The sequence below is a fragment of the Lygodium microphyllum genome, chromosome 7 (genome assembly GCF_053477565.2).
Source record: "Lygodium microphyllum isolate KBCC chromosome 7, Lygodium_microphyllum_v1.1.10, whole genome shotgun sequence".
NCBI classification, from domain to species: Eukaryota; Viridiplantae; Streptophyta; class Polypodiopsida; order Schizaeales; family Lygodiaceae; genus Lygodium; species Lygodium microphyllum.
In genome coordinates, this window is record NC_141141.1 from 75,032,048 (window position 1) to 75,176,226 (window position 144,179).

Here is a 144,179-nt window from a genome sequence, read left to right on the forward strand (position 1 = left end):
GGAACCATACAACCATGCATTCACATTACACAACTTGTCCACATGCACTAGAACTAAGGCATAGAGGTTAGATCACATCATTGTACATGTAAAACTTGGTTGTGTAGTGAATTTTAAGGCATGGATATTAAAATCAAAATGAAACCCTAAGGAGTTGAGCAAGAAATACTAGTGCACAGAGGAGGAGAAAAATAATGCACAAACAAATCATGTGAGAAGCCAACGAAAGCCAAAATTTCAAGAGCCAACGCAAGCAATAGGTACCACAAGCGTAATCATTATTAAATTGTGATTAGCATTCCAAGTGCTACAAGTTCCACGAGTTTTGGAAAGAAAAGAAAGCTTTCTTACACACTAGGCACTTGCACAAAATTAAGGAAATGTGTGATTCTTTGTTCATGTTAGTCAACATATTATTGGAACCAATAGAAACACAAATGCTAGGGATGCATGAAAGAAAATCCAAGAGCGGTTAGATATTGAAAATGGACCTAGAACTTGTAACTTTCTTCTTCTATCCAAATCTTCACATTTATCACACATTAGAAACCCAGCTAGTGTGAGTTGGAAGTCTTAGACAAACAACAACCATAAATCCCTAGTGCACAATCTAGATCATAGTGCACTTAATCTAGATCATAGAACTTCCCTAGTGTGAACTTGAAAAGAGATCACATACTTAGAAATGCCAAACATCTTCTTCAGCTCCACAACATGAAAAAATCAATTGTAAGATAAAATACAAATGCTATGTGCTCAAATGAGACAAAACCCAACCGTTATGCAGTCATCTCATGACCCACCCTGCACTTCATCTACCATACATCCTCACAAGCCTAGAGCTTGTTTGAATTGCCATGAGTTATGCCATGTAACCTACTATTATCCAACATGAGGAACTGATGCTAAGGACCCTCAATGCATTGGATTTATCTCTGTACATTACAAAGGTCTAGGTGTGATGTCAATTATGAGGCACAACAAATCCACTTGACCCAACTTGGTGCCAAGATCATCATCATGATCTTTAGCAAAATAAAATCCTTTTGTTTCTCAAGTCAAGGGTAAGCAGTTAATTTCTACCCTAGATTGAAACTTAATGGAAGAGAGTCATGAAGTTCTTAGAGAACTACTAGAAGCACAAGACCAAAAGGAAATGCCCCTCAATGAGAAGTTCCATAGACCTAGCAAGAAACACCAAGCATATCGTAGCTCCCATCCCATTACTAATACTATCAAACATAAACCCCTCACAAAAAAAAATGAAAATCCTAGGCATACCACCATAAACGTTGACCAAGAGTCAACAAAACACCATGATAGGTTCCCAAAGCATTACTGCTCAAAGGTATTATATAAGAGATTGATGGATCTAGTTACCTAAGCTACCTATGTCACTACCTCTATCAGTCATAGCCAAAAAGAAATAAAGAAAAAAACTTAAATTTTGACCACACCAACCTTCACATATCGAAAAAACAAGAACTAGACTAACATTGAGGAACAAATGCTAACTACAATTGTCAAATCCAAAGAGGTGATGATAATGCCTCATAGGTCAACAAACCTAGAAGTGGAATCAAAGTGTCCACTCCATGGTAATATTCTTATTGCACAAGTTGAAGGAGATACACCATCAACAAAAGCAATGAGTAGCCACTAAAAGCACCAATTAGCCTACTTAGGAGTCCCAAATTGCCTAAGGATGATTTATTTAGGCAAAAATAGGAAGCCTAGCAACAAAAACATCATATTGTTGCTCGATCTAAGTCCCAATTCCCTAAGGATGCTTTGTTTAAGCAAAAAAAGAAAGCCTAGCAACAACAACCTTGTACTGTTGCTCAATCTATGCAAATAGACTCACAAAAATTAGTCAAGGACATTGTCACACCGAATTAGGGCAAGGATTTGACCATTAGTCTATTTAAACCAACAAAAGTAGCCAGCCCATTGACTTAGCTACTACTACTTTCCAATGGGAATCTAAACAGTCATCGCCTATGGCCATAAGAGAGGTCACATTCACGAAGGAACAAACCCTTATCATTCTACTCTCAAAAATGATGTTTCGAGAAACATCTTTGTCACCTCCAAAACTCCCTATGTCTGGCAAGAAAAGAGGACATGGGTTATGTGATAGCAAAACACACCAATGAGCTAGCAATGAAGTTTTTAGTCCATCTTGATCCCCCCTTCATGCAAAACTAACATCCCTCACATACATCTACATTTTCAATGACATGGGCAAACTGACAAATGAATACAAAAAGATCTTAGGAAAGCCATTTCCTTGGGAGGAACAAGGAAAGATTTGAAGCAATGGAATGGAAACAAAAAGAATAAGGTGCTTTTGAGCACAAATGGCATTCTAACTATAATCTAGTAGCTAAAATTGGTCATCAATTAATTATTATCAACAAGCAAAAGGAAAGCTCTTTGTACCCCTTTGCAAAGACCCCACATATGTCACATCTATTTCCCTACGAGTGTTATCAATCATCCATGATGTCAAACTTTTTGCCAATCTCCAAACTCACCCCTCATATGATAAACTTATTATAGAAGAAGATCTACACATGGTAAGCAGGCTAGGAGTAGGAAGCATGGTATTTGATGTCACTGCATATGTATTTTGTCTTACCCAAGACCCAACAATCATAGAGGGATATGCTTTGCTTCAATACAATCATGACTTCTTGAAGTGGTTTAATCCACGATTGTGTGGCACTAGTTCCTGATTTTTCCCTAGTGCCATCCATCCCTTCATGAAAGAATGAAAGGAAAAGTGATTCATCCATGACCTTGCCCCACATAGCTAGAATAGAATGGACAATCATCCCATAAATCTACTTAAGGATCCACACCTCCTCAAGAAACCCTTAAGAAAGGCTCCAAAGGGAATGGATCCTTGCCCTTAAAGACACATCCATAGAGAGCTCGAAACACAAAGATCCCATTAACCCCATAAATCCTCTCCAACAGAACTAGGATCCAAGACCACAGTTTCCCTCAACTACTACAAGTTCCAAACCCACTAACTTAGTCCTGACTACTTCCCCTCAAGATGTGGAACCACAACATTCACATCACCTATCTGCCTTTAGGAATTGTGTGATAAAATCACATTTCTTGCTTATACTTATGGCCACTTTGATGTTGGAATCCTCCTTAAGGAATTTGAGGATTACTTAACATGGCCACTATCATCTTGGGATGGCAAAAGAAGACCACCTAACAAAAGGAAGAGAAGATCTTGGGAGTAGTATCATAAGTATTGGCGAAGATTTCGCACAATGCCACAATGGTTTCCTAAAGTGATGCTACGTGGTCAAGGGTTCTATATAGAATATTGATGGATTTGGTTCTCTAAACCATTTGTCCTACCACATCTCTTGACCACAATTTATGCCTCACCTATTGGATTTTGTATCCACACAAGTTCACGAAGAGGAAAACATAGCTATGGACAGTGGTATCTTAGAGTGCTCATGATGTGTGTGTGTGTGTGTGTGTGTGTGTGTGTGTGTGTGTGTGTGTGTGTGTGTGGAGAAAACAAAGAAAGAAAGATAGACACAAGTTGGATGCAAAGTAGAAAGATCCTCATAATGATTTATAGTTCTAAGGTAGATAGTTATAATGTGGGATAAAGCCTCTTTTATAGGCATACATAAGTTGCTTTTTCTTATACCATATGTGATGTCATAGTCACATGGGGGTTCAACTAGCACCTCGCATGGGTGTAATAATACCTCTCACATGGATCCAAATATATCTCACCTTTTCCATCAAATAGAGGAGGATTCATATGAGAATCCTTTAAGGGCCATATTTCAACACCCTCCATGGCTCAAATAATAGGCTAAATAGAAATAGAGTTGGCTAGGTGGCACTACTCCCAGATAAAAAAATAGAATATAATATCTAAAATGGAAGGAGTATTTTAGTTCTCTCCTCCAATTAGCATTACAAAGAATCAGACATCTAGAATTTTGAAATTTAAATGTTCTCTTCAAAAGGAAAAACTACCATAGACATATTAACAAAAGATACTTTTCGAAACTTTTAAGTTTCATGTTTTCTTTCAAAGTCTAGAATACATATTGGTAGACTAGTTACCCATAAAGTAAACCTAATAACCATCATAAATATTTTTTAAATAAAAGATATTCCTCATATCTCTTTGTGTGAGTTAGGAGGGCTTTTGACATATTCTTTTAACTTGATGAGGCTTTGACATCTCATTGAAGAACTTTGTTGTTGGGCAAATATGTTTGAAGTTTAAATGATGGATAAGCATCTTGTACATTGATCTTCCTTAAGGTAAACAATAGTGTCCTCATATGAGACACATCAAGTTCATTATTGAGTACTTTTTGTGATGCCCCTCCCCTGCGTATAGCATGGAAACTTGCTCTTCTCTTAGCCAGGTCGAGTCCCACTTGTGATATTTCAAAATCTATTTTTGATTCTTGAATTCTTTGAACCAAATATATTTTTCTCATCATCACTCAAAAGGGTAAATTTAATGAAATTCAATAGTGGACGGTATGTATAAATGCCTAAATAAGCATGTGAGGTACTCTTAAGGCCTCTATAGTGAATAAGGCTTAATAATGTTAAGGGCATTACCCTGAATAAAGGCTATAAAGCCTTTTAAGCTTTATAGTTACTTAAAAGAAGGGCTAATGACAATGATGAACTATCATCGAATCTAACATGTAATATACATGAGCCTACTTTCATTGATTGTGCTAATGGCCACATTTTACATTGGTTGTAACGGCTGCCTTTGATGTTATGCATTGAACAATGGGATTGCCTTGAGTAGGACATGGTGCCATCATGACAACTAATCACTAATTCTAAATCTCTTGGGAAGTATATTACTAAGCATACCAAAATACAAGTCATATGATGTTGCTATAGTGTTGATGTTGTTGACCAAATTGTACATGATGATTCCAATGAATCTCTCTTGTTGTGTTGTTAGCACTTAGCTTTAGAGGAGGAGCATTGACTATGCCTGACTTGATGACTTGTCTACTTGAAGATAATTATTATAATGAACAATGATATCTAGCCTCTTTTCAAAATATAATAGAGTCAAAACAGGAGATTCTCTCTCACTTCCTAATTTAGGATGGGGTATGGAGTGGTTGAATAGCTCTCATGAAGGTAGGTGGTGAAGGAAAAATAATAGAATATACATATGTGGAGAAGATAAGATGATGACTAATGACTTCCACCCTTTTTAAGTCTTGGTAATAAAGATAAAGATGAGGAATCTTTCTCTCTCTCTCACTTACTGGCATGGGTAAGAAGAAAAATGAGAGAGTAGGTCAAGAGGTCAACTAAGCTAATAAAAAAATCTAGACTCCTCATCATCACCAAAAATTAATACTAACCTCATGAGTTGAGTGTGCATAACCTTGAACCTCGTAGAGTTCACATGTATAAATCCTTTATATCACATGTGTTGAAGACTATTTAAACATACCCTTATCTCGAAATTTTTCCTAAATAAAACACACCCCTCACTACAAGATATAGGCCTTATACCGACATTAAAAGTGACAAAAATGTAAATAACAAAATTTTTCCCTCTCGTCACAAAAAGCATCGTTATTGGCGACGCCATAGAATAGTCGATATCAGCGTTGTTATTTGCATCGGTGTCAGCGTCGCTGACACCAACACAAATAACGATGCTGATATCAATGCTTTGCGACACTAATAACGATGCCAATAATGATGCGTGCAAGTAAATTTGCGATGCTAATAGCAACGATAACAAGGAAAAAGAAAATTGTGGCAAGGCAGTACATATAGCAATGTGTGCTTTATTTGGGCCATACAAAATAGTTTCTGCACTATGTACAATGCGCATGTAAACAAAAATAAAGTGTACTGAAATCATAACACTGATACATGAAATAAATACATGATCGCATAATGAAAGCGACTGGTACAATCATGACAGGATATCACTTCTACATAGAAAATGTCTACACAGATCAGGCGACCAAAAAAGAAGGGTGTGTAAGCTCCAGGGATCCAAGGGCAAGCTACATATGCTCGCCATCCGAAAGCTTGTCTTGCCGCAAAGGAGTATCAAACGGATTCTGGAAAAAAAGAAACAACAATACATCAGCCCACCATACAATAATGCATTCTAATTAAATATGGTAGCTACTGACAAGAAAGATGAGTAACTTACAGGGCCATTGCGTCTATACAATCGGCTGATCAATGCAGTGAGACCGTGCCTCTCTGCATATCGAGTCTCAAGGCCACTCGGATCGCGATTTGTAATGGAGTGCTACAAAGAAAACAAAATACTAACTATTAGAAACAAGATTGTCAGTACAAAGGATATTGCAAAAAAAAAAGCAAGCAAAACAAAAGAAAAACTTACAAAGTCCTCTTGATATGTCCTGTGGCCGCCACTCCCAAGATGATGAACCACTACAGTCTCTAATCGTGCCCTCGCCACCTCCATTGTTGACTCCAATGTCCTGGAGAATCTATAGCCTCCTCCACCACTCGTCTACATCTAGCCACTCGGGCTTTGCAGCCCCACTCTTGAGTGCCTTGCATGCGTCCGATCGTCTGTGTGATATATATGCATGCATGCAGTCCATCATTGAGCCTGTAGAAAATCTATCTACTGTGGCTAGAACTGGAAACTCCTCATGCAAGGATGCTACTATGTAGTCCTTGCTCCCCTTCGGTATGTTTTTCCAATGATCTAAGATATTGTGTCGAAAACCTTGTTGGCACAACTCTCTCATGCGAGCCATCACCCTCCTCCCCTCATCATTCATGATGATGGCTCTTGACCTATCATCAACAAGATAGGCATATCCCCCTGAGGTATGCCTAAGATGGGTCCTCTCCCACCTGCGTCCACACTCTTGGGCATATCTAAGAGACCCCTGTACATCCATTGTACCGACTGGGGTAGTATCTATCGGAGTAGCACCCATAGGGATGCCACCTACAAACGCCTGAGCAAAAGCCGGAGTAACTGGAGTAGACGTCCCCACAGGTGCGACAAATCCTGGAGGTGATGCAACTCCAGCAGAATGATGAGATGGAGACACCGCGTCCGTGCCTCCACAGCATCCACCTGAACCACGCTCCCTGGAACCGCCACGAGAGCGAGGACTAACACCTATAACCCATGCCGACCACGGGCTCAATGTCTCCGTATCTCTACAGCATCCCCCTGACCCTGAAGCACTCCCTCTCTCTGGCCCATGTTTGGAGCGTCGACCTCGTCTGCTCAAAGTTGAAGCATCTGATCGTGCTAAAGTAGATCTAGTAGAGCAGCCTGATGATATCTGAGATAGCTTTTGGTTTGCCATGTCTCTGAATATCGCGATCTAATCTCAAGACATGTGCGTGAAGATATCCTGCAACTTCTCATCGCTCATCCCTCGACTCTTGAAAATGTCACCTACACAGACAAAAAATGATGTTAGCATAATCAATTTGAATAATACAAAGCATGGTAATATAAATCCTAAAAAAATGATCTCACTTAAAATGCATATCTTATGTACCTTTATAAGCGATTAGTCAACGAATTGAGTAAGTGGATGCTCCAAGTATGAAGTATCCTATGGTTCCATGTCAATCTCTTAACACAACTCCGCATATACTCGAAGGTCGATAGACATGTCACCACAAAAGGATGAGTCCACCTCGTTCTCAAAGAATTCTTGGACTCCTGTATTTCCATCATTGTTAGCCAATTCTATCTCCTCTACATGCTCCAAGCTTTCGGTGGCCTCCACCCCTGCGATATCAACCCCTTTATTTGCATATTGTCCTCCACCATTGAGGTTGTCGAGGGTTTGGATAGAAGATTACCTATTCACAAACACTATAACATAAACGAGGCATAGACGCGCAAAGTCGAGCGCGTCTATCAGAGAGTCTATAAGTGCGTGTAAACGTGCGTGTAAATAGACGCAAATTGTGCATCTATATATCTGCGCAAATAGACGCTAATATAGACGCGCCAGCAGATGCACAATTATTTAACCAGCTAAAATTAGCAATTCACATAATTAAAAAAATCAAAGTTAATAATTATTTAACCACCAATTATTTGATTCTTGAGCATGCACATGTGCGCATGATAAAAACCATAGAATTAAGAATACACATTGAATCATTGAATTAAACAAATAGAGTTAATAATTACTTTTTCATTGCTCTCTAATGAATGGCAGTTCCTCCAGTTGACAAGCCTAATATAAGTAATTAGCGGTAAGCGACAGAAACCTTACAATTAGTAGCAAGCATTGCAATATGTATCTCGTAATTTCTCTACTACTTGAAGATGATAAAAGATACTTCCTTTTTATTATGAAAAATTCAATTTAGCTTTAAAATTAACTATTGATTCTTGAGTATGCACGTGTGCGGATGATAAAAAGCATAGAATTAGAAATACACATTGAATCAATAAGCAAATTAAGTATGTTACAATGAATGATCTATCTCATCTTCAATGAGATCAGCCCTTGCTAAACTATCTACTTCTAGGTCTATGTTACCAAGAGGTAACCAAACAAATAAGTCTATCCCACTATCAGATGTGTTGGTATATTGCTCAATAACTTCATCAATATCATCGACAATCACATTATTGTCTTCTTCTGTGTTTCCTTGAACATCCTCGTGAGGTTCATCTTGTACTATATCACACATATCATCCATTATGGTGTCATCATGCACATCATCATTAATTGTTGGGTTGTCATCTGCTATCTCCATGTCGGTAATATTACCATATATTGGTTTTGAACGATTAGATATAGGGATGATATACCACCATCGGTTATTGTTTACCATTGGATGATACACAACCTGTATTTGAAAAACAAAAGCAAAAAACTTAAGTACTTATTATATTGTGTATATGTATCACATGTATACATATAAAAAAATTAGCCTTTGCATATATACCTGCTCGTATTGTTGAGGTAGTACTAATGTGTCATTCTTGTTTTGGTGAAACTTTGTAGAGCCAATGATTAAAAAACCACTTGGATGACGTCTGATTGTGCAATGCTCACCATTTGTTACCACTTCTTTAAACCACTTCACATCCAGTACATATATAAATAATCGTCTAAAGTCAAGCTTCAGAATATCTTGGATCAAGCCACAATAACCTTCCATGGTACCATTGGCAGCCTCGAAGTGAGAAAGGACACCACAATCTTGGGTATTTCTCTTTTCATCTATACGTTGAGTTCGAAGATATTTACCCTCACACCAAAGTGCATTAGTAGTAAAAGATAAAATATCAAACATGTCAATTATTTATATAAAATAAAACTTATAGAAACAAATTAATTGATAGTATGTCTCACATTTGATAAGCAATCTCGTGCTATTCCCACTCTTCTTGAGATATATTAATTTCCTCCTCTTTTTCCATTCTCTCCATTTCCTCATGTAACCAATCTATATCAATATGACATGGGAGCGCATTTAGATGATCTGGAAATGAGACATTACGTCCATATCTAGTGCGAAATTCTTATCTTTCACTTTTTCTTTTTGCCCTTGCTTCATTATATAGTGTCACCCATTTGCTCATTACATCACTATTGAGCACACAAAAACTATTTAACTTACGAAGTTCTTCTTTTGTTAGCACTTTACTCATTTCTTTTCCTTGAGGTACTATAGAGGTGATCCTCAAGTCTTCATCATCTTTCCAGAGTTGTGGTTGAGAGGGACCCACTTCAGCAAGATATTCAGAGATATAAACAAGGGATGATTACACTAACCAACCCTTAGCCATACTTCCCTCAGGCCGTGCTTTTTGCCTCACAAAATCTTTCAAGGTTTTCATGAAGCGCTCAGGAAAAAACATCCACCTTACATGAACTGCCCCACAAAGTGCGATCTCATCAATCAAATGTACGAGTAAATGTAATTGAGTAATCAAAATGGATTGAGGAAAAATTTCCTCAACCAAACAAACCACCTCAACAGATAATACTCAAGCATCTTGCAATGTGTTTGGATCAATTTCCTTCGAGCTCACGTATCTGTCAAGATGTATTTGAGAATTATTTATTTTGTATAGAAATTCAAGGATATATAATGAAAAAATACAATGTATACACACCTCTCAAGCTCTCCCATCTTGTAAATGATATCACGTACATCTTTGGAGGCACAATGGGATATGCTAGTAGGAAGTACGAACTGAATATAAACAATATTCATAGATCAAATGATTAGTTGAGGAAAAAGTCATCATACCCCAAAGTTTACACATAGTTACTCCACTAATTACTATATTCATGGTTAGAGATACCCTTACTTGAATCATTTTGTGCCAATCGTGGGACTTCAAACCAGATAGTTGCTCCACACCTCTTTTCTTTTTCTTTATGAAGGCTCCCTTGAGACATCTTATACATCCTGTGGGTGTTCGAAAGCTATATATTTGTTCCTTCACTATTTTTTCCTCATTCTTTGACAACATCCAAGGTGCATGGGGTAGCTCAATCTTTCCTCTGGGTCCAATGCGTGGCCAGGCTCATCTCATGTGACCAATGTTACGTAAATCCTCCCTTACATTAACTGAATCACGAGCCCCTATTAAGTGATCCCATAATGTAGATACAACATTTTTGAATATATGCATGGGGTTCAACAGGTGATTGATCTTCAGTTCAGTCCAGTACAGAATATGAAAAAATATAGAGAACCTAACAAACAAACAATATATTATGTAAACAATTCATCATGTTAGATACTTTAAAGTCAATCGAGAGAAATACACTTCTTATCGACTCATACCGAGTGTAGGGTGGCTGTCGGCATTAATCCATCTCTCCTTCCAATGTCGAATGGTTAGAGATTGTGGAGTCATTCCATTAGTAGGGAGAACATATTTAGGATGGTCAATAGGAAGAAATCGATGATGATTGTCGTAGATAACCTTCTTTAAACGTGGGCCTAGAGGAAACTAGAGAGGGACTGCAAATAGGACATGCATGATATCCTGACGTGGTTAAACTTGGAAAAACAAGTGAATTAATAAAATGCAATTGATTCAAGTCTTGAATTTCAAATATAGAGTTATATACTTGTACCTGAACACTCTTTTCTTGTATATGTATGATATCTCTTTGAGCCTACTGCTTGCGGCCACGCTTTAGGTCGCAAGCACTTAAACTTCTCTTGTAAATGCTTTGATATATAATGAATACATGGACTTTTATTTTCAATTCTCGTGCCTGTAAGATACATTGTCTTTTTCCCAAATACACAATCTGATGTATGGGAGGAGAAAAAAAAAACCAGAGAGCATATGGTTTCTTTGTAACCACATGCTCTCTGGTTTTTTTTTTCCAATTCTGTTTTGCGCTTCTATCAGCGCGTCTAAATTGCAAATAATTCACGTTTATTCGCGCGTCTATAATGCAGACTATACACGCTTATACACGCACTTCATAATTCAAATTAAAAAAAAAAATTAAATATCTTTTTTTTAAAATGACATTTTTTGTTTTCCTTTCATGTCTATCAGTGCTTGTAAAAGCGCATCTACCAGCGTATCTATATACGCGTGTATATGTGCGTCTATTGCGCGTCTATTTGTGCATGTAAATTTATTGATACATGCGATTATAGACGCGAAATGGTAGACACACAAATAGACGGGTGGATAGACGCGCCCATAAGTTTTTCTCTATATTCAAAAATCGTGTCTAAATGTGTGTCTATGAGGCCTTTTTGTTGTAGTGAAACACATACAAGAGATGAGTTCATGCACATGTTCACAATGGGCCGGCAACACAAAGGTATCGCGCAAATCCTTCCATTTTTTTTCAGAATCTATTTTGAGAAATCCAAATGGACCTCATTGAACTGTTGCTCCAACTCCTTTAAGTACCACTTTGAACCACTGCACATCGAATAGTATCATGGAGAAGCTACAGTAATCCACTGTAACAATACTTTGCAAGCTCCCAAAATACTCCATCTTATCCACCGTAACAATACTTTGTAAGTAATCATGGATCCGTTGCGCGTCGTCAGCTCTCCTGCTCAAACCTTGACATGATACCACAATCCATTGTGGAGTGCATTTTGTCAATACACTCCACGCGAAAATGCCATCCACGCAACCACGGTGCACTATATATTTTATATTGTACATTGAAATACTCAATTTAGTTGTCACATATAAAATATATATATACAACACATCCTAAACACATCATCACCTTTGGACTACATCCCCTCGAGAATTCCCACTCTTCCATTGAGAACTCCGCTCCTTCGCGCGAGATGCTGCGGTCAAATCTCCATGCAACCATCGCGTTGACATGAACCGCGGCATCTCCTCCCTGCCCTCGGGATATTGAATCGGTCAATAGTGTGTACTACGTCGAAATTCAGATCGTGCTTCCTCTCGATCTTGCCTAGCGATCTGGTACTTGGCGAGCTACATCTCCATAGAGGCATGGTGTAACATACAAAAGCGATTCACCTTCTCCTCCATTGCAACATCCATTATTTCTTCTACCCCATTTCCAACCACTACATCTCCGGTCAGTCTATCATTGTCCTTCAAAAACCATAGCATTTTGTTGTCTGGATCCACCATTGGTAGCCATTGTGAAATATGCACTAGCGCCTCAGACACTAACCGACCTTCAGCCATGCTACCTTTTGGCCAAGCTCGTTGTCGCACAAAGCCTTTCAAGGTTTTCATGAAGCGCTCCAAGAAGAACATCCATCGCGTATGGACAGGTCCAGCAATCTCCACTTCATCTACAAGATGCACAAGAAGGTGGATTTGTATCGTGAGCATGCTAGTAGGCAGGTATTTCTCAAAGAGACAGATCGTCTCCACTTCTCCCCGCAACACGGATTCAATAGAGGATGTCTTAATCTCCTTCTGTGAGATCCATTCCACCAAAGTCGACAACCTGTAAATGGCCCCACGTATTTCTAGAGTAAGGCATCCTGCGATCACGATCGGTAGCACAAACTGCCACAAATGAGAAAGCATTATAAACAATGCCTACACTCCAAATAGCAAAATGCATACGCCAATTACAATCCATTCATAATACAAATTTGACATATCTTATGCTAGTCATGGGATTTTGAGCCTTGATAATTAGTCATCTTTAGAAAATGCAGACCTGAGAGAATGCATTATACCCATCAGAGTGCGGATAGACTTGACTACTTGCTTTACAATGCGCTCTTCTTTAGTGGACAAAACCCAAGGAGCATGATGTAGCTGCACAACACCATCAGCACTCGACTGAGGCCAAAGCTCCTCCATCTTGCCTACCTCCTTCAAATCCATTCGTGCCCCTATAGTGTCTCTCTTTCCTGTGATGTGGTCCCATAGCAAGCTACCCACATTCTTGAAAATATGCATGGGATCCAACAAGTGGTTGACCTGTAAGTGGGCTCAAAATGGCAACTCGTAGAAAACTCAGAACCGCCGTTTTCCGTTTGGATGTGACTCCTCGAGGACCATTTTTAGCTTGTACCAGCTTGCGACATTTATACGTGTTGGAGGTCATCCAAGAAAACCTTCCCTGAGTTCATGACCCTCTAGAAAGAAAGCGGGTGTCCTTGATATAACATCTTCTTCATGGTTCGTGACCTTCAGGAGTCTAACTATGGCCTGCACAATGGACATGCATTATAACTTGAGGTAATCAGATCTGTTCCAACACCTCTATCTAGTGAATACAAACTTGAACAAGATAAAATATAGATATTACCAACGAGAACGAAAGCCTATTTACTTGAGCACTCTTCAAATCCCGAAAAGTCATGCATCGTCCACATGAGAATGGATCGAATATTGGCGAACCATTGATCATCACGCTTGCTCATATCTTGCACGGTGATCCCCTTCTCCCACAAAATCTTAAGCTCATCGACTAATAGACGAAGATACACATCCATATTTTTTACTTTGCTGGGAATGTAGAGTCAATGTGGCTCCATGCATGTGAATCCACTGATATTCGTTGAATTCCATCTATGGACCTATTCTGTGCATGCGACGTTGTCAAGCTTGCCATGCCAGACGTACGAAACATGTGGTTTATGCGGGGGATAAGCGAAAAGTTTCTGAGAACTTTTTGAGGGATGGTTTGCCCTTGCAAGTCCTGTCGATACCTGTGAGCACCACACTTTGGACATGTCTCCATAGTCCCGTATTCTCCTCGAAACAGTATGCAATCGTTGATACATGCATGGATGCTGTTGTAGTCCATGCCAAGCGTTCGTAAAACATGTCATGCATCATCACAAGACTCAGGTATGGTATTTACAGGTGGTAATATATGATATTTCAATAACTTGGAAAAAACATAAAATACCTTGAAAAAGCATAAATATTTTTAATAGTAGTGCCGAAAAGAAATCAACGAAGCATACGAAAAGAAATCAGTCATGGATACCATACTATGGGTAGGTCGCACTCACTAAGAATAGAATTGGTGATTCACCTCATCTTCTCTCCATCATCAATAGAATTCTCCTTTACCATTTACAACTCACCTGCCTTCTCTCTACACTATTGCACACTACAATCGCTATGAGGGCACGAGATTGGAATCTCCACAAATACCAAAGCATGATCTCTAGCTTGATGGTTGCATATATACTACAACTACTCATGGAATAAACCTTAAAATAGTTATTATGCTCAAATATATTCTTGTTAGAGTAGAAATTTGTTCCTAAGACTATTCTAAGAATGAATGAGGGTTAATGATAAAAGAGTATCCTTCCTTGCAAGTGATTTTGTATTATATTTTTTAATTAAAATTGATAGTTGAAGATGAGTTTCCTAAGAGATCTTGTGGTGATGCTATTTTAGTTTTTGTAAAGCATATGAATGATGTTGTTTTAGTTTTTTGTCCTTATCTTTTTAAGAAGAGATTGATTTTTATGGAATATCCAAAGTTATTTTTGGATTTATGTTATGAAAAATGAATGTTTTTCTAACTGATAGGCTGATTGCCTTCATTTTATACTTGCGCGGTAGAGGCTAGGACAAGCCCCATGTATGAGAGGTCTCTTTGTAGGAAGAACATTATGCTAGGAGGCGCAAGTGTGCTAGGGTTTGTTGAGGGATCGGCCTAACCCCTATGAGCCTAAGATGAGCTTATTGTAAGTTCTTATTTCCTTTTCTCTCTTTCTCTCCCTCTCTCATTTCCTCTCCCTCCCTCACCCTCACCCTCTCTTTCTCTCTTTCCCTATTAGGTTTAATGATTTTTCTCTCTTTTTTCTCTCCTCTCCCTCTCTCATTTTTTTCTCTCTCCTCTCCCTCTCTCATTTCCTTTTCTCTCTTCCTCTCCCTCTCTCATTTTCTCTCCCTCCCTCACCCTCACTCTCTCGGTCTCTTTCTCTCTTTCCCTATTATGTTTAACATCTTTTCTCTATTTTTCTCTCTCCTCTCATTCTCTCTTTTTTTTTCTCTCCTCTCCCTCTCATTTCCTTTGCTCTCTTCCTCTCCCTCTCTCATTTCTTCTCCCTCGCTCACCCTCTCCCTCTCTTTCTCTCTTCCCCTATTATATTTAATGTTTTTTCTCTCTTTTTCTCTCTCCTCTCCCTCTCTCATTTCTTTTTCTCTCCCCTCCCTCTCTCATTTCCTCTCCCTCCCTCAACCTCACCCTCGCCCTCTCTTTCTCTTTCTCTGTAATATTTCTGCACAAAATATTAATGATTTTTTATCCTACACACCTGTGCAAGAGCAATTTAAAATAATCTCCCGGCGACTAGAAGAACCCTGGGCTAAATGTTCCACCCTCGCACGTTAATAAACTCCAGTTGCGTTGTGCAAAAGAGGTCGAGGCTAAAAATCCGTAGGCCGCATCGGAACACCTATTCAAAGAAAAATATAAATGGATAATGGTTAAAATTGTGGCAAATTTTTTTGTTATTGACCCCCTCCCCTCAGCTGATGCATGGTGGGGAGAGGGAGTATAGAAAGAGCATGAGTTGTGCTAGAGAAGCATGAGGGAGGGGAGGCATGCAAGCCAGCCACGTGGGTGGCTATTCCCCCCCTCCACAACCTATATATGACCTCCCCCTTAAGCTTGGGGGGGGAAGAGAGAGAGGAGTTGCCGCCCTGCTCCGTGAAGCCACCACATGCCATCGCCCGCTCGCTGCCACCCAGGCTACCGCCTCGCCTCCACCTGCACCATCATCATCATAATCATTATCATCATCATCTTCCTGGTCATCGTCATCTTCCCACCTCTCCCAATCATCTTCTCTCTCCACGTAAGGTCTTGACAGAAGCTTAGAAGCTTCTTTGAAAGCTTCCAATTTTAAGATTTCTTAAACCCTGTTCTCTCGTGCCTTCTCAGGGTGCTTTAAATCCACAATTGCAAGGCCGTGTCCTGCGCAGAAGAAAAGATCCCGGGCAGAGAGGAGTCGATACGCGAAAGTAACCCAAGGGAGAGTTGCTGAATCAAAATATTTACGTCATTAATGGCTCCCAAGAAAATGGCGAGAGGCGCACATGCAGGAGCTTCCACTCCGAGTTTGCGTGTGGATAACACCCTGAACCTCAATGCCGAGGTTCTTAAAATTTGATTCCGCATCAAAAGAATGCACTAGGCATGTCCAATTCTCCTAAGCAAGTTTTATTACACTTGGAAATTTTAATTGATCGCCCGATTATCAAAGATTTAGTTGCATGATGTGCATTTTGAAATTGCTTGCATTTCCAAGTTGCAATCCTATTGCATAGGTTAAAAGGTGGATTTGTCTAAATGCATCCTTGATTTCCTCACGGAAAAGAACAGTGCGTAATGGATTTAGATAATAATCTCCTAGTTGTGATTCGTATGAGATAATCATTGACATCCATTAGATGTTGTCCAAGTAGTTGCATTGCATGAAAGGGATTTATGTATCTTGTAAATTGCATGTGGTGAAAATTACATCCTAGGTTGGACTAAGTGCTAAAGGACAAATTAAATCAATAATGGTCCCATGACATTCATGCATGGACTTCTTTTATCGAAGTTGGATTTGGAAATGGATGAAATTGTCATATTAAAGCTTGAATTCAATTGCATTAAACGAAAGGTTTATAAGCATAGTTCTTGATGTAAATCAATGTAGGGTTTATACGAGTTAGCCCTAAATTATCAATCTTTATAGTTTAGGCAAGGAAAAGAAATGGTCATTGTAAATCCCACAGTTGCATAGAAGAAAAAAGTCTATGAAACGCATATTTTCAAGGAATGTTGTATTTTGAAATTATTTACATATTTTTAGAAAAAATTATTTGCATCTCTAAGAACAGATCACCTCTTGCCGCAAGACCATTAGATCGATTAGGTAATTCGCTTGCAAAGGTATAACTCAAGCGATGATTACCTCAATGCGCTAGGTAGAGTTAAGCCGCATTAAAATTCTGCTTAGTATCGCATTCGGCAAACCGACTTAATATTTTCAATCCTAAAGGTCCTACCCACATTCACGGAATGTTAGGGTTAGCTGAACGCCTATGCAAGAACGATGTAGGGTTTTACCCTAAGGATTAATTGACCAAATAGTAGACTTCCGATTGAATTTAGAAACCCTAGGTCCAAACGTTGTCAGACTAGTAGGGTTAGGGTTGAGTTGGGTCAAGAGGACTCCCAAACCCTACATTTTGACCAAGGGTATTTTCGACCAAGGAATATGTTTGATGAAAGAATTAATCGCGCAAGTCAGATGTGACACCTATGCAACAAATTGCAACGTCGCATGGTTTTGTGTTAAATCACAAAATAGAATTGCCACTTCTTAGATCGAGATTGGCAAGTCCTAAGTACAAGTCAAACTATCTTGAGGATGAGTAGTCATCTTGCTATATCACCTTCCCTTGAAGCTGATTCATCAAGTTAGGGAAGTTGTGTATCCTCTAGTAAGAAATCGACCAATCAAAGATAGGACAACGAGGTTGTCCAAAAATTATTGACCTTAATGCAAGGAAACCTAAGGTATTTGTTAATTTGGGTTAACAGGGTATAAACCCTAACCCAAGGAAAGAGAGTAAACTAGCAACACAGCTTACGAAACCCTTGGGATCTTTACAAGTCGTAATTGATCTCGGATCAAATGATGGATGTAGTCAGAGAGAAGGATTCACACCTTAGCAGTTGGCTGAACAAATGACCACTGGATTGATTGTGTTTATACAGTTAGGAGCACTGTTTGTACTTCTTTGCTCAATGAACTAAAGATGGAAAAATAATTAATGCTTCAGGTTAAAGGCCTGGAGGGAGAGGCAGCATCAGTTACCCCCTACTGTCTACCTAACCCTATCCAAGGGGGTTATTAGCTGCGCTAGGTACGTGGACCAAATCCTCTACGAGAGGTCTCTCCATGGGTACTGCTTGGAGCAAGAGGACGCTTGGGTGCCATGGGGGCTCTGGCTGTAAATCCCTTGCCTCTGGGTCCTGCACAAGAGGCCGACGTGACTTGAGATTGGATCTCGAGGCCCGCATACTAGTCTATGGGCGGAAACTTGGAATAATGATCCTTGAGGATTGCTGAAATTGCCTTCGGGCAGATTATGGATTAGCCTTCAGGCGGATTATGGAATAGCCTTCAGGTTGGATTATATGATGTATTCCAAAGACTGATAAATAAGATCAATTGTTGAAAAAGGAACTTGCTTGACATTGTTTTTCTATGTCAGTGCTTAAGTTATGTGAAGGAATTGGCGATTTATTGGCTAATTATGGAAGTTGTTTTTGCTTGTCAAACTAAATGTGGTAGGTAATTAGATAACTAAAGCTACTTGAGGAAAGTGCAGTGGATGTGACCATGGGTCCGTCGTACGAAAGGGTAGTCCCCGTTGGCTGAGAACTTTTCTCAACAGAATTGACAGCATGGTAACGATGACCTAGAATCTAGAAAGCTAGAGTCCCGATTTATACTGTTTTAAGGGAACGGAATGGGACTATGCCTTATGGGCAGAGAGGTCAAGCTTTGCATCCCTCTCATTTCCCATTCTCCTTGAACCAAGAGCAGTATAAATCCACTTCGACCCTGACATTTCTGTGTAAAATAGTTCGTCTAGGGCTTGACGCTAGTTACCTCCGAGGAACTTGACCATTAGGGAAACCCTGATTCAGGTCGATCCTAAGTGGGAATGGCCAAAATGCTTCCGCTTCGTGGTAGACTCGGGAAGACCTAGATTGCAAACCCCGTGGCATTCTCTGGGGAGTTCCAGGTGGTGCTTTCTAGACTCTCTTCCCAATGGGCTATTAAGACATGTCCTTCTAGTGGACAGGTGGACACATTACAGTTGGTTTCAGAGTGAACCAACAAGGATCTAATATTTACAAGGAAACTTAATGAGAAAAAGTAGAAAAAATGTTGCTGTTAAGAACATTTCCTTACTTACGTATCAATGCTGGCCTGCAGAGTCTCGAAGCATGGAATAAATTATTGGTATTCCAGGTTATGTTTATGATTGCGATGCGTGCTTCAAAATATCGACGAAGGTTCGATATGATGAATATCCTAGACCGCATCTACAATCCCTCACCCCTGTACATGGAATGGAGATGGACGGGTGATTCAGGAATTTATTACATAGCTGCCCACCGACTTGCGTACCTTCGGACCAACTTGAAGAGAATCAAGTGGATGGAGGACTTAAAGATCGTGAAGCTATTCATCTTTGTTGAGGCTCACCCAAATGCAACCCTACATGTTGGCGGTCGAAAGGTCAAGCAAAACAAATATGTGTAAGAGGAAGTGACTTGAATAATCCCTACCAACAGAATCAAGGTGTTGGGGCGTTATGAGAAGAATGGGTATCAAAGGAAAGGATACCCTAATCTTCCTATGACCTATAGATTCCTGAAAATCCATGACCCCAATCCATATCATTACTTAGTTCCCATAGCTAAATGTAATACGATCTTATTCTTCCCAAATTAATGTATCAGCTTGTTCCATCTTCCCAAAAATAATTGTACTCAGAAGGGCTGTGCCCATATGAATAAAATAGACTTTTTTATCAATGTCTATCATGGTTGTGTTGGTACAGAGTTAAGTGATTAGGTCACTTCGCTAAAAGCTGAATTGGGCATGAAATGTAATGTGAGGAACACTTAGCAAGTTTTAACGCAAGGAATTTTAATGCCCAGGCACAACCTCAAGTGCAGATTCCTAGTCCAACCCCTACACCAAGTACGGCTGTAATTCAGGAGAAGAAGTTTCTTCTCAAGAAAATCAAGCCACCAGAATTTGATGGCAAGGGAAGGGCCGTCCAAACTGATACCAAGATCTGGATCTAATCCATGGAGGATTACTTCGAAGCAGCAGGTATTGCACCCGCTAACCAAGCGATGCTTGCCAAACTAAAGCTTACCAATGACGAAGTAAGGCTTTGGTGGAAACAATGGTGCAAGGACCAAGGGATCTCGGAAGGGTTAGTTACTTGGGAGAAGCTTAAAAGAGCTGTGCGAGGGAGATATCTACCACCTACCGCATGCAGAAGATGAACGAGTTTTATGAACTGAAGCAGCTTGGACTATCTCTTGATGCTTACTATTCAAAGTTCATCTCTCTTTTGAAGTACACCCACAAATGGATATGATACAACACATGTCAAAGTTTTGTGCCGGATTAAACGCACCTATAAACACTCGTCTCGAATCAATGCGCCCAACAGATCTTCAGGACACACTCATTCGAGCTGCATCCATAATACAAGAGGTGCAGACCAGGCCAAGAAATAATAAGAATTGGTCCTACAAGGATCAGAACAAGGGAGTGTATAGGTCTCAGGCCAAGAGAATGCAAGGCCAAAGTCAGGAACAAAGGAAGAAATCTAGGACCAAGAATGTCAATAATTTCGTTCCTACCCAAGGTAATGGCCGCAATCTCCGTTGCTTCCATTGTAACAAGCCCGGTCACTTTAAAAGGCAGTGTCCCAAGCTTAGCGGAGGACAACGTCAAGGACCATTCCAAGGAACCATCCGTGGCCAAGGAGCCACCGTCAAGGCTAGAGGGAGAACCTTCAGTGTTGCCAATAAGGAGCTGTGTGATGAAGGAGATTCATCCATGGAAGCAGACATTGAGAGGGCAATGGTTCATTCCACCCTTCACGACTGTTTGCTCGGAATGGATTGGCTTAGACCTAATGATGCCCACATTCACTGTGGAAAGGGCCAAGTTTCCTTTCGAAATTCTGAAGGGGAGTTGGTCACAAGTGAAGGAGAGACTGGAAGCCAAAAATTCAACTGGTCAAAGCATCTCAGATAATAAAAGGAGTTAGAAAGGGGCTACCTGTCTATTTGATTAAGCTAAATAAGCTAGATCAAAATCAGGAGTCTAAGGAATAACCTTCATGGCTAAAGGAATATGCAGACGTATTTCCTGAAGAGCTGACAAAACTTCCTCCTCAAAGGGAAGTGGATCACGAAATCAAGCTAGCACCAGGAGCTGCACCAATCGCAAAGAGACTATATAGAATGTCCATCCTGGAAGCGATTGAGCTAAAGGAGCAACTTAAGCAACTATTAGACCAAGGCTACATCCATCCTAGTAGTTCACCATGGGGAGCTCCACTGCTGTTCCAGAAGAAGAAAGATGGAACGCTTTGGCTATGCATTGACTATAGAAGAGGGTTGAATCAATCAACCATTAAGAACAAATACCCCATTCCAAGAATAGATAAACTTCTTGATCATCTTCAAGGTGCAAAGATCTTCTCCAAGATTGATCTCAAGTCTGGATATTATCAGATAAGGATCAAGGAAGAGGATATCCCAAAGACGGCATTCAGCACAAGGTATGGACACTTTCAGTTCCTGGTCATGTCATTCGGGCTAACAAATGCACCTGCTACCTTTAACAGGCTAATGTAGGATATCTTTAGGCCCTTTCTTGATGACTTTGTACTCGTCTTCTTTGATGATACCCTAGTCTACTCCAAACAGGAAGAAGATCATGAATCCCAGCTTCGCATTGTTCTTGAAACAATGAGGGCACACAAGCTTTATGCCAAAAAGAAGTATGCATTTTTCAAGCGACAGATTGAATATCTGGGATTCATTGTATCAGCGGAAGAAATTTTAGTAGATCGAGACGTTCTGGAGTGGCCAACACCAACAACTGTAAAGGAAATACGTAGTTTTCATGGATTGACAGTATGGTACAGGGTCTTTATCAAAAACTATGCTTTGATTGCAGCACCTCTGACCGATCTACTGAAGAAGCAAGTATCAATTGTATGGTCACCTGCTGAATAGTCTAGCTTTGATAAACTAAAGCAAAGCTTGGTATCAACACCTATCCTGAAACTTCTTGATCTTAGTAAGGAGTTTGAAGTGATAATTGATACTAGCACACTTGCCTTAGGATGTGTGCTTATGCAAGAAGGGCATCCTGTAGCATACTCTTTAAGGAAACTGAAGAGCCATGAAAGGAATTATGCTACCCACGATTTGGAGCTATTAGCTGTCATCCATACTCTCAAGCTTTGGAGACACCACTTGCTGGGTAACAACTTTACCCTAGTGATGGATCATAAAAGTCTTAAATGGATTTTTTTCCAAAATGAGCTCAATATGAGGCAATGTTCATGGATTGAAGTGCTGGAGGAATATGATTTTAAAATCAAATACCGGCCTGGAAAGGAGAATATAGCTGCCGATGCACTCAATCGCGCAAGGCATTTTTGAATTCTCTGATTTTGTAAGATCCATCAATAGCAAGATCTTTAGCCACAAAGGTATCCATGACAAACAACCCAATTCTTGAGCTAGCTAGCTAAAGAAGAGGCCTGCCATGACCCAACCTATCAAAATTTGCGAAGGGAGATCCCTATCAAGGATCAAGACCCGAAGCTACAAACAAAGTATCAAGAATTCTCTATCAATTGTGGACTTGTCTACTACAGAACGAGATTATGTATATCGACAAGCCAATCATTCAAGCAGAAGATACTTTGGGAAGCCCATGACTCCCCTTTTTCATGACATCCTGGCTATGCCAAGACCCTCAACACGGTCAGAAAGAGCTATTATTAGGAGAGGCTCAAAGGTGACATTCTCAAATATGTCACTGAATGTTTGTCTTGTCAACATATTAAGGCTGAACATGTCAAAATGCTGGGGAAATTGCAACCACTTGACATTCCCCAAATGAAATGAGAATTCATTAGTATGGACTTTGTTGTTGGCCTATCCCAAGTTCAGGGAGGATACAACTCCATTATAGTCGTGGTAGATATGCTTACCAAGGTTGCGCATCTTATTCCTGTTAAGACAAACTATAAAGCCTCAAACATTGCAAGGTTATTCATCAAGGAAATATTCAAATTGCATGGGTTACCCAAAAGAATCATCAGTGATTGTGACTCTCTCTTCACATCACATTTCTGGAGGGCTATCTTCGAGGCCATTGGGACTCAACTCTGTTTCAGTATAGCTTATCATCCCGAAACCAATGGTCAAATGGAGCGAGTCAACCAAGTCATTGAGGATATGCTTAGAGCACATTGTTGCCACGAACCCAAAAAGTGGATTCAATATTTGCCACTGGTTGAGTTTGCCTACAATGCTTCTTATCAACAAAGCATTTAGATGACCCCTTTTCAAGCATTGTATGGACACGATTGTCGTAGTTCTTTAAACTTTTCAGATCCAACCTTGAGGGTTGAAGCCTCAAAGCAGATACTGGAAGATATGGATGACCAAATCAAACCTATCAGACAGGATATCCAAGTCGCCAAGGGCAGACAAAAGGCTTATGCGGATTTGAAACGTCAAGATAGATCCTTCATTGAAGGAGATATGGTCTTCATTCGTGTGCGTTCAAAGAAGAGCTCCCTATCCTTAGGTGAATGCAAAAAGCTAAGTCCAAGGTATTGTGGACCCTACAAGATTCTCAAGAGCCTAGGGACCAATGCTTATAGACTTCAACTCCCCGAAAACCTAAAAGTTCATAATGTATCATATCAGTCTACTAAAAAAGTATGTTACCAACCCTAGTCACATGCTTGATGATCAACAAGTTGTAATGCCTAGCCAAGGAGTCCTTGAGCTATAGCTTCACAGAATCTTAGATATTAGGGAGAGGCATTTGAGATCCAAGTCCTTGAGAGAATACCTCGTCCAATGGAAATATTATGCCGAAGAGGATGCCCTTGGATGGATGAAAGTACTCTCAACCAATAATACCCCCAGTTCCTCTCGAGATGAGGACATCTCGATTCCTCTAAGGGGGAGAGAATGTAATATTTTCGCACAAAATATTAATGATTTTTAATCCTACACACTCGTGCAAGAGCAGTTTAAAATAATCTCCCTGCAACTAGAAGAACCCTGGGCTAAATGCTCCAGCCTCGCGCGTTAATAAACTCCAGCCATGTTGTGCAAAAGAGGCCGAGGCTAAAAACCCATCGGCTGCACGGGAACACCTCTTCAAAGGAAAATGTAAATGGATAATGATTAAAATTGTGGTAAATTTTATATTATTAACCCCCTCCCCTCAGCCGATGCATGGTGCGGAGAGGGAGTATGGAAAGAGCATGAGTTGTACTGAAGAAACATGAGGGAGGGGAGGCATGCAAGCCAGCCACGTGGGTGGCTATTCCTCTCCTCCACAACCTATATATGGCCTCCCCCTTAAGCTTGGGGAGGAGGGAAGAGAGAGAGGAGCTATCGCCCTGCGCCGTGAAGCCGCCACACGCCATCGCCAGCTCGCTGCCGCCCAGGCTGCCACCTCGCCTCCATCTGCACCATCATCAAAATCATTATCATCATCATCTTCGTGCTCATCGTCATCTTCCCCCCTCTCCCAATCATCTTCTCTCTCCAAGTAAGCTCCTGATAGAAGCTTAGAAGCTTATTTGGAAGCCTCCAATTTTTAGCTTCCTTAAACCCTGTTCTCTTGTGCCTTCCCGGGATGCTTTAAACCTGCAACTGCAAGACCGTGTCCTGCGTAGAAGAAAAGATCCCGGGCAGAGAGGAGTTGATACGTGAAAGTAACTCAAGGGAGAGTTACTAAATCAAAATATTTACGTCATCAATGGCTCCCAAGAAAATGGCGAGAGGCGCACATGTGGGAGCTTCCACTCCGAGTTCGCGTGTGGATAACACCCCAAACCTCAATGCTTAGGTTCTTAAAAATTGATTCCACATGAAAAGCATGCACTAGGCATGTCCCATTCTCGTAAGCAAGTTTAATTACACTTGGAAATTTTAATTGGTCGCCCGATTATCAAAGTTTTAGTTGCATGATGTGCATTTTGAAATTGCTTGCATTTCCAAGTTGCAATCCTATTGCATAGGTTAAAAGGTGGATTTGTCTAAGTGCATCCTTGATTTCCTCATGGAAAAGAACTATGCATAATGCGTTTAGATAATAATCTCCTAGTTGTGATTCGTATGAGATAATCATTGACGCCCATTAGATGTTGTCCAAGTAGTTGCATTGCATGAAAGGGATTTATGTACCTTGTAAATTGCATGCAATCAATAATCGTCCCATGGCATTCATACATGGACTTCTTTTATCGAAGTTGGATCTGGGAATGGATGAAATTGTCATATTAAAGTCTGAATTCAATTGCATTAAACGAAAGGTTTATAAGCATAGTTCTTGATGTAAATCAACGTAGGGTTTATACGAGTTAGCCCTAAATTGTCAATCTTTATAGTTTAGGCAAGGAAAAGAAATGGTCATTGCAAATATCATAGTTGCATAGAAGAAAAAAGTCTATGAACTGCATATTTGCATGGAATGTTGTATTTTGAAATTATTTACATCTTTTTAGGAAAAAATATTTGCATCTCTAAGAAGAGATCACCTCTTCTACCAAGACCATTAGATCGATTACGTAATTTGCTTGCAAAGGTGTAACTCTTGCTTGCAAAGGTGTAACTCAAGCGATGATCACCTCAATGCGCTAGGTAGAGTTAAGCGGCATTAAAATTCTACCTAGTATCACACTCGGCAAACCGACTTAATATTTTCAATCCTAAAGATCCTACCCACATTCACGGAATGTTAGGGTTAGCTGACGCCTATGCAAGAACGATCTAGGGTTTTACCCTAAGGATCAATTGACCAAATAGTAGACTTCCGATTGAATTTAGAAACCCTAGGGCCAAACGTTGTAGGCCTAGTAGGGTTAGGGTTGGGTTGGGCCAAACGTTGTTGGCCTAGTAGGGTTAGGGTTGGGTTGGGTCAAGAGGACTCCCAAACGTTGTTGGCCTAGTAGGGCCAAACGTTGTTGGCCTAGTAGGGTTAGGGTTGGGTTGGGTCAAGAGGACTCCCAAACCTTACATCTTGACCAACTTGACCAAGGAATATGTTTGATGAAAGAACTAATCCCGCAAGTCAGATGCCACACCTATGCAACAAATTGCAACGTCGCATGGTTTTGTGCTAGATCACAAAATAGAATTGCCACTCCTTAGATCAAGGTTGGCAAGTCCTAAGTACAAGTCAAACTATCTTGAGGATGAGTAGTCATCCTGCTACATCACCTCCCTTGAGGCTAATTTGCCAAGTTAGGGAAGTTGCGTATCGTCTAGCCCCATTTTGTCTACGTTACAACAAACAATTTTTTTTTATTATCATTATTTTCTCTCCTTAGATTGTTATTCTCTCCTTCCATCTCTCTTTTTTTCTATGACCTAGCATATAGTATCATAGAACACTAGTATTTAGTACCTAGTACTTAGTACCTAGCACATAATATTTAGTTTTCTCTCTCCCTTTCCCTCTCTCATTTCCTCTCCCTCCCTCGCCCTCACCCTCTCTTTCTCTCTTTCCCTATTAGGTTTAATGATATTTCTCTTTTTCTCTCTCCTCTCTCTCTCATTTCCTTTTCTCTCTCTACTCTCCCTCTCATACCTCTCCCTTCCTCTCTCTTTTTCTCTCTCCTCTCTCTCATTCCTCTCCCTCCCTTGCCCTCTCTCATTCCATTTTCTCTCTCCTCTCTCTCTCATTCCTTTCTCTTTCTCCTCTCCCTCTCTCATTTCCTTTTCTCTCTCCTCTCCCTCTCATTCCTCTCCCTCCCTCTCTCTTGTTCTCTCTCCTCTCTCTCTCATTCCTCTCCCTCCCTTGCCCTCTCTCATTCCTATTTCTCTCTCCTCTCCCTCTCTCATTTCCTTTTTCTCTCTCCTCTCCCTCTCTCATTCCTCTCCCTCCCTCGCCCTCACCCTCTCTTTCTCTTTCCCTATTAGGTATAATGATATTTCTCTTTTTCTCTCTCCTCTCTCTCTCATTTCCTTTTCTCTCTCTACCCTCCCTCTCATTCCTCTCCCTCCCTCTCTCTTTTTCTCTCTCCTCTCTCTCTCATTCCTCTCCCTCCATTGCCCTCTCTCATTCCATTTTCTCTCTCCTCTCTCTCTCATTCCTTTTTCTCTCTCCTCTCCCTCTCATTTCCTTTTCTCTCTCCTGTCTCTCTCATTCCTCTCCCTCCCTCTCTCTTTTTCTCTCTCCTCTCTCTCTCATTCCCACTCCTCCCTTGCGCTCTCTCATTTCCTTTTTCTCTCTCCTCTCTCTCATTGCTTTTTCTCTCTCCTCTCCCTCTCTCATTTCCTCTCCCTCCCTCGCCCACCCTCTCTTTCTCTCTTTCCCTATTAAGTTTAATGGTTTTTCTCTCTCCTCTCTCTCTCTCATTTTTTTCTCTCTCCTCTCCCTCTCTCATTTCGTTTTCTCTCTTCCTCTCCCTCTCTCATTTCCTCTCCCTCTCTCGCCCTCACCCTCTCTTTCTAACTCTCTTTCCCTATTAGGTTTAATGATTTTTCTCTCTTTTTCTCTCTCCTCTCTCTCTCTCTCATTTTTTCTTCTCTCTCCTCTCCCTCTCTCATTTACATTTCTCTCTTTCTCTCCCTCTCTCATTTGCTGTCCCTTCTTCACCCTAACCCTCTCTTTTTCTCTTTCTCTATTGTTTTTAATATTTTTTATGTTTTTCTCTCTCCTCTCCCGCTCTCATTTTTTTCTCTCTTCCTCTCCCTCCCTCGCCCTCACCCTCACCCATACCCTCTCTTGCTCTATTTGCCTATTATGTTTAACATCTTATCTCTTTTTCTCTCTCCTCTCATTCTCTCTTTTTTCTCTCTCCTCTCCCTCTCTCATTTCCTTTTGCTCTCTTCCTCTCCTCTCATTTCTTCTCCCTCCCTCTCCCTCTCTCATTTCCCTATTATGTTTTCGCCTCTCCCCCCTCCCCTCCCCCTCTCATTCCCTCTCCCTCTCCCTCTCCCTCTCTCATTTTCTCTCTCTTACTCCCCCTCTCTCTCTCATTTCCTCTCCCCCTCCCTCTCCCTCTCTTTAATTTCCCTCTCTTTCTCCCTCTCCCTCTCCCTCATTTCTTCTCCCTCTCTCATTACATACAAATTATACAAAATATAAATAAAAAAGAGAGAGAATAGACTCTTCCTCTCTCATTCCCTCTCTCCCTCTCTCATTCCCTCTCTCTTTCTCTCTCTCATTTCCTCCCCCTCCCTCTCCCATTTCCTCCCTCTCCCTCTCTTTAATTTCACTCTCTTTCTCTCTCTCCCTCTCCCTCATTTCTTCTCCCTCTCACATTATATACAAATTATACAAAAATTAAATAAATAAGAGAGAGAACACACTCTCCCTCTCTCTCGTTCTCTCATTTCATCCCCCTCCCTCTTCCATTTCCTCCCTCTCACTCTCCCTTCCTTCCCCTCTCCCTCCCTCCCCCATTTCCTCCCTCTCCCTCTCTTTCTCTCTCATTTCCTCTCCCTCTCTCAATATATATATACACAAATTATAAAAGCAAAAGGGAGAGGGAGAGGGAGAGGGAGAGAGAGAATGCACTCTCCCTCCCTCTCCCTCTCTCATTTCCTCCCTCTCCCTCTCCCTCTCCCTCTCCCTCTCCCTCTCTCGTTTCCTCCCCCCTCCCTCTCCCTCTCTTTCTCTTTCTCTTTCTCTCCCTCTCTCTTTCTCTTTCTCTTTCTCTTTCTCTCCCTCTCTCTTTCTCTCTCCCTCCCTCTCCCTCTCTCTCGTTCTCTCATTTCATCCCCCTCCCTCTTCCATTTCCTCCCTCTCCCTCCCTCTCCCTCTCCCTCTCCCTCCCTTCCCCACCCTCTCCCTCTCCCTCTCTTTCTCTCTCATTTCCTCTCCCTCTCTCAATATATATACACAAATTATAAAAGCAAAAGGGAGAGGGAGAGAGAGAATGCACTCTCTCTCCCTCTCCCTCTCTCATTTCCACCCTCTCCCTCTCCCCCTCTCTCTCTCTCTCTTTCTCTCCCTCTCTCATTTCCTCCCCCTCCCTCTCTTTCTCTTTCTCTTTCTCTTTCTCTCCCTCCCTCTCCCTCTCCCTCTCTTTCTCTCTCATTTCCTCTCCTAAACAAGCAAAAGAGAAAGAGAATTAAACCCTAAACAAGCAAAAGAAGGAGAGAATGGACTCACCGATGAGATATGGCAAGGGTTTGGCGGCTCCTCTTCGCGATGAAGGCTCCTCCTCTCCTTTGTGAACGACGGCAGCGGCGGCGGCGGCAAGCCTTCTTCCTCTCCGTCTCTCACGACGGTCGCTCTCTCTCTCTCGCTCTCCCTCTCAAAACGATCAACGAAAATATACGAAATGAACCCCCCGCACTCAATTTCGGCTTGTTTTTTTTCCCCTGTGGGGCATCGCTATTTGCGTTGCTATTGCGACGCGAATAGCAATGCAAATACATGTGTCGCTAACTGCCATCGCTATAGGTTTAAATCCTTGTAGTGGGGGGTTGCTTGGAAAGATAGGCTAAGAGATCCACCCTCAGTTGGTTTATGTTTTGTGCATTAGCTGAAGTTTTGATTTGGCATTGATTCAAAATGACAGAATCAATCATAGTATGCCACAAAATCTCAGGACAATCAACCACTTTTGAGGAATAACACATAAACATATCATCTATTAGCAACTCTAAATGTTTGATATACAAAGCAACTTGTACTACTGCATCCCCAACATACCAAACTAAATCTTCATTTTCTAAAATCAATAAATCACCTCTCAAACAGATATAAGACAGAAGCATAGTATTTGAAGTCAGAGAGTCTTCAAAAACCATTTGTACTACTTTAGTCAAGAAGTCAAAAGACCAGGCCCCACACCAACTATCCTCTAGAAGAGGTATATCCATCGTTGAAAGCTTAATGTAAAAGGCTAACTTCTACATTAACAGACGGTTAACTTCTGTTTTGTTGAATATAGTGCACGAAAAATGAATGATCTAGAGGAACATATTCCTAGAATTGCTCCACATCAAATCCATTCAAGACTTCAGTTTTCCATCGTAGCCTAAAACAAAGGGCATAATGTGGCTTGTCTTTGAAGAACTGCTAAGTCTGTGGTGTACAAAGAAGGAATGGGCTACAGAGGATGTGTAAAGAAGAGTGAGTGACTGAGCCAAATGATACTTAAGTTACTAAATCTGAGCATTGCTCTGGTCTAATACAACTGTAGTGGAGTTAAGCTTCTGTGTTTGGGTAGCTATCATAGCCTTCATCTCTTAAAACTCCTTCTGTAAGCTATCCCTCTCCTCTATTATAGTAACAACTTGGGATTAAGTTTCTTCCAATTGAGTTGTCAAAGTAGAAATTTCATCTTTTTGGGTATTTATAACCTTAGTTTGCTACTCCATTTGAATATAGAGGTCATAAAATTTCTCTTGAAAAAAATCTAACTTAGTATTAGCTTTATACAGATCCTCCTTGTACTGTTAAACTTATTCATAACAAGAAGAAGAAAGCTACCGCATACTAGCAGTAACTAAAAGTTCAATTGAACTTTGGATATCCTTGCACAAAAAAGAAATGGCATCTCCTGTTACCAAGTGTTGCATAGAAGGAATAGAAATGTCCATCATACCATCCCTATGGGCTCTGAAAAGACTTGGCATTTGAAGAAGGCAATTAATGTGTTGCAAGTTTGAGCAGGAATTGTAACCAAGAATGGAGGAGTAGGAATTGTCACTAATTCGACATCTCATTTCAGGCGTGTTCTCTGAATGACTAGAGGTGGGGGAGAATCATCATCCTCAATGATCACATTATCATCTTCATGAGAAGGAGGAGGAACCTCTAAAGGATCAAGTGGAGATAAAGGAACTTTTTTTGCAAGGGCAGCATGCATCGGGAATACATAAAGGTACAATCCAAATGTAACATCAGTCACATTTCCTCTAAAATGCTAATCCATCTTTGCCAGGAGATAGGTACTCCAATCAATTGTAATACCTTTCATGATCATATGAGAAGTTGTGAACAACTCCTTGGAGAGGTAATGAGACAAGGTTTTGGCAGGCATAAATGTGTCTTGAAGAAATTGACACAACACCTTCCATAGGGAGTTGGAAATCATAGAGACACTAACCGATTCTGTAAGAGCTTCAAAAGATCCTCATTGTAGAATATTTGACAAGCAGTAGGGAGGGAATCCCATGATATGGGAAAGAAAGAGCCTTTCCCCCAAACTCTTAGGCATCATAAGAATAGTGGTACCACAAACAAGACTAGACCTCTTATTCTAAGAGGTTAGAAATTGATACATAGATGTTAGGATTATTTGGAATTAACAGTAAAGAAAGGCCCAAAAGCTTGGATAATCCTTCTTTAGCAACAAGGTTGGAATCCAGCAACAAGGAATGATCATGCGATACCAAAGGCACATACTGGATCAAGGGAGGGATTCAAGGTGTCATGTAGATGGTTTACACACGCACACACACCACACCACACACATAGACAATTAAAAAAAATGCTTGCAAAACAACAAGGTAGGAATAGATAAGATATTGATCATAATAGACTCACACGACTTGACCGACTGATTAACCACCCTAAGCACTCCACATTGTGGAAAAAATCTGGCAAGACCTCTACATACGTGCGACCCAAAGCTTCATGCGATGTAGATAAACAGACACCTTGAATCCCCGTATCATGCAAAAAAGAAAAAGAAAAATGCATATTATATCCCGACTCATCAATATGAGCAAAAAAAAAAGTATAGGATCACATAAGAACTGATCAAATCGAGATGACACTCGAACTGTTTGACCATCATCGATAAGAGAGACTAGACAAGACTCCACCGTTCCCATCCCCACATAAAGAGCATTCATTAAAAATGGAAATGTGCAATGTGGGAAAAAGAAATATAATGAAATATTCATTTTAATAAAATTATTAATAACTGGTAAAATATTATTAGGTAATAAACCTTAAAAAGAAAATGATGATTTCTTATTATCATTTATTTGAAAATTATTTGAAATGATGCTTTTAGCATAACTCGATCTTTGAACCTTAACTAAGGGTCTTTAAATGTAAATTTTTAAATTAAAAAGTAATTGTGTGTTGGATGCCTTTTTAGTAGTGCGTGCTTTCTGGTGATAATTAGTTCTTTTTTAATTAAAATTAAAAATTTTTATAGCACACGAAACATGTGTTAAGTGAATGGTGGGTTGATTTTAGTCAAAGAATTTATGTGTTTGGAGTGGACATGTGTGAAAAATATGGTGATTATGATTCCTTCTAATAATTAATTGTGGGTTTTGGGGTAACAAAAATAAACAAAAAAAGAAAAGAAATACATGGGGGGGTGTATATGTAAGTATAGTCTGAATGCCCTATCTATAATGGATGTGATTCAACCATAACGATATCCAACAAGAAAATCCAATGAGCTGAAAAAGTTTGCAACTATTAATGAATTTGAATATGAATGTTGGATTTTATTTCTATTTTTTTTGGTTAAATTAGCGATGTGGATTGAAAGCTAACCAAAAAGGTCCAATAGATTTTTAACTTTTTTTAAAATTTGTCTAACCATTTTTGGAGAGAAAAAAGAAAATTTTAAAGAATTTACACATTAAATAAGGGTTTCTTATTCAATTAATTGGTTTCCAATTATATTTGATCATTTTAGCATATGTAAGTGATCCAAAAATATGAAGAAAAGTGAGTATGATTTTTTGGATTTTTTAAAATTTTAAAAACCATTTTTCAAGCATTGTTGGATAAATTTTCATAAAATTAAAGGTTTTTAATTATTTTATAAATTTTGTTGATATTTCTAACTAAGAAAACTTTTTTTTTGAAAAGTATCAAATTATTTTTTAACAATTTAGATTTTTTTATTTATTTGGTATTTTTATGGGATTTTTGTGATTCTTAATGGGTTTTTGTAAGTTTTCATGTGTTTTCTTTAATGTTTTTCAATTTTGAAGATTCAAAGATTAAGAAAAATGTATCGGGTTGCGTATCAGCTACATGTGAACATTAGCTAGCATGTCATCCTACGAAAAAATAGCACGCGCATCTATGTGCGTGAACAACTGCATTCAGAAACACACGTCCCAAGATGTACAAAGCCCGCATGCCAACAAGGCTTAAGGAGGCACACATGCGCATGACACAGAGGAAAGGAGTGGTCACTCGCGAAAGAGGGAATAAGAAACACAAGGCCAATAGTCACGGGGATAAGGTGAGGGAAAAGAGATGGTATGGATTATGAGTAGGTTTGTGTTTTTTTTAATGATTTATTTTTTGGTGTGCAAATTAGACGTTGGATTCGTATGTAGCGAGCATCGAAAGGTCCCCAAGAACAAAAGAACTCTACTAAAGCTCATAAAATAAGAAGAAAGATTTGCATGACATGAAGAAAAGAGACAAATTGGGTACAATCTCCCCCCATGCCTTGTGTGAGCACTTCACAAGCCATGTATTTTTAAATTTATTAATCACCAAGCTAAAAAATAGCTCATTTACAATTAGCATGCTTTGGATTTTGTGTATGCTTTTGCCCAAATAAAGAAAAAAGTGATTGGACGTCCCAAAAGTTGGGATGTGTCCAAATACAATGTCCAATAATGAAATATTTAAACCAAGCGCTTATGCGTATACAAAATAATAAATATTTGTCAAGGGATTCAATAAATAAGCATGCCTAAATAAATATTAGCACCACATCTTTAATGATAAGGTGTGCGCACATCAAATTTGATAATTTCTTCTAGGTAATCTGAATACATGCAATTGCTTAGTGCTTTCCAACACCACCATTGCCTGCTCTACACATCAACTGAAGCATTCACAATTGTTAGATAATAATAAAATTAAATCGACAAAAGTGAATACCTAGCAGTCTGCAGCTATAAAATAGATAAATAGGTAGAAACTCTGTCCCAGCCTTAATTTAATATGAGTGCACTCTAAACTCATAAACGTCCATTAATTTAAATATGTATTTTGCAGAATCACCCGCTGTGGAATCACCCACGTGCACATTAAATTAATATGACACCCGAAAAGGACAAGCGTCCCTGTCAACTTCTCATATAAGGAATCCACCTTGTGTACGAGTGTTAGAGAGAGAACTAGAGAGAAAGAAAGAGGAGAGAGAAGACTGCAGAAGAGTGACAAGGAGAGATAAAGACTAGATTTGGAGAGAGAAAGATAGGAAAGAGAGAGAAACCATGGAAGCTGTGAGCAAGATGGGAGATAAGGATAGTAATTGTATTAATGTGTCAAAAAGATATGAAAATTTATATATCCTCTCCTTTTATACCAATGTCAATGTGACATGGCATAATATCAATATTATTTTTACACTAAGTCCTTATTCCTAACTTCTTACAATCCATCCTTTCCCAAAAGTTTTTGTCCTAAAAATCAAACTTGAAAGACTAGAAAAGGATGGATAAAACAGAGTACTATTTTATTTTTTATAGCTTTTCAAATGGAAAAATGAATAAAGAATGGTCAACATATGGACTAAAATTGAAGAACAAGAGTGCTCCTCAGCTATATACACGATGTAGAATACTTCAAAAGTATATGGAGCCATAAAATCTTCAATAGATAATCTCAAAATGAAGTAGACAGCTTGCTATGTAAACAGACCCTGCTGGACTAAATCTGTCATAACTTCTAGTAGAAGTGTCCAAATGAGGTGTGCCATATATCAAAACGGAGCTCTTGAAGAGTACTTTAAGCCCATGTAGATAGCTTAATTCTGAAAATTAGGCACGATAGAAATTGTTCTAAAACAATGTGCTGTCCTGATCCTGTCTGCATCATCACTAGCTTCATAATCAATAGGCTTCAGCCACCAATGTATCCCTTAAGAAAGGAAACTCATCCAATATAGAATTAGGCCTCCAAGAAGCTTCCTCAGGTGGTAAACCTCTCCATTTGATCAAATTAGAAGGAGATCGAAGCTTCTTCTCACGCTGACATATAACAGCCTCTGGGATGTACTGAATAAGACCTTCTTTATCAATAGGTTGCAGCTCATTAACTATATCCACTGGATCACCATAAAAAGGCTTGAGCTGACTAACATGGAAGACATTGTGAATCTTTGTGGAAGAGGGAAGCTCTAATCTGTATGTCAAGTCTCCAATATGCTTAAGGATCCGTAAGGGCCATAAAACCTGTGAGCAAGCTTATTACTAGATCCATCTTTTAATGTAGAGTACCTAGACTTGGGCACATTCAATAAGACCAACTCTTCTTCTTGGAACTCTAAAGGCTGCCTCTTCTCATCAGCATACACCTTCATTTGGTCTTGAGCTTTCCGAAGATTCGTCTTGCATTGCTGAAGAAGAATTTACATTCTTTCTAACTCTTCCTTCCCATGAGGATTGATCCTTTCATTAAAGATGACTGTGGGTAAGGGCACCTTGTAACCATACAGAGCCTCAAAGGGTGAAACTCCAATAATAGCGTGGGTAGAATTGTTGTAAGCAAACTCAGCCAAGTGTAACCAAGAATCCATGAAGTTTGGACATCATAGTAAAAATGGCAAAGATAAGTCTCCAGCCATTTATTGACTCTTTCTTTCTGTCCATCAGTTTGTGGATGATAGGCCGTAGATGGAGCCAATTTAGTATCCATAGATGTAAATACCGCCTGCCAAAAGTTACTCATAAACTTTGAGTCTCTATCATGAACAATCACCTGCGGTATTCCATCTAGTCTAAAAATCTGCTCCACAAACTGGTTGGCCACTTGAGAGGCAGTAAACTCAATCTTGCTTGGAATAAAATGGGCTTCCTTGGTAAGTCTATCTACCACCACATATACACTATTTCATCCCTTCTTGGTAGTAGGCAAGCCAGTAATGAAGTCATAGTAATATGAGTCCATTTACCTGTAGGAATAGGTAATGGCTGCAACAAACCTCCTGGATTTTGGGTGCTGTCCTTATTCTGTTAACAAGGCATACACTTCATGATAAAGTCCTTGACATCTTTCCACAGTCCTTTCCAGTAGAAACTTTTACTGATCCTATCATAGGTCTTGAAAACTCCTAAATGTCTAGTTAAAGGTAAAGAATGTAGTTCTTCCATAATTTTTCGTGTAAAAGAAGAGGTAGAAGGAATGATAATCTTGCTTTTCAACCAAATAAGACAATTTTTGAAGTGATAATGCAAGTTTTCTTCCATAAGACCTTGCTATGATTTCTGAAAAATATGGCTCAATTCTTCATCCAAAAGATAAGCCTCTTGTAGTTCTTCAATCCAATCATTATGCAACTCAGTCATAGCTGAAACTTTGCAAGCCCACATACGAGAAAGAGAATCAACCACTATATTGTCTTTGCCCCTTGTATGAGTGATGTCAAAATCATAATTTTGTAGTGTAGCTACCCACCGACGTTGCTTAGGAGTAAGATTGGACTGAGTAAGGAAATACTTAAGAACCCTGTGATCACCGTGTACTCTGAATCGACTGCCATACAAGTAATGATGCCACTTCTTAATTGCATGCAAGATAGTCAACATCTCCTGGTCATAAATATTCATAGCCATTTCTTTATCTGTAAGCTTATGGCTCTCAAAGGCAATCACTCAATGCTCCCAACACCTCATTTTGTGATGTCTTTATTCCTTTTTCATTGACAATATGTCCCAAGTATTCCACTTCACTTTGCATGAAAGAACACTTTTTCTCCTTATCAAAAAGCATGTGATGTCTCAATACATCAAAAACCCTCCTCATGTGTGTCAAATGATCTTGTAAATTCTTACTGTAGATTAGAACGCGATCAAAGAACACCAAGACAAACTGAAAGAGGAAAGGCTCTAAAATCTTATTCATCAGGCTCTGAAAGGTAGCTGGAGCATTTATAAGCCCAAATGGCATCACTAAGAAATGATAGAGTCCTAGATCAGTCCTGAAAGGAGTCTTGACTTCATCACCCTCTTGCATGTGAATCCGATGATACCTTGACCTCCAATCAACCTTCGTAAAAAATCGAGCACCCTTGAGCTCATCAAGAGAATCATCAATCGTGGGTATTAGATACCTATTCTTCACTGTGATCTTATTAAGATCCTTGTAGTCAATGCACATTCTGAAAGATCCATCTTTCTTTTTGACTAACAGAACTGGAGATGCATAAGGTGAAGAACTTGGTTCAATGAATCCCATCTCAAGAAGTTCCTTGATCTACTTGACTACTTCCTCTCATTCACACTTAGATAATCTGTAAGGTGGCTTATTGATTGTCTTTGAGTTGGGCTCTAAATCAATAGGGTGATCTACTGCTCTCTTGGGAGGCAATGAAATAGGCACCTCAAACAAATCCCTATACTCCTCAAGAAGAGCTGTCAAGGCTAGATGGTTTGCTGAATTATTGGAATGATATTGCATCTCTTTATTTAAATTCAAAACAAATATTTGTGAGTGCCTCTTGTACTCCCTTTTGAGTTGTTGAATGGTAATAAGCTGAAAATCTGATCTACTAAGAATTCCCTGTAAATGGATGAGCTGTCCATTGAAGATAAACTCCATATACAACTGTAAGAAATCCAAGTGATCCTGCCTAATGTCATCAACCAATCACAACCAAGTATGATGTCTATAGGTCCCATTTTCAAAGTAATCAGGTTTAATTTTTCTTTAAAATTTTTAGCCAGTTGTAAAGAAACCTGTGGGCATATCTGTGTGTTGATTTCCTCTTCATGATTGGCCACTTGAACTCTAATGGGCTGCTGTAAATCTGTGGGAATACAATGCATCTTGTCCATGATGGAATTATTCACAAAACTATGGGTACTACCACTATCTATCAAAATGAACACTAGTTTTCTATGGGGTACGGAGTGTATTAGGGCTCTTAGATCCTGTCCAATCATCCATGGAAATAGAACAACTAGTGGCAGCAAGTGTGTCATTACAAGTCCCATGTGGATCAAAAGGTACACTTCCACCTAGATCAAAAGGAAAGGAGTCAACTAGATCATAGAAATACTCTTGCCCAACCTCTTCCTCAAGATCTTCATTTTCAACATTGAGTGCAATTGCATTGGCTTCATCCATCTCATCTTCAAGATCCTCAAAGACTAACATACTTTGGAGCTTGGGTTTGACATTAAATTAGTTTGAGAGCTAGAAGCATTGAATGGTGGATAAGTTGGCACCGTAAGCTCCCATTTGGCACATGATTGCTACGATAAGTGTTACCAACTTGCCCCGGTTTAAAAAAAGTCATTGACTATCCAAAACTAGGCCGAAATGAAGATTCTCTTCTATATTTTCTTCCATAGCGCTATGCAAGCTCAATAGCCTTAAAGAGGGAAGTAGGGTTTTGTGCCATGACATCAGCTGATAAAGATAGCTCTAAACCATACATATACTTGTGGAGCTTAGCCTTATCACTGATGCTTTCTACATGCATAGTTAGGTTGAGAAATTGATTAGTGTGCTCTCTTACACTTAGGCTTCTTTGTTCCAAACCATACCATCTCTGTGCCAAATTCTCTTTTTCAAGAGGGGAGATAAATACTTCAGCCATAAGTGCCTTGAAAGCTTCCCAATTCTCTACAACTATGTTTTCTTTTTTTTATATACCTCCACCAAGTATGGGCAAATCCTCCACCAAGTATGGGCAATTCTCTACAACTATGTTTTCTTTTTTTTATATACCTCCACCAAGTATGGGCAAATCCCGCCAAATGCAAATAAGAAAAATGAATCTTCATGTCATCAGTTTAAGGGAATATATCAAAGTAGGATTTCATCTTAGAGGTCCACTCCTCTAAATCAAATGGTAAAGATGACTGACCATTAAATTTGGCTAAAACAATCATGTCATTTAGCTCTCTTTCATGGAATGGTTGATGTCTCAAAATAGACTGATCATGAGTACCATGCATTGAAACCCCAAATTGAGATGGAAATCTCCCAATAGGTGGCTGAGAACCACAATGCAATATTCCTGTTGGTAGAGAACCCCTAGGAATTTGAGTATTCAGTCCAAAAGCTTGAGAGTTAGCTCCATTCAAACTACCCAAATAGTCATCATACCTTTGTGAAGCCTCACCTACTTCATATTGGCTATTTGGGATGCCTCTTCTTCCAATAATCCCATGAATAAAGTGGGTTAGATGGCTAAAGTGGGACTAAAGGCTCACTGTTTGAATAAGCTTTCTCCTTAGCTTCTTGAGATCCCATTTATATCTGCATCCATTGGGAGAATTGGGCCATAATTTGAGCATTAGATTCCACCAACTTGTCAATAGAAGCCTTTTTTTGAATCATTGAATCTACTAACTTCTCAATGTAAGACTTCGTTTGATCAATAGACAAAACCATTTGCTCCATTCTTCATAATAGGGCCTCATGATGTTCTCTATGTATTTGTTCATGTACGCGCAAGGTATCATTGAGTATACTAACTTCCCCTTGTTGTTGAGGCTCTTCTAGGCTCTCTTGAGGTGCATTATCTAACACTGAATCTCTAATTGGCTAAGCATAATCATCGTGGACCTTATTTTTACCCTTATGTCCTACCATAATAGTTCAATCCTGCAGTATCCCTTGTCAGAAAAATGGCTATAACTTTTGCTAAGAAACTCTGATTTCAAAAATTTTTAGTTCAAATTGAAGCCAAGAATACCCTCTTCGAGATGAGCTATAGTACACAATAACAGATTTAGGACAAAAAATTCTGCAACACAATTCCTGAGTCTGAACTATCCAGGCCTGCATCCTATTTTAACATGTAAGTGCCCTATTTTGACCCTATAAGGTAAAATAGTAACCCCAAATGGTTACCAAACCCTGTAGAAGGCTAAGTAGAACTTGTGGGTACCCTATAGTACCTGCACCTGTACTTCAGTAATGAAGGGTGTACTTGTAACAATCTGTAAACGCCCTATAGTACCTTATAAAATCCCTATTTTACCTTATTTTGATCCTGAAGATACTTGAGCGTTTGGGAACTCTTCAATCTTCAATTCTCTACTCATTGTACCTGTGTGAGGGATAAAATGGCATGATAGTCTCCCTACACAGGCTCCAAATCACCGGGAAGTGGGCAAAGTTCCCCCCGGGTCGGTTGGTTGCACCCCTTCGGGATCTTTGATAGTGAGGGAGGGTCACCTCTCTTTTGTCCCACTATGTCCCCCCGCATCCACCATTTTCCTCGGTGTGTATATCAACATAGCAATAGCATTCTATTCTAATCAGTGAGTATGAAATGAAGTGTTGGAATATTCATTCAGTCCTTTTCATGAGATGCAATTTGAATGAAATCTTGAAAGTTTGGATAGGGAAAGGGTCTTACCAATGCAATTCAGTGACTCACTGATTGCTTTAGTACTTACCCTTCTACAATATTTCAGCTTGGGCAAAAGAATTCAACAAAAAAAAGTCAAGGTTATGCATGAAACTTGGCAAATGATATCTATGATGAAGTAATGATTGAATCAAGACTGAAATTCAATGGAATAGGTTGAGATTAATGAGGAATAACACTAATCTCTGATCTATTGATTAATTAAGAGAATTAATTGATCAATAATCTCCCATCAACAAGTGAAAAAGCATTAGTAAGTGGATTATTGAGACATTTCAAAGATTAAATGAAAGAAATATCTCGATTAAGCTTGAAGAAGATAATAGATGCCAGCTCCAATCCCATTGATAGAAGAATTCTTCAAAATCCACCATAAATCCATCATAAGTCCACCATGGAGTTTGAAATATCCCTTAAATCAGTCCATATGAGCTCCAATATGCTCAAATCCGTGAAGAATCAATGCCCGAGCTTGCTTGAACACTTGAATATCAAAGATTCAAGCCTCTTGAAGAAAAGCCCCAAAATAAATCTTCAATATGAGCTCCAATGTCCTCCGCGAGATAAAATCTTTGCAATTTGTTGAAGAATCCTCACTGAGATGATGCCATGGGCTGAATTGATGAAGAATTCTCAAGAAATTGTTGAAGAATGAGAGCTTGGGCTGAAGCTTTGATGGCTGCCCATAGAGTGTTCATGTAGGGTTTCAAGAGAGAGAAAGGATGAAGAATATAGCCCCATTTTGGAGTCTACACATCAGAGAGTTGAAGTAATCAATGACAAAGACCATTTAAAAACATCAATGCTGAAGATTGGCTGAGGATCAATGAGAAGCAGGCTGAAAAAGATTAGCTCAAATTTTGAGCTGCCGTCTTGCACACATGGCTGATCTTCTAGTCCATAAAATGGTATGCAATCTATTGCATTTGTTGCATAGAATGCCATTATACAAGCCATTGTTGAAGGAGAGCAAGGATCAGTGAATAAGGAGAAGATCTTAGTTGAAAAACTCCATGGAAGCTTGGCCAAAGCTTGGAGAAAGAGGAAAGGAAGACCTCTTTTAAAAAGTAACAACATTTTAAACCCAAACTAAGCTCGGTTAACTCTTCTTTACCCTAGTTACCTCCAGTTTTGCATGAAATTTAATGATGACCTGCCACTTTAGCCATCCTCTGCCATATCTAACCTTGGAGATCTTCAGATGTAGTCTCTTACTAACTATAGATGGTCTGTAGCACTCCACTAGTCATTGTCTTGTACAAGACTTGTCTGAAATTGATTTTGATGGAAGAAAATATGACTGAAAATAGAGGAAAAAATGGATCAAAGACCAATGCTCTGATACCACTTGTCAGAGACAAAACTAGAGAGAAAGAAAGAGGAGAGAGAAGACTGCAAAAGAGAGAGAAAGAGAGTGACGAGGAGAGAGAGACTAGATTTGGAGAGAGAAAGATAGGAAAGAGAGAAGCCATGGAAGCTATGAGCAAGATGGGAGAGAAGGATAGTAATTGTATTAATGTGTCAAAAAGATGTGAAAAATTACATGTCCTCTCCTTTTATACCAATATCAGTGTGACATAGCATAATATCAATATTATTCTTACACTAAGTTCTTATTCCCAGCTTTATACAACAAGCCCCGACAAATAAATATACTTTTACAGAATCCATTGCAAAACCTCATGGAATCCATCATGGAGCCAGGAGGTATATTCCATAGTGGATTTCGTGAGACCACGGTGGATTTCATGAGTTTTTTTAATTCCGTGGTGGATTCTGTGAGGTTTCGCGATGGATTTCGTAAAACTATATTTATTTGTTGAGGCTTGTACACAAGGTGGATTCCTTGTGGGAGAAGTTGATGGGGACACTTGTTCTTTTCGGGTGTCATATTAATTTAATGTGCACGTGGGTTATTCCATAATGGGTAATTCCACAGAATACATATTTAAATTAATGGTCGTTTATGAGTTTGGAGTGCATTCATATTAAATTAAGGTTAGGATAGAGTTCCATCCTATTTATTTATTTTGTAGCTGAAGAGTGCTAACTATTAACTTTTGTTGGTTTAATTTTATTATTTTCGAACAATTGTGAATGCTTCAGTTGATGTGTAGAGTAGGCAGTGGTGGCATTAGGAAGGTATGATGCCATGAGGCATATTCCACGGTGGATTCTGTGAGTTCTTTTTATTCCATGGTGGATTCTATGAGACATATTCCACGGTGGATTCTGTGAGTTTTTAATTCCACGGTGGATTTCTGAGGTTTTGTAGTGGATTTTGTAAAACTATATTTATTTGTCGGGGCTCCTACACACGGTGGATTCCTTGTGTGAGAAGTTGACAGGGATACCTGTTCTTTTTGGATGTCATAATAATTTAATGTGCACGTGGGTGATTCCACAGTGAGTGATTCCGCAATATACATATTTAAATCAATGGGTGTTTATTAGTTTAGAGTGCACTCGTATTAAATTAAGGTTAGGATAGAGTTCCAAACTATTTATTTATGTTGTAGCTAAAGAGTGCTAAGTATTCACTTTTATCAGTTTAATTTTATAATTTTCTAAAAATTGTGAATGCTTCAGTTGATATGTAGAGTAGGCAAGGGTGGCATTGGAAAGCACTAGGCGATTGCATGTATTCAGATTTCCTAGAAAAAATTATCAATTTTGATGGACACACACCTTATCATTAAAGGCATGGCGCAAATATTTATTTAGGTGTGCTTATTTATTGAAGCACTTGACAAATATTTATTATTTTTTTCTAAAGAAAAGTTTGGTGTCAGAATACATGACCGTGTTGAGTGTGTGATGGTGTACGTGTGATTTGTGTGTTTATTACTTTCTAGTGTTTGGTTTTTCTATGTTTTTTTAAAATGGATAAACATACATACATACATACGTACATACATACATACATATATATATATATATATATATATATATATATATATATATATATATATATATATATAGGGGAGGTGTGTGGGGGCCTATTTGGTTTTTTTTTGTTTTAATTAAATTAAAATAAAGATAAATTCTAACGTGTTCTATTTTTTTAAAAATTGAAAATTTGGAGGGGGAGGGGGCCCTACTTGAGGGATGGGAGATGGGTGGGGGTGTGGCAAATGTGGGGGGGGGGGGGGGGGGGGGGCAGCGCCTACAATGGCCATGGCGGCAACAAGGCGACATGCCCATGTTTGCAATGGTGGCAGTAATGAAGCAATAGGTTGGCGAGGAGCTGGGTGGTGGCATGGCAAACATGGCGGGCTAGGCGGCAGATGTGACGCTTCTGGGTAGGCAATTCAAGTGTAATATTCCCAAATCTAATCACGCATTCCGCATACGAATATCCTCTTAGGTTAGGATAATAGCAATTTTTTTAAAAAATAATCCCTCTCTCCTCCAGCCGACTGTCGTGCTGGAGGAGAAGGGTTTAGCAAGGCCACTAAGCTCCTTGCTGGAGCTTCCTAAGGGGAGAACCCATGCATATTGATGCGTGGGGGAGGGAGGATCCCCTCCCCTGCCCTATTTAAGTCTATGCCATGGAGAGAGATCAAGGTGAGTGCAGGCTGAGAGGATACAGGACCGTCGAGGAGAGGTGATACACTGTTGCTGCCATAGTGGTGAGAGAGAGGGAGAAGATTGTTATGCTACGGCTGAGGGATAGCAGCCGTGAGGGAAAGTGTGGGTGTGGATAGAGATGGAGGGTCAGACTACTATTACGGCCATGGAGGGAGGGTGGAGGCGTTGTAGTTGAGAAGGAAGGAGGGTCATGGAGGTTCTGCTCTACTGCCGTCGGCCACAGGGAACGCGCCATCGGCCACCAACCCCATTCTGTTAGCACGCTGCCGTTGATCCGGTGTTTTCTTCCTCCCACCTTGAAGCATTAGAAGCTTCTTGGGGGAAGCTTCTAAAGGACCTAAGAAGCCCCCCTTCCTATGGCCCTTTAAGACTACCCCCCACAAATTCCCTCCTAAGGGCTCTAGAAGCCCCCTTTTCCCCCCAAATTTGACTTGAAGGGTCTTCATGTGCCTCTTTTAAGCCCCTCTTTTCCCCACCTAAAAACCCTTCTTCAAAGGTCTCATACACCCTTCCTTTCCCTTTGTTTTCCCCTTTTTCCTTTCCACCAAGAGCTATTTTCCTTCCCCCCTCCCCCCCCCCCCAGATTCAAAGCCCCTTCTCGTGCCCATTCTTAATACGTTTCAAGTGGGTTGAAAGCCCAGTTACTCCATGATTTAACCCCTCACTAGTGAGTTATACATTCTCCTTCCTTCCTTTTCCGATCCACTAAGACCGTTTAAAACCCTCCCGAGGTTTAAGCACCCCCTTTTTTGTGAAATCCTCACTTCCAGGTTTCAAACCCTTTTCCCATCGACCCTACAAAGCGGGTTTTCTTAAAAAACTGGAGTTTAAGCCCTTGGCATTTCCACAACGTCATTCTTGATGGTTGTAAGATCCTAATCGTGAAATCCCTACTTCAAGGAGGAAACCTTCTAAAAACCGTTTCCGAAAGACGGTGCAAGTTGTCACAAAGGGAGCTATGCGTGCAAAAACGAGACGGCCAAGGTCATAAATCTGCATCCAAGACGGAAAGGCCACATTCGCGATGGCTCCTAAGAAAGCCCAAGACACGACCGCAGGAGGATCGTCTCCTAACATCCATGTGGACATCCCACCACAAGTCCAGGTTTTTCTTCCTAATTTTTATTTTACGTGCGTGGATGATGTTTGGAGATAGGATGTATTTTTTTTGTCTTAAATACCTTGGCCAATTTAAAAGGACTAGCTCATGACGGAAGAGTTCAGCCATTAGTATTTTTAATAAAATGAACAAAATAAAGTGAGCAGAAGATTGATATGTGTTTCTAGCAAGTAGTTTTTGTGCATTTCAATGAACTGAACTTAGATTAATGTCCATATTGACAAAACGGAATTAAGATAGTGCACTCGGTTTAGGCATGGAAGTATAAATTGCATGTCGCATTATTAAGATATATCTTCTTCGCAATGAGTCATTATGGAAAGTACTAATAATCCATAGGAAATTGCAAGGCATGAAATGATTCTTAAGTTGCATAACTCTAGTCAATTGGTATAAATATCATTTTTCAACTGCATAATTATTGGTAAAAGGTTGCTTGTTTTAGCATGAATCTTGTTCACAAGTTATAGGATGATTAATTGAAATTAGGCTATAACCTAACCTATGCTTAATCTTAAACCGAAAAGTTAGGGTTTGAAAATCAACTTACGTGTAGACAATGAATCACGTGGTTATGGAAATGATAGCGTAATTATCTTTAAGAATAGACAGGTTAAATTGGCATAAACCTAAACATCTAAAAACCACGGAGTACTCGTTGAAGAAAAGGGTTAATTCAATGCAACGTATCCCAAGGAACTGACTAGGGTTAGCATGGTAAAGACATTTACCTAGTCGCATGTATTGCAAAAACTGAAACTCCTATACCCTAAATACTTGCCCACATTCACGGAATGTAGGGATAGCAAGACATAGTTGCGAGAAAAGGTCTAGGGTTTTTCCCTAAGGGTCTCTCACTAGAAAGTTGAAACTCGAAACCCTAGGACCGAGAATGTCGGCCTAATGCAATCAGGAACGGGTTGTTATATCTAATCATGACACCATGATTAGAAGACACTGTTGATGGGTTGAATAGTTCCATAGTTTGATGCGACACTTGTGAAACAAGTGCAGAGTCGCATGATCTTGTGATTGGATCACAAGGGAATGGCCAATTCCTCGGAATGAGGTTGGCAGATTCTTACACAAGTTATCTTGCAAGAAGATGAATAATCGTCCTAATATAGTATCTTTCTTGAGTAAAGATAATTGTTTGGAATCAAAAGACCAACCGATAAATTGAAATAACGTATGAACTCAAGGTATTGATCAGGTCACGTTAATAGGATATGGCCCTGACCTGGGATATAGGGAATCTTGCCTAGCCGCAATTAATCCCAGATCGAGTGGTGAATGTATTCGGAAAGAAGGATTCGCTCCTTAGCAGTTGGCCAAAAATAACGACCAATGGAATTGTTTGTGCTTGTAATAGCTTTAAGAGCACTATTTTGCTTTGTTTGCTCAAATAATTAAAGGATAAATGGATATCTAATGCTTCAGGTTGAAGGCCTAAAGGGAGAGGTAGCTTCAATTACCCCCCACTGCCTGCCTGACCCTAACCAAGGGGGTTGTTAACCACGCTGGGAAGGTGGACCGAGCCCGCCGCAAGAGGTCTCTCCGTTAAGCGCTATTTGGAGCAAGAGGATGTTTGGGTGCCAGGGGGCCTCTGGCTATAAATCCCTTGCCTTCGGGCCCTGCACAAGAGGCTAACTTGACTCGGGATTAGATCTCGAGGACCGCATACTAGTCTATGGGCAGAATCTTAGATTAGTGATCCCTGTGGATTGCTCGGTAGCCTTTGGGCAGATTGTGGATAAGCCTATGGGCTGGAATTTATGTATTTCAAAGATAAATATGATAACATGTTAAAAAGGAACTTGTTTGACATTGTTTTCCTATGTCATGTGCTATGATTACGTGAAGGAACCAGTGCCTAACGAGCTAATTAAGAAAGCTGATTGATACATGTCCAACTAAATGTGTTAGGTAATTAAATAACTAAAACAACTTGAGGAAAGTGTGGTGGATGTGGCCATAGGTCCGTCCTACGGATGGGTGGTCTCAATTGGTTGGGAACTTTTCTCAAATCACGATGGACAGCAGGAAGGTTTTTCATAGACATCCTTTCTGATGGACTGCTAAGACGTGTCCTAAAGATAACAAATGGACATGTTAGAGTTGGTATCAGAGCAAACCAACAACGGAATTGTCTTTATGAGATCTTAATGAGATGAAGTAAAGCAAATATTGCTATTTCAAATATTTCCTTACTTTCAATGCTATCTTGAAGAATTACAAAGCATGGAACAGGTTCTTAGTATTCCGCATCATGTTTATGACTGCGATGCATTCCTCGGATTATCGACAAAGGGTTGAGATGATGAACATCCTAGAGCAAATCTATAATCCATCACCTTTGTACATGGAACGAAGATGGACGGGTGCCTCAGGAATCTACAATATAGCTGCCCACCAGTTTGCATACCTACAGACTAACTTAAAGAGAATCAAGTGGTTGGAAGACATAAAAGTCGTGAAGCTGTTCATTTTTGTGGAAGCTCACGTAAATTCAACTTTACATATTCGAGGTCGGAGGGTTGAACTGAACTCATATGTATATGAGGAAGTGACTCGTGTAGTCCCCGCCGACAAGATTAAAGTATGGGGGTGCCATGAGAAGAATGGGTTCCAAAGGAAAGGATACCCTGAACTTCCAATGACTTACCGATTCCTGAAGATCCATGACCCCAAACCATACTATTATCCAGTTCCTGTAGATAAATATAATACAACATTATTCTTCCCAAACTAAATGTAAACAGTTGGCTTATCATTCCAAGACATGTTGTATTCCGAAAGGGCTATGCCCATATAAATACAATAAGACTTCTTTTTATTAATGTTTTTTTGTGCATAAGAATTGATAAAAGTTAAGTGGTTAGATTTCTTGATTGATAGCTAAAATCGAAATGAAATATAAATCGTAACGATTATCGATTAATAACGTTAAGAAACCTTTATCCAGGCACAACCCTAGGTACAGAATCCCAGTTCGCCTCCTACATCAAGTACTATTGTAATCCAAGAGAAGAAGTTTCTTCTCAAGCAGATTAAGCCGCCCGAATTTGACAGGAGAGGTAGGTCCGTCCAAGCAGATGCTGAAATTCAGATTGAATCCATGGAGGATTACTTTGAAGCAGCCGGTACTACACCGGCTAACCAGGCTATGCTCGCCAAGCTAAAGCTCACCAGCGAAGCCAGGCTTTGGTGGAAACAATGGTACAGAGATCAAGGGATCACGGAAGGATCCGTTACCTAGGAGAACCTGAAGAAATCTGTACAGGGAAGATACTTACCACCTACATCTCGCATGCAGAAAATGAATGAGTTCTACGAGCTAAAGCAGCTGGGACTCACTCTCGATGCATACTACTCCAAATTTGTCTCACTTCTTAAGTATGCACTATAGATGGACATGACACAGCAGGTGTCAAAATTTTGTGGTGGTTTAAATCCACTAGTAAATACCCGTCTGTCTCGTCCAATGGAAAGATTATCTCGAAGAGGATGCCACTTGGATAGATGAAAGCACTCTCAACCATCACTATCCCCAGTTTGTCTCGAGATGAGGACATCTCGATTCCTCCAAGGGGGAGAGAATGTAATATTCCCAAATCTAATCACGCATTCCGCATACGAATCTCCTCTTAGGTTAGGATAATAGCAATTTTTTTTAAAATAATCCCTCTCTCCTCCAACCGAGTGTCGTGCTGGAGGAGAAGGGTTTAGCAAGGCCACTAAGCTCCTTGCTAGAGCTTCCTGGGGAGAGAACCCATGCGTATTGACGCGTGGGGAGGGAGGATCCCCTCCCCTCCCCTATTTAAGTCTATGCCATGGGGGGAGATCAAGGCGGGTGCAGGCGGGTGTGGGTGTGGATAGAGGTGGAGGGTCACAATACTATCGCGACCGTGGAGGGAGAGTGGAGGCAGTGCAGCTGAGAAGAAAGGAGGGTCATGGAGGTTCTACTCTGCTGCCGCTGCCACAGGGAATGCGCCATCAGCCACACCAACCATCCACTAGTGCCGCAGGAATTGCCATTTGGCCTCCATCTCATCACCATCTGTCATCGCAGTCTGCCCCATTGCATCAACATGCCGTCGTTGATCCGGTGTTTTCTTCCTCCCATGTGGCCCCAAAAGCTTTAGAAGCTTCTTGGGGGAAGCTTCTAAAGGTCCTAAGAAACCCCCCTTTCTATGGCCCTTTAAGACTACCCCCCATAAATTTTCTCCTAAGGGCTCTAGAAGCCCCATTTTCCCCCCAAATTTGACTTGAAGGGTCTTCATGTGCCTCTTTTAAGTCCCTTTTCCCCCCTCACCTAAAAACCCTTCTTCAAAGGTCTCATACACCCTTCCTTCCCCTTTGTTTCCCCCTTTTTACTTTCCACCAAGAGCTATTTTCCTCCCCCCCCCCCCCCCCCCCGGCGATTCAATGCCCCTTCTCGTACCCATTCTTAATACCTTTCAAGTGGATTGAAAGCCCAGTTACTCTGTGATTTAACCCCTCACTAGTGAGTTGTACATTCTCCTTCCTTCCTTTTCTGATCCACTAAGGCCATTTAAAACCCTCCCGAGGTTTAAGCACCCCCTTTTTTGTGAAATCCTCATTTCCGAGTTTCAAACCCTTTTCCCATCGACCCTACAAAGTGGGTTTTCTTTAAAAATCAGAGTTTAAGCCCTTGGCATTTCCACAACATCATTCTTGACAGTTGTAAGGTCCTAATCATGAAATCCCTACTTCAAGGAGGAAACCTTCTAAAAACCTTTTCGAAAGACGGTGGAAGTTGTCACAAAGGGAGCTACGCGTGCAAAAAGGAGACGGCCAAGGTCAGAAATCTGCATCCAAGACGGAAAGGCCGCATTTACGATGGCTCCTAAGAAAGCCCAAGCTGCGAGCGCAGGAGGATCATCTCCTAACATCCACCTGGACATCCCACAATAAGTCTAGGTTTTTCTTCCTAATTTTTATTTTACGTGCGTGGATGATTTTTGGAGATAGGATGTATTTTTTTTGTCTTAAATACCGTGGTCAATTTAAAAGGACTAGCTCACGACAGAAGAGTTCAGCCATTAGTATTTTTAATAAAATGAACAAAATAAAGTGAGCAGAAGATTGATATGCGTTTCTAGCAAGTAGTTTTTGTGCATTTCAATGAACTGAACTTAGATTAATGTCCATATTGACAAAACGGAATTAAGATAGTGCACTCGGTTTAGGCATGGAAGTATAAATTGCATGTCGCATTATTAGGATATATCTTCTTCGCAATGAGTCATTATGGAAAGTACTAATAATCCATAGAAAATTGCAAGGCATGAAATTATTCTTAAGTTGCATAACTCTAGTCAATTGGTATAAATATCATTTTTCAACTACATAATTATTGGTAAAAGACTGCTTGTTTTAGCATGAATCTTGTTCGCAAGTTATAGGATGATTAATTGGAATTAGGCTATAACCTAACCTATGCTTAATCTTAAACCGAAAAGTTAGGGTTTGAAAATCAACTTATGCATAGACAATGAGTCATGTGGTTATGGAAATGATAGCGTAATTATCTTTAAGAATAGACAGGTTAAATTGGCATAAACCTAAACACCTAAAAACCACGGAGTACTCGTTGAAGAAAAGGGTTAATTCAATGCAACGTATCCCAAGGAACTGACTAGGGTTAGCACGGTAAAGACATTTACCTAGTTGCACGTATTGCTAAAACTAAAACTCCTATACCCTAAATACTTGCCCACATTCAAAGAATGTAGGGACAGCAGGACATACTTGCGAGAAAGGGTCTATGGTTTTTTCCTAAGGGTCTCTCGCTAAAAAGTTGAAACTCGAAACCCTAGGACCGACAATGTCGGCCTAATGCAATGAGGAACGGTTTGTTATATCTAATCATGACATCGTGATTAGAAGACACCGTTGATGGGTAGAATAGTTCCATAGTTTGATGCGACACTTGTGAAACAAGTGCAGAGTCGCATGATCTTGTGATTGGATCATAAGGGAATGGCCAATTCCTCGGAATGAAGTTGGCAGATTCTTACACAAGTTATCTTGCAAGAAGATGAATAATTGTCCTAATATAGTATATTTCTTGAATAAAGATAATTGCTTTGAAGCAAAAGACCAACCGATAATTCTTGGAAGCAAAAGACCAACCGATAAATTGAAATAACATATGAACTTAAGGTATTGATCAAGTCGGGTTAATAGGGTATGGCCCTAACCCGGGATATAGGGGATCTTGCCAAGCCGCAATTGATCCCGGATGGAGTGCTGAATGCATTCGGAAAGAAGGATTTGCTCCTTAGTAGTTGGCCAAAAATAACGACCAATGGAATTGTTTGTGCTTGTAATAGCTTTAAGAGTACTATCTTGCTTTGTTTGCTCAAATAATTAAAGGATAAATGGATATCTAATGCTTCAGGTTGAAGGCCTAAAGGGAGAGGCAGCTTCAGTTATCCCCGACTGCCTGCTTGACCCTAACCAAGGGGGTTATTAACCGCGCCGGGAAGGTGGACCGAACCCGCCGCGAGAGGTTTCTCCGTTAAGCGCTACTTGGAGCAGGATGACGCTTGGGTGCCAAGGGAGCCTTTGGCCGTAAATCCCTTGCCTTCCGAGCCCTGTACAAGAGGCTACCGTGACTGTGGATTACTGGGTAGCCTTCGGACCGATTGTGGATAAGCCTGGCTAGATTTTATGTATTTCAAAGATAAATATGATAACTTGTTAAAAAGGAACTTGTTTGACGTTATTTTTCTATGCCATGTGATATGTTTACGTGAAGGAACCAGTGCCTAACGGGCTAATTAAGGAAGCTGATTGATACATGTCCAACTAAATGTGTTAGGTAATTAAATAACTAAAACAACTTGAGGAAAGTGCGGTGGATGTGGCCATAGGTCTGTCTTTCGGATGGGTGGTCCCGGTTGGCCAGGAACTTTTCTCAAATCACGATGAACAGCAGGAAGGTGGTTCAAAGGATTCGAACAACAAGAGCATTGACCTAGAGTCTAAGTTATAAATTATCCCGATTTACACTGTTTTAGGGGAATGGAATGGGACTATGCTTTATCGTAGAGAGGTTGAGATTCGCATCCCTCTCGTTTCCCATTCTCCTTGAACCAAGTGTAGCGTGAATCTACTTCAGACTTGGCATTTCTGCGTAAATTAGTTTGCTCGGGTTTGACGCTAGTTGCTGTTCGGAAATGACCAATAGGTAAAACCCTAATTCAGGTCAGTCCTAAGTGGGAACGGCCAAAATACTTCGGCTACGTGGTAGACGCGAAAAGTCCTAGATTGCAAATCCCGTAACATTCCATGGGAGTGCCGTGAGGAGCTCTCTAGACATCCTTTCCAATGGACTGCTAAGACATGTCCTAAAGATAACAAATGGACATGTTACATCAAGGCAAGTCAAGGCAGCATCTAGCGGAGCTAGTTGGGGAGGAGGGACAGAAAGGAGAGGGAGGGAGAGAGAGGACGTGAGTGGGGGAGGGGGAGAAGGGGGGAGGCTAGAAGGGATAGTTGGGGCAAGGGTGGGGGAGGTGGGAAGGGGCACAGGGGAGGGGGGTCCATTAAGGATAGAAGGGGGTCACTGAGAGGGGGGGGGGGTTTAGAAAATAGGAGGAGGGAGCAACATGGGATTTGGGGGGTCATGGGGTTAGTTTGTGTTTATGTTTTTCTTTTTGAAAAAAAAAAATCGTGTGTGGTTGTGTGTTTTTCTTTTTGTTTGTTTTGTGGGATCGGGTAGCATAAGGACCAATGCTCCCCTCATCCCATGCGTATGCGTGAGGCGAGGGTAAAAAACTTTGCGGTCAAGGGATCAAGAGGGCGTATTGAAATACACATGGGTGGAGGATGGTGTGAGGGATGTGTCAACGCGCCTAAGAAACCAAAATCAAAAATATTCGTGCACAAACACGCATAATATTGAAACGTAAATTCATAGAAAAATTAATTTCAAAAAATCCAACCACCAAAATGAAAAGAAGGAAAAGTGGGCACAATAAGGTGCCAGACAGGTCTATCGGATGAGAACATCGTATCAACAAACATAGATCATAAATTAATACAAAAAATTTATGCATCGAAACAGAGGGCCACAAAAAGAAAAAATGTAAGGGAAAGCTTGTGGGACAAGTTTGTTAGGTCAAAATGTAGTTTCCATGTCGTGAGGGAGTATTGACACATGGGAAAGAAAAAAGAGCACGAAAATGCACATAAAATTTAATAAAATAAAATCGGTAGGCTAGATTTGGATGGAAAAAAAAGAAAAATTGTGCAAGGGACCAAGTTGGATAGAGCTATGGAATCAAATTGAAATTTTGAGGTGACTAAGGTTGGTTTACTTGGAAAAACGATCAAAAGTGCACACAAAAATACTTGAAAATACAAAAAATTTAATAACAAACAAATAGACATTGAAATAATGGGTAATAAAAAGAAAAAATATTTCTAGGAGGGTGTAGGTCAGGGCTGTCACATCATATCATTGTTCCAAAGCTAAAGAGACGTGTTTGCATAGAAACACTTCAAATATGCATAAAATTCTTCACAAATTAATAATGCATTATCCATGGCTCAGAATAGGGGGCTCTAAAAAGAAAAAATGACTACCTCAAAGGGACAAATAGGGATTTAAGGTCATATTGTAAGTTTGGTGAAGGTAGGGTGCATTCACATGAAAAAGTACTAAAACAAAGGAAAACGGCAAACAAACAATGAACAACCCCAAGACAGGTTGAAAAGAGGAGAGGTGGGTGAGGAAGGGACCCCATTAAGATAAAACCAAGACATGGTATGCTCAAATCATCCAATAGGGATGTGTCCATGAGAGTTTACACAATGGATAGACAAGGATGTGTCCCCACACTTAAGACCTTAATAGATCAGATTATCAATGCAATAGGAGCCTAACACAAGATCATAACCTATGACATATATCCCCACACTTAAATATGATTGAATCTTGAAATAAAAAAGGGGTAGAGTTAGAAAAACTTGGCACGATTTCTAGATGATCGAGGAAAACCATCGTTGTCGCATAAAAGAATGTAGTTGTCAGCGCAAGAGGTACTATGGATCATTATGTCACATGTATCTAGCATGGTAGGGAGCATGTAACAACACCCAAGGAGATAGCTTTGTTGATGAAACGTTGATTAGGTTGTCGATGGGTAGGTATACAACACTCAATCTTGACAATCACTCATGTGGAAATGATAGATTAGCCACTCACCCCATGTCACACGTTACTCGAAGAATAATGAATGAAATCCATAGCTCACATCTAGTTTAGAAATTGACAAGGGGAATAGTTTAGAGGGAGTATGCCAATGCATATAGTTGATGGTGTATCCGTGCATCCCAACCCATTTGGCATATGTGCAAGAAGGAAAGCCAGGGAACCTAATTGTGTAGTGTGCCAAAGAGAATGAGATGTAGAGTGATGGTGGAGAAGGTTTGTCCCATGTGTGCATAAGAAAACAAGAACATACATCTCTCAAGTGTGGGAATGTCCCTCAATCCTCACCTCTCAGTTGATGAAGGAAAATCAATCACGCTCACCCCCCCATCTCATGCACTATTGATAATAAGAAGAGGGCAACCGAGTTCCTCACATCCCGTTGATTGAATCCTCAAGGTCACTTATGTGAAGGTTGTATACCTTGTGTGCAATTGATGGTACAATTGTGCATACCACCCTGTGCTGACATAGTGTAAGAAGGAAGGCTAAGGAGCCTTATAGTGTTGTCCATAGAAATAATTTTGTGCTTTGTGCATTGAGAGGCCCATCCTGTGTGTGCAACTCTCCATTCACACATCTCACCTCTCTATTGGATATAAAGAGCAAGGGGACTTGTCACACACCCTACCCTCTGTCTCACGCTCTATTGATCAATATAAAGGGCAGCCTATACTCACATCCCCATCTAGTTAATATGAAAGCTCACATTGCTCAAGGTTTGTCGATGAGGGTAGTCTTCAGCTGGTTGATAATGTTAATGTGAATTAGTTGATGAAGAGGCATACCCAAGGAGGTAGCCAACAAGTCGAATTCATGGATTGCATATGAGAAATATTATCTGTTGTAGGAGTCAGAAGCACCAATGGGTTTACAGGATTGAGCCCACCAAGCGATGTGGCTTGGAACTTCTGCAGTAAGAGTTCTGCTAGATATTCAGTTCAACTATCCTAGACTGTGAGGTGTTACCACCTTTTCCACTGCTAGCTTCCCATCTAAGGGTGTGTGCCACCATATATTGGAATGAGGCCTGTTATGACAGAGAATTTCTTCATTTTCTCCCATAACAATTTTGTTTTTGTTTTTTATTTTTTATTTTTTATTTTTCTTTTCTTTTTCCCTATTCCTGAGGGTGTTTCCAAAGAATAAGTCGGCATGATAGGGACCTAAGTTCTTTTCTCCCATGAACGATATGTATATGTATATATATATGTATATATATATATATATATATGTATGTATATATATATATATATATATATATATATGTATATATATATATATATATATGTATGTATATATATATATATATATATGTATATATATATATATATTTCAAAATAGGAGAATGGCAAGAACACCATGTATTAGAACCGTCCTCACCAGCTCTACTACATCAGACAAAGAGGAAGCCAAGAAGGGTGAAAAGTGGCTCTGAGGGGCTAATAGAATGAAGCCACATCATCAAGCTTAGCAAGAGGGTTATTAGAAACATTACGTGAGGCCGTATAGATCATCATACAAGGAATGAGGAAGTGATCAGTGGTGATTGCGAGGATCCCCAGGGAAAGTAATATATCATGAGGCAATAGCTATTAACAAAAAAACTTTCCATCATTGTTGAAGCTTTCATGGAAACTTGCCAAATCACAAATCATAAGAAAGGACTAAGTAACATTCCTTGAAATCCTTTCATTTGGTGTTGTCATGATAGGCCTTTCTATGAGCTTGCATGTCTTCCATGCATTGTAGAGCCATCGTGCGAGTCTCATCTAGACATTCTAGGTGCAAGAGGTGGCATTGCAATGACTTATTATCTCCTAGGAATTCTTTTATGGCTACATTTAAAGAGGGTAGTTCAAGTTCAAGTCAAAAAAAGGCTTCTATTCTATACACCAACTGGAAATGGATCTATCCTTTAGTAGCGTTATAGGAAGCTCTACGCTCCAAGCTCCATAGCCGCGAGCAAGACAAGAGAAGAGAAGAGAAGAGAAGAAGAGAGGAGAAGATGGAGAGCTTCTCCTCCCCGGTCCCTCACCCTCACACACTCACTCCCTCACACTCTCTCACTCCCTCTCTCAAGCACAAGCTCAAGCAAGCAAGAAGAAGAACAAGAACAAGAAGAAGAAGAGGAGTCCCACTTTTGGCCACACACAAGAATGAGCTTCTCATTCACTTTTCAACTTTATATACAAAACCCTAAATCCCTTTTGGGCGGTCATCCCCTTATCCCCTTTTTTACATGGCCGACTGGCCCTTTTTTCCATTGTCCTTCTATCTTCCTAGGTTCCTTTCCACCGCCTGTATTTACAAATTGCACGGGTGAGAGCCCGACGCTCCTTAAATCAAAGCGCTGTGCACTTGCGCTCTTTTACAAAACTATTGACTTGTGTTTTTCCTTGTGCGTTCCCTTATTTAGGACTTTTCTGCGCTTCTCGTGTTTCTAGATTTTTCTTGGCATGCCTTTGTCTTCTGTTTCACTTTGCCTTGGCCTTTGTCTTCTGCTTTAGCTTTTCCATATTTTCCACCTTATTCATCTGACGGCTAATATTACCCCCCTCCTAGATGAGTGCCAGTTCCATGGCACTCACCTTTGTAGGTATCAGGCTTTAGCATGCACCGAAGTCATGGGTGGAAGGGACATCGGTGGTTGCTGTGGAGGACTGTTAGTGGTGGTGTGGAGGAAGGTCGTTGGGGGCACGTTGGTGGCCTAGGTGGCTGGTGGTAGGGTTGTTGGAGTTGGTGGTAGGGCTGTTCTTTGTTGGGGATTGCACTGATGGCCAGCATAAGTATTGGTTTGTTGGGGATTCTGCACATGACGATTCTTGGCAGGCTTGCAGGATGATAAAGGATAAGAATGCAGAGTTGGGTGTTGATGAAGAGCAGACGACACTTTCATTGGAGTCTTCAATACCTGCAATTGAAAACCTCTCATAGGTGGTCTCTCCCTAGGGGTAGTGCTAGTCTTCTTTATCATGCACAAGACATAGTTCAATTAGTTTGGGAGACATGTCAAACTCTAAGCAAGCTGAGATTGTCCTGCACTTGAGGACCCAAACTGTGTATATATTTCGGTGTAGATATTATGTGAGTGCTCATGCATACTTAGATATTACGTAGTTAGAAGACCGTAGGTTGGTTTCTCGTAACAAGGTGTGGATGAAGTAAAGTTGGCCGTGTTGAGAAGAAGTACACGTGAAGGTGTATGAGACATTCTTTGCATTGTGACTGCACAACGTAGCATAATTGAACACAAGGACACCGCACTTTCGATAGCGGGGAGCTATGGGAATTGCTTGATGAGGATGGTGTACTTTTCATGGCCATTCATGCGGTGCTTACCACACTTGATTGCAATGGTATTAAGGCAGAGTGCAAGAGGGAATCGTGCGAATGGGTCAGGGTTACAGGTCTAACCATAGGCGAGACAAGCTCCCTAGGTATCTTTCCCTTGATGTGCCCTGAATAATTGGGGATGATGCTAAAGGGCTAGGGGACTAGGGACAGAGCTAACCGACCAAGGTCACTAGACATACCTAATTTGAGGACCCCTAGGTGTTGTGCTGTGATTGTGGGTGCTTCGTATGTTTTCGTGCTTTTTTTTTCTTTTCTTTTCTTTTTCTTGTGCTTTTTTCTTTCTTTCTTTCTTTCTTTCTTTCTTTCTCTTCTCTTTTCTCTTTTTTTTTGTCTCTTTTTTTTTTTGACTTGCATGAGTACAACCATAGCAATATGTTGAGGCTATCAGCCTTTCAATGGGTTGGGAAATGTTAAGCTTCCATGGCTCACGAAATAGATATTACAATAATGATTGTGCCTTAGCCTCGTTGTTAGAGAAGCAGTTGTTGAGATGGGGAGATACACTTGAGATATTGCAAACTTCTTTGCGACACACGATGTTGGTACAATTGAGGTAACAACTGCCGTGGGCCAACTATAGAGCTTGACCTAGAAAGAAAGTGTAGCCCATGACTATGCTTTAGGCCATGCGATATGGGCAGTTGGCAAGGGTGGTTTTTACTTTCGGCAGCGTGGCTTTGTCGTGGCTCTTTGTGGGGTCGATGGTCTTGCGGTGATCGGGCATTGAACACTTTCGCACAAAGACCTGTATCATCCTGCATCCACTTGTCATCATGAGAGTACGTGCACAGTATATACCACAACTATAATAAACCAGTGCAACGCAAGGAGACATCACTTATCTGAATTCCATGGTGTTGACTTGGTTACTTATCACCTGCGATTGATTAGAATTTGATTTTGCTAAAGATGTGAAATATATTAAATGCAGATATGAAAAGTTTGTACAACTGGGAAACATGTCAACACTTAACCATTTAAAGACAAAAAGTCATGGCCAGGTAGCATTTGATAAGCCTTTTATACAACATGGGGCTACTCTATTTGTACGAGATGGGGCGAGTCTGGGTGGTTGGGTGACTGAGGCTGTGCTGGTGAGGGGCTCCTGTGAGGCTGAGCGAGAAAAATGTTGGCTAGGACCCGAATGGTGTAGTTCCTGGCTGCAACTATTCCCAGAATAATTTTGAACAATGTATCAAATTCTTGCTTGTCTCGAGCACCTAGTGCCCTTGTGTCTGGTGGGGGCCCGCAAAACCAGTGTTGCCATGCCCCGTGTGCTCCTTGAGCTTCTATTCCCCTGGCCTGGGGATCTTTTGGCCTACGTCCGGGCCAGTGTCACTTGGGGCCTTGTTTCTTTGAATACCTTTTAAGGGTAGGTACATAACGTTTTGGCAAAGGCACTTTTGCTATATGCTCCTTTCGACGGCGGTGGATAGCGTCCTTGCAAGCCAACTGCACTAGGTGCTCCATGTCAGCTACCGTAGGGGGACTTGCAAAATGCAAACCAAGGATTAGGCCTTGAGGCATGATAAAACTATTTGCATGGAAGGGAATATACAGTGGGTTATCAAGCGCACATTATGAGAGGGGAGAGGTGAGGCATGCAGTGTTTGTTGTAGAGGGATGGCCCCCAAGATTATGTTCATTTTGCCTCCATCCATTAGCAGATCTTGGCTTATGCTAAGTTGTGTGGACTGGTTGTCATGGAGTGGGGCAGGGATCATCCTCGGAAGGATAGATCAGAAAGGGGGAAAGGTGTATAGAAAGGTACAGTACCCCGTCTACACCATCAGAGTTGTTGGTCAAGGCTTCATACGGCGGTAATGAGGGTTGCATGCCCTTCACTTGGAGGTGGGAATGGTCACACGACTTCTAAATGTGTGATGAGAGGAGGACCTGAGGTAGTTAGCTTGTCAAACCTAACTCTTCTCCCCCTGCGCTTGACTATCATTGCTTGTGTGTGTTGATATTGTCCATACAGGGTCACACAAAAATCATTTTTATTTATATACATATTTACAAATCCATGTCACTTCACAAGGATAAAAGCCAATTGTAGAACTCCAGATTATATTGAAGTGTGGCACACGTATCTAGTACTTGTGATAGCCTTCTTAATAACATCAGGCATTTTGCAACGTCAAGTATTATGGTACCTTGTCGGAGTCTACTTGCAACATGTAGGTCCTCCTCAGTGAGAACCTTATCAGCCAAAGAGTTCTCTTGGCTAGTTCTAGCTAAGTTCGTACCTTGAATGGCAGTTAGCACTCGAAAGGAAGTTGGCGCCACATAGATTGGGTCTCTTTGAGACTACCATTTGGCCAATTGCTCTTCTGAGACTGTCATGATTTGGGCTCCTAGTTCAACCATTGCAACACGATTTCCAAACCAATGTTTCTCAAATTGACTTTGACCCTTCGATTGTCGCTTTAGTTGCTCTATCTCTAAGAGATTTGGTTGGTAGAGCACATCATTGAATGTTATAGTTAAGTGTAGTCCGTCGACTTCCTCGTTAGAGATGAGTCACATGCGTTCATGCAAGAGCTTGTCATAGTGCTCGTTAATATGTTCTTGCTCTTCCCAAGATAGGGAAAATGGCAAGTATTCTCCAAGTTGCTCCTTAGGGAATGCGCCCATGTCCGCAAGGATGTAGACATGTGTGAATACCTTGAGCTTAGCATCCAACTCAATTAAGCATTATGTGACACTTCTTTTATATTCAACGAGGGCTTGCTCGGTTGCTATCTCACGCAAGGTTCTAGGAGTTGGCCTAGGCTTTAGCATAGTTGGGGGCTCAGGCCTAGATGAGCAAGATTGGTCAACGCTAGGATTGCTTATGCTCTCGGGGTTTCCATGTTTCTCTTGAGGCTTTGTTATTGCATCATGGTTCTCCTTGGATGTGACTAGTATAAAATTTTCACCTTGTTGTGACAGCGTTGTATCCACTCTTGATTGGTCAATGGGAGTTCTATTGTCAGTGGATTGAGTGTTGAAAGCAACCATTGATGGTAACAGTTGCTTTGATTTTTCAGAGCACATGGATGTGTCTAAGGTTTCACTGCTATTAGGAGAGACATCAATGGGTTCATTGGTGGATGGACTCGATGCTTTATTCGTTAGCTCTCCAACGCTCTTGGTCTCAATGTTCTTGGGGTCGACAACCACCTGTAATAACTATTATTGTTTTCGTTGTTTTTTCCTCTTTTTCTTGGTCAGTGAAGGTGCATAACTTAACAACTCAGGACCCTGAACTAGGTCAGTCATTGATGTGCTTAGTTGGGCCTCAACATTCTCTTTCTCTAGTGAGTTTTAATGGGACATAGCCCTAGCCTACTAAATAGCCTTGCTAGGTTATGACGATACAACTGCCTCTCTTTTTGGAGAGTCTAGCTCTTCAGTCAATTCTCTTCTCTTTAACTCCTCCAGCTTAGGCTTTAAGCACTTTGGAAGTGCTGGAGTTGTCAAGGAAGTTGGTTGTGGCACCTCCTCCACAGGTGAACTACTAAGGACACGCTCCGCCAAGGGCGTAGTCACAGCCAAGAGCTGTGACTACTGTGATCCCTAATTGGAAGTAGTAGCGGCTAGTCCAGTGGGCTAGCTACTCTTGGTGGATTGTAGTATCAAGTCCCTAGGGCGATCGGAAGTGGTTGTGTCTTTTGTTGCCCTTTGAGCATTCACCTGTGTAGATCGAGCATGAGTTGAGCTAGTCACCTTAGGTTGCACAGGCATATCCTTGGGCTGAGAGCTACGGATGGTGTCATGTCCCACCTCTAGGAAATTTGGAAGCTTAGATGGAGATAGAGATTGGGATTGAGCAGCCACCCTTGATGAATGTTGTTGTGCTTCCTGTGTTCGTTTGGGAAAAGAGAGTGTAGGACATCTAGGACTCTTACGTGGAGTTGGCACTGGTTGAATGATTTGCTTGAGGCTATTAGAGAATTGTGCCATTTGCTTTGTTCAGCAATCAACCTTCTCACGAGCAACGCTGTGCCTCTGGTGCTCATTATCCTCTTGGGAAGTCAAAAGCTCATTGAGCACTAGTGGTCTTTGTGCACGCTCAATGGTTACATATGACATCTGCTTATTAAGCATGCTAGTCTGAGGCTCTTTCTTTCGAATACTCATATTTGGTTTTTTGCCTCAAGACTTGGAGTTTCTCTTAGATTTCCTCCTGCGCTTCGTTGCTTTTGATGCAATCTGGTATTCAACTAATAGAGGTGGTTTAGCAGGGGGTTTTGGTACCCAAATCCATCGGTTACTTGCATGATACCCTTGAGCATGTAGCAACACTTTGGATATCCATCTCAACGTTGTATTGGCTCTCCATCGATGCCTTTGTCTATAAGGCTTGGTCTTCTTTTGGGGTCTTTTACGATATTTATAAGTCCAAAGCCCATCCTTGGCATTGTTTCCTGACCTTCTTGTTTCAGACATGGCCTCACTCATCGGTTCTCATTGTTTGACCTGTGCTTGCATCAACTCTTCCAACAAGTCCTTGCTCTCGTTAGTAGGCTTGACTGTTATGTCAGCACCTTCCTTGCCTTTCCCTCGAGGTTCGATGAGGTCACCCCTACTAAAGGTTGTGACTATTCTCACACCCGATAGTGTCAGGTGTATTCTCTATGCTACATAGTCGGCCTCACACTTGGTCTCCCTCTTGAAGGGTCTTCCAAGGAGGATTCCCTTCTCGCAATTAGCACTATTTGGAGGAACATGAAATAGGATAGGGAAGCTTTCAATTTCAATTGTCGCAAGGATTTTGCACTTCCTTATGAGTGCTTGTGGGTGTCCCCCGTAAGGGCTAAGAGTTGCATTAGTCTGTGTGAGCTCTAGTTGGCCTAGTAGGATCCATGCTTCATAGGTCAAGACATTAAAATTTGCTCCTTCATCAATCAGAGTATCGATAGTATGCTCTCTTTTCGCGATGAGTTTGACCCTAAGATAAGCAGGTGGTACTATGTCTTCATCTTCCGGGTCTTCGCTTGTAAATTTAAGCCTTTTGACAAATTCCCTTGAGTCCCCAACTCCACGACCTGATGTGGATTCTCCACTAATATCTTGGATCGTCAGTGTAGTGCTATTCAAGGAGCATCTATCATCAGGACTGTCATATCCAGTCATTCTTCTTGTTGTAGCTTGATGTTGTTGCTTTCCGCTTTGACTAGATGCAGTCCGAATGCAACATGTATGTGTTTTTGCAGTGTGGCCTTTTTGCTCTTGTTGGCTAGATTGGCCCATTGAGGTTCTAGGGTCTCTGTTTCTCTCTGTTTGGGTATGGGCTTTTGGTTGCTCTTTTGCAAGTGAGAATCCATGCTTATGTAGAGCCATTAATACACTAGGGTCCGATTTGGAGGACCTGTCACGGTGCGTGATTCCCCTCCAACCTACTCAGGGGAGGTGCGAAAGCCCCCTCTGTGGGGGGTCCGGGGTTGCAGTCCCCCCCAATCTGCAGGGCCGTTATGGTAAATGCCATGCGTGATCTGAAAGACCGTTCATAGCTAAATTTTGAACTACTTGCTCTAGATTTCAGCCCAGTGATCGATCTATGATATGGTCTTGGGTCTATATGGTCTATCGGTTAGTTTCAGGGTCTACAGGTTGAAATTTGAAAAAATCCAAATTCTGCCCAACAGGTCCAAATCACAGGGGCCGAATGCCCAATTCGGCCTGTCCGAGGGTTGAGTAGAAGGGTCGAATGTAACTGGTCTGAATGTCAAACTGGGCCAGTCCAAGTCTGGTTGTCTGAGAGCCGAGTCAGTTGGGCTGAATGTAACTAGTTTGAATGTCAAATTCAGCTAGTTCGAGTCTCATTGTCCAAGGGCTGAGTGGAATGAGGGATGAGTCAAGTGGGCCGAGTCAAGTGGGCCGAGGCCGAATTTCAAAGTTGGTCCGAATGCTCAATTCAAATCGGCCGAGGGGTGAATGATCATGATTGAGGGTTGTAACTATAGAAATATAGAACTTGTGATAATTTAGAGCCGTTATTAATTCTTTGAAACCTCGCAAAATGCCATTTTCAATGGAAATTAGTGTTTTTTTTCGACTTTGAGTTGGAGAAAAGGGATGAAAATGGAATAAAATCAGAGAAAATGTTAAGTTTTAGTCAAAATGATGAGCCAATAAAAATAAATCAGAAAATACATATTTTTCATGAATAATAAATAGAAAAAATAGCAAAAAATAAAAAAATGGGGTTTTCACGCTAAAAAAATATGAAAAAATAAGATTTATGTGCATGAATATTTGGCAAGGTTAAAGCATGAGGGAAAGCCTTAGTTTGGCCCCGTCCTTTGTGTTATAGTATGTGTTTATTGCTTTTTACATACAAAAATGATACAAAACAACCATTTACACCTATGCACTCTAGCAACACCTAAACGGTGAGGGGAGGATGAAGGTTGTGTGATGATCTAATTGCTAGAAAGATAAAAATTTTGATTAATATTTCTCTCTCCTCCCTCTCTCTCCTGCATAGTGGATATTCACGTGCAAGAAGTCAAGAAGAAGAGGGGCTAAAGAATGCTTGTCCGGTTGTGATCGGATTGCTTCAAGATGAGGAGGAGGTTGAGGAAAGAGGTTCAACACTGAAGAATGGTTGTTGGTTGGTCCATGGGCTGCTCAGAATAATCATTAAAAAACCCGCAACACGCAAGACACACGGTATGCTTCAATTTTACAAAGAAATTTGATTGGTTTTATTGTTTGGGCCGATTCTGGGACTCAGCCCAGAATTGCCATCACTCAAACACACCGAGCGTTGCGCGTTTTTTCATTAGACTTCAAAAAATTCGTCGCCCCGAACGTTGGAGGCCTTCCCAATAGTCAAGCAGCTCCAGATCCAACCTACTCATGTAGGGGAAGGTGTAGAATTACCTGGACTGGGAAAATAACTCCTGGACGATCAGATCGAAGTGGATCCACTCAACGAAGCTTTCTTTCTCTCTCCTACTCTCCTGAAACCCTGCAATGCACAATGTGGCCTTTCTTGCCACTCTTGGCCCCTTATCACCTTGTCCAGGCCTACACTCACCTCAATCTTGCTTCCCTTACTAATATTTAATCCAAATTTTCATTTCTTGCCCTTCTTTTCCCTATTTCAGCCTATTATATAGCAACAGAAAACCTTACTGTTTGCTCCAACGTTTTTCTCCTATCCATTCTAAATGCAAGAAAAACTATAAGGAAAATACGTACACTACTCCATCGTGCTTTCCCAAGTCCAAAAAAACAAAAACCTACTTGCTAAGAAGATCAAATACCTCTTCAAACTCCCTTGCTTCCTACCTGTCTAGCTCAAGCACTGGTTCGGGGAAAACCCTACTTCAATGCTCGATTCAAAGCACGCAAGTGCTCAAGGCTTGAATCCATTGGTCCCGACAATGGAACCAAAATGTGGGAGTTTTTGCTCAACCACCAAGACCCACGCACTGCTTATTGTTCAAGCGTTCCAAGCCGAGCACTAATGGCTACCTCTTACTTAGCTGACACGCCATCCATATCTACGGGTGTAGTGAGCTTACCTCCATGCCGATCGATTTACCTCCTCTCCCACGCACTCCGGTAGCTCCACGATCCAAGTGCAAGCTTCAAGAAAGCTCTATCCTCAAGCTCCATGCTCCAAGCTCCATAGCCGTGAGCAAGAGAAGAGAAGAGAAGAGAAGAGAAGAAGAGAGGAGAAGATGGAGAGCTTCTCCTCCCTGGTCCCTCACCCTCACACACTCACTCCCTCACGCTCTCTCACTCCCTCTCTCAAGCACAAGCTCAAGCAAGCAAGCAAGCAAGAAGAAGAAGAAGAAGAAGAAAAAGAAGAAGAAGAAGAAGAAGAAGAAGAAGAGTCCCACTTTTGGCCACACACAAGAATGAGCTTCTCATTCACTTTTCAACTTTATATACAAAACCCTAAATCCCTTTTGGGCAGTCATCCCCTTATCCTCTTTTTTACATGGCCGACCGTGGCCTAGGCCCTTTTTCCCATTGTCCTTCTATCTTCCTAGCTTCCTTTCCACCGCCTCTCTATATTTACAAATTGCATGGGTGAGAGCCCGGGTGAGAGCCTGGCGCTCCTTAAATCAAATCATGATGCGCTTGTGCTCTGTATAAAAGTATTGACTTGCACTTTTCCTTGTGGGACTTTTCCCTTATTTAGGACTTTTCTGTGCTTCTCGTGTTTCTAGATTTTTCTTGGCATGCCTTCGTCTTCCATTTCACTTTGCCTTGGCATTTGTCTTCTGCTTTAGCTTTTCCAAATTTTCCACCTTATTCCTCTGACAATTAACACCAAGAAAAATGAGCTGTCAATCTCACTAAAGGATCTAGAGATTGTGAATATTGGTGAGCAAAATGGAGGTAATTTTGGTATGCTTGACTAGCAGTGGTCCAATTCCCTAGAATTAATGGCCAATTAATCTGTGGTCCTGTGAGAGAATCAATCGAGCTTCATCCTCTTCTTCTGGGAATCTGCTGATCAAATACTTCATATCCACTAACCAACTAAGGAGGTTAAGAAATAGAAGTGGTAGGACATGGAAGTGGAATAAGTAAAAGAGAATGAAGAGATGGGTAGGAAAAATCATAAAAGGAGAAATAAGATAAAGAAGGAGTGGCTGAAAATTTAAGTGAATCGGTTAGGAAATGTGTTAATTGATAAACATGAAAAGTAGAAGGTATATGGATAGATGTTGAAGGGCATGGTGGAGAAGGGAAAAAGACTCGATCTTTGATGAAAGAACAATAGGTAAATATAGGAATTTGAGAAAAAACCTGAGGTTGGAAAAGGAGAGGTAAGATAGCTGCTGAGTTGGATTGATAAAGGGAAAGATAAGTATCATAGCGATGGGTCCTTTGTTGGTAGTACAATAGGCTAGGAACAAAGGGACCTAAAACAGATCGTCTTTGTAGACATCAAAGAAGGATGAATCAAATGGATGGTTCTTGGAAAGATAAGCTAGAAGATCCACCCTCAATTGGTTAGTACTCTGCACATAAGTAGAAGCTGTATTCTTACGTTGATTCAGGACCACAGAATCAATCATTGAATGCCATGAAGTGTCAGGGAAAGTAGCCACTATAGAAGAATAACACTGGAACATGTCATCTATCCTCAACTCCAAATAGTTGACATATAAGACAGCTTGTAGAACCACATCCCCCACATACCAAGCTAGATCTACATCATCTGAAATCAATAGATCACCTCGTAGATACATGTAAGACAGCAACATGGTATCCATCGTCACAGAATCTTCAAAAACCATACGGACCACTTCTGTTAGCAAATCAGGAGACCAAGCCCCACTCCAACCATCCTTTGGAAGAGGAAGATCCATCGTTGAAAGCTTCATATAGAAGGCCAACTTCTGCTGATAGTGGACAAAGAAATAATGGTTCCGAGGAATATACTCCTGAAAGTGCTTAAATGTAGACCATAACAAATCCATTCTGGACTGCAATCTTTCCACTTAATCTTGAAACAACAGACATAATGTGGCTTGTCTATGGAGAACTGCCAAGTCCTGCTAAGATATAGAAGGAATAATAGGAACATTGGGGCTTAGAGGAATGGATCGTGACTGTGCCAGTTGGTCTTGCAACTGCTTAATCTGGGAAGCTTGTGATTCCAGTGTATTATGAGCAGTCTGCAAAGATGACAGTTTTGCATTTAAAAGAGTTTGAAACTCTTGAGCTTCTTTGGACATTCTCTCTTTCTCCTCCGAGACTCTAGTGACCTTTAACTGAGCTTCTGCTAGCTGAATATTCAAAGAAGATATTTCTTCTCTCTAGGTCTCAATCATTTGTGTCTACTGCTCCATCTTCTTAAATAGATCAACAAGATTGTCTTTAGCAGAGGCTAACTCTAAGATTGCCTTATGCAACTGGTCTTTGGACTGCATCAATTCTTCATAGAAAGAAGTATATAACTATTGAGCACAAGCTCACTGAAAGTTCAATCGAACTCTGGATGTCATTACAAAGGAATGGAATAGCATCTCCTGACACTAAACTGTTTAGTAAGGGACTGATATTTCCAAAGAACCCTCTCTATGTGCCCTGAATAAATTGTTGCATATAAGGTAGGCAGGGAGGTCACTGCCACAGGTAGCAGGAACTATTACTGAAGGAATGGCTGAAAGAGTTTTCTCTACCAGACGCATCAAGCACTTTCACTAAATCACCAATGGAGGAGGGGAATCAAGATCCTCTATGTCAATGGGTTCTGAAACCTCTGAAGGTGGAAGGGGAGGTACTGGATCATATGGAGGAGGTCGTAGCACACCCTTCTTAAGGCCTGAGTATGTCAAGTAAGCAAATAAGTAGGAACCATAAGTGACATTTGTAACATTCCCTCTAGTCACTTTGACAAAATGTTGGTCCATTTTCGTAAGCAGGTAAGTACTCTAATCAATAGCCACCCCTTTTAACACCATCCTAGAAGTTGTGAAGGGTTCTTTGGACAAATAATAAGATGATGTTTTGGTAGGCATAAACCTGTCTTGGAGGAACTGACACACTAACTTCCAAAGAGGATCAGTGATCATAGAAAAAGACACTCCTGAAGTGTTAATCACTTTCTTAACATCCAAAATCTCTTTATTCTGCTTTTGTAACAGCTTGAAAATCTCATCATTGGAGAATAATTGTCTAGCTGTGACAAAGGGTTCTCCTTTGTAGGGAAGAGACAAAGCCTTCCCTAACCCTCGAGGTGTCAATACCATGGAAACACCACGAACCAGGCCCGATTTCTTAGTGTATGATGCAAGAAATTCATCACGCAGGGATGGATCGTCTAGAATCAATGGAAATGAAGCAGCCACAAAAGTTGCAAGTCCTGCTTTTGCTATCGGCTCAAAAGCCAGTAGGGAAGAATAATCCCTACTGATCAACGAGATATACTGGATAGGAGGAGGAGTGTGAGGTGCCATTCAGATGGAAAACACACATACCACAAACACAGACAATCACAAAGAATGCTTGCAAAACCACCAAAATAGCTATAAAAAATAAATCGATCCAAAAGAAATACACACAGTCGTAACTAACTAATTGACAACCCCAAACAACCCATATCCTAGAAAAAAATCGGCATGACCTCTATACATATGCGACCGAACACTTCATGCGATGCAACAAACATGTACCCAAAACCCTGTATTAGGAAAAAAAGAAAGCAAAACTTTAAACCGTATCCATAATCGTATCACATAAGCAAACCATTATACCATAAAAAACCTAATCAAGACCTAACCATAACTTTGACCAACAATTTCAGCTAAGAGGACTTTACGTGCCCATCCCACGAAGTCTGTTTATTAAAAATGGAAAAAAAGTACAGTGAGGGGAAATGGTTTTAATGAAGGGTTCATTTTAGGAAATTATTAACAATGAGTGACATTTTATTAAGTTATAAACCTTAATAAGAAAATGGTGGTTTTTTCTTAAAATTTTAATTACAAATTATTTGGGTGAAGCGGTGCTTAAACGAAACCCGGATTACGATACCCAGAGTGGGGTCTCTAAATGCAAATTCATTAATTAAAAATTAATGGTGATGTGGAGTGCTTTTTTGTCAGTGCCTGCTTTTTTTGTGACGACTAGTTCATTTTTATTAAAAATTAAGATGTCTCTGAAGCGCATGTAGCGCGTGCAAAGTGAACGGCTCGTTAATTTTTAATTATTAGAAACTGAGTGTTTAGCGCGAACACGCGTGAAAAAGTGGCTGAATAAAGTTCATTTTAACAATTAATGGTGGTTAAGTGATGATGAAAATGAATAAAGCTAAAATAAATAAATACCTCGTATGGGTCTGTATGCAATAGACTAAAGACGCACTAAGTAGTCCCAAATGCAAGGAATCCAATCAAAAAAGCAAAAACCACTGACTGAAAAAAATATAGCACCTTAGTGTTTTCGTTTTTTTTTTTTAAAAAAAATTATTGTTGATTTTTTTCTTTTTTGTTTTTTTTTTTTCAAATTATAATCTAGGCGTGTTTGTATTTTGTATATGTTTAGCTAGATGTGGTTGTATTTTGTATAGTGTTTGGTTTTATTTATTTGTTTTGTTATTTTCTTTCTTTCTTTTTTGGATTTTTTTAAATGATTAAAATAAGATATAAGATACATGAATATGTTGTGAAGTTTAATGGTGGGATTCTAGCAATCCCAAAAATGTCAACAATGTATTTGAATGTATCCATGATTTTTCAGTTGATTTTTTGGAATTTAAATCGAATTTTCATTAGGTGAAGTATTAAATTTAGGGTTTTGGCTTCAAATAATACTTTAATCATTTATGGAAGAATTTTCAATTGAGAAATTATTGGCAAAGGGGGCAATGAGATTTTTGATTTTTTTTTAAAAGATTTGGAAATATTTCTAAAATTTTTATTATTTTTAAATAAATTTTTCCTATTTTGTATGTATTTTTGAAACAATTTTGAAGTTTTGAATTTTCTACAATTTATTTTCTTGAATTCCCACTTTAGAAAATATTGCAAATGATTTCAACAATGTTGGAAAATTTTAAGGTATTTTTCTGTAAATTTTTTGAATTCTAAATGAATTTTTAATGAAATTTTAAAGTTTTTTTGTATTTAATGTGTATTTTTATGTGTTTTTATGTGGTTTTCGGGTTTGAAAATTAAAAGGTAGTACGCGAGCTACGTATGAACGTCGGAAAATGACTACGTGTGAACGGTTGATTGCAACACACCATCGCAGGAACAGGTCGAAGGCGCGTCCTCGGACGTGAACGCCCACTAGCAGCTCATCCGTACACTCACACACACAAAAAGGGTCGCACGACGTGCGAACATGGGAGGGAGAAGGGAGGGGGCTGCGGATGGAGAGAGGTGTGGGTGGGAAGGGGGGCTATGAGGGGAAGAAGTGAGAAGGGGTGGGAAAGGGGGCTTGGGTAGGGGTAACTGGGGGTGGGTTAAGGGAAGTAGGGGTGGGGTAGCCAAAGTTGGGGGGGGGGGGTAATTTGGAGGGGGCCCAAAAATTGGAGATCGGGCGGGCAGGTGGGGAGGAGGGGAAGGAGGTGGTGGAGGAGAGGGGAGGAGGGCAGAAGAAGGCTGCAGGGCGAGCAAAGGCGGAGGGAGTAGGAGGGGTGGCGGGGGGAAGTGGGAGGCAACGGAGGAGGGGGGAGAAGGTAGGAGGACACGGGGGCAGGTGAAGGCGGAGGGATTAGGAGGGGCGGCGGTCGTGGCGAGGAGGGAGCCACAGGCGAGGTTGGTGGGGAAGAGGGCGACGAGGAGGGTGGGGAGGAGGGCGATGAGGAGGGTGGGGAGATCGACGAGGAGGATGCAGGGGAGATCAAAGAAGGATGTGGGGGGGACAGCCGTAGAGTGACCGGGCGCGCGAGGAGAAGATAAGACAGTTTTTTTTTGTTTTTCTTTTTTTTTCATTGTGTATTTTTTTTTGTTTTTTTTAAATTGTTTTTTATTTTTGTTTTTAATTTCATTTTTTTGTTTCTCTTTCTTTGGGTTTTTTTTAAAAAAATTGTTAATGTTTTTTTTTGTTAAATGCTTTTTTTTTTGTAATTTCATTTTTGTTTTGCTATTTCTGTGGGCTTTTGTTTCTTTTTTTAATGGGGGTTTTGTTTTTTTTTTCATGTAGGTTTTTTTTGTTATTATTGTTTGTTTATGTGTATGCGTGTGTTTTTTTTAAATGTGGATTTTTATTTTTTATTATTGTTTTTAATGTGTGTGTTTTTTTTAAAGCGTTGTTTGTTGTTTTTTTAAAAATAAAGATAAATTGGTTATGGATGTGAAAAAGGAGTGCATCCCTACCCCACACGCATGCACGCGGCAGGAGTAAATTTTTTTTGTATGGGCGGGATTAGACGGGGCAGGGATGGCGACGCGCGAGGTATCGGGGTCACGGGGGCGTCCCGAGGCACGTAGAACCAAAAATAGACCAGTTCATGAGCGATACGAGAAACACGGCCACACGGTAAAAAGGAAGAAAAATTAATAAAACTGAAACCGTATGTTCAACCGAAAAATCCTAAGAAGGAAAAATTTGTCGGGAGATGAGTGGAAGATGATAGAAAAATGCAACACAGATTTCAGGGCAAAATCAGGGTGTTCACATGGAAAAACGTAAAAAACAAGCCCGAAAACGCATGCGTATATTAATATTGGAAAAACAGCAAGTCGGAATGAAGTGCAGAAAGAAGGAAAAATGTATAGAATAATGTGTCCAACAACCTTATTATGGAAAAACACAGTTCTGATCAAGATAGGACGCATTCACATGGGAAAAACCCAAAAAATGGACTCAAACATTAATATGAGAAGAAACAACTGTTGGAACGAAGTGCGATAAAAAGGAAAATTGTTTGACGAAAAGGGATTCACAGGGTTGGTGCATCAAAACTCAGTGGGGGGGGAATTAGGAGGGGTTCACATGGGAAAAACACAAAAAACACACCCAAAAAAACTTGAAAAATTTAATAACTAAAAATCTGGCAGTCAGAAGAGGGGGAAAGAAAAAGGAAAAAGTGGAAAAAAAGTGGGCGAGCACGGTTGTCAAATTAAACTGGAATTCCAATGAAAATAGGACATATTCACATGGAAAAATGTGAAAAATAGGTATGAAAAGGGCCCGAAAACCCGCAAAAATTAATAGCAGATGAACCGTGCATCGGAATGACACAGAGCAAAAAGGAAAAATATCAGGGGAAACGGGTAGGACATGGCTAGTACCTCAGATAAGGGTCCCAAAGCAATCAGGTCTCGTGGACATGGAAAACCGTCCAATTTACGGGAATTGCTTCAAAATTTAATAACTCAAGAACCGTCTATTGGAATAGGGGTTGGTTAAAAGGAAAAATGGGCAGTTCAAAGGGACGAACAAGGCTGTAAGGTTGGATGTAAGTCGCAGTGAATGTAGGGTGCGTTCGCATAGAAAAATCACAAAACAAAGGATAAAGAAAAACGGTCAAAGAACAGCTCCGAGGACAGGATAAAATAGAACGAAGGAGTGGAGAAGGGACCTCATCAGGGTAAAATGAAGTCATTGTATAGATGCATGATCATAACAGGGCATATGCATGGAGGTATGCAACATAGACGCGCAGGGATGCGTCCCCACACTTAAAATCGTAGCAGGAAGGGTACACTAAACATCAAGGACCTAAGACCACACATCAAACCAAGCACGAATGTCCCCATACTTAAGACATGACCATCACTGAGAAACAAAAGGTGTAGGGTTAGAAAAACTTGGCCCAAATTGCCGAGGAGTAATGTCGACTATTGAGGGTGTGTCTTATATCGTTGTCGACTGCAAGAGGTAATAAGGTGTCTTCACAGCACACTTCCTTTGTGGCAGTGACCACGAGATAGCACCCAGGGAGGTAGCTGGTTGAAGGAATCGCAGGAAATTTATTGATGACGAGGGATATTGCACTCAACTTAGATCACTCAAAGGGAATGAAAGAACAGTCACTCGCCCCATTACTAACATCACTCGAGGAAATAATGATGAGACCCTGAGCTCACACCCGATTTAGGAATTGACAAAGGAATGGTGTAGATAGAGTATGCTAGAGTACACAATTAATGGCACACTAGTGCGTCCAACCTGTCTGGCATATGTGCAAGCAGGAAGGCTAGGGAGCCTTGTAGTGCAGTGTATAGAACAGAGTGACGTGTCATGTGCTGATGGTAGAGACTCATCCAGTGGGTGCATGGGGAAACGAGAATGTCCCTCAATCCTCACCTCTCGATAATTGAATGAAGAAACGGCAGTCACACTCAGCCCACCCTCTGTCTCACGCTCTGTTGAAAGATACACAGGGCAGCCCATTCCTAAAACCCATTGATGTAATCCTTACCGTCACTTGTGCAGAGGTTGTATACCTTATGTGCTTTTGATGATGCAATTGTGCATCCCGCCCTATGCTGGCATACAGTGGAAGAAGGAAGGCCAGGGAGCCCTATGGTGCAGTGCACAGAGACAGATCATGCTTTGTGCATTGAGAGGCTCATCCCGTTGTCGAAGGGTTTCAGAAGTAATGTCACAACTTCAGAAGTCCTTGATAAATTTCAAGCTAGAAGATCAGGCAGGAGAATGAAGTCAAATCTGTAGACTGCAATTGAAGAGTGTGAAGCAAGAAGTTCCACACTATTTCATGTTCACCATTAAGTAAGAATGCCATAGCTGATGGGATGAAGTCTCTAATAAAAAAAATCCTGATCATAATTAAGTATATTTGACTCTGTTGGGTCATTGGCAACAATTGGACCAACAGGATTGCCACAATAAGTGACAATTACAGCTTCCTCTTCAAGTGGTCTTATCATGAGAATGAATAACCTGCTGCTTATAGTTGAAATTCACATGCTCGCATCTGGGTTGCCGAGAAGAGCTTGATACCCCTGCTGCCCCTTTTGCTAAAATCTGCCCACAATCTCGCCTCTTTCCTGAGAGTGGAACAAACCAAAGATCCTGTTGAGGCAGTGTGGAGTAGTTGGAAAATAAGATTTCATTCTGTCCAAAGGCCGTTTTAAGGTGAGAAGAGTTCGCTGATTGGCATGAAGTCCAATGAAGTCCTGAGCTTAAACCTCTTTGAAATTTGATGTGTCCTAATGCTATTATGTCCAGATGATGTCGCTTTGTTAGCTCTCGGCCCTACTCTCCGAAAGTTTTGCAGCTGGGAAAGGGAAGCGGAAAATGGTGGCTTGTCTTGAAACACATAGCAGCAATCAGACAGATGGAAAGATCGAACCCTCCATCACACAAACTTCTCCTTCTCTGTGACTCAAGACTCAATTAAAAGAAGAAAATTGTAGGCTTTATTGCTTTTCATTCCATTGTCTTTAGTCTCCATCCTCTGAAATTCCTCATCCATAGGATGAGTGGGCTCCGTCGATCAGCACCTTGAGCTTCTAAACTGTCAAGTCGGGCAGCACGAAGATACACTACGCCAGTGGCTCATCGTGGGCATCCATCTTCATGTCAGGCTCATCCACGTTGTTCGTCTGTGTTGCGACGTCATCAAGATTTTTGTTGTAGTAGGCTTCTGTCCGCTTTCTAACGCAGCAGCGTCTTCGATCTTTTCCCCTGCTTTTTCTTCATTGTTTCCTTCTTGATAATCGTCGTTCTCCTCGCGGCTCTTCCTTTAGCCTTTCTTCGTATTTTCAGTTTTGTTATCACATTCTTGTGCCTTCGTTCATAGTGTTACATATGCATCTCTTCATCTCGACCTCCTAGCTCCTCTCCCATAGCAGCGTTCGATCGCTTCATCCAATCCATAACAGTGTTTGCTTCATCCAATCCCCTCTCCCACAGCTCCCTTTAATCAATCCCTCTCATTCCTTCAAGTCGAAGCATACTCCTCGTCGCAGTCATAGAGAAAAACGAGTCTTCCCCTGTTCAGCCGCGCAGAGTACAGTATTTCCCCTCCCTTTTCAATTCAAAAAAACTCCTTTCTTTTTCTTTCTCGTAGCTTCCAGAGTTCTCGTTTCCCCCCAGATTAGCTTTTCTGCCCTCACCAGTAAAGCGGCTCCTGAAAATAGCCATTTAAATTTGTTCCTTTCGTGATAGCCATCTAAATTTGGTCCTTTCGTGGGCCTCTTTGGCACAACCATATCTTTGTTGTTTCCTTTGATGAAGACCTCAATCAAGTTTCTGTCGACTGTAAGTTTGTTCAAAGTAAGTGTTCCTACAAGCCTTCAAGCAAATAACATATGTAATAGAATTGGCATGCACCCCTTGATGTTGCATCTCCTCATAGCATCGCATAGCCATAACACCTTCACGATTATGAACATAGGCACCTAGCATTATTGTCCATGATATAACATCATGGACAGTCAATTTCTCAAATGTGTCTCGTCCTTCCTTGATAAAGCCACATTTTCCATACATATCCACGAGCATGTCACCAACAACAGGGTCTCTTGCTAGGCCCCTTAGGATGATCTCAGCATGTATCTCTTGGCCCATTGGGAATGCTCCTATACTGCCACAGGCTTTCAAATGAACCTTTGGTCACAATCAAAGTGGACCATGAGACTGCATCTTGAATTACCAGTCTATCAAAACTCCTTATTCTTCTCCGTCTTCGGCATAGAATGAAAAAGCAATCATAACAACTAAGTATGTACAAAGTATCAAATCACACATACGACTTTTGGGTGGTTTTCACACCTCGAATGCGCAGCAATATGACATCCACCCCCTCTAATCCTGCGTATCCTCCGGATGGGCCAACTACCCATGATCATTATCATCAAGATCCACAAACAGATCAATCTCTTCGTTATGCATTTCCGGTAGATCAACAACAGTATCTATCATATCATCTGTCTCTTCCATTGGAGTTTCTTCTCGTTGCTCTTCTCTTGCAAATTCTTCCAATGCATAACTCTCATCTTCTCTTTTCTTCAAAATTTTGATTCTTTTTTCAGCAATAGGCACTCTAAGCACTGTCCCATCCAATTCAGTCAGTTCATATGTTGCATTATCAAAGACATGTTTGACTATGTATGGCCCAAACCATCTTTTCACTATCTTCCAAAGTGCAGTATGCTGATTTTCAAGGCTGCTATCAAAGATCAATACCCAATCTCCCTCTTCTATTGCTCTAGGCCGCAAGCGATGCCTGCTGTCAAACCTATCCTTATTCCTTAGTCTAGCAACCTTCAACCTGTCAATAGCTAGCTGAATATCCTTAGGTCTCCTCTCCAACTGTCGAATCCGAAGAGCCAAGAGCTCCTCTCTTGTCAAGTCCTCCTACCAAGGTAAAACTGACCAAGTCAAAGCACAAGTCTCAATCGGCATAACAGGTTTCTGACCATACATCAACTCTGCAAGCATATATCCTGTGGTAACACTATGAGTCATACGATCAGCCCACAAAGCAAATGGTAGAAGTCTCGGCCATTCTCCAATCCGTCCTCTGCATGCTTTGGCTAATGCTTTCACTATCGGCGGATGTCCGCTTTCACTCTTCCCATTTCCCTCTGGATTATATGCTGTAGTTAGAGCCAATTTGATTCCTAGCTGAGAGAAAAACTCCCTAGCTTCATCTGCATCCAATTCACCACGATCTGTAGTGATCTTACCCACACAACCATACCTGCAGAAAAATTTCCTCCAATAAGAACTTACACACTGCACTAGTGCTCTTCGTTCTCAAAGATCTGCCCTCAACATGATTGGTAAGATCCTCTCTAGCCAAAACAATGTACCTCATCTGCCATAGACCCATAGGCATGGTAACCAAATCAACTACCCACTTATAATGAATGCATAGCGGATAGGTCGGATGAAGCTCATCTCGATGACGCACTACTGAATACATCTGGCAGTCTCTGCAAGTCTCAACAAAGTGAGAAACATCTCTATACATGACTTTCCACTAATATTTCTCCTTGATTTTCTCATAAGTAGCCTACACTCCTCTATGACTAGCCCAAGGACTCTCATGAAACTCCCTCATCACCTGTAACTGTGTCTCTCTATCGCAGACAACCCGCAAAGGTAATCCGCCTCTTTTCTTCGGATGCTTCCAAAGAAATCCGTCCTTGAGAAAATAACCATAGGCTTTCCTTCTGATCTTCTTGAACTCTTCATCCGTCCATTCATCTCTTTTGTTTAGTGTACTAAGGTACCTGCCAATCTGCAACCAATCTCCAACATAAAGTTCTTCTATGAAAGCCACAATATCATAGACATGACAAACATGATCAACCATAGTGGTTGAAATTTTTGCATCATCCTCTTCTGCAAGTAGAATCTTCTCATCATCATATCTGGCTCTAGACAACATATCTGCCACTGGATTATCCTGAGAGTAGGAGCATTCTGCAATAACTTCTTCAATTTCCGCATGGCCCTAGTGTGACTCTCATCCCAATAAAATTTCTGCCCCTTTCGAAGCAGCTGATACAAACAATCTGCTATATGTGCAAAATGAGGTATCCAAATCATATAAAACACACAAGCACCAATGAATCTCCGTACCTCTGAAGTAGTAGAACAATACTCCGCAATCTTGCCTATAGCATTCACCTTATTAGGTGAGGGTTTCCTGCCATAATATCCACACATATGCCCAACAATAACAACCTCATTCACTCCAAAAACAGATTTTTGCCCTGAAAGTGTCAAGTTCACTTCTTCTAACCTGGCCAAAATCTTCTCACATGCTGAAATATGATCAACCACAAAGTATCTGCATCCCTGCTCATTTAGACTCTCATTCTTCTCTTCTTCTGCACACCCCTTAATGGGCACATCATCCAAGAAAGGCATAGTAAGCTGAGGTATGTAATCACGAAGGACCTTATGCATGGCATTCATCATATGCGCAACAGAATTAGTGGCACCTTGAGGCAAGGTACACATCCTGACAAGCCCAATAGGAGTTCTCATGGTGGTTATGTCCCTGCTTTTCAAAGCCAGCTGAAACTGATCATATCCTAAATACAAATCACCTAAAGAATAGATGGCATGTCCAGCAAATGCCTCTGCAAACTCATCCACAACTGGACCTATACCAACATTCCTGATAGTAACTCTGTTCACTGGCTGCATGTCCTGAATAAATCGGAGAGTACCATTCTTCTTTGGAACTGTAAACCACCTGTTTGAGTATGGTGCAGATGAAGGCTCAAGGATTCCCATCCTGATTTTCTCATTCAATAAATCAATCAGCTTTGGCAAGTGTGCTTTAGGCACTGGAATAGGTCGGAGATTCCATGGGATATGAGGAATAGTAAAAATGACCATAGGAGCAACAATATCAGGATTCACACATCCAATCTCATGTGGGAAAAAAGAAAATCCCCTTCCATGTCGGTCAAGCATATCCTGAAAGCACTGCTTCTCTATGGGTAACAAGAAATCACCATTTCCAATTTTCAATTCAGCAAGAGTCTCTGCTGAAAATTTATTACCAATATGCTCTGGATTCCTCAAAATTTGCTGTTTAGTAGCCCTCTCTATTTGTTGATCACTGTTAGGTGGAAGCGGTACAGCAACCGGCTTCACCTTCTTATCCACAGTTTTGTATTTCGTGTCAACCCTGGCTTCATTATGCTCTTCTACATTACATAAATCTTGCTGTAAATCAGCAATTCTGCACTCCAATGGCTGAATATCTTCAGCCCTTTGCTCTATGGACTGTATAGAAACAGCCCCAAACTCTGAATGCTGAAATATTTTAGCAGTAAACTCTGTTGGCTGAAAATTTTCAGCCCTCTGTCTCTCTGAAAGATGATCATAACCAGCTAGAAACTCTGTTTGCTGAATTTCTTCAGCACTCAATACTCTTTGCTGAGTTACCTCAGCCTCTGACTCAATCTGTGACACAAAATTTGCAATTTCATGAAACATGTCCAGGGACTGCACTAATACATCACTGTGACAATTCTGCATATCAGTTTTCAGCATATCTCCCATCTCTGTCATCGTATCTGCACAAATCACACTGTCATACATCCCATCTATGTGCTCATCATCCTCCAAAATTCCTGCATTTTTCAAATTTTTCTCCTTCCTGCATATATACTGCCTGGCAGCTCTAGGCAACCCAGAAGTCTTCTGATAACTCATCGAACTGTTTGCTGAAATCCCAACAAAACCAGAGGAGAAAACATCACTGCCAGGAGGCGAGAACTCCAATCTCCTCTCCTCTGTACCACCGTCGTCTCGCGAAACGGCGGTACCTAATGAAAACCCGAATCCCTCACAGTGGGCAAAGGTGCATCTCTGAGAGTATCCCTGTTTCTAACATGGTTCACACATACAGTCATAAACTGAACTGCTCTCATACCATCTTTACTGCGAATCCGTGCATAAGCAGATCCATCATCCATGACCTTTGTTTCCATGCGCATCTCTGTGATGAATGGGTGACCAATAATTATGGGATAAGAGCATGAATCCTGCATAAAGAAATGAAAATCCTCCTCTACATCACCAATAGAAATCCTGACACTAGGACAGGCAGCATACAAATCACCTGCAGTGTTATTGGCAGCTCTCATATGCCACCCATGCTCTACATCCATAGGCCATCTGTTACTCTCATAAACTCCACGGACTATGAGATTAATCTTTGAACCGTGATCCACCAATGCAACATAAGGCACCTGTTTCTCTCCAATCTTTACCATCATCTCTGTAGTTTCCCTAGCCCAATGGCTCCGTGAAAAGTGACTACGCGGTATCATAACAGGCTCATCAATTTCAGCATAATGCATAGGCTGAACCCTCTTCTCTACCTGCGGAAAAATAGAAGCATTATCAACCATAACCTCATCCTCATCCTCATCCAAATCCCCAATCAAAACTCCCTGTGTATCAGTGGTAGACAATGCATGTCTTTTTCTCTTCAAAACCTCCTGAAACTGATCCTGAAACTCTGTTTTTGAGATGCCCAAAATCTCAGAAATAGTGAAAGTCACCTCATTGCCAAGTATCTTATCATTAAAGATTTTCTTCATGTCTGTAGATGTCTCAATATCAGACATCGATCTGAACCCTGGCTGCTTTCTCTCTCTAGGCTCTTGCCTCTTTTCTCTCTTTTGAGCATCCTCCATCTGTCGATCTGGCCCTAATCGTGAAGACGGTCCTGCAGTAGGTGGAGTAACAAACTCACCCCCTCTAGTCTTCTTAGCTGCACTTGGATTTTCTTCATCCCTCTTATGCTTCTCCTCAACAAGTACATCTGCACCATGAGACTTAGCCAAATAAGCATAAATAGAGTACCTGTCAATAGGCGAGTCCCAACCTGTCTCTGATCTGATGCTAGAGCCTGCACTAGTCAAAACAGTTTGCTGAATTTTCCCCTTGTTTGCAGTCTCCATAGCATAAGTCCATAGCGCTGACTGAGTCTCTGATCCCTTCTCAATCTGGACTCCATATGCAGAAGCATCACCTCTAGCTGTCACATAAGAAGTACGCGCAGCCATGTCATCCACTAACTTCTTCATTCCACCTTTACCAAAGTTGGTAGCAAGTGGAGCTCTTGTCTCAGTCAACCAAATCTTACCATCTTGCCCCCAATATACCACATTCTTCCTCCTTGCATCCTAAAAAGATTCACAATCCCTGCAATGCTGATGGTCCGTACTATTGCACCAAATACATCTTCGATCTCTCCTAGGTGCACTAGGAGCACTCCTAGGTGCAGTAGGAGCACTAGAAGAAGTAGTAGGCGCAGTCGAAGCAAACTGCTCCTTCAACTTTCCCACCAACTCCACTTTGACTGACTCTAGTGTCAAATCTGTGATGCCTTTGATTATGTCATCAAGAGAGGTAGGCACTGATGGAGCGGATGGTTTTGGAGCAGAAGGTGTAGGCATCAGTTGAGGAACAGGAGGAATAGGTGGAGTGGAAACAGTAGGCACTGGCATAGGCCAAGAAACTGGCTGAGGAGGAGAAGAAATAATAGGGATAGAAGTAGGCATAGGAGCAGATGATGGTGTAGGTGTCATGGAACCATTCTGTAGGCGAGTCTTCCATATCCTCCTCTTAGTCAAAGTCGAGACTGCATCCTGAGCATCCTGCCAATCAGTTTTAAGACCCATAGGCTTCGTGCGATCCTCAAGAAGCTCACCCAATTCTTCTTGAAGAGCAGGATCTGCAGCTTGCAAGAAAAGCTCAACTTTTTCAACATCCAATGCTCTTTGTTCAATGGCATCAAGCTGACTATACCTCTCTTCGAATTCTCAAATCAACTCCGAAGCAGCTAGACCTTTGTTTGGCATGTAGACCCACTCTCGGAATGACCGCCGAGTAGCCATACCAAAGTCCTCAAGGAAGTATTCTTCTTTCAAGGCCTTCTTAAAATCTTGCCAATGTGTATTTTGAATAAAAAGATCAGTCACTTTTGTCCTCAAAGCGGGTGTGACAAGACGAAGGAAGTACTTACTCATAAGTCCAGCAAGAACTCCAAAAAACCCCATCTTGATCTCATATGTCTTCAAATATGCTGAAACATTACGCCCGTCAAATAGCTTCTTCTCATTCTCAACTGCTTCAATAGCCTTAGTCACACTGTTTGCATTCTCCTGCTCCGAATAGAGTTGCCTTTGTTGAGACAACTGCTGTTGATGCAATTGTTGTTGCTGCTGCATATACAATTGTGTTTGTTGATTTTGGAGCTACATATACATGGACATATTCTGCAAAATCTGCTTTAGATCCTTCGTTGAAGTACTTGACGTAGCAGTCATTGATGGAGCTGAAGTAGACACAGCTGGAGTTGTAGAAGAAGCTGAAATAGAAGCTGAAGTATCTCCATCCTGAAATTTTCTGCGACGCTTTCACGTCAGGTTCACCAAAGATGTCGAAGGATTTCGGAAGCAATGTCGCAACTTCAGAAGTCCTTGATAAATTTCAGGCTAGAAGATCAGGCAGGAGAATGAAGTCAAATCTGTAGACTGCAATTGAAGAGTGTAAAGCAAGAAGTTCCGCACTATTTCATGTTCACCATTAAGTAAGAATGCCATAGCTGATGGGATGAAGTCTCTAATAAAAAAAATCCTGATCATAATTAAGTGTATTTGACTCTGTTGGGTCATTGGCAGCAATTGGACCAACAGGATTTCCACAATAAGTGACAATTACAGCTCTCAGAAAATCTCAAGCTTCCTCTTCAAGCGATGTTCCTGTGTTTAGGTTCCTAGACTTGCCATTTACATGTGTTAAAGAAGCTGACTTGATATATAGCTAGGCTCTTCTACTACCATATATTTGGACCCAAAAAGGGCCACGGGAGACCTCGGATCTTCCAGTGGTCTTATCATGAGAATGAATAACCTGCTGCTTATAGTTGAAATTCACATGCTCGCATCTGGGTTGCCGAGAAGAGCTCAATACTCCTGCTGCCCCTTTTGCTAAAATTTTCCCACAATCTCGCCTCTTTCCTGAGAGTGGAACAAACCAAAGATCCTGTTGAGGCAGTGTGGAGTAGTTGGAAAATAAGATTTCATTCTGTCCAAAGGCCGTTTTAAGGTGAGAAGAGTTCGCTGATTGGCATGAAGTCCAATGAAGTCCTGAGCTTAAACCTCTTTGAAATCTGATGTGTCCTAATGCTATTATGTCCAGATGATGTCGCTTTGTTAGCTCTCGGCCCTACTCTCTGAAAGTTTTGCAGCTGGGAAAGGGAAGCGGAAAATGGTGGCTTGTCTTGAAACACATAGCAGCAATCAGACAGATGGAAAGATTAGACCCTCCATCACACGAACTTCTCCTTCTTTGTGACTCAAGACTCAATTAAAAGAAGAAAATTGTAGGCTTTATTGCTTTTCATTCCATTGTCTTCAGTCTCCGTCCTCTGAAATTCCTCATCCATAGGATGAGTGAGCTCCGTCGATCAGCACCTTGAGCTTCTAAACTGTCAAGTCGGGCAGCACGAAGATACACTACGCCAGTGGCTCATCATGGGCGTCCATCTTCATGTCAGGCTCATCCACGCTGTTCGTCTGTGTTGCGACGTCATCAAGATTTTTGTTGTAGTAGGCTTTTGTCCGCTTTCTAACGCATTAGCGTCTTCGATCTTTTCCCCTGCTTTTTCTTCATCGTTTCCTTCTTGATAATCGTCGTTCTCCTCACGGCTCTTCCTTTAGCCTTTCTTCGTATTTTCAGTTTTGTTATCACATTCTTATGCCTTCGTTCACAGTGTTACATATGCATCTCTTCATCTCGACCTCCCAGCTCCTCTCCCATAGCAGCGTTCGATCGCTTCATCCAATCCATAGCAGCATTTGCTTCATCCAATCCCCTCTCTCACAGCTCCCTTTAATCAATCCCTCTCATTCCTTCAAGTCGAAGCATACTCCTCGTCGCAGTCGCAGAGAAAAACGAGTCTTCCCCTGTTCAGCCGGAGAGTACAGTATTTCCCCTCCCTTTTCGATTCAAAAAAACTCCTTTCTTTTTCTTTCTCATAGCTCCCAGAGTGCTCGTTTCCCCCAGATTAGCTTTTCTGCCCTCACCAGTAAAGCGGCTCCTGAAAATAGCCATTTAAATTTGTTCCTTTCATGATAGCCATCTAAATTTGGTCCTTTCGTGGGCCTCTTTGGCACAACCATATCTTTGTTGTTTCCTTTGATGAAGACCTCAATCAAGTTTCTGTCGACTGTAAGTTTGTTCAGAGTAAGTGTTCCTACAAGCCTTCAAGCAAATAACATATGTAATAGAATTGGCATGCACCCCTTGATGCTGCATCTCCTCATAGCATCGCATAGCCATAACATCTTCACGATTATGAACATAGGCATCTAGCATTATTGTCCACGATATAACATCATGGAAAGTCAATTTCTCAAATGTGTCTCGTCCTTCCTTGATAAAGCCACATTTTCCATACATATCCACGAGCATGTCACCAACAACAGGGTCTCTTGCTAGGCCCCTTAGGATGATCTCAACATGTATCTCTTGGCCCATTGGGAATGCTCCTATACTGCCACAGGCTTTCAAATGAACCTTTGGTCACAATCAAAGTGGACCATGAGACTGCATCTTGAATTACCAGTCTATCAAAACTCCTTATTCTTCTCCGTCTTCGGCATAGAATGAAAAAGCAATCATAACAACTAAGTATGTACAAAGTATCAAATCACACATACGACTTTTGGGTGGTTTTCACACCTCGAATGCGTAGCAATACGACACCATGCATGCAACACTCTGTTCACATATCTCACCTCTCATTTGATTTGAAAGGAAAGGTTGGTCACTCACCCCACCCTCTATCTCACTCTCTGATAGATACAAAGGGTAGTCCATACTCGCATCCCCATCCTATTAGGATGAAAGTTCACATTACTCAAGGGGTTGGTGATGAAGATCATGTCGTCCTGGAGTCATTGATAGCCTTGCTTCAACTTCATCATACAATTTTGCACCTTCCACTATAGCTTGCAGATTGACTGGTCTTCTCAATTCCATGAACTTGCGAACTTCTGGTTGTAGGCCTCTGAGAAACACTTCTTTCTGGATTCCTTCATCCAAATGATGGTTAGTGTATCTCTTCAGGATGGATTCCATTCGCAAGACATAAGCTTCTACTCTTTTTCCAGAGGACTAACTTAGGTTGATGAACTCCTCTCGCATCCACTCTTCAAAACCTTCATGCTTGAATTTAGTGAGGAAGGCCAACTTCAGTCGTCCCATGTGCCAAAAGTTCCTACTGCTTGTCTCTCATACCACTGAAACGCCGCGCCCTTAAAAGTGGCGGAGAAGGGACCTCATTAGGGTAAAATGAAGTCATTGTATAGATGCATGATCATAACAGGGCATACGCATGGAGGTATGCAACATAGACGCACAGGGATGCGTCCCCACACTTAAAATCGTAGCAAGAAGGGTACACTAAACATCAAGGACCTAAGACTACACATCAGACTAAGCACGAATGTCCCCATACTTAAGACATGACGGTCACTGAGAAACAGAAGGTGTAGGGTCAGAAAAACTTGGCCCAAATTGCCGAGGAGTAATGTCGACTATTGAGGGTGTGTCTTATATCGTTGTCGACTGCAAGAGGTAATAAGGTGTCTTCACAGCACACTTCCTTTGTGACAGTGACCACGAGATAGCACCTAGGGAGGTAGCTGGTTGAAGGAATCGCAGGAAATTTATTGATGACGAGGGATAGTGCACTCAACTTAGATCACTCAAAGGGAATGAAAGAACAGTCACTCGCCCCATTACTAACATCACTCGAGAAAATAATGATGAAACCCAGAGCTCACACCCGATATAGGAATTGACAAAGGAATGGTGCAGATAGAGTATGCTAGGGTACACAATTAATGGCGCACTAGTGCGTCCAACCTGTCTGGCATATGTGCAAGCAGGAAGGCTAGGGAGCCTTGCAGTGCAGTGTATAGAACAGAGTGTCGTGTCATGTGCTGATGGTAGAGACTCATCCCGTGGGTGCATTGGGAAACGAGAATGTCCCTCAATCCTCACCTCTTGATAATTGAATGAAGAAACTGCAGTCACACTTAGCCCACCCTCTGTCTCACGCTCTGGTGAAAGATACACAGGGCAGCCCATTCCTAAAACCCATTGATGTAATCCTTACCGTCACTTGTGCAGAGGTTGTATACCTTGTGTGCTTTTGATGGTGCAATTGTGCATCCCGCCCTATGCTGGCATACAGTGCAAGAAGGAAGGCCAGCGAGACCTATGGTGCAGTGCACAGAAACAGATGGTGCTTTGTGCATTGAGAGGCTCATCTCGTGCATGCAACACTCTGTTCACACATCTCACCTCTCATTTGATTTGAAAGGAAAGGTTGGTCACTCACCCCACCCTCTATCTCACTCTCTGATAGATACAAAGGGTAGTCCATACTTGCATCCCCATCCTATTAGGATGAAAGCTCACATCACTCAAGGTGTTGGTGATGAAGATCATGTCGTCTTGGAGTCATTGATAGCCTTGCTTCAACTTCATCATACAATTTTGCACCTTCCACTACAGCTTGCAGATTGACTGGTCTTCTCAATTCCACGAACTTGCGAAATTCTGGTTGTAGGCCTCTGAGAAACACTCCTTTCTGGATTCCTTCATCCAAATGATGGTTAGTGTATCTCTTTAGGATGGATTCCATTTGCAAGACATAAGCTTCTGCTCTTTTTCCAGAGGACTAACTTAGGTTCATGAACTCCTCTCGCATCCGCTCTTCAAAACCTTCATGCCTGAATTTAGTGAGGAAGGCCAACTTCAGTCGTCCCATGTGCCAAAAGTTCCTACTGCTTGTCTCTCATACCACTGAAACGCCGCGCCCTTGAAAGTGGCAGGGAATATTGCTAACCAATGCTCAAGGGTTCTAGCATTGTTAGCCAGACATGCTACCATAGATTCTACTACATGAAGATCAGATCAGAGTCTTCATTGTACTCTCCCTTAAAAACTGGCAATGGGACTACATTTGTTGGCCTGTCATCAATATTTCGAGGATGAATCTGACTAGGAAGGGGACCTTGAGTCACCATGGGGACTTCTGTAAAGAGCGCGTTTAGGGCGTCAAAGGAAGCTTCTGCTGGGAGCTCGTTCTCAGCCTTGATTTTTGCCTTCTCTCTTTTTATGTACCTCTAGACTCGTTCTAACGCTTGCCTCTTGATTGCGTCATTCATCAGGGGGTTGGCTCCAACCAGTTGTTCAGTACTCATTAGAAGAGAATCAGAGTGGAGCTTCAATCTCTGAGGGATTCTCTGGCCAACATCTCTTATACTTCCTTCTTTTCAACATCTCTGAATTCGGCTTTCAAACCACTACAAAGGAGGAGATATTCCGTTCTGAAAGTATGAAAACTCATCCTTCTTAGGATCGTTGTTGTGTCATTATAATAATGTCAGCTTCTGAGGGTTTCGATAGTGTATGTTGTGAAAAACACTCTGTCTACCAACTTCCAGTGGGTTGCTAATTGGACAAACAGAAGATTGTCAATACACCAAGCATCCCACGTATCTTGTTGTTGAGCATCCACGAACAAATTCCAACTCTTTTCCTTCTTGTTTTTGTGGACCTGTACAGACCACGACTCCTGAAGCTTCTTCACAATCTCCCACTTGATGATGTCTGGAAACTTCTCAATGAATACCAAATCTTCAATGGATGGTCATTCTCTATGTTTCTGCTCTTCAGTTTGTTTCCAAACAATTTGCCACCAAGATGCAAGTTTCTGCTACTTCATGAAGAAGAGGAAATTGTCCACCGCATAGAGCATGCATCATGATGGTAATATGTTTTTGCCATTGTGGGATGAATTTATTGTGGAAATTGGCTTTGATAATGAGAATCTCCAACTCTTTAATGGAAGAAGGAACTTTGTAAACATCCATTGAATTCTTCTCTTCTTGGCAATGCCATTTCCTTCATTTTCAGCCTCTTCTAATGCTTGTTGATGGCAAGTTTCCCCAGCTACGCACCAAAAGCATGGAGCCCCAAGAGGAACACCAAGGAAAAAGGGATTCTACTGCAAGAAAATCTATCTTCTAACATCAACAAGCTTTTATTTCATTATTTTGACCATCAAAACAAAGAAAATAACAATTCTTTACGCAGCATTATAGTAGATATCTCCCACGGATTTGATAGAATCAACCATAATCTTCAACATCTTCATAAAATCCATCAATAGAACAAAGAACATAAAAGAATACACAATTTTTGAATGGAAATCAATTACATAGTATTTATCTTCAATGTCTTCATAGTTCTCTCTCTCAATCTCTCATATACAATTACACTGCTTTGATAGAATTGGCTATCTCTAGCTCTCTCTCTCTCTCTCTCTCTCAATAGTACATCATCTCCTCACTACAATACTCTCATAATGATTCTCAATAATCCTTCTTAGATCGTGGATACACCTCCCAAGACGTATGTCTGATGTGAAGAGGTACCAGAGCCACTACAGTGTCTCTTCATAGCTCACTACTGCCACTGTCACTCAGTCTTCTCTTCAGTCTTCAAAAGCTGCTTCTTCCATTTGTTTTAGCTCTTTTGAACTTAGATTCATCATTTCCAAAATTTAGAAAAATTTTCCAAATTCACACATACATTCTACAGAACACTTACAGAAGATCTATAGAACAGTACAGTACAGGACCAGAGCAGATACAGAACAGTTACAAACCAGAGACAAAGGCTCTACAGAAGGTTTATTGAGGGTTACAAAAGGTCATCAGAGAACAATAGATCCTCAATAATTTATACTAAAACCATTCCAAAATATCAAAAAATATTCAATAATCTCTCAAAATATTTCAACCTTCATCAATCATCAATCCATGCTTCATACAGAATAAAATTAGAACAAAACAGAAGCTTTATAGAAGGTATATAGAACCAATCAGAACCTCAACAGAACCTATCAAAACATCACAGAGCTTCATATCTCCACTAAGAATCATCATGAACTTCCAAAACATAATCAATATCATCCAAAACACTCTCAAACACTTCCATTAACAATCATACATCACTCTAAATCCATAAAAAATCAATCATTCAGACCTCAAAAATAACAAAAATCAATAAAAAATTCAGTCTTTTTCCACTCTCAACACTTTATGGTCCACATAGAATTTGAAGTGCGTTGACAGTAGGTAGTGTCAGAACTTCTTGAAGGCAAACACCATAGCTAGACACTCAAGCTCAATCACTGTGTAGTTCTGTTCTCTGTTGGTTACTTTGTGACTTGCATAATAGATAGGTTGGTCTAATTAGGAGGCTGTAGGATGGGTGCTTCAATCAGGCACTGTTTCAGGGTGTTGAATGCCTCATCACAATTAGTGGTCCACGTAAACTCTCCATCTTTTATGAGGAGTTTATGCAAAGGGGATACCTTTTTTACAAAATGTGCAATAAACCTTCTGTAATAGCCCACATGGTGAAGGAATCTCCTCAATTGATTGAGGTTGGTTGCTGTTGTTAAGGCGGCAATCTTCTCAATCTTTATAGGGTCCCTTGCTATCCCTTGTGCAAAGATAATTTGGCTAAAAAGAACTCCTGAAAAGACTCCAAAGACGCATTTGTCAAGGTTGAGAGAGATCCCATACTCTCAATATCTGTCAAAACACTACTCTAGGTATCCCCAATGCTCATGGATTAGGCTATAGACATAGAAGTCACGTAGGTACACCTCAATGAAGTTAATCCAAATGGCTTTGGAATGAGACCATCATCACTTGTTGGAAGGTAGTAGGGGCATTACAGAGCCCAAACCGCATTACTTTATAAGCATAGGTTTCCCATTCTGTTATGAAGGTTGTTTAGATTGATGTTCTTCTACGATTTGGACTTGGATATATCCACTCAATCCATCGAAGAGGGAATAGAGCTCATGGTCTGCCACTGTGTCCAATAGTTGGTGTGTGAAAGGGATAGGAAAATGATCCTTCTTGGTCATGGAGTTCAACTTTTGAAAGTCCACACATATCTATAGCTTTCCAATCTTCTTGGATACTACCACAATGGACAAAACCCATTCACTATTGGCCACTCAATACAACTTCAAGGAGCTTCAATAGTTTAGCTTTCACTAGGGTAGAGTAATTTGGATTCATGCACCTCTATCTTTGTCTCATACATTTAGCATCAGACTCTAGGTCGATGTGATTGCACACCATGGAATCAATCCCCTTCAAATCTTTGTGCGACTATGCAAACACGTCTAACTTTTCTTTCAATAGGTCTTGTAGGATCAATAGATCTTTTTCTGAAAGATTTATACCCACCTTCCGATGACGTTCAGTACCTTCAGCATCATCAAATGTTAATTTATTTTTTCTTTCCACTTTGTAGATGAATGTCCCATGAATGGCCTTTGGGTATATATCTAACTCCTTCAAGGAAGTAGTCTCCTCTTTTGATGATCCATTGGAACCAAATTCCTCTCTTAGTGGTGGAGACTTAGCTTGCTGCTTGGAAAGCTGAAGAGGTATTAGAATGGTTTTAGGTTTGGGGATGAGTTTCTTTGCTCAAGGACTCTTCTTCCGAGGATGCATCCAAGAACATCACACATAATAGGAACCTTCTAAGATTGGTTTGAGCTACTGAACTGGGGGTTATTTGCAAGGTGCATCATCATCACCTTCTCTTAGGAAGGGTATCTTTGGGTGACAAGAGCCACTGCTAAAGGAAGGTTTATTCTTCTTAATCCATTTCTTATGGATCTTTTGCATATGATGAGACTCATTAATAAGTTCAAAGGGTACCATAGTCATTCTGTCAAACAACAAGAGGCTTTAAGAACTTCAAGAACTTTCTCATCTTTGCCTTCTACAAAAATGATAGACTCTTCTAGCTCGCTTTCATAGTCTTCTTCTGCATTGTTATTTTCATCCTCTTCAAATTCTATTTCTACCTATGTGGGGGCTCTATAAGAGAAGAATAGACTCTTTGTTATATCCTCTGCTTTTGCATCTATGTTTACCTCTGTCTCTGTCTGTGTCTTTGCTTTTGTCATTTTCTTTAGCTATGGTATGGCCATGTAATAGGGAGAACAATACATCCATGCTTCTATCTCACTATCAAAGGTGATTTTAGAAGTCACTTCGGGTTTGAGAAGGAGGTATTCACCCATTGTTTGAGAAAGACTTTTCTTCTTTTGATAGTTAGCTTAGAGTACCCAATCTCAGAGACTATGCCTTTGTTTTCTTGGGAAAAATCTATTTGCCAATCTCTTTGTCTCCTGGTGTACCATCTATTACTTCATTGGAGGAGTCTCTCAAGACTTTGATGGATGTGGGTCCACTGCCTTTTTGTTACCCATACAACTTCAACACCACTTTGTTAGGTCTTCTGCCTAGGGTTAGGGTACCTTTGAACTAGTCCATCCTTGCCCTTGCTTCAAAGAGTGAAGGTCTTCCTGGTAGCAGAGAGTATGAGGTCCCATAAGATTTTGGCTTGACCACCAGATATGTCAGCCAATAATCTCTTCTTGCAAGGGTTTTCTTCACGTATGAGAGAATTCCAAAAGGCTTGATTCTGCTTTGGTCTCACTAGTTTGATAAGCCACTATGTAGGTTGCATTCCTTGCAAGCCTAGACCCTTCATTGTCACATTTGTCATTATGTTCACTAATGAGCCTCCATCAATCAATGCATCTACTATAAAGCATCCTTCAATCCACATACCAATCTCTTGGATTCCAAGATCCAAGAAGGCATTAGCTATATCAACTTTCTTTCCAGGCTCTAGGGCTTTGTTAATATTGGTTACTATTGAGGGGGCAATCCTTGAATGTCTTCTCCTTGTCAATATGCTTTGAATATCTTTCAATAGTTAGGAGACAATATTAGCAACTCTCAAAATGTTAGGTTTGGTTTAAAAGTGTCTAGGTCTTTGATCAAGTCATATTCTTTGATAGGATCCATTGGCTTCTCCAATCGGCTAGGGAATGGGGCAACACCCACTTTTATCTTTCCTTTTTATTCTAAGAGCAACAACATCTATGCTTCTTCTCATTGAGGAGGTACTTCGGCATCCTCTATCTCCTTGACTTCTGGTCCTGTCTCTACAACTATCTCTGTGGCTCTCTATGGCTCTGTAGTGCTCTGTACTACATTGTTTCGTGCTCCACTGCTATGTGTCTCCCTAGGAAGGTTGAACTTCACGGCCTTAGAAGAGGGAATATTCTCTTTTGGAACTTGAGTTCTCCTTTCTTTGCATGCGTTATTGTGGCAACTTCCAATTCCACTAATTTAAAGTAAATTCTTAGGTCTTTTGTTGGGTATCAAAAGTAGCTTTCACATGAGCGAGACTTGGACAATATGTTTTAGTGTGGCCATCTCCTTTGCATCGACTCCATAAATGTTGTAGTCCATACACCTTCTAGGGTTTGGACAACTTAGTGAGATATGACCCTTTTCTCCACATTTGTAATACTCCATCTGTGATCTCTAGGCACCCCCAGACTATCCTCCTTTATAGTTTTGAGAGGGAAACCTCCTTGAAACAAAGTTAGTACCGAAATCCCTAGGCTTTGGTCCAATTTCTTGAGTGGTCATTTTTTATTTCAGCAAGTTGAATCTTGCTTCTCCATGTTTCTTTCTTCTTTCATTCATCTCCTTTAGAGAGAAAATATCCTCTATACGGTTCTTCCTCAAATAGTATGAAGAGAAAGCTCCATAAACAATTGGTTTTTTGGTACATTTAGTGGCTAATATCCCACTTGATGGCACTTTCCACACCATGTATTAGAACACATCACATCTCTTTCACCTCCCGTAAGAGTGGATATATTAGCGGTATTCACTTTAGCATCTATAGCTACTCTCTAATCACATTCATGAGCTTCTTCTTGATGCTTGCGACTAAATTGGATAGGTAGTCCTTCAGTTTTTTGCCTCCTAGAGTACTTGCAAGAGGATTCTTGGATGCTTCTGTGATCAATGTATAAATTGGTTGAGTTATTGTAGAGGGTTCTCTATTCTGGTTCTAATTTAGAGCTCCTGTTGAGACTAGGGGTTGTTGATTCCAATTGGTAGGATTCCACTATTGTTGAGTCGCCATTGGGGGAAATATTTGAGGCCTCTACTCTTATGGTTGAACCATCATTTGAGGCACTCTTGTCTGTGGTGGCTACTGTGGATTTGGTACATTATATTGCAGCATTATTTGCATTTGAGGGTAGGGGTAGGGAACCATCCTTGGGATTGCATTTGGTGGGTATACCATTCCTAGCATGGGAGGAGGTAGGACTCCTCTTCCTTAGGTCATCGACAACCTTACTTAAACTTCATCATATAGTCTTAAACCTTTCATTCTAGCTTGCAGATTGATTGGTCTTCTTAATTCCACAAACTTGCGAACTTCTGGTTGTAGGCCTCTAAGAAAAACTCCCTTCTAGATGCCTTCATCCAAATGATGGTTGGTCCATCTCTTTAGTATGGATTCCATTCACGAGACATAGGCTTCTACTAATTCACTAGAGGACTGACTCAGGTTCATAGACTCCTCTCACATCCACTCTTCGAAACCTTCACGCCTGCATTTAGTGAGAAAGGGCACTTTAGGTTGTCCCATGTGCTAAAAGTTCATGTTGCTTGTCTTTCATGTAAAATATTACACGGCGCAGCGAACAGAATCTGAGAAAGAGATAGAGAGTACACAACAGATAAGAGAAGAATCAGTAAAATTCTTTAACTCCAAACAACTGATACAAAGATGGCTCTGTCCACCCGTGCGCTTCCACTGTGTGAAGCTTAGATGGCGATCTAGACAGAAGATAGGTGAAGAGCTTAAGGCTAGCTGGAACAACAACTCTGTCTGGGTGAAAGATGAGTGTAAGATGGCTGCGAAGGGGTTTAGCTTTTATAGCCCGCGAAGGTCGTTAGGTCGGCCTGCTGACCGACCTACCATATGAGCCTCCACTAGTCGGCCAGGGAATATTCCAGGGAATATTCCCTTTACCATCGGGCCGGGGGCGCTGCCCCCGGACCCCCGCCAGGGGGGCCGCTGGCCCCCCTGGGACCCCCCAGCCAGGGGCCGCTTCCGCGGCCCCCGGACCCCACAATAGGGGCCCCTTTTAACTCCCTTACCACGCAACTCAATGCAATGTGCCTCGAGTTGCTACCAGCTTAACCACTCCGTCTAACCCAAAGATTAGACCCACAACAGTCACCTTTTTGCCATCCGGTCACATAGACCTCATCTGATATACAAGTCAGGACTCAACCAATGTCCGGGCTCACATTTGGCTTCTCCTCATAATGGGGGCCTTACAACTTTGAGCACCATGGATCATTGGTAGCACCTAATGAGGGTGGGGCATTGATCATATCTAACACCCCCCCTCAATGTCCACCTATAGGTGAACTATCTCCTCGGCCCAATGCCGAGTCTCTGAAGATGAACTTGAAGCAGATCCTTCGTAAGTGCTTTGGTGAAGATATCTGCTCCATTCTCCTCTGTTGGACAGTAGACCAATTCCACTATCCCATCCTCCATCAAATCACGCACATAGTGATACTGGATCTCTATATGTTTGGTGCGTGCATGAAACACTGGATTTTTGGCAATGGCGATGCAACTCTGATTGTCACATCTCAGCACAGTTGGTTCTTCATCCTGCACTCCCATATGCCATAGAATCCTTCTCAACCATACGGCCTCACATGCAGCAAAACAAGCTGCCTTGTACTCTGCTTCGGTAGAAGACAATGCCACTGTTGGTTGCTTCTTACTAATCCAAGAGAAAATTCCTGAACCCAAAGAGAAACAATAACCAGAAACTGACTTCCTGGAATCAATGTCTCCTGCCCAATCTGAGTCACAGTTCCCCACAAGAGAAGTTCCGAAACTGTATGTGATACCATAGTCAAGAGTTTTCTTCAAGTATCTGAGCACCCGCATCCCAGCCTTCCAATGACTCTCATGAGGTTTGTTTGAGAACCTGCTCAAAACACCAACAGCAAAACTGATATCTGGTCTGGTGTTACACAAGTAGATTAGACTGCCGACCAACCTCCTATACCTCCCAATGTCTGCTAGTGCTGATGTATCCTCAACGGATAACTTTACATTCACCTCCATAGGTGTAGCTATCTCCTTGCACTCGGTCATGCCAAATGCCTTCAAGATCTCCCATGCATACTTCTTCTGAGAGATGAAGATCTTTCCTGGCTCTTGCCAGACTTCAATCCCCAAACAATAGTGCAGCAAGCCCAAGTCTGTCATTTCAAACTCAAAACTCAAAGCCTTTCGAGTTTGGTTGATCATATCTTCATAGTCACCTGTAATAAGAAGGTCGTCCACATATAGGACAATCACTACAGACTTTTTACCATCCCTGTAAACATACAAGTTAGCATCTGAGGCACATCTTTTGAAGTTTAGGTTTAAAAAGAACCTATCTATCCGCTGGTACCATGCTCTGGGGGCTTGTTTCAGCCCATACAATGCCTTCTTCAGTTTACACACTTTGTTCTCAGAATGGGGGGCCTCAAACCCTGGTGGCTGAGCCACGTACACCTCCTCCTTGAGGTCACCATTTAAGAACGCTGACTTAACATCCATTTGGTACACTGGCCACTTCTTGTGGGCAGCCACTGCAAGTACCGTGCGAATAGTGGTCATTCTGGCAGTTGGGGCAAATGACTCTTGAAAATCAAACCCTTCAACTTGTGAAAATCCTTGGGCAACCAGTCTAGCTTTGTACTTTTCTAAGGTACCATCAGCCTTGTACTTTACCTTCCAGATCCACTTGGTGCCAATAATCTTCCGCTTTGCTGGCCGATCCACTAGCTCCCAAGTGTCATTCTTCATTATGCTGTCATACTCCGCCTGCATAGCAGCCTTCCATGATGGATCTGCAAGTGCTTCTTCTAAGTCAGTTGGCTCCTTTACTTCTCTCATAATCTCAACCATCAAGGCCATGTTGACTATGTGAGCAGAAGCCCTCCTTTGCTCCTCTATTCTCTGAGACCTCCTTGGTCCGTCTGCCTTCTCCTCAACAGATGCAGGCATAGGATTATTGTGGTCATAGAGCTGCTTCACCCAGCGCGGCAATGGCTTTTCCGGTGGGGTGATGTCAGGTTGGTGAACTTTTTCCTCATCATCTGAAGATGATGCTTCCTCCTCCTTAAGGATAGGGATAGCTCTCGGGACAGGTTCATAGTGGACTACTTCTTCGCTTGATGATAAAGTGGAAGACCTTGCCTTCTCCTCCTCCACTGTATGCGGCTCCTCCTTGAACACCACATCACGGCTCGCGATGATCTTCTTTGCCTCTTGGTCATATAACTTGTAAGCCTTCTGCTCATCACTATAACCCAAGAAGATACATTTTCTGCTTTTTGGTTGTAACTTGTTTCTCTTCTCATCTGGAACATGTGCATAACATTCACATCCAAAAATTCTGAAATGTGAAACAGATGGTTTCTTACCAGTGTAAGCCTCATGAGGTGTTTTTCCCTTGAGAGCCTTTGTGTAGCTCCGATTTAGAATGTAGACTGCAGTATTAACAGCTTCAGCCCAAAAATGGTTAGGCAATCCCTTGCCCTTTAGCATGCATCTTGCCATCTCCACAATGGTACGATTCCTGCGTTCCACAACACCATTCTGCTGAGGTGTGTGAGGCGTCGTCAATTGACGCTTGATCCCTTTGCTCTTGCAAAAACCTTCAAACTCCTTTGAGTTGAACTCACCACCACCATCTGTTCTAAATTTCTTCACACTTTTCCCTGTTTCATTCTCAACAAGTATTAGCCATTCTTTAAACTTACCAAAAGCTTGAGCCTTATCACGAAGGAAGTACACCCACATCTTCCTACTGTAGTCATCGACAATCAACATAAAATAAGAAGATCCCCCCAAGGCCTGTGTAGGCATCTTACCACACAAGTCAGCATGCACCAACTCTAGAGGAGCATGTGCTCTATTCTTGCTTTCTTGTGGAAATGCCTTTCTCTGTTGCTTGCCCATCATACAAGCTTCACATGGTTCCTTCAATTCAGTTATTGTAGGTAGGTGAGCAACCATACCTTGCTTTTGCATCTCCTTCAATACTGCAAATCCGATGTGTCCAAACCTTTCATGCCAAAGCTTACTTGTGCCCACTCCAGCGGTGGCTGTAAGAGCACTTAGCTCATACAGGTTGTTCCTTCTTTCTCCTTTGCCAACAATTGTGCCAGCACTATCAATAATTTCTGCACCTGTCTTCTTGAACCTCACTTCATGACCAAGATCAGTTATGGCAGCAACTGATAAGAGATTTCTCCTGATTTCGGGAACATACAACACATTTGAAAGCTTTTTGACTTCACCATTTGCAGCAACAAAAGAAATAGTACCTGTGCCCGCAGCAGGGCATTTAGCATCATTTCCAACCGTCACAGTGATGGATTCTTGTAGAGGCTGCATAGAACTGTATAGACCTTTCTTGTTGGTCATGTGACGGGAGGCCCCACTATCCAACACCCAAGAGTCAGTGGTAGATTCTTCTTGCGCCGAGGAGCACACTTCCTCAATGGTCGCCATGAATAATTCCAACTCTGCTTCAGCCGTATTGGCTGTCTCTTTCCCTTTAGTTTTAAGGGTACCATTCTTTTCATCTGCCTTCTTGACACGACAATCTGCAATTGCATGTCCTTTCTTCTTACAGTAGAAGCACTCTCCTTGAAACTTCTTCTTGCCGCCCTTTTTCTTTTTGTCACCATCATTTTTGGTGGAGGAAACACCTTTGCCTTTTGCATTGGCAGAGAATGCAGCATCTCCATTGTTGCTTCCTTCTCGGGCTTTCAGCCTCAACTCCTCCTCCATTAATAATGCACAAAACTCCTCAAAAGTCAAAGCTTGAGGTCTCACCTGAGTATTAAGGGCAGTTACTAGTCCATCAAACTTTTGTGGACAAATCCGAAGACACCTCCGAGCTAGCTCTTCGCTAGTCTTTTGTATCCCAGCGCCAGCCATCTGGTCGCGCAGATTCTTAATCCGAGTGATGAATGCTTCAACCGTCTCTCCTTCAGCAAACTTCTCCGCTGCTAGTTGATTCTCCAAGTTTTGAATCCTTGTTTGGTTTCGTGTTTCATACTGACTCCTTAGTACATTCCAAGCCTCTGACGCTTTGGTTGTATGCTGAATTAGAGTCAAAACACTGTCAGAACAGCTTGTAACTAAGGCACACAATGCATCTGCATTCCTTCGTTTCCAAGCTCGTAGAAGATCTGCATTCGGAGGAATCATCACACTAGGATTTGATGGGTCGGGGGTAGGCTGTGGTTCTGCGTCAGTCCCCAGCACAGTCTCCAGAAGCTCATAAGAATCAAGGATAGTTGTAATTTTGAACTTCCACAAGGTGTAGTTTGTACCATCTAACTTGCCTTCGCTGAAGGTTGGTGGACGAATCCTCAGTGTTTGAATAGCCGGTACAGCAGCACCACCTCCTGCACCGCTTCCTGATGCGCCAGAACTGCTTCCCGGAGTCGACATCGTTTCTCTTTGCTGTTGAAGCCTTTGCCTCTTGCACGCTCTCCGATCTCTAGAGCCCCCTGGGCTCTGATACCATGTAAAATATTACACGGCGCAGCGAACAGAATCTGAGAAAGAGATAGAGAGTACACAACAGATAAGAGAAGAATCAGTAAAATTCTTTAACTCCAAACAACTGATACAAAGATGGCTCTGTCCACCCGTGCGCTTCCACTGTGTGAAGCTTAGATGGCGATCTAGACAGAAGATAGGTGAAGAGCTTAAGGCTAGCTGGAACAACAACTCTGTCTGGGTGAAAGATGAGTGTAAGATGGCTGCGAAGGGGTTTGGCTTTTATAGCCCGCGAAGGTCGTTAGGTCGGCCTGCTGACCGACCTACCATATGAGCCTCCACTAGTCGGCCAGGGAATATTCCAGGGAATATTCCCTTTACCATCGGGCCGGGGGCGCTGCCCCCGGACCCCTGCCAGGGGGGCCGCTGGCCCCCCTGGGACCCCCCAGCCAGGGGCCGCTTCCGCGGCCCCCGGACCCCACAATAGGGGCCCCTTTTAACTCCCTTACCACGCAACTCAATGCAATGTGCCTCGAGTTGCTACCAGCTTAACCACTCCGTCTAACCCAAAGATTAGACCCACAACAGTCACCTTTTTGCCATCCGGTCACATAGACCTCATCTGATATACAAGTCAGGACTCAACCAATGTCCGGGCTCACATTTGGCTTCTCCTCATAATGGGGGCCTTACAACTTTGAGCACCATGGATCATTGGTAGCACCTAATGAGGGTGGGGCATTGATCATATCTAACATTTCATACCATTGAAACACCATGCCTTTGAAAGTGGTAGAAAATATTGCAAACCAATGCTCATGGATTCTTGTATTGTTAGCAACATATGCTATCATAAACTATGCTACATGAAGATCAGGGTCTTCATTGTACTCTCCCTTAAACATGGGCAATGAGACTACATTTCTGGGCCTATCATCAATATTTTCAAGATAGTTTTGACTAGGAAAGGGACCTTAAGTTGCCATGGGGACTTCTATAAAGAGTTCTGCTAGGGTGTCAAAGGATGCTTCTACTGCTAGCTCATTCTCGGCTTTGATTTTTTCCTTCTCTCTTCTCACGTACCTTTGGACTCATTCTAGTGCTTGCCTCTTGATTACATCATTCATCAGGGACTTAGCTCCACCCAATTAGTTTGCACTTAACAGAATAAAATTAGAGGGGGACTTTAATCTCTGGAGGACTCTCTTGCCAACATTTCTTCTACTTTCTCCTTTTCTACGTCTCTCAATTAAGCTTTTAGTCCACTACAGAGGGAAATATATTCCATTGTGAAAGTGTCAAAACTCATTCTTCTGAGATCATTGTGGTGCCACCATCATAGTAATGCCAACTTCTAATGGTTTCAATAGTGTATGTTTTGAAGAACACTCTGTCTACTAACTTCTAGTGGGTTGCTAATTTGATAAACACGAGATTATATTCAATGCACCATGCATCCCACATGGCCTTCTGTTGAGCATCCACAAACAAATTCTAGCTCTTTTTTTTATTGTTTTTGTGAACTTCCACTAACAACGACTCCTGAAGCTTCTTCACGATCTTCCACTTGATGATGTTTGGAAACTTCTCAATGAATGCCAAATCTCCCATGGACTATTACCACTTCAGTTTGCTCCCAAACAAATTTCCACCAAGATGCACGTCTTTGTTGCTTCAATAAGGAGAGGAAATAGTCCACCACATAGAGCCTACATCATAATGGTAATATGTTTTTGCCATTGTGGAATGAACTTCTTGTGGAAAGTGGCTTTAGCAATAAGAATCTCCAATTCTTTAGTGGTTCAATGAACTTTGCAAGCATCCATTGAATTCTTCTCCTCTTGGCAATCCCATTTCCTTCTTTTTCAGCCTATTCTAATGCTTGTTGATGGCAACGTTCCCCGATAGTGCACCAAAAACATGGGCCCCGAAAAGAGATACTAAGAAAAAAAAGGTTTAGATTGCAAGAAAATGTATATTGTATCATTAACAACCATCTTTTTCATATTTAGTATGATCTCAACAAAGAAAAGAACACTACGAATAAGAAATCTTCACATAGCTTCATAGAAACAATTCTCCCACAACTTTAACTTTAACAAAATCCATCATGCTCTTCATATTCTTCATAGAGTTCTTTGATAGACCACAAAAGAACAAAATAATACACCACTTTGAATGAAATATATCACATATTATTCATCTTCAAAGGTTCCATAGCTTTCTCTCATAATCTCTTATATATAGATACATTGTCTTTCATAGAATTGACTATCTCTCTCTCTCTATCTCTCTCTCTCTCTCTCTCTCTCTCTCTCTCTCTCTCTCTCTCTCTCTCTCTCTCTCTTTCAAAATTACATCATCCCCTCACTTCAATACTCAATAATCACTCACAAAAAACCTTCTTTGGTCGTGAATTTCCCTCCCAAGAGGTATGCTTGATATGAAAGGTCACCAAAAGCACTATAATGACTCTTCATAGCTCATCACTATCACTTCACTCCAACCTTCTCTTGAGTCTTCAACAACTATTTCTTCCAGTTCCTTAAGATCTTTTGAACTCGCATTCACCTCTTTCCAAGGCTAGAAAACTTTCCCATACTACACCCTCATCCCCAACAAAACACTTAGAGAGGCATACAGAATAGAACAGAATAGGATCAACCAAAAAACAAGTCATTTCAGCATTCAACTAAATCCTAGTTTTATTGTTTAAAGTTTCGTAAGTCTTTCCCTAGTAATCTCTGTCTTCATGGGTGTTAGAAGAAATTTGAAATATATAATCTAGGAATTTTTGTTTTGATATTCTAAATGTTCTTATGTCTTATGAAAGTAAGTATCACGTAGCCCAATTATCCCTATTATCCCTTACCCATCTTCTCCATGTTATTCAAGCCACAGAGGGCATTTAAAATAGGCTTGTCTAACAAGATCATGTGAATCCTTCTCTACTTGGTGGAAAAAGACAGAGATGTATCTAGACCCTTTTGTGAAAAGTAGTTAGACCCATGTGATCTTGCCATCACTTATTATGTAAGTAAGCAACTCGCTAAAGCCTATAAAAGATACTTTGTCCCACACTGTAAACATGTCCCAATAATGAATCATTGTCTAGCACAAAAAGATTATCTTTATAATTTGTATTTAGTTTTTGTCTTAATATATTTTCTCTCCACATACACACATTATCTTGCACACACAATCATGAGGACCATAAGGTATCATCTACCATAGCTATGTCCTCAAGCTACTAATTGTGTAGAAACACAAAATTCCAATAGTTGGGAACTCTATGTCATTGAGATTTCAAATACCAGTATGAATAGTGTATTAGGGGATTATGTAAGAGAAGCATCATGCAACTTTTGATTGAGAGAGCTAAAACACTCAGATCAATGTAAAGTCATATGCAAGATAGCTACTTATCTTGAATCACAAGAAGAAATCAAGATGGCTACTAAGATATTCATTGCAATAGTGTTCCTATGGTGTGATCTCAATGATGATGATAGCTGATAGGGTTTTGTTTTTTATAGGCATACCATATTTAATAGCCACAAGGGCATTTCGATCAGCTACAAGGATCTTCCTTGGTAGCCTACAGATAATGTGTTTGGCAATAATGATGGAAGGTTTAGACATGTTGTGGGCAACATTGGTTGGGTTGTAAAGATGTTGGTTAGAGATGGGAGCCGTCATGGTAGCTATAGAGCTAGGTGAAAACAACAGATTACACACATACTAAGGAGGGGATGATCGAGGGAATGGAGATATCTCACCTTGCTTTAGAGGTTAGAGTGGGTTACTCATAATGTTGTGTAGTCTACAGGTCAATATGATTACAAAGAGTAGAGATGAAGGAAAAAAGTAGCAATATAGAGAGGGGCTTCCTAGGGCTCTCCCTTCTTGTAAGGTACATTTTTCTTTTTCAAATTTTTAATAAAAATGATTTTTCATTGGCACACTTCATCTTCTCATGTAGAGATTATTCTCCTCTTAAAACTTACGATTTTCATCCATAAATGCCTAAAAATGTACTTCTCTCACTTGCCATATTGCCCAAGATTTGTTCATGCATGGGGGTATCCATTTCTCTCTCTATTATCCAACTTGCAATTTAAGTCCTTTTTTTTCATGTGATATGCCCTAGTAAGATCATATTGAACTCCTTTTTGACATGTGTGTCGATAGTGCTTTAAAATGATTTTTAGGTTATTTTAAGTATTTTGACAAATTTTGGTAATGATAAAAATTTTCTCAAATTTATTCTAACTTTTAGCCATAAGACCTATTTTCAAATAGAGAAAAAATTAGTCAAAGTTTCTCTCGTAGAGTTCAAAGAGGAGATCAAGGAGAATATTTTATCGTCTCATATGCTCGGTCTAATTCTTCACTATTTTGAAGATATGAGCCTTCAAAAATGAAAAATAAACTCCAACAAAAAATTTGTATCGTTCTTTTTGTGCTTTCTTTTTATTTTTGGTAGGTTGCATGTGAGTGATGATTTGGGAGGATCACATCAACTTTGGTACATACTTTTCTTGGAAAACATACCATTATTGGAAAGAAAACCTATTTTGGTTGCCGGAAGACATTTTGGCAAAAAGCTGAGCGAGCAGTCTTCTTCATCATATTCTTTTTCCAAATTTTGAGTTTAAGACTGTGAAAGTGATTGCAATTGCAATTGAGATTATGAGAAAGAGTGAGATTGAGGGTGAGATTTTGATTCTTTGATGTACATGAAATCAGCTCGAGGGTGGTTGGGAGGTTTGAGCTCTACATTGGAGTGTAGTTTCTAATTGTGCTATCTACTGCTTCTCTCTTTCCTTCAAACCATAATACAAATTTCTCTTTCCGTCTTTCTACTTGCATCTTTTTATTAAAAAATTCCATTTATTTTTATTAGAGTGTGACTACTTGTGTTGCATTGCACCAGGGTGTTGTATCTCAAATCAACCAGCCACCCATTTCCCTTTGTGAAAAGTTTGTAACACCTAAAAGCAAAATAGCACAACATTATTCCACATTTAACTAATATATTTCATCTAGTATTCTTATAGATGTCTTTAAGAAAAATCAAAACTAAGTAAACTTCACATTTTTTATTTATTGCAATTGTAATTAAGGTCTCTAAGGCATTTCTATGTATTTCTATGTCCCTAAAAAATAAATTACAACAAAAACTTTGGTCTTTCTAATGAAAAAGCATCATCAATGTATTTTTGTTCACATAAAAAACAACTTAGTCTAGCTAGTTACACTTGTTTTGGAGTTACTACATGTACACCTTCTTCTATTTTCACTACAATGCAATGAGCTAATAGCGACAATCATTTTTGATGTAAACACAATGTTTATTGCTAATTGCATCACTATTTTGTGTTAGTGATGCAAATAGGGATGCACATTGAGACACAAATAGCAATGGCATACTAGGAAAAAAAAAGCGTAAAAAATCCTAGCGCAATATTTTAATACATTAGTTGTAAAAGAGAACAATAGAGAGAGCAAGAGAGCTCAAAGCAAAGAGAGAGAGAGAGAGAGAATGAGAATGAGAGAGAGGGGCAGACCTCATCAATGCCTCCAGCACGCCATTGGCCTATGTGAAGAAAAAGGAGAGGGTGTAAAGGAGAAGAGAGAGAAGCTGCGAAGGTGAAGAAGGAGGGAGGTGTGAAGGGTTTCATCTTTGAGTCTTTAAGGTAGATACATTGCCTCTCCTTTTTTTATGTTTTATTATTTTCTCTCTCTATTTTTGTTTATGAAGAGATGCATTTAGAAAGAGGGAGAGAGGGAGGGGAGGAGAGAGATAGAGAGAAGAAGGGAGGAAGAGGAAGAGGGAGGGAGGAAGAGAAATAAAGAGAAGAAGGGAGGAAGAGGAATAAAGAGAGAGGGAGGGAGGGAGAGAAATAGAGAGAAGAAGGGAGGAAGAGGAAGAGGGAGGGAGGAAGAGAAATAAAGAGAAGAAGAGAGAAATAGGGAGAGGAAGAAAGTGGGAGAGAGATGTGGCTTCATGAAAAATAGAGAGAGGGAAGGAGAAAAAGAAAAACATGAGAGAAACAAAGAGGGATAGAGAGAGGGGGAGAGAGAAATAGAGAGATTGAGGGAGGGAGAGAGGATGATGATGGAGAGAAACAATGAGAGAGAGAGAGAGAGAGAGGGAGGGATGAGAGATAACAATAGAGAGAGGGAGAGAGAGGGAAGGGAGAGAGAGGAGGAAAGAGAAAATAAGAGTGAGGGAGAGAGAAGGATGAGAGAGAAATAAAAAGGAAGGAGAGTGAAAAAAAGAGAGGGAGGGAGAGACAAATAGAGAGATAAAGGGAAAGAGAAAAATAGAGAGAGAGAGAAAAGTAGAGAGACGAAAAATAAAGAGATAAAGAGAGAGAGAGAGGAAGAGGAGAGAGAGATATGAGAGATATATAGATAGGAAGGAGAGTGAAGAATAGAGAGGAGGGATAGATATATAGAGAGGGAGAAGAGAGAAATAGAGAGGGAGGGAGAGAGAAATAGATAGAGAGAGGAAATAAAAGTAGAGGGAGGGAGGGAGAGATAAGGATAGGAGAGAGAAATAGAAAGGGAGGAGAGAGAAAAGTAGAGAGGGAAAGAAAAAAAAGAGGAGGGAGGGAGAGCTATATTGAGAGAAAGGGAAAGAGTGAGACATTTCCTTTCCCTTCTTTTTTTTTCATTTTTCTTATTTTCTCTCTTTAATATAACTCTTAAAATCTGCTCCTACATTGAGAAAGGCTGACTATTCACATGGAAAGCCTATCATTATTACTATTGATACAAGCCAATCGAGATTGGATGGGCAATGGGACAATATGATGAGGAAGGGCAAAGATATGCAATATGCTTTGGTGCTAAAGTATTGACTGAATGACAGAGAAGATATCCACTAGTAAAAAGAGAATTATGGGAAATTATGACAGCCCTTAAATGTGATAAGGAGTATTTTATGGGTGCTCATGTAGCCATTGAGACCGATTGTTTGCCAGTATTGGGTATGATTACTAGTTGTCCTATCCCGGACATTGCTATGCTCCGATAGATTGCATAAATCAAATCTTTGAACCCTGAATTTCAGCATATTGTAGGAAGAGATAACCCAGTGGCAGACATGTTATCTCGACTATGCAATGAAAATGAAGATGGGATGATGGATGAGGAGAAAGAAGATGACTTTCTTATGGTTGAAAATGATGTTACAAGAGTGAATTTAGTAATGCAAGGTGTTGCTAGAGCATTAACAGAAGCTTGGACAACAAAGAGAAGACACTTTAGATGTTTTTGCATCTTGTGTAGAAGTGTTTCTGGAAAACAAATATGCAGGAGAGTAGCTGAGAATTTGTTAATACCTCAGTACCTTAACAAAGAGAGATGAATGGTCAGATGAGGAGTTTAAGAAAATCAAGAGGAAAGCGTATGGGTTTTTCTTAAAAGATGGATAATTATGGAAACATGCTAAAAAGAAACAGGGTATGCCATTGCAAGTTTTGGGTGATAGAGCTTCACAAATTAATGTTATGCAAGAATTTCATGAAAGCTTGTTGGCTGGTCATAGAGGTGTTTGGGGTACTTTTGCAAAGATCAAAGAAAGATATTGGTGGTAGGGTATATATAAGGATGTTGCTCACTTTGTGGAAACATGTATGACATGTCAAATGTATTCATCTGGGGATGGATTGCAACCCACGTATCCATTGTCTCTTCATTTTAAGTGGGTGATGGATTTGGTCACAATGCCTATAAGTCTTTGGCAAATGAGGTATCTTGTGCTTGCCCGTGAAGACTTGCCTAATCAAGTGGAAGGGAAAGCTTTACATACTAAGACAACAAATGTTGTGTGTACTTTTCTCTTAGAAGAGATATTTTGTTGGTATGGCTGTGCGAGTAAAATTACAGCAGATAGGGGTGAGTTGGATGCAGATGAAGCTCATAATTTCTTTGCATGGTTGGGGATAAATCTTGCTTTAACTTCAGCCTATAACCCTGAAGGAAATGGCAAAAGTGAAAGAGGTCATCCACATATTGTGAAGGCATTGGCAAAAGCATGTGGAGAGAAGCTAAAAGAGTGGCCATGATTGCTCCCTTATGCTTTGTCGGCTAACACAACAACTCATAGTGCTGTTACAGAATATATGCTTGCAAAATTTATGTATGTTCAAAAACCTATCATGCCAACAAAAGAGATGACAATCACATGGAGTGTCCTACCTCGGGAGCAAGAGTTGAATCAAGAGGAGTTTTTGGCCTTGTGCATTAGACAGTTGGAAAGGAAGTCAGCAGACATAGAGACAACAGTTGCAAAATGAAGGGCAACAAGGATACAAAACAAGAAACGGTTTGACAAAAGACGTAGACTGAAACCAAGAACCATACAAGATGGGGATTGTGTATTGGTTTATGATAGTAGTTTAGACATCTACTATAAACAAAAAGAAATAAAGTGCATCATTTGTGGAAGAAACATAAGAGAAATTGAACATTTAGATATGCATGATATATCAACATAATTCTTGAAAATAGAAAAGTAAAAGCAATGGTGTATCTATATCAGCTTAATTTCAAGATATTCGAATTTGGATGAGAGTGGTAGAAGTTGTGAACTCTTACCAGTGAATGTATAGCCACAAAAAATTTAGGAGTTGTGTGCCTTTCCATTCTGATTCTCTGAACTGAGTGCACTTTCTTGAACACCAAAGGCATCCATGTCATTTTTTAAGGAGCTCTCTAGTATCACTATAGGTTGGAAATATTTTAAAGCCCCCATGATGTGGCTTGCTAGCAAGTATTCTTCTTTACTTGGATCCTTTAACTTTACCCCACTCATACTTTCTTTATTTAAACCTTCCTTTCTTGTTGAATTTGTTGTAGACAACGAGCTATTTTGTGTAGCCTATTTGAGCTCCATGGTAGCTATCCTTGGTAGAGAGAGTGCTTTTGGGGTCTCAATATACTCCAATATTTTGTCAACCAATACTAACAAATAATGAGACTACACTCGCTATTTTTATGGGTCCAAGTTTGATACTACTACTGCCAAACATTCTTCAATTCATGGTATCTTGTAAGTAATGGCCCTTGTCTACAATATCTCAAAGATTACAATTTTTCTTTGGCTTCTTTTGTGGTCACTCTTATGTTTTTCAACAGGTCTTCTTCTTTCCTTTTCTAGATATCTAACCTCAAGTAGCCCAACCTGATGATTGCCTCTTTCATGCTATAGATCCCCCCTCCCCCCCACAGATTAAGCATACACATTTCATTTCTTGCTCCAACTTGGAGCCACCATTCACAACTCTCTTCAAAATGGGCCTTCTGCTATTCTCACTGAGTTGATATATGTAAATTGCAAATAATCTCATGCCTCCATGCAATTCTAGCTCTCATGCTTTCAAATTCACTCGTTGGTTCCATACTACTATTTCCAACTTGAGCTGTAATGAAGGATTAGTCATATCTATTCATTGCAGAAGTTTCTGTTTTTGCATAACTCAAGCCTTTTGCAAATTGACTACATGTATTTTCCTTGAACTATTGACATAGTGGCAAGAGCTCATTTCAAACATGTAAAAAATCATTTGTTCCATTGAATTCCATGAGCAAAGAAGAGAGAGCCTTCATACGTGATTGCAGAACATGGATGCTAGTTTGTAATAGAGCAGTTGGTTTTGACTACATAACTTCTTGATTCAATTTTGATTTCTTCTTCTTGACAACATTCTTAAATTTTTTGCACATCAGAATGATCCAACAACTACTTGCAACATTTTTTTGTTCCTGGAGCATGTGAGAAAAGAACATATCTTTCCATGGATTCTCCCCATTCCATTTGTTAGATGGCTCTCCCCCTTTTAGCCATCATGAGGCCATCAAAGGCTACCCTTTGAAATAGGTTGGGCCCTCCCTTCATGATCTCTCCATTCAAGATGATGAAATGACCTTCTTCCACATTTAACATCTCATCTTGATTGTCTTTCCTTCCTTCCACTACAATTGATCCCACAAAGCCATCCTAATACAACTCTCCCTTTATTCCCTTCAATGATTTTGCTCCAAAACTAAGCAGAAAACCTTGAAAAGAATCCCATGTCTCTTCTTGGCACCATTGTTTCTTCATGTCCACCTCTGGTAACAATGATTGCTGCACCATTGTAGCTGTTAATATTATAAGAGGTAGCTATTCTTGTAGAGTCAAAGATCAAAGTCGTATGTCCTAGGTGTGCTGAAAAGCTTCTACAAGGATTTAATAATTTGGTCTATGTGAGACATGCAACCATTCATATCAACACCATACATCATAAATGACTGCATACATGCCAAGGCCTGCAATGCCTTGCTTCACTCATTTACCCAAAGTTTGTCCTTTATATGTGTACAATAGTATTACTTGGTAGAAAGAAAGATTCTAATTTACTGAACCATACATATTGCCTCACAGCAAAACAATCATACACGACATGTTTGATGGCCATCACTACAAGGATATGGAGGTATAGCGATGGTGATTTGCGACTTAAAATAGCAGCGTCGCTATTAGCATTGCAAATGCGACTCTGATAGTGACGTAAATAGCAATGATACTCAGATGAAAAAAACGTGGGTCAAAACCCGAGCATGTTATTTTGCACGCATACACAAAAGAGAGAGTGAAAGGGAGAGCAAACATCTTGCATTTGAGAGGGAGAGGGAGAGAAAGAGAGAAAGAGGGTGAAAGAAGGCTTCTCACCGCCGCCGCCACTGTTCGCGAATAAAAGGAGGAGGTTTACACAGGGTGAAGAGGAGCCGCCAAACTCTTCTTTGAGCCTTTACGATGAGTGCATTGTTCATTCTTGCTTTGCTTTTGTGTTTTGTCTCTCTTTTAGTTGTTTTTTGTATAATTCGTGTGTATTGAGAGAGGGAGAGGAAATGAGAGAGAAAGAGAAAGAGAGGGAGAGGGAGACAAGGAAACATTAAACATAATAGGGAAAGAGAGAAAGAGAGGGAGAGGGAGAGGGAGAGGGAGAGGGAGAGGGAGGGGGAGGAAATGAGAGAGGGAGAGGAAGAGAGAAAAAAACATTAAACATAATAGGGAAAGGGAGAAAGAGAGGGAGAGGGAGAGGGATAGGAAGAGAGAGAGGGAGAGAGAGGAAATGAGAGAGGGAGAGGAAGAGGGAGAGAGAGGGTGAGGAAAGAGAGGGAAACATTCAACATAATAGGGAAAGAGAGAGGGAGAGGAAGAAAGAAAAAAATTAAACATAATAGGGAAAGAGACAAAGGGAGGGAAAGGAAATGAGAGAGGGAGAGGAGAGAAAAAAAACATTAAACAAAATAGGGAAAGAGAGAAAGAGAGGGAGAGGGTGAGGGAGGGAGAGGAAGAGAAAAAAAGAAATGAGAGAGCGAAAGGAGAGAGAATATGAAAAGAGAGAAAGAGAGGGAAAGGGTGAGGGTGAGGGAGGGAGAGACAGAGAGAAAAAGAGAGAAAAACATTAAACCTAATAGGGAAAGAGAAAAAGAGAGGGAGAGGGTGAGGAGGGAGAGGAAATGAGAGAGGGAGAGGAAGAGAGAAAAGGAAATGAGAGAGGGAGAGGAGAGAGAGAAAACATTAAACATAATAGGGAAAGAGAGAAAGAGAGGGTGAGGGTGAGGGTGAGGGAGGGAGAGGAAGAGAGAAAAAGAAATGAGAGAGGGAGAGGAGAGAGAAAAAGAGAGAAAAAACATTAAACATAATAGAAAAAGAGAGAAAGAGAGGGTGAGGGTGAGGATGAGGGAGGGAGAGGAAATGAGAGAGGGAGAGGAAGAGAGAAAAGAAGATGAGAGAGGGAGAGGAGAGAGAAAAAGAGAGAAAAAACATTAAACATAATAGGGAAAGAGAGAAAGAGAAGGAGAGGGTGAGGGAGGGAGAGAAAGAGAGAAAAAGAAATGAGAGAGGGAGAGAAGAGAAAAAAAAAAGAAAAATAGAGAAAAATCATAAAACATAATAGGGAAAGAGAGAAAGAGAGGGAGAGAGTGAGGGAGGGAGAGGAAATGAGAGAGGGAGAGGAGATACGAGAAAAAACATTAAACATAATAGAGAAAGAGAGAAAGAGAGGGAGAGGAAGAGGGAGGGAAAGGAAATGAGAGAGGGAGAGGAGATAAGAGAAAAAAATTATATATAATAGGGAAAGAGAGAAAGTGAGGGAGAGAGAGAGGGAGGGAGAGGAAATGAGAGAGGGAGAGGAAGACAGAAAAGGAAAGAAAGAATGTGAGAGAGAGGGAGAAAACATTAAATATAATAGGGAAAGAGATAAAGAGAAGGAGAGGGAGGGAGAGAGAGAAGGAGGGAGAGGTTGTTGTTTTCTTGTTTGCAGTAGTAGTAGTAGTTTTTCTTATTTTCTTGTTTATTGTTGTTTAGTTTTCTTGTTTTTTGTAGTAGTAGTAGTAGTTTTTTCTTTTTTTCTTGTTTATTATTGTAGTAGTAGTAGTAGTAGTAGTAATAGTAGTAGTAGTTGTTGTTTTTTTTTTCTTCTTTTCTTGTTTATTATAGTGGTAGTGATAGTGGTAGTCGTGGTCGTGATCGTGGTCGTGGTAATAGTAGTAGTAGTAGTAGTAGTTGTTATTCTTGTTGTTGTTGTTGTTTTTTCTTCTTTTCTTATTTATTATATTGATAGTGGTAGTGGTAGTGGTAGTGGTGGTCGTGGTCGTGGTTGTGGTCCTAGTCGTCGTGGTCATGGTCGTGGTCGTAGTGGTAGTGGTGGTCGTGGTCGTGGTTGCGGTCCTAGTCGTCGTGGTCATGGTCATAGTCGTAGTCATAGTCATAGTCGTAATCGTAGTTGTGGTCATGGTCGTGGTCGTGATTGTGGTCGTAGTCGTAGTCATGGTCGTGGTCATTGTCGTCGTCATCGTCATGGTCGTGACTGTGGTCGTAGTCGTAGTCATGGTCATGGTCATTGTCGTTGTCATCATCGTCGTAGTCGTGGTTGTGGTCGTGGTCGTAGTCATGGTCGTGGTTGTGGTTGTAGTTGTAGTCGTTGTCGTCGTCGTCGTCGACATCGTCATCCTCATCGTCATTGTCGTCGTGGTCGTGGTCTTGGTCGTGATTCTCGTCCTCTTCGTTGTTGTCGTCGTCATAGTTGTAGTCGTGGTCGTAGTTGTAGTTGTAGTCATAGTCATAGTCGTGGTCATAGTTGTAGTCATAGTCATAGTCGTAGTCATGGTCACAGTTATGGTCGTGGTCGTGGTCATGGTCGTAGTTGTAGTTGTAGTTGTGGTCATAGTCATAGTCATCGTAGTAGTGGCTTTCTTGTTTGTTGTTGTTGTTGTTGTTGTTACTGTTGTAGTAATGTTTTTTTTTGTTTTCTTGTTTATTGTTGTCTAGTTTTCTTATTTGTTATTGTTGTTGTAGTAGTGGTAGTAATAGTAGTTTTATTTTATTTTCTTATTTGTTGTTGTTATTGTAGTAGTTGTTGTTGTGGAGCCCCGAGAGGAACACCAAGGAAAAGGGAATTCTCTTGCAAGAAAATCTATCTTGTAATATCAACAAGCTTTTATTTCATTCTTTTGATGACCAAAACAAAGAAAACAGCAAATCTTCACGCAGCATCATAGTAGATATCTCCCACGGATTTGATAGAATCAACCATAATCTTCAATATCTTCATATAATCCATCAATATAACAAAGAACACAAAATAATACATCATCTTTGAATGAAAATCAATCACACATTATTCATCTTCAATGTCTTCTTAGTTCTCTTTCTCAATCTTTCATATACACTTACACTGTTTTGATAGATTTGGCTATCTCTAGCTCTCTCTCTCTCTCTCTCTCTCTCTCTCTCTCTCTCAATAGTACATCATCTCCTCACTACAATACTCTCATAATAACTCTCAATAATCCTTCTTAGGTCGTGGATGCACGGTATGTCTGATATCAAGAGTCACCAGAGCCATTACGGTGTCTTTTCATAGCTTACTATTGTCACTGTCACTTAGTCTTCTCTTCAGTCTTCAGCAGTTGCTTCTTCCATTTGTTTCAGCTCTTTTGAACTTAGATTCATCCTTTCCAAAGGTTAGAAAACTTTCCCAAAGTCACACATACATTCTACAAAACACTTACAGAAGGTCTACAGAACAGTTACAGTACAGTATCAGAGCAGCTATAGTACAGTTACAGTATAGAGACAGAGCAGCTATAGTACAGTTACAAAGCAAAGATAGAGCAACTACAGTACAGTTACAAAGCAGAGACAGAGGCTCTATAGAAGGTTACAAAAGGTCATCAAAACCTCATAACTCATACTCAAACCATTCCAAACTATCAAAAACTATTCAATAAGCTTCCAAAAGATCTCAATCTTCATCAATCATCAATCCATGCTTCATACATAAGAAAATGGGAACAAAACAGAAGTTATACAAAACCAATCAAAACCTTAACAGAACCTATCAGAACATCACACAGCTTCGTATCTCCACTGAGAATCATCATGAACTTCCAAAAAATAATCAATATCATCCAAAACACTCTCAAACACTTTCATTAACAACCATATACCACTCTAAATCCATCAAAAATCAATCATTCAGTCCCCAAAAATAACAAAAATCAGTCAGAAATTCAGTCTTTTTCCACTCTCAACATGTTGTTGTTGTTGTTGTTATTGTTGTAGTAGAGAGAGATATATATTTTGCTAAAGAAAATGAGAGAGGGGGAGGAAGAGAAAAAAGAAGAAGGAACGAGAGAGAGGGAATAAACATACAGCATAATAAAGAAAGAGAAAAAGAGAGAGAGATGGAAGAAGAGGAGATAATGAAGGGATAAAAAACAAAGAGAGAGTGGTGGCGAGGTCCTGTGAGCTCCGGTGCAACAACACGAGATGCGAAACACTCCGACATATATACGTTAATTTGTGGGTGGGTGGGTGGAGACTTTACATACGTTAATTTTTGCTGAGTTACAAGAGAAGGAATCCCTTCTCAAACAATTTAAAAAGGAAAACAAGAATGATAACAAAAACATATTTTTTTCGTAACATAGACAAAATGAAAAACGATGAAGGTCTTGATGTTCAAGATCGTGAGACGTATCTTAATCAGTGTGTCCCATGTCCTTGCTCTCAATGCAACCTGGCAATTAAACGAAAACGTCGATGGTCTATAGAACATGTACGACGCTTCGACAAGTTTCAATCTCAGATAATTGATCAAGCGATCTTGGATTTTCAGCAAACGATAAGAAAAGTTAATATCAATCATGCATTGTACTCACAAGCTAATTGAATACCATATACAAAAAGATTGGGTGTGGCTAGCAAATTTTCTATCCAGGGAGGTAACGCCTCGTCCCAAGGAGAAGTGCACCCTTTGTAGCGAATTAGAAGAGTTCATGGGCATGCGATGGATGGAGTCCTTGAGCCAATCCACCACTTGGAAGGTACTACCCAATCTATACTGTCAATACCAGATGAGACAGGCAGCCTTCTAGACCTACCTACAATCTTGGAGTCTGAGATGGAGGCAATGATCAATGCATTGATTCCCATGGATGTCGAAACTTCTGATCCGCTTAGAGAGGAAGCATCCATACCATTATATGATGGGTGCAAAGTAACTCGCCTAAAGATACTGCTTGCACTCCTAAGTGTGCAAGCAAAATATAGGTGGAGCGATGTGAGTGTGACTGAGTTGTTCAGGTACCTTGTACGTACGCTTTGTTCATTTCTTTTCGGCACTATCATTAAAAACATTTGTGCTTTTTCAAGGTATTTTATGATTTTTTTTTCATGTTACTGAAATATCATATATTACCATCTACAAATATCATATCTGAGTCTTGTGATGATGCAGGACATGTTTTACGAAAGCTTGGCATGGACTACAACAGCATCCATGCATGTATCAACCATTGCATATTGTTTCGAGGAGAATACGAGACTATGGAGACATGTTCAAAGTGTGGTGCTCACAGGTATTGATAGGACTTGCAAGGAAAAACCATCCCTCAAAAAGTTCTTAGACACTTTCCGCTTATCCCCCGCATAAACCACATGTTTTGTACGTATGGCATGGCTAGCTTGACAACATGGCATGCACAGAATAGGTCCATAGATGGAGTTCAATGAATATCCGCGGATTCACGTGCATGGAGCCACATTGACTCTACCATCCTAGGCTTTGCCCGAGAGCTAAGGAATCTTTGGCTCGGTCTTGCAATGGATGGTGTGAACCCATTTGGTCTACGCTCAACTTCTTACAGTGTGTGGCCTATAGTCCTTGTCAACTACAATATCCCTCCATGACTTTCTACGAAGAAATGACATCTCATCCTTAGCTTACTCATCCCTGGCTGCTACAAAGTCAAAAATATGGATGTGTATCTTCGTCTATTAGTCGATGATCTTAAGATTTTGTGGGAGGAGGGGGTCACCGTACAAGATATGAGCAAGCACGATGATCAACGGTCCGCTAATATTCTGATACCAGGAGGCATATTTCACAGTGGATTCCATGCCATGGTGGATTCCGTGAGGTTTTACGGTGGATTCTGTAAACTTTGTTGACTGAGGCTCATACACAAAGTGGATTCATTGTGCGAGAAGTTGATGGGGACGCCTATCCTTTTCGAGCGTTTCATTAATTAGTGTGTACATGGGTGATTCCATAGTAGGTGATTCGGCAAAATATATATTAAATTAATAAACCTTTATGAGTTTAGAGTGCGCACTCGTGATAAGTTAAGGTTAGGATTGATTTCTAACCAGTTGATTTATTTATGTAGGTGAAGACTGCTAGGTATTCACTTTTGTTAGTTTAATTGTATTATTTTACTAATGATTGTGAATACTTGAGTTGATGTGTAGAGATAGCAGTAGTGGTGGCAGAGGAAAGAATTGGAGGATAGTGTGTATTCGAGTTATCACTTATATTTTGATGGGTGGATACCTTAGGCATGACGCCTAATTTTATCGCACCTATTTATTAAGGCGTTGGATATTTATTTATTATTTTGTATGTGCATGGGCACACGATTATGATATTTATATTTGGACATTGTATTGGGTATGCCTGACTTTTTGGGCGCCAGTCCATTAGCTTTATTTCTATTTTGTGCTAAAGCAAACTCAAAAGCCAAAAGCCTGCTATTTTGTAATTTGGGCTATTATTTGAGCTTAAAGATGATTAATACATAAAATACATGCTTTGTGGAGCACTCACATAAGGCATGGGGGGAGATTGCACCCAATTGGTCTCTTGTTCATGTCGTGCATGCTTTCTACCTTGAGTTTTGTGCAAAAAGTAGAGTTCTTTTGTTCTTGGGGACCTTCCGGCACTCATTACGCAAGCATACAACATCCGATCTGTGCACCAGTGGTATCAGAGCAAAGCTGAGGTCAAGAGCTTCCAATCGCTACCCATCTTGCGTGAAGGTGGAGCTCCCGGAATCATCGAGCTCTACAGTCAGTCTCATCGCGAACGGTCGATACGGGTGGATTCTTGGCGGTCAAGAACCTCTGTCTACAGCCTCTGATCAGACGAAGGACCGGCCTGGGGAAGCAGAGGACCACAAAGAAAGTTCCTTCTACAAGTCATTTATTTCTCAACACTCTGACAGTAACTCCATAGCCAAAAGCTTAAAAAGCTTAATTGAAAGTTTAAAAAGCTTAATAGTAAGCTTTAATAAAGCTTACTCCATCAAATTTATCAATCGGTGGCGTCAGTATACCTTCGCCGTGATTTTCGCAGTAGAAAAATGACCCCCCATAAAATTCGACGTTTTCTTCAGACTATCAACCAAGTCTCAAGTCATATAAATCTTCAGGTTGGACAAGTTCAATAAGTTCTGCAACTCTGCAAGTTTTGCAAGTTAGTAGAGGTCAAAACTGACTTATGCTAAAAACTCCCATAAGGACTGTTCCTGCGCAGAAGCACTGAACTGCAAAATTGTTCCCTGGAAGACTCTGTTTGCATATGTAGACTTGCTGAACCAGTTTCGGCACAGCAAAAGGCCATACGCAGATTTTACGAAGATTTCAAATCCCGCAACCGCAAAAGTCGAAGACCGTGAAAGCCAAACAAAAATCTATAAGCCATGTACACCTGACTTTGAGCTACGCTCATCCTGCTAATTGGATTTTGAGAGTGTGAGGTCTTTTGAATTTTTTACAGGATGACGAAACAAAATATGGATGATTTAATGGCTGAAGGCGATCTTCCTGAACCTACCATGGAACAAAAATTGGATTTAATTATGATGTAGTTGGATGAAGAACGAAGAGCCCAGCAAGCCTTGCAAGTTCAATTGGCCAATTTACAACAATTGACCACCGACAAAGATGGACCACAATTCGAAGATCTTATCTGATGAACCATCGATGTGACTCTCGAAGCTCAATCCATCCACAAAGAAACAAAGATAAGTAAAATAAATTTCAAATTTCGTACTTTCAATGGAACTCGAGATGGAAAGAATGTTCTTGTATTCATTGGTCAGTTTGATGATTACTTTCATAAAGAGACATACACTGCAAAAGATAAAATCAAGTGTGTCACTAATCATTTAGTGGAAAGAGCATCTCTTTGGTGGACCGTGGTTCGTAAGAGCATAGATTGTCCCACTACCTGGGAGAGTTTCAAGAAGAAGTTTGTGCAGAATTTCCTTCCTCCACAATTCCATAAAAAAGCTGTAAAGCAATGGGACCTTCTTTAGCAAAGAGATCGTGATCCTATTTCCCAGTACACTGAATGCTTTTGGAATGCCTTACTCCAACTACGCATGCTTGAAGACATACCTGAAGTGACTCACAAGCGCAAGTTTATGTCTGGATTACTTGGGCATTAATATGCTGAAGTCAATATGTTCAAGCCTGCAACTCTTGAAGATGCAATTTCTTTGTCTCATGACACTGAAGACAAGCTTCGAGGAAGAGACAAGCGTCCACAATAAATTCAAGCAAATGGTAACTATGGTTCAAAGCCATTCAATTCAAATTTTAGAAGATTCAAGTCAAAGTCAATTTCCTTCATCATCTTTCTGTAAGTCTTGGACAAAACCACCTTCTTTACAATCAAATACCAATCAAAACCCTAAGCCATCTTCACAGCCAAATCCTAATATTCCTAAACTTCCTACCATTGCAAACAATGTATCTAAAGCCAAATCTATAGTGTGTTACAAATGCCATCAACCTGGACATCTAGCAGCCAATTGCCAATCGAAGAAGCCACCTGTCCATATCAACTATCTTGGAGCAATGGAAGATGAAGAACATGAGGAAATTCCTGACTTTACGGAAGATGAGGACGACATTACTACTCCTTCGGATACTTTATCAGGTATGCCAACTCCAGATTCTTTGTTGACAATGAAATGTTTAGTGCATGAAAAAGAAAAGATTATTTTGCATGATGATGGTAGTACACATGATTTTATTTCTGCAAAGTTAGTGAAAGAATTGAAATTACAAACTGTTCCTACGCATGATCACATTAAAGCAGCATTCTTAGGCACAAGGTATAATGGCACATAAGAGGTGCATGATTTAGAAATTCAAATTGGTGAATACACTGAAAGAAGGAATTTTCTAGTTGTACCATTACAGTCCAGTGATATTATCCTAGGTATGCCTTGGCGTCATCAGCATAATCCTGACATAGATTATTCCACACATTCAATTAAAATTCATTTTCAAGGAAAACACATTACATTGTATGGTATGCACGCATCTAATAATTTTCCACTACTTACTCATACTCAAGCTAAACGTGAATTACGCAAAAGTAGTAAATCTTATTTAATTTGGGTGAATGAGCTTCAAGCTAAAGAAAAACATATGCATCCTAGGCATAAAGAATTCCTTGCACAATTTAAAGATTGTTTTGCTGAAGATCTACCACCTGGACTACCTCCTTGACGTCCTGAAGACCACAAAATAGATTGAATTCGTGGTACACAACCACCTTGTAAAGCACCATATAGGCATAACCATATTGAACAGAAAAAAATTCAAAATCAAGTTGAGGAATTATTAAACAGAGGATTAATTAGACCTAGTAGTTCTCCATTTGGCGCACCTGTTTTGTTGGTAAAGAAGAATAATAATACTTATCGTATGTGCATTGATTATTGTGCCCTAAATAAGGTTACTGTAAAGAATAGATATCCAATTCCTAGGGTAGATGATCTTATGGATAAACTACAAGGTTCTACCATATTTAGTAAAATAGACCTTAAATCTGGTTATCATCAGGTGAGATTAGATAAATCTGATATATATAAGACTGCATTTAGAACACAATTTGGTCATTATGAATTTTTAGTGATGCCTTTTGGATTGACTAATGCACCTGCTACATTTAGTAGAATGATGAACCACATATTTTTGAAATATCAGCATTGTGTTATAGTATTCTTTGATGATATCTTGGTATTCAGTAAAAACGAGAAAGAGCATTATGAACATCTATCTTTGGTTTTCAAGTTGTTCAAAGATAATCAATTGTATGCTAATCCAGAAAAGAGTGAGTTCTTTCAAACACAAATTGAATATCTAGGTCATATTGTGTCATCAGAAGGTATTAAGGTTGACCCTAAGAAGATAGAAGTAATATTGAACTGGCCTATACCCAAAAATGTTCATGAGTTACGTTCTTTTCTAGGTCTTGCTAGTTTTTACAAGAAGTTTGTGCGAAAATTTTCATTACTTGCTTTGCCTTTGACTAAACTTTTAAAGAAAGGTATTGTTTATCATTAGTCTGATAATCAACAGAAATCTTTTGATTTATTGAAACATGCATTAACCCATGCTCCTGTATTACAACTACCTGATTTCAATAGACCATTCTTTTTAGTAGTTACTGATGCTAGCGGATCTAGAATAGGAGCCGTACTTATGCAAGATAATCATCCCATAGCCTATTCTAGCTGTAAATTGAAACCATCCGAACTTAAATATTCCACATATGATAAAGAATTGTTAGCTGTGGTACAAGCTTTAAGTCAATGGAAAAATTATTTAATGGATTCTGAGTTTATGATTGATACTGACCAACAAAGTATTAGACATCTCCTTAGTCAACCCCAAATATCAGACCGACATAACAAATGGACAGTTTTTATTCAGAGTTTTCATCCCCTTATCCAATATCAACCAGGTAAAGAAAATATAGTAGCTGATGCTATAAGTAGAAGACCCACCATTCATAATATTTCTATCATATCATTTGATTCTCTAACTCCTATGAAAGATACTTATCATCAGGACATTACTTTTCATGCTGATTGGAATAAATTAGTTGGAAATAACTAGATTCTTATTGATTCACTGTCTTATAATGATGGATTTTTAAAATGAAAAGAGATTATGTGTTACAGTTTCATTTAGATCTTTGGTTTTGAATGAGATTCATTGTCTTCCATATCAAGGTCATAGAGATATTATATCTACTTTGCGTACATTAACTGAAGATTTTTATTGGCCACATGTGGACACTGATGACGTATATAACTTTGTTTCTGAATGTTTGGTTTGTCAAAGAGTTAAGAGACATCATGGTAAACATTATGGTTTACTTATGCCTTTATCTATTCCATCAAGACCATGGGAACAGATTTCTATGGATTCTATCACTGGTTTACCTAATACTAAAGCTAACCATGATATGATTTGGACTGTTGTAGACAGGTTTAGTAAACAAGCATATTTCATTCCATGCAAGAAAACTTTAACAGCATCTCAGGCAGCACAATTGTTTTTGAAAATTGTTTTCACTAATCATGGATTACCAAAAGTTATTATTTCTGACCGTGATTCTAGATTTTGTAATAACTTTTGGATTACTTTGTTTGCTAACCTAGGAACAAAGATTGATTTCTCATCTGCATTTCATCCTGAAACTAATGGACAAACAGAAGCCACTAACAGTACTATTTTAGATCTTTTATGTGCTTACACTATTTCTAAACCACAGACATGGGACACACATTTGCATTTACTGCAGTTTGCATATAACAATACACCACACACAGCTACAAAGAAAGCACCGTTTGAAGTGATTTATGGTTGTAGATTGTCTACACCTATTGCATCTTTATCAAATAGAATTGAGAGTGCTGATGATATTGCTAACATGCACGCTACTATTTTTGATGAGGTTAAAGACATGATTGCCAAAGCCCATCAATCATATACAAAACAAGCCAATAAGAAAATACATGCAATGAATTTCAAAGTTGATGACTATGTTTTAAGAATAGAAAAACGTAGATTACAAAGTGTAGATAGACACCCAGTTGTGAAATTAGCACCTAGATTCTATGGACCATTTAAGATCATTTACAAAATCAATGACAATGCATTCAAGTTAGAACTACCACCACATTGGAAAATTCACAACACCTTTCACATAAGTTTATTACGACCCTTTAGAGGCCAATTAGGTGAACACCCTGTTTATGAAAACCCACCTTTGTTAGATGAAGAGACTGAAATCCTTGAGCCTGAAGCTATCATAGATACTGACTTTATGACCACTAGAACTGGCCGTAGATATTCTAGATATTTGGTCAAGTTTAAAAACCATCCTGTTGAAGAGGCCCAACGGATGCACGCTAGAGACTTAAATGCTTTCCCCACTCTGTTAGCTCCACATTAAGCTAATAGCAATTGAGGACAATTGCTATCCCACCCCAGGGGTATGATGCCAGGAGGCATATTTCACAGTGGATTCCGTGCCACGGTGGATTCCATGAGGTTTTACGGTGGATTCCGTAAACTTTGTTGACCGGGGCTCATACATAAAGTGGATTCTTTGTGCGAGAAGTTGATGGGGACGCTTCTCCTTTTCGGGCGTTTCATTAATTTAGTGTGTACATGGGTGATTCCATAGCAGGTGATTCCGCAAAATACATATTAAATTAATAAACGTTTATGAGTTTAGAGAGCGCACTGGTGATAAATTAAGGTTAGGATTGATTTCTAACCAGTTGATTTATTTATGTAGGTGACGACTACTAGGTATTCACTTTTGTCGGTTTAATTGTATTATTTTACTAACGATTGTGAATGCTTCAGTTGATGTGTAGAGATAATAGCAGTGGTGGAGGAAAGCATTGGAGGATAGCGTGTATTCGAGTTATCACTTATATTTTGATGGGCACATACCTTAGGCATGGCGCCTATATTTTGTCGTGCCTATTTATTAAGGTGTTGGATATTTATTTATTATTTTATATGCGCATGGGCGCACGATTATGATATTTGTATTTGGACATTGTATTGGGTATGCCTGACTCTTTGGGTGCCAGTCCATTAGCTTTATTTCTATTTTGTGCTAAAGCAAACTCAAAAGCCAAAAGCCTGCTATTTTGTAATTTGGGCTATTATTTGAGCTTGAAGATGATTAATACATAAAATACATGCTTTGTGGAGCGCTCACACAAGGCATGGGGGGAGATTGCACCCAATTGGTCTCTTGTTTATGTCGTGCATGCTTTCTACCTTCAGTTTTGTGCAGAAAGTAGAGTTCTTTTGTTCTTGGGGACCTTCCGGCACTCACTACGCAAGCATACAGCATCCGATCTGTGCACCATATTTGAGCCATTCTCATGTGGACGATGCATGACTTTTCGGGATTTAGAGAGTGCTTAGGTAAATAGGCTTCCATTCTCGTTGGTAATATCTATCATAGCTCGTTCAAGTTTGTGTTTAATGGATAGAGGTGTCGAAACAGGTCTAGTTACCTCAGGTTATCATGCATGTCCATTGTACGGGCCACAGTTAGACTCCTGAAAGTTACAAACCATGAAGAAGATGGTATATCAAGGACATGCTGCTTTCTTGCGAGAGGGTCATGAACTCAGGGAAGGTTTTCTTGGACGACCTCCAACACGTATGAATGCCGCAAGCTGGTACGAGCTGAAAATGGTCTACGCGGAGGCACATCCAAATGGAATGCGACGGTTCTCAGTTTTCTACGAGTTGCCATATTGGATCCACTTACAGATCAACCACTTGTTGGATCCTATGCATATTTTCAAGAATGTGGACAGCTTGCTATGGGACCATATCACAGGAAAGAGAGACACTATAGGGGCACAAATGGATTTGAAGGAGGTAGGCAAGATGGAGGAACTTTGGCTGCAGTCAAGTGCTAATGGTTGCATGCAGCTACCTCACACTCATTGGGTTTTGTCCACTAAAGAAGAGCGCATTGTGAAGTAAATAGTGAAGTCTATCCGCACTTCGACAGGTATGATGCATTCTCTTAAGTCTCCGTTTTCTAAAGACAACTAATTTTCAGGGCTAAAATCCACTGATTGGCATAAGATATGTCAGGTTTGTGCTATGAATGGATTGTAATTAGCATGCACATTTTGCTATTTGGAGTATAGTCATTGTTCATAATGCTTTCTCATGTGTAGCAGTTTATACTACCGATTGCGATCGCAAGATGCCTTACTCCAGAAATATACAGGGCCATTTACAGGTCATCAACTTTAGTGCAATGGATCTCACAGAAGGAGATTAAGACGTCCTCTATTGAATCTGTGAGGTGGGGAGCAGTGGAGACGGTCTGTCTATTTGAGAAATACCTGCCTACAAGCATGCTCATGATACAAATCCACCTTCTTGTGCATCTTATAGATGAAGTGGAGATTGTTGGACCTATCCATACGCGATGGATGTTCTTCTTGGAGTGCTTCATGAAAACCCTGAAATTTTTTGTGCAACAATGAGCTCAGCCAAAAGGTAGCATGGCTAAAGGTTAATTGGTGTCTGAGGCACTAGTGCATATTTCACAATGGCTACCAACGGTGGATCTAGACAACAAAATGCTATGGTTACTGAAGGATGATGATACACTGATTGGAGATGTGGTGGTTGGAAATGGGGTAGAAAAAAGAATGGATGCTGCAATGGAGGAGAAGGTGAATCACTTTTGTATGTTGCACCATGTCTCTATGGAGACGTGGCTCGATAGGTACCAGTAGGCTAGGCAAGATCGAGAGGAAGCACAATCTGAATTTCGACATGATGCCGCAATTCATGTCAACGTGATGGTCGCATGGAGCTTTGATCGTAGCGTCTTGCGAAGGGGCAAAGGTCTCAACCGAGGAGTGGGAATTCTCGAGGGGATGTAGTCCAAAGATGATGATATATTTAGGATTTGTCGTGTCTATATTTCATATGTGACAACTAATTTGAGTTTTTCAATGTACAGTACAAAATATATAGTGTAGCATGGTCGCGCAGACGGCATTTTTGCGTGGAGCGTATTGACAAAATGCACTCCATAATAGACGGTGATATCATGGCAAGGTTTGAGCAAAAGAGCTGACGATGAGCAACGAATCCAAACACGATTATAGATGAGATGGAGTATTTTGGAAACTTGAAAAGTATTGTTACGGTGGATTACCTAGCTTCTCCATGATACTATTCGATGTGCAGTGGTTTAAAAAGTGGTACTTGAATCTCTCTTGTAGTGAACATGTAATCTTCTATCCAAACCCTCGACAACCTCGATGGTGGTATGTTATACCTTCACCTCCCCAAAGTGCGAGAGTATATAATCAAAGAGATGCTTCAAGAATAGATGAGGACAATATGTAAATAGAGGGGTCGATATTGCAAGGGGTGGAGGCCACCAAAAGCTTGGAGCATGTAGAGGAGCCAGCATCAAGTAACAATGATGGAAATACAAGAGTCCAAGCATTCTTTGAGAACAGGTGGACTCATCCTTTTGTGGTGATATGTCTATCGACCTTCCAGTGTATGCGGAGTTGTGTGAGGAGATTGACATGGGACCATAGGATACTTCATACTTGGAGCATCCACTTACTCAATTTGTTAACTAATCGCTTATAAGGGTACATAAGATATGCATTTTAAGTGAGATCATTTTTTTAGGATTTATATTACCATGCTTTGTATGATTTAAATTGATTATGCTAACATCATTTTTTGTTTGTGCAGGTGACCTTTGTGGATACTTAGATCATCAGGATGAGTCAAGGGATGAGAAATGAGGAGTTGTAGGATATCTCCATGTGCATGTCTCTAGATCAAATGGCCACATGACATATCTGAAGGACTTTGTAAGTTTTTCTTTTGTTTTGCTTGCTTATTTTTTTGCAATATCCTTTGCACTAACAATTATGTTTCTAACAATTAGTATTTTGTTTCCTTTGTAGCACTCCATTACAAATCACGATCCGACCGGCCTTGAGACTCGATATGCAGAGAGACACGATCTCACTGCATTGATCAACCAATTTTATAGATGCGGTGGACTTGTAAGTTACTCACCTTTCTTGTTCGTAGTTAGCATGTTTAATTACAATGCATTATTATATGGTGGACTAATGTGTAGTTGTTTCTTTTTTTGCAGAGTTTGTTCGATGCTCCTTTGCGATAGGACGAGCTTTCAGATGGCAAGGATGTATAGCTCGCCCTTAGATCCCTGGAGCTCACACACCCTTTGTTTTTGGTCGCCTAATCTGTGTACACATTTTCTATGTAGTAGTGATATCTTGCCATGATTGTCCAGTCGCTTTCATTATGCGATCATGTATTTATTTCATGTATTAGTGTTATGATTTAAGTACACTTTGTCTTTATTTACACGAGCATTGTACACAATGCAAAAACTATTTTGTTTGGCCCAAATAAAGCACCTAGTGCTATGCTGCCATAATTTTTTTTTCCATGTTACCGTTGCTATTAGAATCGCAAATTTACATGCACGTGTCGTTATTAGCATCGTTATTAGTGTTGCAAAGCATTGTTAATGAGCATCCGTATCAGCGACGCTGATACCAACGCAAATAGCGACACTGATAACAATGATAATACCGAATGTTCTATGGCGTCGCCAACAATGATGCTTTTTGCGAGGACGGGGAAAATTTTCTTTATTTACATTTTCGTCGCTTTTAACGTCGGTATAAGGCCTATATCTTGTAGTGCATGAAAATTTTGATGCTAATCACAGCCTTCTCTCGGCCTCCAAAACCTATAGATCCTCATCCAAAACCCGTAATCATGGCTTGCTCTTGAATCTTCATCCTTCCTACTAGCATACTGTATCAATATAATCCTAATAAAATGGACATTAGTTTCAATACCAAGCCAAACCCTCCATGCATGTGAACTACAATTGTTGTCCCTGATCTCATAGAAAATGCACAACATGGTTGCTTTCTAAATCATAATTAGTGTAAAAAATTAAATTTTCTCCTATCCATCTAACTCCATGGCTTCATCTTACCACATATTAGATGCCACTCTAGTTACATTTGGAAACAAACATGGCTACATGCATAATCAATTATAGTACCATTGTTGATTAGATCATCTGTATGATTTTAAGCACTTATGATTAATTTGAGAAATGGATAGTCCCAAGAAAATTATTTTGACCTACAATCCTATGCCTATAAACGGAAATTGTATGGAATGTGCCAATTGGACCCAAATTCTAACATGTAGTGACAGCTTAGACTCATGACAATATGTTTTCATGATCTTGCTCAATTTAAAGTCCCCTAGTCGAAATGGACTCAAATGAGGTTTTAAGTCTATAGACATTTCACATATACATAAGCATATCGGGAGCATATCACAAGTACTTTATATTTTTATGAGACTAAAATTAACTATAGAATCATGGAAAAACGCTAACAAAAAAAAAAAGTGTTCCCATAGTGACATCCTCTTATAAACATAGTCAGGGGTTATCAACAAACTAGTAGAGTTGATAGTTTTAAGAGGAAAAACTATCTCTATTATTATTTTTTAAAAAAGAGTAGTAAAACATCTATGGGAAACTCAATTGAATGGATGAGAACTTTAAAAGCCTTCTTCAACACTCATGCATTCCTCACCTAGTAGAATTCTATCCATTAATAGATGAGGTCCATCTCAAGAATTTTGGCACCTAAGTTCGAAATTGAGAGTACTTTTCCCTTTGATATTTCTATTGTGGACAATGTTAGCAATGAAGTAAGGTGATAGCAATATTAAAGTTGCTAGTAAGCTTTGGTCGGGGCCTAGCTATTTTTTGGGGCCGAAGGGGAGAGTGTGGGACCTCAATAGGCCTATCAAATGCTCATTAGATATATATTCTAGTATAAGATAGGGATGTAGCTCCTCAAAATCTCTTGAATGCAATGGCTCGAGGATCTTTCCAAGTAGACAAGAGAAAAAAATCCTATTGGATACAAAAACTATACACATTTGATGGTGTAATATTGCTACAAAGCATGCATGTCAAACATTAATTTAAAATTTACGTTTTTTTATAATCTATAATTTTTTATTTGGCATCTTGCCTAGAACTTTTTTTTTTGTTCAAGCATATTCTTTTGTTCTAACTTAAAAACTTTAGAAGCAAGAAAAAAGGGGACAAAGAGAGAGAGAGAGAGAGAGAGTGTGTGTGTGTGTGTGTGTAAGTGAAGAGAGAGAGTGTGAAAAGAAGTAAATTGAGAGAGTAAAAAGAAAGGGGGGAGAGAGAGAGACAGAGAGAGAGAGAGAGAGCAAGCGAGAGAGAGAGTGTGTGTGTGTGTATATTTGAAGAAGAAGAAGAGGAGGAGGAGGAGGAGTCACAACGTTGCTTCATGGCATCTTCATGTGATACTGTGAAGCTGCCATAGCCTAGCATTCGGTACATGTAAAGTGCACATGGGAAGCTATTTCCTTGCCTTCATGGTAGCTTCATGTGATAGTACAAAGTTTCCAGAAAGTGGACTAGCATTTTGCATATGGGAAGCGTGCAAGGAATGCTAGTTCCTATTAGCTTTTCTTATACCTTATGACTAGATGTATCTACATGATGAACTATCTTGATAGATCAATAGGTAAGCATGATACATAACTATGCTTTAGCTTAACTTGAAACTAACATCATACTAGTTGGACATTGCCTCTCAAACATAAATTATACATTCATAATGGAAACCAAAGTTTATAGTGGTTTTACATTACCATGATGGTAGCAAACTTGCTAGCCTTTTTTGGCACATAGGTACACTGATACATAAATGGCATAGATGGAGACATAATGGTAGTTTATAGAATTTACACATTAAATTGGACTAGATAAATAGAATAAGAAACAACCCTCACATTTGATTATATGTAGAATTGCAATTTGATCATGCTCCTTGTTGAAAGATTTGTTTATCACAATCCAAAATCACTTCCATCCCTAAAAGCTTCAACCAAGACCTCAAGGAAATGTAGAAGTTAAATATAAGAGAATAGAATACCCCATGAGGTGGATGCGCAAAGGCATAGTTCCCTTGCTAAAGTGCAATTATTCCACAAAAATTTTCATTAATGAAAGTTGATAACCACTAAGATCCCTTGTTAAAGTGTACTTATTGCACAAAACTTTTCATTAATGGAAGTGAATAACCCCCTATAGATGTATCAAAATTAGCAAGAAAGTGTGGCATAAACTCCCATGCAAGTATGATTTATCTAAGAACAATGTAATGTATTTCATTAAGGAAGTGGATAATCCACCTAGTAGATAGAATACAAGTAAAGTTTTACACATATCTACGCCCTTTAATATCAACATTGAAACGATGTCCATATACTTAACCATAATATGAACTCCTACTTTCAATAAAACTACTAAAACGAATCCTAGAGACTTCGTTTTCCATGATAAAATATATAAGTAGCAAAAACACATAAAATATTTATTCATAAATGATATGATTTTTGAAAAGATATTAGCTATCACTACAATAGAAACAAGGCATAGACGCGCACGTTAGACGCGCAAAGTCGGGCATCTATAAATGCGTCTATACATTGTTTCTCTTTTCATCTATACGTTGAGTTCGAAGATGTTTACCCTCACACCAAAGTGCATTGAATAATGTGTACTAGTAGTAAAAGATAAAAGATCAAACATGTCAATTATTTATATAAAATAAAACTTATAGAAACAAATTAATTGATAGTATGTCTCACCTTTGATAAGCAACCTCATGCGTATTTCCACTCTTCTTGAGATATGTTAATTTCCTCCTCTTTTTCCATTCTCTCCATTTCCTCATGTAACCAATCTATGTCAATATGATGTGGGAGCGCATTTAAATGATCTGGAAATGAGACAGTACGTCCATATCTAGTGCGAAATTCTTGTCTTTCGCTTTTTCTTCTTGCCCTTGCTTCATTATATAGTGTCACCCATTTGCTCATAACATCACTATTGAGCACACAAAAACTATTTAACTTACGAAGTTCTTCTTTTGTTAGCACTTTACTCATTCCTTTTCCTTAAGGTACTATAGAGGTCATCCTCAAGTCTTCATCATCTTTCCATAGTCGTGGTTGAGAGGGATCCACTTTAGCAAGATATTCAGAGATATAAACAAGCGATGATTGCACTGACCAACCCTTAGCCATGCTTCCCTCAGGCTGTGCTTTTTGCCTCACAAAATCTTTCAAGGTTTTCATAAAGCGCTCAAGAAAAAACATCCACCTTACATGAACTGCCCCACAAAGTGCGATCTCATCAATCAAATGTATGAGGTAATGTAATTGAGTAGTCAAAATGGATCGAGGAAAAATTTTCTCCACCAAACAAACCACCTCAACAGATAATACTCGAGCATCTTGCAATGTGTTTGGATCCATTTCCTTCGAGCTCACGTATCTGTCAAGATGTATTTGAGAATTGTTTATTTTTGTGTAGAAATTCAAAGATATATAATGAAAAAATACAATGTATACACACCTCACAAGCTCTCCCATCTTTTAAATGATATCACGTACATCTTTGGAGGCACAATGGGATATGCTAGTAGGAAGTACGAACTGAATGTAAACAATATTCATAGATCAAATGATTAGTTGAGGAAAAAGTCATCATACCCCAAAGTTTACACATAGTTACTCCACTAATTACTATATTCATGGTTAGAGATACCCTTACTTGAATCATTTTGTGCCAATTGTGGGACTTCAAACTAGATAGTTGCTCCACACCTCTTTTCTTTTTCTTTATGAAGGCTCCCTTGAGACATCTCATATATCCTGTGGGTGTTCGAAAGCTATATATTTGTTCCTTCACTATTTTTTCCTCGTTCTTTGACAACATCCAAGGTGCATGGGGTAGCTTAATCTTTCCTCTGGGTCCAATGCATGGCCAAGCTCATCTCATGCGACCAATGTTACGTAAATCCTCCCTTACATTAACTGAATCGCGAGCCCCTATCAAGTGATCCCATAATGTAGATACAACATTTTTAAATATGTGCATGGGGTCCAACAGGTGATTGATCTTGAGTTCATTCCAGTACAGAAGATGAAAGAATATAGAGAACCTAACAAACAAACAATATATTATGTAAACAATTCATCATGCTAAATACTTTAAAGTCAATCAAGAGAAATGCACTTCTTACCGACTCATGCCAAGTGCAGGGTGACTGTCGACATTAATCCATCTCTCCTTCCAATCTCGAATGATTAGAGATTGTGGAGTCATTCCATTAGTAGGAAGAACATATTTGGGATGGTCAATAGGAAGAAATCGATGATGATTGTCGTAGATAACCTTCTTTAAACGTGTTGGCCTAGAGGAAACTAGAGAGGGACCACAAATAGGACATGCATGATATCCTGACGTGATTAAACCTGAAAAAACAAGTGAATTAATGAAATGCAATTGATTCAAGTCTTGAATTTCAAATATAGAGTTATATACATGTGCCTGAACACTCTTTGTATCCTAGAAAGTCATGCATGGTGCACAACAACATGGCCTTCAATGTGAAATCTCTAGAGGATGCAGATGCACTTGTATCTTGTACCTCAATACCTTCCCATAACATTTCTAACTCTTGAATCAAAGGCTCTAAGTAAATGTCCATATTTTTTACCTTGTGCTTTCCACAAATTAGAAGGGACAATATCACATGTCCGTTTTTAATTGCCATAGATGGAGGAATATTATAGTTCACCAATACGACTGGCCATACACTGTATGATGTGCTTTTGATGCCCAATGGATTGATTCCATCCATACCTAAACCAAATCTCAAATTTCTTGGCTCTTCTTTGAAAACGGGCCACAAATTATCTATATGTTGCCATGCGGGTGTGTCTGCAAGGATCCTCCATTTTCCATCACTTGAACGATGACTAGCATGCCATGACATGAGCTTTCCAATAGACTTACACTTGAACATAAGTTTTATACGTGGAACAATCGAAAAATGGCGCAAAACCTTACGAGGCACATCCATTGACTTCATCTCCACTTCGTATCTTGATTTGCCACAAACATGACACTCTCGTGCGAACTCATGAATCCCACGAAATAAGACACAATCATCGACACATGCATGGATCTTGACATAATCGAGGCCTCCTAGAGATGCCAAGTAATGTCTTGCTTGCTCTCTCTTAGTTGGCAATTTGTTTCCTTTTGGAAGCATTTGTGATAATAACCTACATATGTTTTTAAAAGTGTTTTAAAAAACCACCAACATATATTTCTGTCTGATTTCAAAATAGAATTAACAATTAATATTATGATTCATATATAAGCCAAACTGAATTGATACCTACTTCAATAACGCATCCAAACTTACATTACTCCATCCATAAATTGTTTGCAAGTTAAGTATCTTGAGGGATGCATGAAGAACGGAGCACGTACAACCTTCATACAACAGAGTAGATGATGCTACATATAGTGGATCATTTGGCTTCGTAGAGTGACCTTCTCCCTGAACCGGTTGCGAAAATAGATGGTGTACCATGTTGTCCAAAATCTTATCCTCTGGAAGGGAGCATCTGAGGATGTGGCACCGCATCCTGCTCAATCACAAAAGGGAGTTTCATGTATGTTGATATATAATTCTCGTAACATAGACATGTAATCTTAGTGGTAAAAAAAAACAATGAATACCGATGATTTTTCTCAGTCCCATTCTCCATACAAGCTGAGGTGTGACATTGCAATTCGACGTGCTCGAAAAATACAGCCTCGACAACGATCACACATGCATTTAATTTTTCATCATAGCCATGCATCTCGATTATGAAGAAGCAATGTTTCATCCTCACTTGAGGATGTGCTCATTGACTCACCAGCTTGCACCGCACTAGGTGATGATGACGTCGACATGATTAAACCTAATTTGTGACAACATAAAAATATTTGACATTCATATGTTTACATAAGATCTTAATTTTAAATACACAAAAATAATCATAAATACATTAAAAGTTATGATAAGAATTCACTATCAAAACTTATCTTAAAAACAAAAAATTATGATAAATCCCAAATGCGCGTCTATATCCGCGTTTAACTACGCATCTATATTCGCGTCTATACTCGCGTCTACCTGAACAATAGACGCACATATGCACGCGAAAATAGACGCACACGTCAAAATTCAAACCATACTTAAATCATTTCTTTTCAAACTGTGCCTTTCCTTTCCTGCGTTTTTTGTGGTTCTGAAGCTTGAGTTAAGCCGACATGCAGTCTCTTCATGCCTCACCTCCTCATGATTCACCTCTTCTTTCATTTCAAACACACAAGAAGGGAAAAAGGAAAGCCAAGGAGAGGAAGAAAGAGAGAACAAGAAAGAGAAGAATAAGAAGAAGCAGCAAGCAAGCAAACAAGCATCAAGGGAGGGTAACTTACCAAGGAGAGGAAGAAGGAGAAGGAGAAGCGCCACCACCCGCCACACCAAACACCCAAGGTGAGTCTCTCTCTCTCTCTCTTTCTCTCTCTCTCTTTGTTTCTCTCTTTCTCTCTCTGCTCTGTCTGTGTATTTAGGATTTGTGATTCCATTATGTATTGCATTTTGTAAATCGTCAATGGCGGTCGTCGGTCTAAAATCGGGCCGACCAAGTGCGTCTGCTAGCGCGTCTACATCTCAATGTAGATGCAGATATAGATGCAAAAAAATGTTTCCTCTCAGAGCGTCTGAGGGTGCGTCTTAGAGCGTGTGTGCTGGCACGTGTGCTCTGCAATGTACACGTAATGATACACGCGCTACACAGAAGGTTGACTTGCAGTCTACACGCGGGGATACACGCGCATTGACCTGGGAGGCACATCTGGCAGCGCGTCTGTGCTGCATGTTAGATGCGCAGATAGACACGTTGGACAGAAATTGACCTGGGATGCGCGTCTGGCAGCGCGTCTGTGCTGCATGTTAGATGCGCAGATAGACGCGCTAGACATAAGGTTCACTCTGGAGCACGTCTACGAGTGCATCTAACCTGCAATGTAGACGTGGGGATACACATGCCAGCTCTCCCAGTTCTAATATTAAACAATATATTTTTGCAATGATGAATGTGACCAATCCCATGTTTGTGTTTATCTCTTTTCTTGTTTAAGAGAAGCATTAGCACTTAAGTGTTATGCTCAATGTCTAAAGAAAGCTCTTTGAAAATGTAGGTAATATATGATTATTTATATGCAAATAAATTTGTCTTTTTCCTGTGTTTTTTTTGCAGATGTCGTGTCCTGGTTCATCTAGCAATGACCCAAATGTGAATCGCATGAATGATACATTGGCCTCCTTTGGCAGGGGGTTCAATGCATTTTTTGGAGGTTTTCTTAGTAGGGAAGACTTCATGGGAGAGATGACCAGACACCTTGGCCGCTCTCCCACAGCGGACGAGGTGTTCAGTGTCATGTCTGGGATGCCTCTAGCGTCTTTGCCTGGCACTACTTCCTAGACTCCACATACAGGTACTCCATATGCATGTACTCCATTTGCAAGTACTCCACGTGCTCCACGTGCATCGGCTGAAGCACAAGCATCTACAGAAGCACGTGCATCTGCAAAAGCTCATGCGTCCAGCGAGGCAGAGGGCAGTCGATAGAGAGGGAGGAGGGAGAGTCGAGGGGGAGGACGAGGGTTGTGTGGGGGTTGCCTAGGAGGTGGCGAGCAATCACCCTCACCACTAGATCATGTAGAGGAGGTTGTACGCCAGTACTATAGAGTTACAGATGCTGGTGGCATCTTTCATGATGATGAGGGAAGGGATGTAATGGCATACATGAGGAGCGTCGTGCATGCGATGTATAAAGATTGTTTCATTGCCTTCAAAAATCAGAAAAGCGACTTGTGGCAGGAGGTGTTGAGGGCAGTCCATAGGAGGTACCCAAATCCTGAGGGTCAGCGATTCTCGGATGATTGGGGACGTACAGAAGTGAGGGATATGCTTCACAACAAAAGATCCCACCTCATGACACGGGCCAAGGACTCACTACAGAGGCTGGAGGAGGGGCGTGGAGCCTATAGCCAACCACCTATGTGCCACCGCGTAGAGTGGAAGAAAGCCAAGAAGAAAGCAGCTGAGAAAGTGAAGAGTCGCTAGCATGCAGAGGCGCGACGGATCCAAATGGAAACAATGGGATCGTCAAATTACGAATCGGGCGGTAGAGAGTCATGGGAGGCAGAGTTTGTAAGTATATTTTGATTTCTAGTTTTTTTTAATTTATATTTATTTCAATGCTTTATATATTTTAGTCTAATATATTGTGATGTCTAATTGTTTGTATATCTCTAAATGTTTTTGCAGACTACCATCGTTGGTAGGACACCTACCCCTAGAGAGGTAGGTTACCATTGAGGCCATAATCGCACAGCGACATGGCTTCACTTTTATGAGGAGGGTCTCATCACTGAGGACCAATACAACCCGGCCATGAGGATTCGACAGCCAGAGGAGGTATGTTTTTCTTACTTTCCTATTAAAAGTATAACTAATTATAACTTTTTCTCCACCTTGTCTATGTAAGCAACCTTGATCTTTTGTGTGTGTAGGAGAACCCGGATGTGGAGCATAGCGAGGAGGGGGATAGAGACGCTAGTAGCCATGGTGGTACTAGCGAGGATGTTTCCTCTTCAGATTCGTAGAGGAGCACCATACCTCCTCATGAGGCCTTATTTTCTTGTATATGTATGATATCTCTTTGAGCCTACTACTTGCGGCCATGCTTTAGGTCGCAAGCACTCAAAACTTCCCTTGTAAATGCTTTGATATATAATGAATACATGGACTTTTACTTTCAATTCTCGTGCCCGTAAGATACATTGTCTTTTTCCCAAATATACAATCTTATATATGGGAGGGGAAAAAAAAAACCAGAGAGTACCACATGCTCTCTTCTTTTTTTTCCAGTTCTGTTTTGCGCGTCTATCAGCACGTCTAAATTGTAGATAATTCGTGTTTATTCGCGTGTCTATAATGCAGACTACACATGCTTATACATGCGCTTCATAATTCAAATTAAAAAAAGAAATTAAATATCTTTTTTTTAAATGGCATTTTTTGTTTTCCGTTTGCGTCTATCAGTTCTTGTAAAAGCGCGTCTACCAACGTGTCTATATGCGCGTGTATATGTGCGTCTATTGCGCGTCTATTTGTGCATGTAAATTCGTTGATATATGCGATTATAGACGCAGAATGATAGATGTGCAAATAGACGGGCGGATACATGCACCTGTAAGTTTTTCTTTGTATTTAAAAATCACATCTAAATGTGCGTCTATGAGGCCTTTTTGTTGTAGTGTATAGCTATAGTAAGACATGGGTTTTTTTAAATAGATTGTAATCCAGATTATCTTCAGTGTGATGAAATTTCCCTCCCCTTATGCGAGAAAGAGAGATACACCCTTCTTGCTTCTTAAGTGAAATTTTCCTTTTGAAAAAGTAGTAAAAATTTACAAGTTTCTTAGTGTGCACTTTGTGCCTGTACACACCACATCTTAACAAAAAGTAGAGTAGTTTCATCAACTAGAGTCAACTAGTGTGTGCAATAAGAACATATCGATCTTTATTAATTTAATATCATTTAGCTCATGATAATTAAAAGAGTTCAGAATTTCCTTACATTAATTTTCTATAAAGACCTAAACAAGCCAATAATATTAACTCAATCAAACTATTTTCAACAAATTAATAGTAAGAAAAATAATTTGCTAATCCTTGTTAGATGTTGATTGTTTCCTCGTACAAATAGTCAACTATCATGCTCGCTAGTTTCTATATGTATTGAGCTATGTTAAATGGTGGTTAACATTTCTTTATCAGTTAACATTTCTTTATCAGTTAGTCATAGGTTACCATCATAGGACTTGTGCACTATTTAAATGAATTTTTGAAGGGATAATGAGAAGAAATTAGGAAAGATCGTAGAGGAAAATAAAGAAAGAATGTTACACCATGTGGGCATGAAATGAATTAACTAGACCCATCTAAGTAGCACAAGATCTAGTGACTACTCAGTCTAAGGCCTCCCATTTCTAGAACATGGTGGCTATTTTGAATATTTAGTGCTAGGAAAAACATGTCCAAAACTACTTCTAGATATAACCATTTAACTAAGATTGGAGAGAGTGTGTATATTTGTAGAACATGGTTGCCATTTCCAACACTTACTGCTAGTAAAAATGACTCCATAACTATATCTAGATATGGCCATGTAATTGGGAATGGAGAGGGTCCATGTGTGTTGGGAGGTGGGTGCGTCATTAGAAAATTTAAGCTCACATCCATATGGTTAACAAGCTAGATTCTAAATACCTATATAGAGAATTTTGATAGAATATAAGAAATTCTCTCTATATACACATAATTCACAAGATAATTACCTATTGTCAAAAGTAGGGAATGATATATTTACATTCTCTTTTAGGAAAGTTTAAGAGAACATAAGAATTCTCTCTAATACTCTACTATTAAATGTAGGGAGTCACAAATTTACATTCTCTTATATAGGAAAATTTTAAAAATTTTAGGAAATTCTCTAAATTGGCCTATGATTATCTACTGTTAGTTGTACGGAATATAATTCCCTACTTAGATATGTGGAATCCGTACCTAACACATAGGAAATATTAGAGAATTTCCTACATTTGACAAAAATTTCTATATAGGGAATGATTAAAAGTTCCTTATGATAAAGGTGATCATAGGTTTGCACTTTCTAAAAGAACCATGAACCCTATTCCATTAGTGTGATAGTTTCTCAAATCAATGCATCATTTTAACCCATTTAAAATCATGATGCATGTTTCAATATCGATATACTAACTAGTTTTTTATTTTTAAATATGTTTGGAGCCCCAAGAGGAACACCAAGAAAATAGGGAATCTAATACAAGAAAATCCATCATGTATCATCAAAAAATATCTTTTTCATATTTGGTATGACCACAACAAGTAAAAGAACACCAGGAGCAAGAAATCTTCAGTAGCTTCATAGAAACAATTCTCCCATGGCTTTAACTTGAACAAAATAAATTATTCTCTTCATATTCTCCATAGAAATCATCAAGTACCACAAAGACATGAGAATATACCACTTTGAATGCAAATCATCACATAGTATTCTTCTTCAAAAGTTCCATAGCTTTCTCTCACTCATAGATACATTATTTTTCATAGAATTGGCTACTTCTCACGTACACTCTCTCTCTCAAATGTACAATGAGATAATCAAGAATAATCATTCATAACTCCTCTTAGATCATGGATAGCCCTCCCAAGAGGTATGTCTGATATGAAAGGTCACTAGAGCCACTACAGTGTCTTTTGAGAGCTCAGCAATGTCACTGCCACTTTAGTGTTTACTTCAAGTCTTCAATAACTACTTCTTCCACTTCTTTGAGCTGTTTTGAACTTATATTTATATTCTCTCAAGATGGGAAAACTTTTCCAAGCTATATATTCATTCATCATCATACTTAGAGAGGCATATAGAATGGAACAAAACAGAAACAAAGGCTCTTGAGAAGCTCAACAGAGGGTTTACAATACCATACAGAAGGTCATTAGAAAGTTTTTTGCTCACTTAAGTCACTCAATACCATTAAGAATTAGTTAATATGCGTCCAAAAACTCTAAAAATGTATCAATCCCTACTCCAACCCCTCATACTAGAGAAGAAAAAAAGAAGGTCAATAGACTCAAACAAAACCAATTAGACGCTATCAGGATATCAACAGAACATCTCAAAACAAAATATATCTACTATAAACCATCATAAGCTTCCAAAACATAATCAATCTCACCCAAAATACTCTTAAACACTCCCAAAACAACTAAACATCATACAAAATCCATAAAAAATCAAGCTTTCAGTCCACAAAAATAACAAAAATCAAATAATTTCAACGCTTAGCATATCCCCACACCCAATCAGGGAGTGTCCTCATGACCTAGAAAAAAGAGAATACAAGTTCAAAATATAGCTCATCTCGATCTACTTCAGATTATTTAGAAACACCATCCAAACACGACCCCAACTCATAACCTATATCTAATAAAGAATTGCAACGAAAGGAAAACACCTTTATCCATTATCTCAACTTTGAAATATAAAAACATGACAAATTGTTAAAGGATATAAGAGGTTCTACATCTTTGCATCTACAAATCGTCAAAAAGATAACTTCTAAGACAGTGTTGAATCTCCAACCTCCATGATCCCATCATAAAACAACATAACCATCACACACACACACACACACACAAAACAACCATTTGAATGGCACCTCCAAAAGAGATATCATTATGAATCATCAAAAATTACATTCATGTGTATCAATTAAGATGATCCCTTTTTTGAAGGCTTGTTGGTGATTATGGAAGCGATCCATAGATAAAGATTTGTCTACAAAATTTTTAGGAGGATTTTGGAAAAATTACAAAAAACACATCATCTCCACTAAGACAAGGTATCTACTAGGTAAACAAAGAGCATGAAAGTACAAGGTATCCAATTGCTGAGGATTGATAGTCACATTCACATTTATACACAGCTTTGGTATCAACTTCTGATCATTATGCGAATGCCTATACATATACATGAGATACCAAGCTAAGTGAGCAATTAATCTCACTAAAGGATCCGAAGACTATGAATGCTACTGAGCAAAATAAAGATAGTTCTGGAAGGCTTGGCTAGTAGTCGTCCCTTTTCCTGGAATCAATGGCCAATTGATCTAAGGTTCAGTAAGTGAATCTCTTGCACTTCATCCTCATCTTCTAGGAGTTTTCTAATCAAAATTGACATAAGCACTAACCAACTAAGGTGGATGAGGGATAGAAGTAGTAGGAGAAGGAAGAGGAACCAATGAAAATGGATGAAGGGATGGGTAAGAAAAATCATCAAAGGAAGAATGTGCTAAATAGGGATTAGTTGAGAACTTAGGAGAATCTATTAAAAATGATGTTAATAAATAGGCTAAAAAAATGGAAGGAATTTTTATAGATGGAGAAGGACAAGATGGAGGAGGGAAAAATACTTGATCCTCAATAAAAAAACACTGAGTAACAATAGGAATGTGAGGAGCACCTTGAGGTTCAAAAAGAAGAGGTAAAAAAACTAGTCAGTTAGATTTATAAAGAGAAAGATGAGTATCATATCTATGGGTCATTTGTTGATAATAAGATAAGCTAGGAATTGATGGACCTAAAAGAGATCGATGATGGTAAGCATCAAAGAAAGATGAATCGAAAGGAGGTTGTTTTGACACATAGACTAAGAGGCCATGGTTAGTATTCTCCACATGAACAAAGGCTTTATTTTGTCATTAATGCATGAGCACAGAGTCAATCATTGTATGTTATCATGTTTAAGGGCAATCAACCACTTTAGAAGAATGGATTTGGAACATTTGATCAATTTGAAACTACACATATTTAACATACAATGTAGCTTGTAATACCACAACCCCTACATACCAAGCTAAACCTTCATCATCTGGAATTAATAAATCACCTCTCAAGTACATATAAGACATTAGCATACTGTTTGTAGTCACATAGTCTTCAAAAACCATTCTAACCACTTCAATCAATAAATCAACAGACCAAGCTCCACTCCAACCATCCTCTGGAAGAGGAAAATCCATCATTGAAAGCTTAATATAGAAGGCCACACTATTACTGATAATGAATAAAGAAAGAGTGGTTTGGAGGAACAAACTCCTGAAACTGCTCAAATGAAGACCACAATAAATCCATTCTGGACTAAATTCTTTCCACCTTAGCTTGGAATAAGAGGCATAAGGTAGCATTTCTTTGAAGAATTGCAAAATTCACAAGGGATAAGGAAGGAAATGTCTGTACAGCAGGACTCTGCAAAGCAGAATGAGACTCAACCAATTGCTCCTTAAATTGTTGAATCTGAATGTTACTTTGTTTGGCATTAGCTAATTTAAGCTCTTCTATTTGGGTAGATATCAAAGCTTTAAGCTCTTGAGACTCTTACGACAATCTATCCCTCTCCTCGGTTACAATAACCACTTGGGATTTAGTATTAGCCAATTGAGTTTGCAAACTAGAAATCTCCACTTTCTGAGCATTAATAATCTTATTCTATTGCTCTATATGGGTACAAAGATAAAAAAATCTTCCATGAGAAGAATCTAACTCATCATTTGGTTTTTTGAACTTCTTCATAACAAGAAGAACAGAGTTGCTAGATACAAGCAGTCAGCGAGAGTTCAATAGAACTCTAGATATCTTTGCATAAGAAAGAAATTGCATCTCCTCCCACCAAGCATTATATAGAAGGAATGAAAATCTCAAGAGTACCGTCACAATGTGCTTTTAAAAGATTCGGCATTGTGAGGAAATTTGGCAATTGACTGCTAGAATGAACAAGAATGGAGACTGGAGGAGGAGCTGAGGCTGATTTAGCCACTCGTTTGAGTCACTTCCTCTAAGTTACCACAGGTAGGAGGGGATCAAGATCCTCAAGAACAACATCACTGCTTTTAGTAGGAGAAAGAGAAACCTTTGGAGAATCAACTTGTAATGCAAGAACTTCCTTACCAAGGGCAACATATGCTAAGAAAATAGAAAGATAGGAATCAAATGTGACATTAGTCACATTGCTCCATGTGGCTCTAACAAAATGCCGATTCATCTTTGATAGGAGATATAAACTCCAATCGATAGTAATTCCTTTCAACACCATTTAGGAAGCTATGAATAACTCCTTCGAAAGGAAGTTAGAAGGTGTTTTGGCTAGCATAAACCTACTTTGAAGAAATTGACATAACTGTTTCGAGATTGGATTAGGGATCATGGAGACACTAATGCCTTAAATTATAATAACCCTCTTACGGTCTAAGACATCGTATGTCTCCTTCTACAACAACTTGAGGATATCCTCCTTAAAGAACAATTGTCGAGAAGTAGGAAAAGGATCTCCTCAATATGGTAAGGACAATCATTTAGGTGTCATATGGATAATTGTTCCTCGAATACGACCAGAGCTCTTATTGTAAGAGGCTAAAAACTAATCACAGATATCAGTATCCTTCAAGATAAGTGGCAAGGAAAGTTTCACAAACTTGGTTAAGCCCACTTTACTAATAATATCTAAATAAAACAATAATAAGGAGTCATAAGACACCAAAGGAACGTACGTGTAAAAAGGAAAAAATCCCAGCTTAAAGGGATAAACAAGGCTATAAGGTCAGATGGTAATTCTAGTGAACGAAGGATGCATTCACATGAAAACATAGTAAAACAAAGGATAAAGCCAAACAATCAAGGAACAACCTCAAGACGGGGTGAAAAATGGGACAAGTGGTGGAAAAGGGACCCCATCAGGGTAGGACTAGGGCTCAAGTCATATCATAAGAAGGTTTTTAGGAGGGTATGCAAAGTGAAGGTGTAGGGATGTATCCCCACACTTAAATCGCGAATAGATCTGATTAACTATGCAACATGGACCTGAAACTTAACCACAACTCATACACATATGTCCCCCATACTTAAAACATAATTGACTTCAGTATGGTTAGAAAAACTTGATCCAATTCGTAGTTGTTAGCACAAGAGGTACCACAACTTGCCACATCACACTCAGCCCTAGTATGGCATGGACCATGTAGTAGCACCTAGGAAGGTAGCTTTGTTGATGAAGTGTCGGTTAGGTGTTGTCAGTGGTGAGGTACATAGCACTTGGTCTCAACAATCGCTCATGTTGAACTAATAGATTGATCACTCATCCCATGATGTGCATTACAAAAAAAAAAAGATTGAAACCCATAACTCACTTCGAGTTGAAAAATCGACAAAGGGGAGATTCGGAGGGAGTATACCAATGTGCATAATTGATGGTGCATCAGTGCGTCCCAACCCATTTGGCACAGGTGGAAGAAGGAAGCTTAGGGAGCCTTATCGTACAGTGTTCCTAACAAAATGAGGTGTATGGTGATGTCAAAGGAGACTCATCACGTGGTGCATAGGGAAACAAGAACGTATATGTCTCCAAGTGTCGAAACATCCCTCAATCCTCACCTCTCAATTGATGAAGGGAAAATCAATCACACTCAGCCCCCCCTTTGTCTCACACGCTGCTAATGATTACAAGAGGGCAATGGCGTTTCTCACATCATGTTGATTGAATCCTCATTGCCACTCTTGCAAAGGTCAAGGAGTGTTATAGTGTCGTGTACACCCAAACAAGTTGTGCTTTATGCATTGAGAGGCCCATCGCATGCATGCAACAATACTCAATTCACACATTTACCTCTCTATTGGAGATAAAAGGCAATGACTATTCACTCAACCCACCTTCCGTCTCTCCACGGGGGATTCACTAGTAGTAATAAGGAGACGTCACCTGCGTGCAAAAAATATATGAAAATACCCCTTATCTACCCCCTATTTATGGGACCTTACCTTATAAAATGTACCTTCCTTCCCTTAAATAACCCCCTCCTTGTGTCTCTTGCTCTTTTAATGAATTTTGAGGGTAGCCCATACTCACATTTCCATCTGTTTAGGATGAAACCTCTCATCACTCAAGGATTGTCAATGAAGATCGGCTTAGTCTGGTTAATGATGTCAACTTGTATCGGTTGATAAAGAGGCATACCCAAGGAGGTGTCTAACACATCTGGGTACTTAAATTGCATATGGAAAATATCGTATGTTGTAGAAGTCAGAAGCACTAATGGGGTTGCAAGATTCAGTGCACCAAGGGAGGTGGCTTTGAAACTTCTTCTAGAAGATTTTTACTAGTGATTCAACTATCTTGGACTGCGGCATGTTGCAACCTCTTCCATAGTCAACTTCCCATCCAAGGGTGTGTGCCATCTTTTCTTGGAAGAACGAGGCTTGTTATGATAAGTAATTTCTTCATTTTCTCTCATAATAATTTTGATTTTAAAATTTTTTCTCTTTTCCTTTCTTTTGCCCTATTCCCGAGGGTGTTTCCACATTTTCTCGAAGAATAGGTGGGCATGACAGACCGAAGTCCTTTTCTCCCATGATTGATATATGTTATATATAAATATAAATATAAAATATATATATATATATATATATATATATATATATAGTTCTTTTAAAAGAGGATAATGGCAAGAATACCATATAATAGAACCATCCTCACTACCTCTATTGGATCAAATGGAAAGGAAGCCATGTTGGGGTGAAAGGTGGCTGTGAAGGGTTATCGGAATGATGCCACCTCATAAGAATCAGCAAGAGGGCTATCATGAGCAATAAGTAAAGCTGTATTGACCGACATGCAAAGAATGAGGGAGCTATCAATGATGATTTTCATGATCCCCAAGGAGAGTAATACGTCTAGAGATGATAGCCATTAATCAGGAAGCGATCATTAGAAGCATTGACTATCTAGACTTAGATAGAGCCATTAGGGTTGATGACAAGTATTTTATAAGGGCCCATCCATCTTTATTGAAGCTTGCCTAGAAACTTGCCAAATTTGAAATTATAGGCCATGACTAAGTCACCTTCCGTGCACCCCTTTTGCTTGATGAAGCTATCATGATAGGCCTTTCTCCAAGCTTGTATGGCTTCCATGCACTCTAGGGCCATCTTGGAGTCTCATCTAGACAATCCAAGTGCAAGAGATGGTGTTGCAGGGACTTTTCATCTCCCAAACATTCTTTGATAGCCACACACAAAGAGGATAGCTCGAGTTCAACACAGAAGACATCTTCTATACCATACACCAACTAGAAAGGAGTCTATCCTATAGCAGCCTAATGAAAAGTTTTGTATGCCCAAAGGTCCTTTATAAGTTGATCACCCCAATCACGACAATGTGTGGCAATCTTCCTTGTAAAGATCGAGTAGAGGATGTGATTGGTAACTTTGAATTGGCCGTTGGATCTGGGATAATAGGGTGTGGAATTAGGATGTTGTATCTTGTTTAGCTCTATCAATTCTTCCATAATCTTGTCAAGAAAGTGAGTATCTCTATTACCTAGGAGCTCTAGGAGGCTACCAAAATGGGTGATGATATTCTCGTATAGGAACAGGGCCACGTTATTGCCACCACCCTATTTGAGAGCTTTGGCTTCACACCACTTCATCACATAGTCTATACAGACCAAGATGTATTTGTTCTATTTACTTTTGGTTGGCAGATCAATAGGGCCATGAAGTCAATTCCCAACTTTTGGAATGGCTTGAGGGGAAGGAGGGGTTACAATGGCATGGTGCTAGATTTGATAGGCTTCCCCATTCATTGACAAGCATCACAAGATTTATAGTAGTCATAGGCATCCTTGTGGAGGGTCAGCCACCATCAATATCCTATGAGTAAAGCATTTATCATTATCGCTTCTCCTACAAAGTGTTCGCCATAGGGCTCGTTGTGGCATGCTTTCAACATGATTTCAGTCTCTTCTCATGCATTACATCTGCACAATACTTCATCTTTGCCTTTCTTGTACAGAGCACCATCTAACAAAGTGTAGGGCGTTGATTCCAGCAGAAGCTTCTTATTCTCATGGCTAGAGATAGGAGGGCAATATTGTTGGGT